Raw genomic sequence first — 142,061 nt, 5'->3', positions numbered from 1 at the left:
CCAATTTGATGTGTGTTTTCTAGGGCACGTGGCATCACTCCTCCACTCTGCCTGCTTCCTTCCCCCAACTCCCAAGGATGGCGCAGCCAGAGGACAGCAACCACCCAGTGCCAAGTGAATACATGCACCTGCAGTCGCAAAAGCACTCTGCCCCCCGAGTTCTGGGCAGGCAGCCTACACAGAGAGGAGCTGGGCCGGGCAGCTTAGCCCTGAGACAGTTTTCCTCTGGAGGGTTATTCAGGGGCTGGGTTTGTGGATTAATGCTGGTTTTAGGGTGGGGAATAGGTCCCGGTAATGTGGGTGGTCTCTTTGCTGCGCCCATGCTGCACACTCAGAGATTTTAACTTTCTGTTCCACGTATTATTCCCCAGCTTCTTCCTAGAGGTCCTTTATTTCTCCTGCCTGAGATGACATATCTGAAAGGCTAAGAGGCTTTCTCTTTGCCCCTTTCCGAAAAAAGGCCCACTTCTGAAATGGCATCTGGTCCACATTCCCCATTTTCAATGACGTGTGTTATAAAGAGCCTGTGTCTTTCTGTTGCAAAGACAAACATGGCAGATTCTCCTGAGTCGTGGCTCTGTAATCCCTTGGAACAGATATTAACTGTATCTGTTGCCCCTGGGGTTTATTAACCATCTCGCAAGAGAAGACGACAAAACCTGACTGCCATCACTGCTAGAGAGGGTAACTAGCAGTTGGAATTATTAATAATATTTCAAGTTACAAATATGGGAAACCACCAGACACTAATTTAACCATATGTACCTTTATTAAGTCCAAAGGCCAAATGGTATTTTATACAATTGCTTTAAACATATCTTACAGCCTAACAACAAGCAGTCACTACATTCCAACAGTAACAAAACATTTTTGAGCATTTGATCAAGACGCTTACAAACGGGCTAACCCCAGGGATGCTCAAACCCATATTGGTCAGCTCCAGCAAGGTCAGGCAAGTATTAGCCACAAACTCTTTCAGAGTTTACTTTTCATACCCTTTAAACCAACAAGTGACGTCACTGCCAATTACTGACTTTAGCTAAAAATCAATTTGAGAAAATTCACTCTTATTTCCAGTCTTAAGCCAGAGAAGATTTACAGCCTCCTATCTCATCCCCTCCCCTTCTTGCTGAGCAGTGGAACACAGGAAGGTTTGTGCTTGTATCTCTTAAAACAATTTCTCTTTGCATTGGTACTGCAGCTCTTTACGTTTTGAACCACACACCCTTCCCCCACTGCAAGTAACAAGATTTATTATTCTCACAGCCTTCTTTTACCTGCTGATTGGGGCCTTTTCCTCATTGGCCACAAACCATAGAGCAGAAGTTATATTCTTTACCAAACTCAAGATAAGTTTAATTCTGTTAATTGCATAAACTAGCCCTACACGAGGTATAACCAATTACTCGACTACAGTCATGGGTCAACAGTAAAAATATTTGAGTCCAAATAGCCAAGCAGAGTCAGTTTATCAGTCAAAGACAAAGCAGCACAACACGAAAAGGAGACACACACCACAGAGCAATCTAATAGTGTGCATCTTGTGTCAAAGGACTGCTTTCAAAATATGCACTGAGGACTACCTGTATTTATAGTGTGGTAATTTACAAGCTGAAGGCTGTCACCCAGGATTCAACCCACCAGTCTGTCTTGTCTTTCCGTCCCTTCCTTATCTTGGTTTTGAATTTCACATTTCAGTTACAAGGGGCCATGCAGGCACCTCCTAATGGTAGCAGGACATACTATTCATTTTTCCTATTTCTGATTTCTATTTGTGCCAAGAGCAGGGCTCAGCTTTGGCATGGGTGAACAACATAATTCAATCCACCTTTATATAATTTAGCATAGTTACCTAATCTTCATGTGTGATATAATGTGCGTAATGTTAATCTCATGAATGTAATACATACTAGTGTGAGGGGCCATAAGCAGAACAAATATATGTGTTAGCTAGCTAGAGACTCAGCTGGTGTCTTCAGGCTACATTTTTAGCTAGTCAGTGAAATGCATATTCTCCCTCGCCATGTGTGCTATGTACAGCTGGACAAGATGTTTGATCACAGTGAAGACAGGTCTGAACCAGCCCCCAGACTCCAATACTGCCTGAGACTTGTCACTATGTCTTCTGACGACTATGGATCCTTATTTGGGATACATAAAGAACCAAAAACCCGGATCCAGTTGCCTCGGATCTTTGCAACAGTTCAGATGCAGAGCTGTGCTTTGCTGTTCAGTTTTAAAAGCTGAAGAACAGCAGCCAGGTTCAGAAGAGAGTTCTGCAAGGTTTCAAGATCTGAGAAGCCAGGCTCAATTTCAAGACAGCATATGCTAGTTTAAGCTCTCAGGTGGAAAGGTTCCATGCCCATTCCCAAGCATCAAGGCCACCTCTATGCTGCCATTTCATTCCTCATGTGGGGTTGTCAAAACATCCGTGTTTGGTTTAGGGAAAAGACAAAGAAGCTGAGTCAAACTGACAGGTGTCCAAGTGATGTGTGTGTTGCCATGTCACCTGCCAGCACAGACATGCCCCTGGAACCTTTCCATGGCTGGACTGATCTTCCTGGAATCACATGAAAACGAAAGGATTTGCAGTTACCTGGAACCATGCAGCTAAAACTTGCCTCGGAAGGGAACATAAAATAAAGTAGGTGCTGGTGTACATTCAGCTCAGGTGGGAAGTCAAGATTGTTCAAGGATTGAAAGGAATTTTAGGGAACTCTAAACCCGCAGTGACCTTCAAGAGATCTCCTTCCAACCCCTCGAGCTAACAAAGCGGAGGCGGACTGTCACTGGAATGCAGACATCCTCTTTGGTTTGCTATTAAACACCGGGGTGGGGCTTTACGGAGCTCATTAAGAACTGTGGACTCTCAGATCTCCACTCCCTTGCCAGCTGGAGGCTTTAAGATGCTAAGTGTGAAAAATACAAATGGGCTGTGTTGAGAGACGGGCGTTACTGTCATTAACCCCAAGGCATGGGTAACCAGATTATTGATCCCATGTTGATGGCTCGTTCACTCTGTGCTCTGCAGGAGGAGACGTGCTGAAGGAAGACCCCCATTCCCACATCACGTTAGCCGGTGACTCTCAGATACACTTTGGAAAAAATGCAGTTGAGTGCTGGGGAGGTGGTGGTTATGCACAGCTATTATCCAGGGTTCTTTCAACCCAGAGCTCTTGGTAATCTTCTCTGCGAGGTGGATTCAGGAAAGAAATCTTTTGGAGACACGGCTGTCTGGCCAACAGAAGGACTGGCATAAATGGTACAAGAGTGCTCTCACTTAAAAGCCAGTCTCAAGCACTTACACACATCCACAATAGGTTAGCAAAACATCCCCAACCCTCAATAATTACCCAAGTTTGGTGTGGCTCTCGAGAAGGATAGCAGCCGCCTTCTGATGGGCCGGTCTTTCAGCTGTCCAAAACTGTCCAAGAAGAGATTCCTGAAGAGCCCAAACGTCTCTCCCCTGATTTATCCTTGTTGGTAGACAATAACATGTCAAGGAAAAAAACGTGTTGGGCCAGCGATTGCGAAAGCTAGACAAGGGGTCGCCTCAGAGTGCTAATTAGCCAGATGTGTTCCTGCAGAATCTGCATATGTGGAGGCTGACAAACATCTCCCAGAAGGCATGCATAGATCAGTTTCTTGCTTTCCTCCTAAAACACAGCTCCCAGCACATTCATCAGAGACTTCATCAGGGGGCTGCAGAGTCAGATAAAGGTTGAGCAAGAGGCTCCCCTCCCTTCCTGGCTTAGTCATGCTAAGGCTGCACAGGCCTGCAGAAAGGCCTTCTGACTTTGGCTGCGGTTAGCGACAAGCATGAGCAATATTACACTCCCAAGTGGCTCCTGACCCTTTTACTGGTCCATCAAAATCTGCCCCTATACACAGCCACTCCTTGAGCTCTCATCAGTCAAACCAGCCGATTGCCCTCGATTTTGGCACATTTTTCTTTTTCAATGCACTTCCTGAGCATGAGCCAGTTAATCCTGGCCACACATCTGGGCAGTGGGGAAGTAAAAATGATTAGCCTCAAATTACAGATAGGGAAAGCCCAACACAGCCTGAGATACAGCGACCTACCAAAGACCACACAGGAAGTCATCCCTGCTGGAATTAGATTTGAGAGATCCTGACTCCCACTCCTGTGCTCAGACCACTCCCCCTTGTGCTGCAGTGAAGTATTGCACCAGATGATGGCTCCAGACAAGGCCATGCATGACTACACCCAGTTAAAGTACAAGTGAGCAAAGCAGCATGGAGCACCTGCAAACTTGAAAACCATCGTGAATGGACAAGAGGCAGAGCTTGTCGAGTCGTCTGCACCAATTAGAGAGGCCAGCCAGTATCACAGGCCCTCCCCCGCTGCCTGATCCATGGGATGTGCAGGAGCTTGGGAAGGGGCTGGCAGACAGCAGCTGCAGGGATTATAGCCATGAAGAGCCGTGGGTCTCATGCTCATTAGAATAACAGGACTCACCTGCCTAGGTCCTGACAAGAACCCAGATACCTTCCTTAATCCCGTGGAGGAAGTGGCTGTGCTTTGCTAACCCCCTTTCCCATAGCTGCGTTGGGTGGACTGTGGATAGGACTGGAGTGCTACTGAGCCACCAAGGTTCTCTCCACGAATCCTCACACCCTCTCCCAGGGGCCAGGTGTGCTCCCCGGCCTGAAGAAGAGCATGGGGAAGGACATCAGGCCCTGTGACTGTTCTAAGCACTAGAATTTTGGTTCCATCAGACCAGACCTTTCCCTTCTGATCTGATAATTCACACAGCTGAGCCAGCTCTGAATTTGCCCCCGTCATTAGTGGGCCAGCCTTTGAGACCGTGCACTGTTGTGTTTATTTGATTCGGTTCAGGCCAGTTCACAGGTTATGGGGTGGAAACAAAGAGCTCAAGAAATCATTTGGGAATCACGCAGGAACAGAAAGCTGCAAGAGCCCCATGAGAAAAAAAACACAAGGGCCAGGAGTTCATTTCAGACTCTGAAATAGCCTCTGCCATTCAGGTAGCACAGGTGGGCAAGCTGCCTTTTCAAAGTGGCTGGCCAGGTGTCTTCAGTAACTGACTGCATGCTCAATGGCCAAAATATAATTCACCCCACAAAAACCCCCACCCCCTGCAGCCACTGGTGCTTTGGGAAATCCTCCCTAGGGCACTTGTGCAAGCAACCCTGGCATCACTCCTGCAACTGGATCAGCACTGACAGACCCTTATGCCCACAGAGAGCCCACTTGAAGACACCCAGGCTTGGTAGCCAGGTCCATTGGCATGGATCCGATTAGAGGGGCTGTCCCTTTGTCTGCTGCTCTGGCAGAGTTGGTGAATGATGGGGGGAGTACTTTTTGAATAGTTCACTCTCCAACTGAGATCAGAGACTGGAAGAAAAACTACCCCTTTTAGACAAATCAGGGCAGCTGGGCTGATTGCTGCTTAAGTCAAAGGAGCTACATGGATTTACAGCAGCTGAGGAGCCAACCTTGGACCTTCGACAGCTTTGTCTGCCTCATACTCTCTGTCCACCTTGCAGTAGCTTCTCTCAGTTCGACGCCGCCACCAAGACTGTGGGGTTCTCTGTGCTGGGCCTTTTTCCTCAGCAAGAACACATTGTTCTCTTCCAGACCAGGCTGTCACTTTAATCCAGGCTATAATCCTTTCATCTTGGGGCTGTATACACGCGTTTTCTCCCAGGCGCTCAGCTGTCTTTTATATAGGGGCTGAGGTTCCAAGAGATCTCTCTCTCTGGCTTCAAACCTGTCGCAAAGCAGCATATTACTGTTTATTCAACACTACATTTGCATAGCAGTTTATAAAACACAGCGGCTGCCTTTCATGCCAAATGACATCACGTACAGCTAGAAAACCCTGCACAAGCTCAGTCCCGCTGACTACTCTGGAGACTTCTTCCCCAACTGCACTCAGCTCACGCTGCAGAGCAGTGCAAAGATTGCAGTCAGCGGGCCTAAGATTTACCTCAGAGTTCGACGGCGAAGGGTGGGGCGTAGAAGTTTCAACTGCAGAGCTTTCTCCGACCATATAATAGTCACAGTTTGCATTTCCCGACCTTTGGAACCCAGCGCAAAGCCCAGCTGGTGGATTGCTTCTGTAAGGCATTGGACAGGAGGCAGCCTCTTGGCCCAGCTCCTCAAAGGTATTTAGGCACCTCACTCCCATTGCTTTCAACAGGAATTAGGCACCTTTGAGGATCCGAGGCCTCATGTTTAAAATGATTAACACACAGATTAACTGATGATTAAAGTGAGGAATGATCACTTCCTTTTAAGACTGGCATCAAAGAGATGCATTGTACTCTGCTAAATGCACTTGGCTGGTCCCATAGCAGCTACACCAGACAGTAAGCATAGAGTTTACGTGTAAACTCCTGGCAGAACAAGATTGCTCCACAGAGGGGTCTCACAAAACTGGGTGACTGGACCATAAGCCGGCAGATGAAATTCAATGTTGATAAATGCAAAGTAATGCATATTGGAAAACAATCCCAACTATAGATACAAAATGATGGGGTCTAAATTAGCTGCTACCACTCGAGAGATCTTGGAATCATCATGGATAGTTCTCTGAAAATATCTGCTCAATAGAGAGTGGCAGTAAAAAAAGCTAACAATGTTAGGACCCATTAGGAAAGGGACAGATAATAAAACAGAAAATATGCCACTAGATAAATCTGATACGCACCTTGGATATCACATGCAGTTCTGATCACCCCATCTCAAAAGACATGCACTAGAATTGGAAAAAGTACAGAGAAGGGCAAAAAAAAGTATTAGGGCTATGCACAGCTTTCATATGAGGAGAGATTAAAAAGATGGACTAGTCAGCTTGGAAAAGAGACCACGGGGGGGGGGGGGGGGGGGGAAATATGGCAGATGTCTAAAAAATCACAAATGGTGTGGAAAAAGTGAATAAGGAAGCGCTCCTTAGATCTTCATATTACACAAGAACCAAGGGTCACCCAATTAAATTAATAGGCAGCAGGTTTAAAAACAAACAAACAAGGAAGTACTTCTTTACACAATGCAGTCAACTCACTGCTATGGGACATTGTGAAGGACAAAAGTATAACTGGATTCAAAACAGAATAAATTCTTGGAGGACAGGTCCATCAATGGTTACTAGCCAAGATGATCAAGGATGCAACCCCATGCTCTGGCTTTCCTTAAACCTCTGAATACCAGAAGCTGGGACTGGATGTCAAGGGATGGATAACTTGATAAATTGCCCTGTTCCGTTCACTCCCTCTGGAGCATCTGGCACCTGCCACTGTCAGTCAATAGGATACTGGGCTAGATGGACCATTGGTCTGACCAAGTAGAGACATTTTTTTCCCCTTACCATCTGTTTGGATTAGAAACACTTTGGACAGGTCAAGATTACTTGGATTTTCTGCCTTCAGCTTGTTACTTTTAGACTCTGTGTATACTAAATCAGTGGCCCTCCATCTTTCTAGATGACTATACCCCTTTCAGGCATCTGATTGTCTTGCGTATCCCCATATTTCACTTCACTTAAAAACTACTTGATTAAAAAAAAAAAAAAATCAGACAAATACAAGAGTCTCATCACAGTTACTGAAAAATTGCTTACTTATTTTTTGGAATATAAATTTTGTACTTACATTTCAGTGTGTATAATATACAGAGCAGTATAACCAAGTCATTGTCAGTAGGAAATTTTAGTTTGTACTGACTTCATTAATGCTTTTTATGGAGCCTGCTGTGAACCTAGGCAAATATCTAAATGAGTTGAGGTACCTGTGGAAGACCTCTGCGTCCTCCCAGGGGTATGTGTACCGCTGGTTGAGAACCACTGTACTAAATAATCTAAATAGCAGTTCAGGTGTGAAATTACTTCAGTTTCTCTCCATGTGCGCAAAATACAGGTGAAGACAGGTGGTTTACTGGTTTTTTAAACAGATTAAACAAGAGACCTACTTGGTTAAAACCAGTTACCACAGCTCCATGCCGGTATCTTTCCCCTTCCTTCGACTCTCAAGTTATATTCCTTGACATTGCACTATACTAACTTAAGCTCTAAAGAGTTTTCCCATATCTCCCCATACAATCAACTGCTTCTACTTGGGATACTTCGAATAGGAGAAACAGGAGCTGAAGATATCCAAGACCAAAGTCCCTCAACGTTGAGCAGGCTCCTACAATCTGTTAAAAAAGTAATGCGATATCATTAGCAAAAAGTGAGTTATTGACAAAAACCATGGTTGTGGATCCATACTGCAGCCACATGCAAAACGCATTAACTGTGGGATCTTGCTATAACCCTTGTCCTTGCTGCCTTCAAACTTCGGTGTCACCCTCCTCCTTGCATCAGGTCCAAAATTAGATTGCCTACTGTTCACGGGATAGGGTCTTAGTCTTTTCATGTTTGTGGGAGATCCCTATAACCACCCCACTTCCCCCCCACAACTTTCTGAAATGGCCTTCACCTGCGGGTTTGTCCACACAGGGAAAATTACTAGCACAGCCAAAGTGGTAAAATTCCCTAGGTGGACACTTGTATCCCCGAAGAAGAGGGCTCTCCTGATATTTATACTGCTTTCAAGGCAACAAATTAAAATCAGAAAACAAGCACTCTTATTTAGGGAGACAAATGTTCACATGGGAGGTTTATTGGTATAACTACACCTGTAAGTTTCTTCACACAGACTTGTCCTTAGAGAAGATTGAAGTTAATTAAAACAAATGCTTAAATTGTTTCTGTTCCTGTATTATCCTTTGGAAGGGCTGTGACTTGCTGAATGGATTACAGCTTATTGGGGAAGAGGGGGTTTTATGTTCCATTCAAGTCAAAAAAGGCCAAAGAGAGTGAAGCGTAAGGACTATCGCTGCCAGAGCTCTCAACTAATGGGAAAGAGTTAGAGAGAAAAATAATCTAATACTTCAATAAATTTATCCACACCATCATTTAGTCTTTTCCCATTCATTTACCTCAGCTGTCAGCAGAATTAATTTCAAGTGGTTTTGCTTTAAAAATAAAGATTTTTTTAAGAAACTCACTAAGATGGCAGAGCAAACTTTAAAAAAAACAAGCAGCATTTAACCCTTTGTGTAATAACACAACACAACACAGCAACATACATTGTCGCACGTGCAGGGACCCGTATGTTGATGATTCTAGGTGCCTCCATTTTTATCCCAATTTGAGACAGTTGGCAGAGGCCTGGTTTTCAGAAGCTGGGTGACTTTCCACAGGGGACAGACCTGCTTCAGGAACTGGCTCCAGCTCTTCTTGGTTGCTCTGCTCCATAGCAGTATGTGGGAATGGGTGGGTGAATGAGGAGGCTGCTAGGAGATTCATTTTAAAATATGAGGCAGAGGATCTCAAGCATTTATAATGCCACTCTCCCCCACCCCCCTCCACTGTAGCATCTAAGGCAACTAAAGCTACCCTGGGCTATATCAGGGTATTTCTACACAGCCCACTGCAGTGAGCATCTAAGCCTGGGTCAACAGACTCAGCCTCACACTATCACATTAAGAAACAGCCATGTAGGCTTCCGAGCCAAGCCATGGCATTGACACAGCTATTTTTAGTACTGTAGTGTGACTGTGAACCTGTCACCCAGCCTTGGAGGCTCGCTGCTGCCGGCTGTGTAGACATACCCTCAGTGGCTTGAAATTCACAGGAACCTGTCAGCCTATTACTTTCTTCAATGGATAGGAAAATACTCACCACTTCAGGCAAAGACCCTCTATCTCACATGCACTGATGAAAATTCTTATGGACTTGCTAAGTTGCATGGCTTTTAACTCTCAAGCAGAGGAAGAGGCCTGTTTTACCATTACTCACATCCCCATAACCATGCGCTACAAAATTAGTCTGAAACGGTATTTACATCTGAGATGGCACACTTCAGTTTGAAAATAAAACTATTATAAACTATTCATTTACCAACATTTAAAGTCAGGTTATTTTTTCCCTTTAAGGCGAGACATGGTGGTACAACTTACAAGAGAGCCTCTAAATTGCAACAGACGAGAACATCAAGGCATTTAAATACAAAATCAAATACTTTAATGAAATTAGGGAGCACAGGAACAGCTCAGATATACCACTAAAACGGATACCACTGGGCTGTGTACTTGGGTTGTTTTTACACCTTCTGTTTTTAAACAAGCAAGCAGATTGACAAACTACCAATTCTTCAGAGTGTCAAAGATCCTGAGTATAGAGTTATTCAAAACACATAAAATGTATATATATGAAACTTCTCTATAAGCTGGTGGCCTGCACACAGCATTGCACGGATAAAAATATACTACTTTCAATACACAGAGCTAAATACTTTCACATTTATCAGAATTCTCTACACAAGTCAGATTGATAGAATTCAAGTTTTGAATTTTCAGTATATAGCTTTCACTTGTATTAAACAAATGCTTATTTACACTGTGGATAAAGTGTAAGGGCTAATAAGGCCATATTTCCATATTGTATTGTTAAACACTGCAAAATATATACACAAGTGTAACCTAATATAGGCATCAATTCTCGAAATATCACCTTACACATTTGTACAACATAATTGAGTCAGTATGAAACAAGTTTTAGCACCAAGCCACTAATGGTTTTCATGAAACGTTTGAGCTTTCTTCTAGTTCCATCAGGAAGAGCTGTTCGGCAGAATGCTCTAACCACTAAGTGAGGAAATTGGTGCTCTCGGTACTCCAAGTCCAGAAATAGACTAACACACCATTGCACTACAGTATGCAAATATACCCATTACTAAAGAGCAGGCGTAGGACCATCCACTACAACAGAGTCTCTTCAGCATTTTTAAGAGACACTCCAGCAGCAGAAGAGCAACTAAGCCATCTACCCGATTAAGTCTTCCACATCATGATGTCTGTTCAGTGTCTTTGTATCTAGATTCATGTTAACAAGAACAGGGTTAGCAAAGAGCAAAGATTACTGATGCTAAGTGGCTTACGACCCAGGCTAACCCTCTGTGGCAAGGGCAAAATGGGAGAAATCAGGCTCCACTTTGAATCCCAAAGGGCAAAGAAGAACCCTTTGTAGCGCTCATCTTCTATGCCTGCTGTGGCCAGGGTGCTCTCGGTCACAGCGATGACCTGTACGCTCATAGGAGCGGGAACGCTCATGTCTCTCTCTGTAGTAGTGACTTTTCTTCTTGTACTTCCCAGAATGATCAGAACGCTCTCGTGACCGGCTTCGGGAACGTGATGAGCTCCTGCTGTGGGACTTCCTTGGCTTGTGTGTCGAATACTTGTAGTCCTTTGACTTTTTGTAACTCCTCATTTTAGAGCCTTTGTAACTAGTACTGTGGTTGAACTGTCTTGGGGGAGAATCACTACGACTCCTGGAGCGGCTGTGGGATTTGGAACCACTTGATGTTGAGTAGCTTTCACTTTTTCTGAGACAGGGAAGAAGGAGAAGAGAAGGCAAACACACAGTGAGTGCCTTAGAATCAATGCCCTTTACTTAGCAACATTAAAAGCACGTAGGACAACTTAAAATAAAAAGTGTAATACAGAAATAACTTGCATTAACCAATATCCCAGAGAAACCAGGTAGAAGAAACCCTATCACATACAATAAACTCAAAAGATAATTATCCCCAGCTGTCAAAGAGAATGGAGATGGCACCAAATTGGACTATAACAGTGGATGCAACTGAAGGGAAAGTGACTTGAATATTCTACACAATCTTTTAGTTATAGTAATCTTAGGTGTTATTTGAAACTCAAGGAAAAAAGGTTTCAGAAGAAACTGATTTAAGTTGACACTGCCCTTTAAAATGTCATCCTTGGATACAATTACTCACTTAAACTACAGTTCAGGCTGAAAGCTGCCCTCAAAATAGATCTTACAAGCAAAAGTCTCATCTCTAAATACAGAGAACTAGTAATCTGATTAGTTGAAGCTGCAAACCTTGGAATATATTTCAATTAACAGATTTTAGTTTTTGTCTATCTGTCTTCCTACAACAGAATATTTCCCCATCTCATACCCACAAAACACAACACTGCGGTGGGAACTCTGATTAAATCAAATGATTTAGCTGTGTGGGATTCTTTGTTAAATGAGTTCTGCAACCTGTAATTGCAGAGCAGTATCATTTAATAGTCTCATAACTCATTAAAATGCAGTGTAAGTAATTTCCTGTGGGACTAAAAGAATAGGTAACATTTGTAATTAGCATTGTATCCTGTTGTTGGATGGGTAAAAAACTGAAATGCTTTGAAATGCTGAACAGGATCTTTCACAACATATTGTAGTACAATCCATAACGTCTTGCTGTAATTATGAAGCTGATTTCTTTCTGAAAGCATTTTAGAAGATGTATGGGGTTTTGGAGGTTCTATGATTATCTCTCATGGATATCTACAGTAAATTGGCTAAGTTTACAGCTATAAGGATTTCTCTAATTTGTAGACCTGCAAACAGCTTCACGCATGAAAATCAAACGGTCTTTCCTAGCCTAAGCATCACCCCCAATAAAAAGTTTTGCAAGCCAACTGGACCTCAGTTCTGCTCGTGCAACCCCAATGCTCAGTGCAGGTGGCACAGGTGTAATGGAGGGAGAATCTGAACCTGTCGCCATTTTGTTGATTTGTGAGTCAGAATAGAATCCACTTCCCTATCCCCCAGCTTTGTGTCCATGGTGAGGACAGTTAAGCTGCAGCACACACTTATTTTTGTCATTTAAGTCAGCAGAAAGAACTATAAACACAAGGAGCAGATCTGCTGAGTAAGAAGGTCCCATTCATATGCAGTAATTCCTCTAACCATAATTTCACTTTAACCCACACTGGCCACCATGTTGCACCTCCGTACACCAACGTCTCATTTCCAGAGCTCAAACATGGTTTAAGTTTACGTAAACTACTGCAGTTGTTGCTTCAGTAGAGTCCGTTGACTACCAAAGCACCACTCTCTGGGATGGTAGTTTGCCATTTGCATAGCAGGTTACAAATGTGACTTAGCTCTTCCGCCCATTTCAGCACATACCTGCGCTTAGGAGATGCTGATCTAGATGGTGATCTTGAATAACTCTGCTCTCGACTTCTGCTTCCACTTCTGCTCTCCTCCCTTCCTTTCTGAATGCTGTGAAGGACACAACCCAACTAAGATTTAGATTGAAAAGCTAGGAGGGAAAAAAAAAAGTCGAGTCTATATCACATGGAGTCTTACCCATTCACTGGACTGCTGGAATTCATTCTTTTTGTTCCATCCATTTTTCTTTTGGCATTCTTCATCGCCTGCACAGGAAGTGGTGAAGGTTTGTTTCCTTTACCTTCTTTTGGAGACTCTGAAAGAAAAATGTTGACGTTTACACTTCATCCCCCCAGTGTGCATCAAAGATATATCAATCTTTAGGGGACAACTAAATTGTAAGGAATGGCAAGCAGTGGTTGAATGGATTATCTGCCATCACTAATGAGGGCACGCGTCAAGTAATTACCATCCTCTACATACACTTTGCAGTACATACAGGTAAGGAGTGAAACCTGAACACCTTCGGGTAAGTCAGAGGTTATTCAAACCTAAAGTAAGTTTCTGAGGCTGTAAACCTAGTACATAAACAAAATTTACCCTACAGCAGACTTTAAATCAGTGACAAAGCCCTTAATTAAAACTGCCTGAACCTGCAATTTATGCAATATGTCACACTACTTTTAATAGCTGGAAAGGCAGATTACTAATACCTTTGTATCTTCAAGACGGCTCTGTTAGGCAAGCCACACTAGCTAACCAGTTTCCAGACACGGTACTCTGGGAAAAAACTTTCCTTAAAAAAACTGACAGTGAATTCTGGAACCACATACAGATGTGTATGATTCACTGGCAACAAGTTCAACAAATATTTAGATCCAACGGGTAATGCTCAAAGGTGTTACAACCCAAATCTGTAAATACACATTGCACAAGTGTGGTTTTTACTTAAGTGGGTGCTAGTTTACTTGATTCATTAAAAAGGTCCAACTCTCCCTTATTCTGTTTCAAGAAAATTAAATGCAATTTAAATGCCTTTTTTTTTTATAAAGGGAATTTTAAGTTAGCCAGAAGTGACTTTATTTTTTAAATATGCATACACACAAATGTTTCAGTTGAATAGAGAACAGTGCACTCTCCCTTCACACAAAGCCATTTGTCCATGTCCCTTCCCAGAGCATGCAGTTGCTCGAGCAGAAACATTTTGAAAACTGAACATGGCTTTCTCCACTAGACAATACTTTTGCATGCTCTCGCATGACAATAAATGGTTTCAGGTCATGTCCCAATGCTGCCTTTTTTCTAGCACACATGCTATTAACATGTGGTTAAGGGAAAGAATAGGAAAAATCTTAGGATTAGTCAGACTACTCCTTTCTATGGAGTGATAACAGCACAAACAGCAGAATTCACATCATCATTTGGAATACAGACAGCTGAACAAGGTCACTGGAGGAACACCTGCAGTCTAATTTGGCCTGACAGACAGGATTCTTACTCAACCAGTCATGAAGATAAGTGGAGTATAGCAAAAGTAACTAATATCCCTAAAATATGGAATAAAAGCAATGCAATAGACCAGCAGTTCTCCTGCCGCCAATTCCGCCGCCGAATTCCCCCACTGCTGCCGAAAGTCCCACACACCCTGCCGCCAAAAACGGTCAGACGGCGGCAGGGTTTCGGCGGCAGGCATTGATCCCTCCACGCAACCCCGCCGCCGCCGAAAGTGTTCTCCCCGCTTATTTACCAAGTTCCACTCGGGCCAGGTACAGTCAGGTCAAGCAGTACTTGACCTGACTGTACCTGACCCGAGTGGTACTCGGGGGAAAAAAAGGTTGAGAACCACTGCAATAGACATATGTGAATTAGGTTAATTGCTACCAACCATTTTTAGGAGCAGGGGAAAACCCCAAAGTGTTCTCCAAACTGGGAGTCCCATCGGGTAGCAGACCTTTAGCTTGTGCTTTTGCCTCTTCAATGGCTAGTTTCTTCTTTTCTACTTTGCTCTCCAAGACAGACAAATCAACCTGCAAATGCACATCAAAGATCAGTTCTCCATACAGAAGTAAATGTTTCAATTGACCATCCCAAGAAGGGATCTGACTCTCAGGGCCTGGATACCGCTCCCACTGAAATGAAAGCTTTGCAACTGGCTTCAATGGGAGCAAGTTGTTTTACCCCACGTTCTGAGAAACACTAATTTATTCTGAATACACACGGTATAAAAACAACAGCGAACCTTTTTCCGAGTATATAGCTGCAGGATTTTTAAACAAATCTCTTGAATTTCCTCCTCTGTTGCTCCAAACAGTAGAAACCAGTGAGGACGATTAGGAAGTGGGATCTACAATTCAGAAATCACACACTCAGTTTTCTACTTCTACATGAAAACCTTAATGTAAATTAAGTGACAAAATATAATAAGCATGTTCACCTCCAATGTTCTAGCTGCAAGATAGATACAGGCACAGGCAATGCTTTCTGGCTGGAATCTTACAAAGACATCTGTTCGCAGACTGTCATTCATGTAATTCCTGAAAGACAAAATGAGGGGAAAATTGCAACCCCCTGCAGAATTCCTCTCTGTTCTATTCTCTTCAATTCTACAGCAACTACTTCTCTAGTAATTCTATCGCTACGCTCGAATGCTATACTCCTGTAAATCTGAAGAGAAGTTAGAAAAATTTCTTCAAGGGGAAGGATATATGGTTGGGAATAAAGTTTCTGACTGGCAGTCAGACAAATCAGTTATGAAAGAGAACCAGTTTTAACTTTCCTTTTCCCTCTAGATCTACTGGCCTGCTCTCATGCAAAAACAAATGTTTTTGTAGAGATAACATATAATCTGTGAAATACTCAGTAATAGAAATCTAGGCTCAATCCCAGACAGCAGAGAAGCATGCAAACTCAAAGTTAGTGTTCAAAATTGCTGATCCTGCTGGAGTTCTTCAGAGAAAAGCAATCCGCTTCAGTGTGTACCCATTTCCACTGGAAAGTTTTTGTAACCTATCCATTTTCCATTAGCGAAACAGCATCCAAGACAGAATCCATTCTTGATGCAAAAAATTAGCCGTAGAAGAAATCCAGGTATTTGGGAACATCAGTGCCAAGGACGGGTCAGTATTCAAATAGATTTCCTCTTCTCTGGCAAATGACAGTATCGTTTCCAAATTGTCCCATTTCAACAAGGTTTCTTAAAATGAATATTCACAGAATGAGACAACTGTAAAATATTGCACATATTCCACAACAGTCAGTACACATTTTAAAAGATTGCGATTTTAAATCCTTAAGGAAATTTGTATTTTTAAAGTACTTGAATCTGAATTTATGTCAATAAACAAATGAAATGCTTAAAAGGTATAACTTTTAAAGAATTATTTCTTTCAAGCAACGTGTCAGGTAGGCAAGAGATAAAACACCACCCAGAACAAAGGCCACTGTATAATTATATACAGCAAAGCTTTCTAAGAGGAGTTTGAAATTGATTGTGTGGGTACCCAATACACAAGGATTCAGTAATTCAAGGACACCCAACCCAAACCAGAGGCCACAGCCCATTTAAATGCACCTTACAGAAAGAGGATGTGCTCATGAATCCTGTAAGAGCAAAGATGCTCACACTCCCATCTGTGTGTTTTAGTCCTCCGCTATATCTAAGTTCTAACACATAGGGAGTGACTGATCATTGGGGAAAACCAGTGACAAGTTAAAGGCTTAGTCTTGACTCTCCTTCACCCTGCCCATGAGGAAAGAACAGCATGATTTAAGTGAACTGATCACCTGGTTTTAACACTGAAGGAGACCAGAGAAAGCCTTTGTGAAATGAAGTGCAGTGAGAGAAGTAGTATTCAGAATGTTTGGAGGATGAATGGTCTTCCTTTTCCAAACTGCTAAATTAAGAGACTATCTTGCTAACTGTGCAACTGGCCTTTCGGCTCGGAGTTTGGGTGCATATGGAATTAAACATTTGACACATTACGTCAACAAAAAGCAGTTCTGTAAAACCACCAAACTTCAAAAATCTGTTATACTGGATTGCCTGCTGTACCTGGAAAATGGTGGGTATGAGCTATGTATATGCATGTACACTGCATCACATGTATATTTTTAAATTTAACAGTTGGGGCATTGCTCTAATAGTTATTTCTTTGCATCCCAAACAAGAAGAAAATTGGTGTCTAACAGTCTTACTTCACATGTGAATTCTGAATGCAATGGGTATTGTGTAATCTGGAAGTGGGGAACATTTTCAGTGTCATTGCTGGACTTAATTCCAAATTGCAGGCCTTCTACTCAAGTATTTTAAGTGTTGGATTAAATAACATACATAGATACGGTAAAAACTGAAGTCTACCGGTTAGTTCACTCCATAAGACTTAAATCCCACATTAAATAGTGGTTTTTTTTTTGTTTTGCATTTTAAAAAGTACAGCATTTTTAACAGTTATAGCATCTTAACATTATCAGGTTTCAAAATTTAAACAATCAAGTTCTAAAATACACAATAAGTCAAAGGCACAACAACAACAACAATCAAAAGTATAAGCACAAGCAGCAGTTGGCCAGTTACTATACTATCGGATTTATACCACCTGTCTAGAGTCAGCCTTCTCTTTGTAGAGCCTGCTTTGGTTTGGCTGAAGACGGCAGTTATCCCTGCACCATAGCGCTTGGGCAGCAGAGGAGAAGTCTTAGTCACTTACCCTCAGAGGCTACCCTTTGATTAAAAGAGTACAGAAAAGAAAAGTCAAAATGGGTTCTCCACCAAACAGATCACAGTACCAGAGAATTCAGTCAGCAGAAATATGACCTTTAGATTCATTATTCCAATTTTTAAATTATGTCATCGTTTCATGAGTTACAAATTTGTTACAATCCAGATCTGGAATGTTAACTTCGATACCCATCCCCAAATCATTCTCTTCACTACAGTGAAGCAATAAGGCAGGCAGAAGACGTTTCATGGCAAATGTAAAAACACTGAGTTATCCAGTCTTAGTAGCTGACATCTTGGATTATCCATGTGGATAAAATGGATTTATGTCGAGGGTTCCTGATGCCCTTGTTGCAATCAACGGATCAAGAGTTGGGAAAGTCTGTCTCCCAGCATCAGCGACGGACAAAAACTGCACATATGATTTACCCAAAGAAACAACCGCTTAATGTTTTCATTTTAGAGGGAGGTCAAAGGGTAGAAGAAAAGGGAAGAAAGAGCAAGGGGGTGAGGGGTTTAAAGCTATCTTACCATTTAAGACAGTGCCTGAAACTTAGAGGCCGCTCAACATTTGGGAAGTAGGTTGGGGCACTCCAGGAAACACTGGAACTGTCTATATTCCATGAACACAGTTGTGGCCTACACCAATGTTGCCCAGAGTGCCTCAAGTGACACATTTCTGCCACTGCCCCTGCTGGTCTCTTATAACAAGAAAGATCAACTTACCATGACGTCTGGACCAGGTGTTGGTTACGTTCACATTCTAATACCTGAAGGTACATAACGATTATCTGGAAGATATGGGTCATTGAGTTATTACCAAGAATCTCTAGAACCAAGTATTTAATTCAGAGGGGTGTCCATGCAGCATCTGCTATTCTTTTCTAGAGTTTGATACTCTCAAGCATCCACAGAGTGCTTGCAAGATGCCAAGTATTTACCCACGTAGTTCCTGCCTCCAGCACAAGGGGGAAAGAACAGGCTCCAAAAGTTTACGTGCACAGCCAAATCAGACCTCCCTCATGCTACTTCTTCTGAGCTCAGTCATCCTATTCATCTAGAAGTCTTGCCTTCAACTCAGTTTTCAAAATAGGTATGTTTTTCCTATAGCACTCAATATTCCTCTTATAGTCGCCACATGGGAGGAAACACTGCCAACTGGAAAAAGTGGCACCAACCAGCACAAAACATCTCTATGGGGAGGGGAAAAAACCTAGCCGTTCCTCTCTTTTGTTTATGCAAAGTCCACATAGGTTTAAAAGGTTCACAGCAGCATGCAAGACAACTGAAAGATTTTTATGACCTACACACGAAAAAGATGCTGGACAAAACAAAATGAGTACAGGAAATTCACAGGGATTGCTGGGTGAAGGAGTACACTCATTCCTGTGATCAGTACCCCAGTAAATATAAGGAGGCTCAAAGAACTAAAGACAGCAGTGGGGCTAGAGAAAACCTGAACAGAGCAAGGTATTGCATTCTGAAAGCATAGGAGCAGAAACTGCTTTCCCCATACAACTTGTTGGCTGCCCAAAGCCCAAGGTAACTACACATTTTTAAATCAGAGGGCACTTACTCTCCAATTTAAAGACCGTTTACAATACAGCCAAATCAGACCTCCCTCATGCTACTTCTTCTGGGGGCAGAGCTCAGCACATCTTGGGGAAGGAGCATTCCCACAACTGATAATTTCACACATCCCCTCAGTAATAACAAGTAGTATAATCAGAGAGCTAGATTCCATTCTACAAAAGGGATATTTGAGAGCCTTAGTCAAAGAGGAGTATTCAACATCCTTCAGAATTTAATACCAAAATTACCTGCTTAATCAACAATAAGTTGTTTTCATGTTATGACAAAGTGAAGAATCCAAGTACAGTTAAGTCTAACCAGTTCTTAACATCTGCATCCTCCTCCAGTCTTCACTGACCAATGAGATACAAGACCAACTAGTAAGACTCTCTTGAATGAGAAACAAGATAGCAAGATCACAGTAAACTAGCTTCACCAGCTTCAGTATTGTGGAACATGAAGTTTTTTATCCAGTTTAATGATCTACCCAGAACACGAAAAGTGTGTGAAACACACATCCACTATTTTATGTGTTAGCTGAACATTGTACAAACCTTATGAGGGTGCTTCACATGAACACAAAACCCCAGCTCCTTTAAAACTCTTCTCTCTGCCTTTATGATTTGGTTCTTCAAATTAACATACTCTTGATCCAGTAGTAGAGGTACAGGTTTTCTGTAAGACATTATTTCAGATTTCACAGAATAAGAGTGAATTGGCAATACTAAAAGACATCCAACAATCTTACTTGGACACACATGCAGGTTATTATATTTTGATGCACACTGGCTCATATTTACAACAGTACAAACACTTATTTCGTTAAGATACCTACATTCACTTTTTTATGTTTTCAATCCCCAAACGAGGTTTTACCCACACATTTCTTGAGTAATGATGCACCCCACCCCCACACAGGCACAGCCACAATTATTGCTAGCTAGTGGTACTAAGTTCAGGCTCTGCTGTTCAGAAGTCCCCAAATTAAAACAACTGACCATGAAGAAAGTGAGTTTTATAATTTCAGATTCTAAACTTACTTTTTCTCCCTTAGATGTCGAAGACGATGGAACACGTTAATTACATCTCTTATGCGCCTTGGTGCTTCTTCAATTTTGGATGCCAGATGAACACAGGCCATTGACACATGCTGAAATATAAGTATTGCAACATACTGATGTTTTGCTCAAATCTGGAACTGATCGCCTCCAAGAGCTTAAGGAGGGATAACAAGAGAAAATGGTGGTAAAAACAAGAAATGTCCAAAATTTGAGATAAGTATGTTATAATGTAGATGTGCAAAACTGTGTTTAACTAAACAATATCTCTATAGCTCAAAGGTTTCCTGTACACATAGTTCGCCAACAGGACATAATTCATGCTCTCAAACATAAGAGAAATCAAATGCATAGTGCATTTTAAAAAAGAATCCTTACCTCCATGGAATGCTTCACAAAAGATTTTGTATAAAAGAAACGTTGGAACAGCACCTGCCCTGTAGCCATTGCCACCTAGAGAAAAAGGAAAAAACAGTAATCAAACATTAACATCCCCATATAGGCTTCTAGAGCAAGATGAATTAGGCTACAACAGATTTGAGTCCCAAAACCATTAGAAATGCCAGACTCAGCACCAAGCAGCTCATAAAGGAACAAAACTGCACGAGGTTTATACTACCATTAAGCATTTGTTTTAGACACCTAGTTTCTTTAGTCTTAAAAACAGATTAGACAAAAGAAAAGCCCCACCCATAGCAAAATATTTTATGGGGACACTAAACAGTAGTTATGAGGGTGGATACTACAGTCCAAACAGCTCCCAGTGCTTCGCCACCTATGCAAATACTCCTATTTAGTTATTCTCGGTTAATGTTAAAACACAACCACCAACTCAACTCAGAGTCATTTTAACAATGAGTCAGCAGTAAATGTCAAATACTATCATCTGCCCCCAAGCTCCCCCATCAGTATTTTTTTTAAAATATGAATATGTGATTGTAAAATCACAGACTCCACTGTTGCTGTATAAAACATACACATATGCAAGAAGGATGGCTAGACAAGTTAAAACAGATAAAAAAATATTACTGGTAGCAGCATTACACACAAACAAAAATCACTTAAAAAAATCGAAGGGCTCACCCTGTCCCCGGGTGTCAGGCTAAACCCTTCAGAAGGAAGTTACATTTGTTCTGACTGACGCTCACCAGGAACTTGGTGACATGTCAGGCAAGGAAGAACTTAAAAAACCTCATTTGAAACACACACTGCAAAATCACGTCCTTTGCCAGCCGCAGGGAAGAAGCAGTGCGAGAGGGGAATCTCCCCTTGGAAATGAGCAAGACTTGGCCGATCGGCCGGGAGGGGAACGGCCTGGAAAACGCAACAGGGCGCTGGAGGGCTGAGCCAAACCAGGCCCTCCGTTTACAGGAAGAGATGGAGGATTACATCATTCACTTCCCGTCTCAGCACTGTCTCCCTCCGAGCCGGTCGGGACAAAGCGTGCGGGGGCGGGCGGGGCCCAGTTACAAGATCGGCTTCCCAATCCCATCACGGGCAGGGCCTCGTTCCTTGCCCGGCCCTGCCCCGTCTTTGATCGCTGCTGTTGCAACCGCCGCCTCCTCGCCCGCCCCGATCGCTGCCGGGTTCGGGTCTCACCGAGTCCCTGCGGTTAAGGGGGGAGGGGCGGGGAGGGGAAATGGATGACGCGACGCAGCGCAGCGGCCGTTTGGCACCGGCAGCCCCCGCAGGGCCAGGAGAACAAAGCCTCCCTTCCCCGCCCAGCCAGCGCGACACTCCCAGGCAACAAAGGCCCAAGCCTTGTCCCAGCGCAACGGGCCCAGAGCGGCCATCAGCCCCCCTCACCGCTTCGGCCCGACTCCCAGCCAGGCCTCGGTCGCCCTCAGACCGGAAAGCCCCTCCCCCCCGAACGCCTTTCACCCGCCATGGCGCTGCCGGCCCGCCCGGAAGGGCCCCGCTCACCTGCGGGAGCCGCAGTAGGATGCCGGCCGCCTGGATGAGCTCGCAGCCGGTGACGCGCAGCTGGATCTCGGTGTCGGGGTCCAGGCCGCTGCCCATAGAGGGGGTGAAGCGCAGCGCGTGGTCGGGCAGGAGGCAGTTCTCCAGCGTGATCAGCACCCCCGAGTACAGCCGGTCCCCGATCAGCACCGCGCCGGGAGTCGGGGCGCTGCTCCCCGACGTGGCCGGCCCCGCCGCCTGAGGCCCGGCCGGCCCCGCCGCTATCACAGCCACCGCGCTACCCGGCCCCGCCGCCATCTTGGGGCGCTGCTTCACCTCACCTTGCTTAATGCCGTCCTTCTCCTCCGGACTGGAGCCGGGCGGCGTCCCGCCCGTTCCCCCTCAGCTCGTCTCCCAATTGGCTGGCCGCAGCGAGGCGCCGCTCCCGGATTGGTCCGCTTGCCCCCTGCGTGACGCTAGTCCTGCGGGCTGATGCAGCGGCGTGACGCAGCGGTTGGGAATTCGAAACAGGGTGGAGCAGGCGGAACTTCCGGCCTGCTTTGAGCGCCTCTCCCCCCCCCCCCGACAAACAAAGCCTGGCTGTAGTGTAGTGCTAGGCCTCGGCCTCCCTACCTCATCACCAGGCCCCAGCCTGAACCACTGCTAGCCCCAGGGCCTCCAGCCTCGCCTCTCACCCCTCCTATCACCTCGCCTGCCGCTCCCCCCATCATGGCGGGTGTTAGAAAACGACTTTACACCCCTGCATGGGGGTATTGGCAGGGCTCTGGAGAGAAATCTGGAGCCCTGCTTCTTCATGTTCACTGAGTTGAGGGGCCTGGTACAATTGTCCTCCTCCCTCCCCCTGGCTTATGTGCTTGCTAAAGGGGAGCCCCTAGGGGCACTCCAGTCACCTTCTCCAGCTTTTCTCTGCCACAAGGGAGGGCAAGCAGCTTCCCCTCCTCCCCTTTTTAAAGTTGGTTTCCTAACTGCTCCCTTGACTCCAGCAGGTGGGACTTTCCATAAAATAAGGTTCACCCCCCAGTCTTGAATTGGCAACACTGTCCCCCTGTAACCCCCCTTGTAGTTTTATCTTGCACTATTATTGCTAAGAGTCCAAGTGGGAATTCTCTTTCCCAGCCTGCATTGAACAGACCCGAGTACAGATTTCGCTAGAAGATAGAGCTGTGTGTAAGTCTCCACATACTACAACTTTAGTTAGGTTTATAAGATGGTTATGTTACCCTGAAGACAAAAGCCTTGGAGAGTCCAGGGTTTTGAAGCTTGTACACAGACCGAGGTCCTAACCCCACTACAGCTTTTAATTGCAAGGCCTAGTCTGCACTTAAAAATTAGATCAACCTAGGTACAATCGCTCAGTGCTGTGAAAAAAATTCATGCCTTGAGCAATGTACTTAGGTCCATCTAACCCCCACTGTTGATACAGCAGGGTCAATGGAAGAATTCCTCCATAGACTTAGTTACCACCTCTTGAAGGGATGGATTAACTACATTGATGGAAGGGTTTTTCCATCAACCTAGGAAGTGTTTATGCTGTAATGGCACAGCTGTGGCCATACCTGTGCTGCTGTAGCAGCAGTAGTGTAGATATGGGTTTAGTCTCTGGTTCCCCTGACTCCCATACAAATGTAGTATAGACTGAACCAATGATCAATTAGCAACTCTGTAGATACCTTTTAGGGAACATCACATTTAAGCTTTCCTTACTAGACTGGCTTGTTTAAATTTTTTAAATTGGAAAGTCTTACTGCTACACCTGAATGTAGTCTAGCTGTGCTGCACTCTTTTACATATTCTCGTTTAAAGCTAAGCTTGATACTCCACATTTTGTGGTAGGAAGCTAGATAGCACAGTACTTAAGAAGGCACGGTTTATATTCCTAACCATTTGAATTTCTGGTGATTTCCTTAGCTTTTTTCTTAAAAAGCTCTCATTCTTAGTCTCATGGACTACTTATTTTAGTAGAACTCTACTAGCTGCAGCACAAGCCTTACTAAGCTTTTAAGATTTTCCTTTTTTCTGCTTTTTGGCAGTTACTTCCATGGTTATCTTATGTGTCACATATTCAAGCCATAGCTGTCCAATATAACCTCATTAATACTAAGTCTGCCACACTGATGTTTTTCTACATGCATCTATATGGGATAGTTGTCCACATTTCAGGATGCGTTTGATAAATACATGTTTGAGTCACAGTACAATAAAGTGACTATTCAGATTCTTTCGTAATAATACATTAAAAAAACCTTTTATTAGAGTGTTACAGAACACAAATGTTTACACACAATGTTTTTACATAGAGTGACTTCTTCTGCAGGGTAGGGTTTATTCCTGTTAAGCTTAGATTGCAATTTTGACCAAAACCATCGCGGGACAGTATGGCAGGGGGAAAAAAACCAAAACAAAAAAACCACCCCAGTCCTCATGAGTTTACAAGCTGGTTGTCTAAATCTCCCTTCTTTCTTGCTAGACTGATTTTAGAGGATCCTGTTTCACAGACATGATCTTTTTTGTACTCTGGGGTGCAAACTTTGCAATACAAGTCCCTGCTTAGAATAGGCAGCTACAATTGTAGGTTATGCCCGTCACTTCAGTAATGGTGTATAATACGTGAAAATATTCCTTCTGGTTCTTTACCATCTCCAAGGGCAGCAAGGATGCCTTCTTGTCCTCTCCTTTGGGCTAACGCAGCTAGGGACTTGAATGTCTTTGGCTCATAAATAGCCAGATCAGCAAGCATTTTCCTGTTCAGTTCAACCTGGCACTAAATGCAAGAAGGATGGTCAATGAAGAGCACAGTAATTATACTTTTAAAAAATTTTCATTGTTAAGTTTTTAAGTGTATTATTATATACATGTTTCATTAAAACTAATATTTATTGGATGTTTTAGGCAAATGAACATCTGATTTTGCTATCTGGGAAAGCTTCAAGATACACATTTCATTTTTGTGCATATCCCAAGGGGAAAGGGTCAAACACTTCAAAACAGCAACTTTATGCTATTGCATATGATCTAGAACAGAGATAGCCATGAGTTTTCTAAAAACAAATTCTAGTAGCTACAGTGAGAAGTCTCTTCCTTTATGGAAGTTTACATAGCAAGTGCCTGATCTTAGACATTCTAGTTTTCAATTTCTAGCAAACAAGATAAATATGTTCCAAATGGATGGAAATTCTTATTGAAATAATGTTTCACACTTCTATAGTGACTTCCATCCAAGGACCTCAGAGCTCCTTCAGTAAAGAATTCTATCCATTAGAGGTGAGGAAATGGATATAAAAAAAATTGACTTGGCCAGGGTCACACAAGTGGTCTGTGAGCTGGCCACAGAACTTGGCTCTCAATTCCTAATCCTGTGCCTTAACCATCCTTACACAGTCCTTCTTCAGATTTTGCAACAACATCCAAATATACTCTCAGCCCATCCATTCAATTTCACCTTTAAATAAAAAGCCAAGTTTGAGTTTTAGGGCACAATCCTTAGAAGTGCTGCACACCTACAATTCATGTTGACTTCCACAGAAGTGGCAGGTGCTGAACTCAGGATCAGGCCTTTATAGAATACATAGAGCAGTGAGTGGATGATCTAAGATTTCAAGAGATTATAGAAACCAGGCCCGCTTCTTTTGGAAAATGAAACTACGGACTTCCTTTGCGTCCCTTGCATCTCAGATTGGTCCATCAGGGAACAGGTATTTCAGATAAAGTCAGCTAGAACTTCCATGCAAAGTACTTTATTCCATTAGTTACCAAGAGTTGCAAGAGAACATTAGAGTAAAGTCTGATTTCATTAGCTGATCAATAAAAGCTACTGGTTAATTTTCCATCCAGGTGTTCTACAGACTTAATTAGGCAGAAACAAAAACTAAAAAGGTGTTTAAAGCACATTGCCATTTTAATTTTTGCTCCAGATTAAAAAAAATTGGGAGAACCAAGCTAAACCTAAGACCAAAATAAAGTTTTCCAGTTTTACAATTCTATTATGAAGTTTTAAAACAAATCCCATTGTATGTTTAAAAAAAAAAAAAAGCACTGCAGTGCTAAGAATCTAGCAGTGAAACTGACTGCATTTATGTTTATTGTCCAAGCTTATTGAAATGCACCAAACAGCCTAATTAGAGAAAAGTAATTTGGAGTTTTTAACTCACTTTTAGTAATTCAAGGTTTTATTTATTTTGTATTTTAAAAAGGCAGCTATTACTCTGAGCACCTGACAGTAGCATAGGTAACAAAGTTATTTACAATAAACAATGTAAACTGACATGGTCCCTCTAAAGAATAAACTTTAAAAGTTCTTCTGATCACATAAATCAACAGTGAAGAGATGTTCTATGGAATTAGCCTTGCATGAGTGTTTGAAAGACCACTGAGACAATTCTGGACAACATATCACCATTTCAGTGCAACTATTCTCCAAGCAACACACATACCTTAAGAAGATTGCCTATGAAAACTGGATACTTCAAACGATGTTCGAGAGAAGCTGCTTCAATCCTTGTAATCCAAAGCTAAAAAAACCCACAAACATTTAAATATAAAAATAAGTTAATATTCTAGTTGATGCTTTCCTCTGGCAAAGAATTTAGACACATGGATGTGCTCAGATTCAGTAAATACATGTCCTGACCAACATTTCTTCAATGCAATGAATTCTGATGCAACATGAGCTACTGCAGAGCCAACACAGGCTAGTGCACTTGCTGTGAACTCACAGAACTATTCTTTCATCAGCAGTTTGTAAAGCATTTTGGGATACCCCAAAAGGGAAAATGGCTATATAAAAATGATTCTGGTCTCTTCCAGTTTTACATCTGATATTTTGGTCTGTTTTTTTACCATTCTCATGAATTTCTTCTTTTCTCTTCTGGCCTTTGTAGACTTGACAAAAGCTCTTCGAACACTTCGTACAGCCAAACTATAGCAGCGGTTCTTCCTTCCACGAAAATGCTAAGGTAAAAACAAGATGTTCCATTTCAGTTATTAACGCTTATAAGGCTGTAAAGCCCTTCAGTAACATGACTATAGAAGGGATCACTTTGCATTTCTATACAGCCTTGCATTAAGAGGATCTCAAAGCACTTTACAAACATCATCTCATTTTACAAATGGGGAAACAAACTCAAAGATTAAGGCCCTGGCTATACTTACCTTAGGAGCTTACAGCAGCACAGCTGTTTAGATACAGCTGTGCCACTGTGAGAGCACTCATGTAGTGGCCTATGCCCATGGGAGAGAGCTCCCACCCCCACATGGATAACTAACCCCACACCCCTTCTGCTCCTTTGAGGGGGGTCGGTCGGTTTGACTGTCTCTAACACACGCGCGCGCACGCACGCACACACCCTTTTGCTCTTTAGAGACAGATCGACACCCCCCCCCCCATCCCACACCCCCTTCTCCTCCTGAGACAGACAGACCGACTGCACCCCCAACACCCACACACACCCCTTCTGCTCCTTAGGGCCATCTTCACTTCTGCCTGGAGCCGGGGCTCCCTCCTGCCCTAAGCTCTCGGGCGCAGCCAGGCCTCCGGAGCTGCCGGGTGCAGGCGCAGGAGAAAGGGCCGGGCCCCGGAGGATGCGCATGGGACAGCCAGTCCCGGCGCCGGGCCCGCTGGCGGGGGCGGGGAGGAGGAGGCCGGGCCCGGAGCTGGCCTGGGCGGGGGAAGGGCGCACTCACTCGCGCATGCTTGAGCACCGCCTGCACCCTCCAGAAGCGGTCGGTCAGGCGGCTCCGCAGCCAGCAGGGCACGCTCAGGAAAACCATCGCCCCTCCGCCGGGCCAGCAGCACGGGCAGCCTGCAAGCGCGAGCTCAGATCAGCTGACGCGCAACAGCGGCGCGAGCAGGCTTAGTTCCGGCGCGCGGCGCAGCCAGTGAGACGCTTGCGCTGCTGCCGGCTGGGTGGGGGAGGAGGCTTATCAGCCTCCTAGATAGAGGGGGAAGGAGAGAGAGAGTACGAAAGAGAGTGTGACGTGACGTGCCTTCCTCTGTCCCTCTCTGCTGCGGGGGATCATCGGGGCAGAGATCCCTTTGCACTCAGTGGGGGAGGGCAGGGGTTCACAGCTGCCCAGATATTTGGGGGCAGGAGCAACAATAGTTGCCCAGGTTCGGAATGGGGAGAAACCCCCATCTGGGCACACGGGATCCCCTTTAGCAAGCCTGGGATTTGTGCTGGCTGCACAGCTGGCCTGTGGGCAAGCTAGAACTGGCAATAGGTAAGGGGCTGGCCGTGTTGCCTGGTCTTGTTGCCCAGCACATCTCATCTTGGTGAGATTTTCAGTTCTGTCATTTTTGCCAAGCTTTAGCAGTGGGAACTGAAGCGTCTCCTGCCCGGTGTCCCTGCATGCTGAGCCTGGATTTATTTTTAGATACAAGAGTTCTGCTGTTTCCCAGAAGGAGGGTAGAGAAAAATAGGTTTAATCACCATGTTAAAACTTTCCTGCGACCTTTGCTTGAGGAAGCTCCAGTTCCCTCCCCCCCCCCCTCCTGCTTTGGAGCAGGAACTTGAAATTAGGCAAGGCCTTTGAGTCAATCTTGTGCTGTTTGCTGTCCCGTGAAAATCTGATTTCAGAGCTGCAACTGAAATCAATGGGAGCTGTGCTTTGAACATATAACTGCAGTATAATGCTAAATATTCTGGAATATCAGGTCTTCGGTGTCTCAAATAGGGCACCCCAAATTAGTGGATACTTTTGACCTTAATCTCTTTGTGCCTTAGTTCTCCATCTGGAAGATAACAATATGCCCTCATCTCACAGGGGTGTTGTGGAAATAAATGAATTAAAGTTTGTGAAGCGCTCAGATGCTGTGGTGATGAGTGCTGTTGTATTAATTTAGAGGGAATAAGTGGATCCAAAGAGTTGAAGGGGTTAACGTGACCCAATCACTGTCCAACATTAAACAGTCTTAAACAAGATTCAGGATCTGATACACGATATCTCATTGCTTAGTACCATGGCATGCAAACCATTCAAAACCTTTAAAACCTTTTATTAAAGATACAGAAAAAGGAAAAACAGTCAAAACATTTGAAATGTACAGTATTAAATAAAGAGATACAGTGGGTGAGGTAGTATTTTTTATTTTTATTTATTTTTTGGCTGAGGTTATTACACTAGAAGAGCCTCTGGGAAGGATGCAGGAGACCTGACAGAGTTTGCACCCAGCTAGTTTACACCTACAGGTTTTACACTGCTAGTAAACTTTCCTCATCTAAACTGGTGGCCCGTGCTTTATCATGCCCATTTTAGGTCCTGCAAACTGCTTTGTGTATGGGACGTCTGTGCCAGTGTAGAACTCCATTGACTTCTGGGGGGTTGTGCCCGGGTGAAGACATCTGCCCATGTGAAACTAGCTGAGGGCAGAGCCCAAGATACACACAGTCTAATGGCTAGGGGATACATCTTAGTCTGTGCTTGTAAATGTAATATGTAAATAAATAATAGGAAAAACTAACAAAGGGCTTTGAGACCATTGGTTAGAAGGTGCTGTAGAAATGCAAGTTATTATTGTAACATGTTTTAATGTCCACAGGGGGGATTTATAGACCGAGAAGGGAGCTGTTCAAATACAGGATAATATGATTCATCAAGTAAAATATTGGCTGGATCGTGTATTATTATTAATCAAATATTGCATTCAGCCAGCTGTAAAGTTGAGTGATGCAAAACATGGAATGGTGAGTGGTGCTATTGCTTGATAAATATTATTCAGCCAACTCTAACCAAGACCTAAGTCTTATTTTCATTTAATTTCTGTTGATGTATTTTTATTTCATGTAATGAATTCTCCTTTAAAATGTACATATTTGATTTTGGCTGTGGACTAGGAAGTGACTGCTTGGGAGCCTTTTGCAGACTGGAGCTATTTTTCCACTTGGAAACAAATTATATCCTGCATTCATTTGGAATTCTGCCCTAGATGGAGACAGCAGGTGCAGCTATTGCTTTGCTGATTCAGTGCTTCCTGTGCTACAAGAGCTGGTCATTTATCATTTGATTCGGTGTTTCTTTTATGAATACAGGTTTATTAAATGTCCAGTGACTGAATATAATAAGACATCAGCATGGGATTATTCTAATATACAAAGGTGTATTGTAGACATAGGAAGATATTGAATAGCACGGATCTGGCCATTGTGCCCTTCTTTAGCATCCAAAGGTAAAACACAAGTGAATTTCAGGCACTTCAAATGGCTGCCACCATGTGATGACAGCCATTTTAAGTGGGGTCTTGCTTCTCGCTGCCTGGCCTATCTTCTATGCATCTCCCTTACCATAGCACTGCTCCTCTGCAACTCCATTACTCCTGCCACTATAGGCGTGTACACAGGGTGTGCTGGGTGTGCCCATGCACACCCTAATGCAGGGCTCGACAAAACCGTAATACGATGCGAAAAGAAAGACCCCAGCATTGTTCTCGGCAGTGAGCAAGACGTCACGAGCTGCTACCAAAAAGAAGGACCCCGGTAGTTTTTTCGGTGGTGGGTAAGACATCACTAGCTGCCGCTGAAACAGATGATGCAGCGAGATTTTTCAGCAGAGAGTAAGGCAGCGAGAGGAAGTCAATTTTAATGCAGTGTGGCCCGAAAATTCCCTGGGTGCACACCCTAATGTAATGTGCTACGCACACCTATGCCTGTCATCCTTTCCAATGCCCCGTGTTCTGCCATGTGCACCACGCCACCCCATCTCCCTAAGGCTTTGGGATCATAGAAGTATCCACTGGCTACATTATCTGGTACCTAATGAATCCCCAAAGATGGTTTAATCACATCCCTAGTAAATCCATATTACAGTAGCACATTGATAAAAACAGAACCTTTTAAAAAGCTAGAGCCTGATTCTCATTTATACTAAGGCCCGGTGACACCACACTAGTGGTATAAAGGGGTCTTCCAATGGGTATAAAGAATATCTATACCCCCTTTAAGGTTCTGTTACACTGCAAGTACAATGTAAGTGAGAATCAGGCCCTTCATCTGTTAATACTGGAATGATGGGGAAGTCTGATCCTTCTTCAGAAGATGGCAGCAGAGGAAACTGAAGGACAGAGATGTTCTCATGTCTCTTTGGTCCATCTGACTGTACTCCAGTTGGGATTTAGTTCAGATCCGAATTGCAGGTTCCCAACTTCTCCTGGGCAGAGGACGGAGTGCCCCTAAGAAGGACCCAGTCTGACGCTAGGTCCTGTGCTGTTTCATTCCAGCGAGTTCTCAGGGACACACTTGCCCCCCGTCCCAGCAACAGCTCCATTAAAAGGAAGTTGTTTTTTTCCAAAACCAGGTGCAATGGGGTTTTGTTTAGCCAGCCGGCTGCATTGATCTCAGCTCCGTGGTCCAGAAGGTAACTGGCTACGTCGCTGTGCCCACTGCAGGTAGCTCTGTGAAGCGGTGTCAGATTCAGACAGTCCCTAACGTTCACAACGGCTCCTCTCTTAACCAGCAGGTGAACGATGGCCAAGTGTCCTGCAGCTGCTGCCTTGTGGAGCGCTGTGCAGCCGTAGTGGTCCGTCAGGTTCACGTCAGCGTTGCTTTTCAGCAACTGTTCCGTAATCTGGGAAAAGAAAACGTGGGTTCAGTTTTGCGGCAGTGTACAAGCGACTGCGCATGTGTTCCCCCTTCTTGGGGAATCGATGCGCAGTGCCTTGGCATATTGGGCCCAATCCTGCAAAAGGGTGAACAGCTGTTGTTCAGGGATCAGCTATTTTCATTTCCAAGTCAATGGGCGTTAAGGGCATTCAGCACTTACCCATAGGAGTGAGTTAGCATCTTGTAGGTCCAAGCCCACACTGTGCAACCTACAGCAATTTCGATGGCCATTTGCAGTCTCAGAGACCCTTGTCCCAGTATAGAGCTCATTGCAGGATCAGGGCCTTAAACTGAGTATTGCTTTTCACTCTTCAATTCTTGGCATGGGACAAGAAACTGGAAACTCCTTCTAAGGACGTCAGTAGGGCCAGGATTTCAGTTTTAGTGAGTAAGTGTATTTAGAAGTAAATGCTGCTTCTTGCCTCTTTTTGAAGGATTCTCAGTGAGGCATAGTATCGTGGATTTATTTTTCTTGGTGAATATAAATTTCATAAGAACGGCCCTACTAGGTCAGACCAATGGTCCATCTAGCCCAGTATCCTGTCTTCCGACAGTAGCCAATGCCAGATGCTTCAAAGGGAATGAACAGAACAGGTCATCATTAAGTGATCCATCCCGTCACCCATTCCCAGCTTCTAGCAAACAGCAATCCCTGTCCATCTGGCTAATAGCCATTGATGGACCTATCCTCCATGAACTTATCTAGTTCTCTTTTGAACCCCGTTATAGTCTTGGCCTTCACAACATCCTCTGGCAAGGAGTTCCACGGATTGTCTGTGTGTTGTGTGAAGAAATACTTCCGTTTGTTCGTTTTAAACCTGCTGACTATTAATTTCATTTGGTGACCCCTAGTTCTTGTGTTATGAGAAGGAGTAAATAACACTTCCTTATTTACTTTCTCCACACCAGTCATGATTTTATAGACCTCTATCCTATACCCCTTAGTCATCTTTTTTCCAAGTTGAAAAGTCCCAATCTTATTAATCTCTCTTCATGTGAAAGCTGTTCCATACTGCTAATAATTTTTGTTCCCTTTTCTGTATCTTTTCCAATTTGATTTATCTTTTTTGAGATGGGGTGACCAGATCTGCATTCAGTATTCAAGATGTAGGCGTACCATGGATTTATAAAGATGCAATACCATGTTTTCTGTTTTATTATCTATCCCTTTCCTAATGATTCCCAACATTGTTAGCTTTTTTGACTGCCATTGCACATTGAGTGGATGTTTCTAGAAAACTATCCACAATGACTCCAAGATCTTTCTTGTGTGGTAACAGCTGACTTAGACCCCATCATTTGATACGTATAGTTGGGATTATGTTTTCCAATGTGCATTACTTTGCATTTGTCAACATTGAATTTCATCTGCTATTTTGTTGCCCAGTCACCCCGTTTTGTGAGATCCCTATGTAACTCTTCACAGTCTGCTTTGAACTTAACTATCTTGAGTAGTTTTGTATCATCTGCAAATTTTGCCATCTCACTGTTTACCATTTTTCCAGCTCATTTATGAATATGTTGAACAGTACTGGTCCCAGTACAGAGCCCTGGGGGACACCACTATTTACCTCTCTCCATTCTGAAAACTGACCATTTATTCCTACCCTTTGTTTCCTGTCTTTTAACCAGTTACTGGTCCAGGAGAGGACCTTCCCTCTTATCCCATGACAGCTTTGCTTAAGAGCCTTTGGTGAGGGACCTTGAAAAAGGCTTTCTGAAAATCTAAATACACTATATCCACTGGATCACCCTTGTCCACATGTTTGTTGACCCCCTCAAAGAATTCTAATAGATTGGTGAGGCGTAATTTACAAAAACCATGTTGACTCTTCCCCAACAAATCGTGTTCATCTATGTGTCTGATAATTCTGTTCTTTACTGTAATTTCAACCTATTTGCCTGGTACTGAAGATAGGGTTACTGGCCTGTAATTGCCAGGATCGCCTCTGGAGCCTTTTTAAAAAATTAGGTGACATAAGCTATCCTCCAGTCGTCTGGTACAAAAGCTGATTTAAATTATTTCATAGGTTTATAGCCCCCAGGGCCAGAGGGGACCATTGTGTTCATCTAGTCTGACCTGTATAACACAGGCCATAGAACTCTGCCATTCTTTTTTTGGTTTACAAGTTTCACTTGCATTTTATCTTTGCATTTGCCTTTTAATTCTTCCATTTCATGCTCATATTTTAAAGCCAGGCATTGAATTTCTCCCCTGTGTTCTGGTAGCTGGGGGCAGGAGGAAGGGGAGGTAAGGAGAGGGGGAATTCCCAGCTGATTTACTGTCCCTGTCTGCTTAGAAAAGGCTACTGTACATTTAATGCACCTGTACAAACTACCAAAGGCATCCAAGCTTTCTAATGACATCACCGGAATATGACATATATTCAGCCCAGATGCTGTTATGAAGTAGGGCCCTTTAAGTCTTTGTGATGTATCTTTTCCCTAAATATGGAGGAAGTCTCTTTAGGGAAATTAAAATTTGTGCTTATGTATCAGAGGTGATATAGTTTAACGTGAGCAACCAGTCAGTGAAGGTAGATGTATCTATTCAGGCATATCTTTCCACCTTGTGAGGAACTTTGGAACCCCAGAGGACAATCAAGAGAAAATGCTGTTTGTGTTGATAACCCAGACTTAACATTCATGGACAAATGGCTGGGTAGGAGTCAGCATTTTTGGTCATCTTGGATCACCCCAAGTGAGCACAGGGCTCAAGAGACCTGTGTTCTATTCCCCACCCTGCCATTGACCTGTGGGGAGACCTTGGGCAGGTCACGTTCCCTCTCTGTGCCTCAGTTTCCGATCTGTAAAATGGGGATAATGAAACAGATCTCTTTGTAGAGTGTTTTGAGATCTCCGGATGCAAAGTGCTATGTAAGAGATCAATATTATTATTCATATTCATACTATTATTGATAGAGGTCAGTGGCCATCTCTCCCACCTTGCTGACCCTAATCAACGGATAATGAAACCTTGCCATGAGCATATAGCAGAATTCAGTGCGTTAAGAAGAACAAACGTTAGGGCCTTACCTCTTGATTGCCATTGTCTGATGCGATGGCAAGGGCTGTTCTCCCCAGCCCATCCTGAACATTGATGTTGGCCCCCTTAGTTAGCAAGAGCCGTAGAGCGTCACTTCTTCCCATCTCTGCCGCGATGTGCAGTGCTGTGAGACCTCCGCTACTGCCCAGGTCTGGGGAGAAACCCTGGCAAATCAGCAAGTCCATGATATGCAGCTGGCTGTTCACAGTCGCCCAGTGCAGTGCTGTCCACCGGTTGTTGTCCCCGGTGGTAGGATCTGTGCCTTGCCGTAGGAGCAACTGCATGATGAGGGTGTGACCGTTGGCTGCTGCACAGTGAAGTGGGGTCAGGCCCCCTTTAGTCACGGCTGATGCTGGGGATCCCCGAGCCAGGAGAAACTCAGCCACTTGGGTATGGCCACTCCAAGCGGCATGGTGCAGCGGGGTATAGCATGATCTGTCCGTGGCGTGGACCGCTGCGCCGCGCTGCACCAGGAACTTCACCAGCATGATGGACCCCTTCAGTGTCGCACTGTGTAAGGGCGTCCATCCATTCTCGTCCCTGGGTGGGTGTGAAAATGAAATCTCGGGTTGTTTATTTCAGCGCGAGACGGGCAGAGAGAGAATGAGTGAGACCGAGCTGCGGTAGAATGGAAGCAGCCGGCTCAAAGGTGCTCACCTGCTCTCTGTCGCTGCCCCCTGCCGCAGTAGCTGTTTCATCAGGTGGATGTTGCCGTTCCAAGCTGCCAGGTGCAGCTCTCCCCCGCCCTGGTGCACAGGGGCAGGTGATGAGTTATTCTCCATGAGCCTAACAACAGACTCAGAGCTGTTCTCCATCGAATCTCCCTCCAGGGTCATCTCCTCACTCAGCTCCATCCACCTCCTCAGGAACTCGGCCTCTGCTCTGATTCCTCGTATTTTTTTTCAACAAGCAACAAATAATCCACTGAATATTAATTCCATTAACTCACATCCCTCCCCTTCCTCCCCCCCGCCATCACCATCACCTGCAGAGGGGACTATGGGCATTAAAACTAGGCTACGGAGCCTCTAATAGTAATCGAAAGCCATTGCTCTCCGCTGGCTTTTGTTGGTCTCTGTGGATACGTCTACACTGCAAAAATACCCATGGCATAGCCTGGATCAACTGACATGGGATTGCTGGACTCGGGATGTGTGGCTAAAAATAACAGTGTAAATGTTCTCACTCAGGCTGGAGTCTGGGCTCTGAGACCCTCCCCCCCGCCAGGTTTCCGGTCCCATCGAGGACATGAACACTGCTATTTTTAGCATGGGCCGAGTCAGTTGACCCAAGCTCTGAGATTCACTGCTCTGGGCCTTTTCCTGCAGTGTAGACGTGCCCTGTGAAAGATGCTTGTTGTTCTCTTTCAGTTTCTTAGCAGTCAGGTTGCCACAGAGGGTTTGTCAACCGTGCAATAAAAGCCACGTGGCACAGCTGCGGCTGGCCTAGGTCAGCTGACTCCACCTCCCGGCTTGGACTGAGTGTCTATAAAATGTTCCCACATGGACTGGAGCCCAGGCCCTGGGAACTGAGCCCAGACATCCACACAGCCATATGTAGCACTGCAGCCCACGCCCCACGAGCCCACGTCAGCTGACCTGAGCTCTGCGACTCAGTGCTGCGGGCTTTGTATTGCAGTGTAGACGTGCCCATAGCAGTCACTAATTTGGTTCCTTTGTGGCAGTCTCAGCAGAGATGCTAAGTGTCACAAGAACAATAGAACAATGTCTTCTCGGTCCAGACCAGCAGTGAGCTGGGTGTGTTAGTGGGGTGGTGACTCTCAGCATCTGTCTCTACTGCAGTCACAGGGGGCTAGTGCAGCTTGAGGGGACACACCCAAGCTAGGTTAACCTAGCTATCTTGGGTCCCAGAGCAGGGAAGCTGCGGCAGCATGCACGTCAGCCTTGGCTGGATAAGCCCATCTGGAACGCTGGCCTCAAGCCCGCGCTGCTCTGGCTTCACTGCTCCTGTACTGGGTTAGCTAGATCAAAGCTAGCTCGGGTACTTGAGTTCTTGGACTCGCTCTGATTGCAGTACAGACCTACCTCTGAAGCTTGTCCTGCTGCTGCCCTAGCTCTGCCTGCTGTGGGTCGAGGGTTTCAGGCCAGTGCGGAGCTGCCAATCCAGCCTCTTACCTGAGCGCTACATGAATTTGAAACCTCCCATGGAGAGGGCCGCTGTGCTGTAGTTTCCACTGCCCCATAAACCTGTACCTACCCATGTAGGGGGCTGAAGGCATAAGGCCATGATGTCATCACTTAGTTTCCCTGTCCGTTAATTAAAAGCAAATGGGAGAGTGCTCAGATGCTGCCCCCTGTGTCACATCTGCATGGCCACGCTCAGGTGTTCGAAACAATGTTTTAAGAGCTCAACCCACCATGAGTCAAAATGAGAAGGTGATCAAACAATGAGCCCCTTGTTCCCCAGCGGGGCCCAGCTCTCTGCCTTCGGAGCTGGGTTTCCTCCAGACCAAGGTTCAAGAGACTCACATGGAGAATTTCTGGAGTTTCACAACACCCACGTCATCAAGACCAAGACATTGCTGAGATATTTTCCATCATTAAAAAAATAAATAAAGCTTGTTTTTGTCCCTGTTAACAAACCACTTGGAAGCCTGAAAGGACAGTAATTTTTCTTACCGATCATTTTCCTTCCACAGTCTCATGCACAGGGTGGCTCCAGAAGGTGAGGCTGTACACACAGCTTGTGATGGTAGGGCTCTTGCTCCCTGCGAGACTTCACTTGCTGGCTTGTTATTGCAGGCTGGCTTCAGGAATACTTTGCAAGCGTTGGTTGTCGCAGGGCTGTTCCTCAGAGCCTTCCCACTGGCATTTATTTAAGAAGACAAATTAGACAAAGTAGTGAAGCAGTTGAGGGAAAAATAAAGCTCCTGCGTATAAGGTATCACACTGACTTTACAGACCAGCACAAGATAAAAAACAATGCAAGTGAAAGATGTCAGTCCTTCTGACCCTCAGAGTGTCCCGTTAATGTCCAGTCAGTCTGAAAGTGAAGTAGGTAGGCACTGAAGAGTGCACTCTCCCCATGGCTTTCTCCGTATAGTAATGGGCCCGGACTGTTTACTCAGTGACTAAATGGATTCTGGCGTAGGACTTGGTTGCTAATGGTTAATAGGATCATGTCTGTTTCCCGGAACACATGCAACTTCTTCCAGCCCTGCTGCCAACATTCTGCTAGACAATAAGAGACACTGGCTCAGCTTCACACAGTTCCACTCCCTCGCCTCCTCCAGGCTTTAGTAGACACTCTCCAGGCAAAGACAGCTACAGATCCAGGCTATCAGCTAGCTGCACGATTCACTGCTCAGCGCTTTAGAAAGTGAATGTGGCTGTTGTTGACTGGAGCGACCTTCACTTGTGCGCCAGGTCTGCCCAGCACAGCTAAACAAAATACATTCCGTGATAGTCTATTGAACTGCAGATCTTCGGACAAGCACCAACATGTTCCCCCTCTCTGAGGCTCCTTCTGTTACAGGATAACCTGCTTTTACTAGGCACTGGCATAGCCTTTGATCTTCCGGACAGGGTCAGGGGGTCAGTGCCTAGCTCCGTGAAGTGCTTTCCTGACACATTAACCCTTGCTTCTATGATGCGTAAGAAGAATGAGAGACTGTCTTGCCTTTTAGGCGCCATTCGTTCTGAAGGACCCCAAAGCCCCAGACAAACCTGCTTACAAACGACGGGCCTGAACTTCCGGTGCACCTGCGTCTCCCACTTGGAATTGTGAGTATCCAGCGCCTCGGCAACTCAGGCCCCGTTTTCATTCCTCACTTTGCCCCACCACTGAAATGAAGTCAGGTCTGGGGTGGAACATGGCGTTTGTTCAGCAGCTCACAGCAATATTACTACAAACGTTTGCCTCGAGGACAGGAAGAAGAATACCGTGTCCGGAGGAGCCTAGGTCAGCAGAGTGTAAGCCGAGAAGTTCTGATAAGCATCCGGTATTTGGGGTGATTGTACGGACACAGCTTTTGAGGTCCACCCCCACTAGAAAGATCTTAGTGTAATAAATCACCTACTAATTCTCCCCAGATGGTAAGTGGCAAGTCAAAGATGGCATTTGTCCTCTGTGTCCCAGCCTTCCTTCCTATTATTTTCAGTAAGGCCCCTTATTCTGGCCTGGTTGTGTACAAGGACCTTCAAGTGGATGTGTGTGTAGTTGAGGCTGCCAGAGCTGTGTAAAGGGACCTTTGTGTCCATGAAAACCCACCACTGTGTTTTCAGTGGCTAGGGGAGTTTGGGAACGGCTAACAAGCCCCGGAATGTCTCATTGGCAGTGAGAGAAGGCTGTGAATAAACAAAAACCCAAGGTAGGAGCCGTCAGAACCCACAAGGTGGTGCTGCAGCTATAAAGACATTTGAGAAATTGTTCCCCCACCCTCAATGCTGTGTGGCTCTGGGGTCGGTGAGAGAAGTTCATGTTTATTGCACCAACTAGAACGTCGGATAGCCCAGGCTTTGACCCAAAGTCTCCTGGCAGGAGAATCTTCCACAGGTAGTACTATTATCAGGACATCTCTCTCATTTACTAAGAGTTTCTTATCAGGGCTGGGGAAAGCTTGAGGAATTGGAGGTGTTGTGAACTCATCCTGTTTTTTGCGGTTTGCAAAGCTATTTTGATTTCTAGATGATTCCTTTGAACCCGTATCATTTTCCAAGCAGAATTCAATTTGAAAAATACAATCTCCTCCCAGCCCCCTATGGGATAAATTCCGCTTTCATTTGCATTGAGCAAAATCTAGAATAACTTCACTGAATGCACTGAAGATGCTCTGGAATTATGCCAGTGTAACTGAGATCGCAGATTGAGCCAATACACTTTCTAGAGCCAGGGAAGCCCGTGCTATGCATTATGAAGAGAAGAGCTTCCAAAAACTAGGCCAGCACATGTGGGTGCCCAATATTAAGGGTGCGGCTGGTAAGCAGCCGTAATTTATGGGATCCAATTTCATTGATTTTCTGAGATATATTGGATTGGGTATTACACTCCGTTCAGTACTGTGATACTTGTAAAAAGGATTATGTCCATTATTAAATACTAATCACAGTTACACTTTGTTCTCATACTGGCAATCTCTTCCTTGCAGCAGAGAATCTGACCCTAAATGCCCTCTTGCATTTTTTAGAAAATCAAACACAACAATCTCATTATTAAGATTATTATTTATCAATTGTACGGCAACAGACCCCAGGGTCCAGTCAGGATCCAGGCTCCCTGGGTAAGGAGCCATACAACACAGAGAAAGACTCTGGGACTTGCCCCAGACTGACTAGCAACAATAGTGAAACTGACCACTCAGTCTTCTGAGTCAGATGTTTCAAACATGCAGGTACTTCTGTGCAGGCTGACATGGGTTTGTGCACATGCACTGGAGTTCATGGCTGTTCCAGTTCATCATGTGCAAAATCTGACCCTAATCACGCACCGCAAATGAAATGAAAAAAGCAAATGCCCAGCATAAATGGTGAAATGTCCAAGAGATTTTTAAAATTCAGTTTTTATTCTTAGTAACATGCAAGGACTGCAATTTTAAAGCAGACGACATTTCTCTTGACAGCATCCTTCTAGCTAACGTAATAACAAAAAGAGCATTAAGAGCGTCAATGTCAGCTGGCTGTTGTGAAATAAACCTTCCTGTCACAATCCATCAAGCAAGAAATGTTCAGCCTCTCAGTTCTTTGCTATGGCAGTCACACAATGCGTGGTTTTATTTATTTATTTATTTATTTATTGGCGGCGGAATTACATATTAATATCATACTACATTGGCCAGGGTAAAAGCCACCTATCAACATTAAAATATCCTAAGAATGCTAGTAAGTTAGATGGAATCCGTCAGTCTTTGAATGTGTTTCCATTAATTTATTCTGGGCCGGTTTATCTACATCAATGATTGCCCTTGTCAGCTAGGAAGCTTAAAACCTTTAGGAAACACAAATACAATTCACCAGGACTTATTTGAAATGCTAACAGGTAGTTAGCTGGGAACATAGTTCAATAATTTGTCAACCTTTGAAACAAAATCCACTTTACTCAGAAGGCTTTGAATGTGGGATGTTTTTTCAAACTGCTTTTTTCAGATATAAAATGTCCCTGCAATGCCAGTTCCATTGGATCCCAAAGGACAGATCTGGAGCTGATGTAAACCAGACTCCTCTGAAGTCACTGGAGCTATGCTGATTTACAGCAGCGGAGGATCTGGCCCACAGTGCCCATCCAGGAACAAAGTAGTTGCTGCAGTTGGATGAAATCTACAAGAAAAAGAAACTCACTTTCTGTCAGGTTTTCCTTACTCCCGACAAGTCACCAAGGTTAGGGACTGCCAGGATAGATAAAATAAAAGCCAGCAGAAAGGTAGAAAAGGGGAAGCCCTAAACTCTGCATTTTTGGGACTGGAAATGTTGTAGAAGCCAAAATAAAAAGTGCCAGGTTGACTGGCATGTTCCTACAGTTTGCGGGATCACAACCCTACCTGACAGCAATTTAAAGGTACTGCCATTTGACCCCATTGTTTGATATGAATGGCAGAAACGGATGAGAAATAAAATAAGAACGTGGCCCAAAACTCAAGCCAAGGGATTATGTTCACTTTCTTTTCTCCCACACATTTGTACTTCCTGATTCCATCTGGGACAAGAGGGATCACAGCCTAGGCTGTCCTAGTATTTCTCAGTATGCCAACCCTAAGCATTTGAAAATCATGAGTCAGGGCCACAATTAACCATGAGTTTGAATTAACAATCTGAGATTTTGCAGTTCTTTTTCTTTGCTGTCTAGTTCTTGAGCCTTAAATTGCACTCGTCATGTTTTCAAGTTTTTTCCTCCATCACAAGAGCTAGAAACTTACTTTTCTTTTTTTAATGAAAGCTGAGATTCTCAGGAAATCACTTGACTCCAGGAGCTGGCACTTGAAGAAAAATATCAAGTATCATGAGATGTGCAATAAAATCATGAGAGTTGGCAATGCTGATTTCTGGCCCAGCTTTTCAGAGCCAAGATATCCTAACAGTTCTGAGAAGCATCCAGGTTTTTGTGTGCTTCTCCAATCCAAACTTCCCAGCGATCTGAAAATCACATCCCAGCGGCCCTGGCCAAGCAGCCTCTGTAGGAATGGGCACATGATCAAGAATAATTGTGCTGGTGGAAACTGAGCCAAAGTCTGGGTTTATGTTTGCATCCCAGCAGCAGGCACGCCTGTTCCACCACATGCTGTGAATTACTGCGGTTGGCCCAGCGCAGGGATACGCATTGCTGAAATTCAGCCAATGTACACTTCCTTCTTCATTCGCTGCAGCTGAGAGCCTTAATGTGCTTATGCCCTATCCTGGCACAATGGGCTCCTTTGTGCTGTCACTGACACCTGTGCAAAGGGAATGCAAGGAGGGCATGAAGTGCTATGGAATCAGACTTCTCTACTTGCACCTAGGGCAGGATTGTCCAGCTGCTTTGCACAGCGGGAAATGAAAACACAAAGGGGCACGGAGTCTCACGTCCTGTAACATGACATTATCTTCCCAGATTGCGTCCATAGGGGCCAGTCCTGCAGTCCTCTCTCATACAAAACTCCCACGGGCTTGAATGAGTGTAAGAACTGAGGAAGGGCTGTAAGACTGAATTCTTGACTATTAGTGATGGCAAAGATCTATTAGGCCATTTACCTTTCAGATGAGACATAAAGCCAAGGTCCTGACTGCTCCTGGTGACTAAGGATCCAGTTGTTTTACCCAAGAGAGTGCCCCTGTACCCTGGCATGCCCCAGTAGGGTCATTATGTTCTGCCTGCTTGAAGTCCTGTGCAGTTTCAGCTGAATCCAGGGGGCTAAATCCACAGTCAGCATACCCCAGTGGCGCCACCCTGATTTACACAGACGGAAGATGTCATCCACTTTTCACTTCCTGCCCTGAGCTGTTGAGTAGTATACCCTGCACTGACAAACAGGTGCTGCGTTGTGCCCTAGAGGTGACTGCATTCCAGCCCGGGGGGGAAGCGATCCCAGTGCATGCTTTGCACGATCAGTTTACAGCAGGGGCCCCGTCTCGGTATAAAGACCCAATAACCATCATCCTGGCTTGTCGTTCTCATCCTGAAACCTCATTCCTCAGGTGGTGCAGCTCAGAGATTTTCACCACCCTTGCTGCTTGGGAGCTTTCCCCTGGCATTCGGTCCTGAACCGCCCTTTGCTCAGTTCTGTCCCATTGTTGCTTTGAGCTTCTTTTGTCCATTCTTCCCAACAGACTGTCACCTTTTGGTGCCTTCGCCTGGGCACTTTGTTCTGAAGCTATTCAGACACGGTGTACCTCTTTGTCGGGTGAAGAGGATGCCAGTCACACAGCGAAAGCTTTTCAAAAAGTGAAAACAGGCACTGAAACCTGGCATTAATCTCATTGCAACGGCCTGCTGCAGCTACCACCCTGATGGATGGATTCCACGCCTCCATGAATATTTATTCCCCATCATTATTCTTTAAATGTATTTATTGCTGGAAGTTAACTGGGATGAACTTGCATCCAATGTCATTGGTATATTTCATCAGGGCTGGAGACTAGGTGAGAAGGTTGGTGTGAAGATAGGCGGCATGAATGGGGATATCATAGTGAAGAACTGTAGAGCCAGGAGAATGAGCAGCTCCAGTGAGGTCAGGGGAGACAAGGAAATCCTCCCAAGTTGCACTGATGAGCTGTAGACAACTTTAGTCCAATTCATCCACAGGAGGCAGGGGGCCGGTGGAATGGAATAGAAGGCACAGACAGGCCCCAGTTCCCCTTTTGCTTACTGTCACTCCATGCACTTGAGTGGACCTGCTCCTGATTTCCCCCAGAGCGAGCAGAGAATCAGGCCCAGTGTTTTGTAAGCTCTGTGCATTGACAACACCCAGCGTGCACAGCCAGAGCATGTGTGATGGGGAGCAACAGGGAAGAGCAGGTTTTGTTCTGTTTTAGACTGAGTAGCCAGGCAACCAGAAACAGTGAAGAAGAGTTCACGGGGAAGCATATTTCCACCCTGTATGTTTGCAAAGCCAGGGGGGCAAAGCCAGGGCCCTGATTAGACCTAGTCTAAGGATGAGCAGAATATCTCCCCCCCCACACACACACCCCATGTTTGGATTTTACAAAGGGGGGGAATGATAAAGCATTGGTAAGGGGAATCGTGGGCATCGCCCCTGGAAGTATTTTGATAACCCCATGAAGTCTGGTTCATTAGAAAGGCAAAACAAAGTGCGAGTTGTTGGCAGCCTGGGGTAGCTTGATTCAAACGGATCCCTGGTGATCTTCTCCCAGAATCAAAGGGAGAGAATGAAGCCAACAACTCCCACTCCTATGCAGCAGCCCGGCATAAATGGTAGCTAATGCCGCCTCAGGAGCTGCTGTGCATCACAGCCCAGCCACGGCTCCTTGGTTGTGGTAGGTGAGGAGATTCCTGTTTGTAGAGCGCTCTGGGTTCAAATCATCCTGTTGAAAATGCTGAGCAGTCTTTCAGCACGTTGCCTCCTCCAGATGCTTCCCCAACGTGATCCGATTAGCCCCAGGGCATCCTGCATGAGGATCAGTGTCCCCATTTCACAGAAGGGGCAGCAGAGGAGTTCAGTCACTTTCCCAGCAAGCTCCATCATGCTTCTTCCCATGCGTGGTAGGAGCTCCCTGTGAATATCCAAGTCACTTGCTGCCTTAAGACACACCCCTGCTGCCATGCCTGCAAAACACGCAACAGCTGGAGAGCTATGTGACCACTGAGTGTCGTGTTGATCAGGATCCACTCATTCTGTCTGTTTGCGTAGCTACCTGTTGTGTCTTGTCTTATGCTTAGATTAGATTGTAAGCTTCTGGGGGCAGGGACTGACTGCTTTTTTGTTGTGAGTTCATACTACACCCAGCCCAGCGGGGCCCTGATGGAGCCCTTAGCCCCTACAACAGTATAAATAATAGTATCTTGCCTGAGGCCCTGCAGATATCAGAGCTGGGGCTAGAGATCGGAAACTTCTGGCTCACAGGCCCATGCTCTGACCTCTAGGATAACTCTGATCTCATTTGTCTTGCCTGTTGCTTCACATTGCTAGGCACGAGACTCTCCGACACGTTTCATTTTCCTCTGCCGACAGCTGGTGATAATGCATGGACCTGGGTTAGAAGCTGATGGCTGTTTTATGGAGCTAAGTTCCTGCTGCACTTGAGCAAAGAGTCCCGATGGGTCTTCAACGGCCCAGACAGGATAAGAAATGAATCGGTGGAATGGGCAGCAGCAGGAGGGGCTGGCTCTCTTTACTGAGCGATGATGAGGGTCGTGCTCTGAGACTGGTCTCTTACTCGGATCCTCAACGGTGCCTCATTGAATTATTCACATACAAGCCTCCAGCTTTTAATCTCGGCATCACATGTTTTCTCTCCCCAAAGGTACTGAACCCAGAACGGATGCCATATGGTGCTGCGTGGCACCATTAACCAGCTCAGTGATGAGTGTGCCGTCTAGACACGTTGTGGGACTTAGGGCACTGGCCCCTTGCAGGAGGGTGAGTTTCATTTGGGAGGTGACTTTGCATTTGCAGCTGGTGTGCTCTTTCCTCTCTCTAATTGTGTTTCGACACTGCCCCCCAGTGGTCGCACACAGGAACTTTAGGACAACGAGTACCCACCTCCCAACATTATCATCTGTTAGCTTGTTCACCTAGTCAGAATTTCTAGTAAAGGTACCTGGTATTCAGCTTAAACCCCAGATATTTGCAAAAGCATTACTAGCAGCTGTCTTGCTTCAACAGCCTTTCTTCTCGTCTTTAAACTCTTCTTTCCTTTCCTAACCTTACTCTCTCTTTCACTTCTTCCCCGTCCTCCTAATAATCTGGTTTCAAGACACGATACGGGATTCCTTCTCTGGCAGTGACTGGTGGAACTATTATTTCCAGTGCACACTGTGCCCGCCCTTATCTCGTGATGAGCTGTAGCTAAATGATCATCATCATCTTATAGCAGGCAGTGGGGTCTAGTGGACAGAGCACAGGGGGGGGGTGATCTGGGAGGAGGGAGGGAGGAAGGGAGGGTGTCTGGTCCTGACTCCGCCATTAACTTGCTCTGAGACCTTACGTGAGTCTCATCCCTATTCTCGGTCTCCTTTTCCCCATCTCCACAATGGGGACAATGCTCGCGGGATGAAAAGTGCTACGTCAAAGCCAAGTATAATTGGAGCAGCTCTCTGTCGCTTTGGTCTACACGCAGCTTTTGCCCCATTTTCGTTATACTGGTTTAGAAGCCAACGTAGTTAAAGCTGTGCAACCCCGATGCGTGGAGGCAGCTATCCGAGGAATAATTTGGTTGGGTGCTGCTGGCCCCCGGCTAGGATTGGGGCTGGGGCTAGTTAGTGGCTCTGGCCTCAGGCTAAGGGTTCATTGCACTGGTCCGGGCATTTGGCTCCCCAATCCTTGATCCTTTCACCAGCTCACTGAGTCCCGGAAGCTCGCCGACTCAGCTTGCCAGTCTCTCATAGTTCCTGTTTGCCCTAGGTTCCCGCCAGAGGGGCTGATCACCCGAGGCTTAAGCAGGAATTTGGGGGCCAACCATTCCCGTGCTGGTGCAGAGACGGGGGGAGCCTTCCCTATCCAGGCGGGACGGGGTCTGCTGTAGTCCGTGCCATCGATTAGGGCATCCCTGAGGATTTCCCTAAACTACACTGTTTCAAAGGCCCGTCTGGGGCTTTGCAGGACACAGAATAGCCGGACCCTGAGACCATCCCAACTGTGCTTCACCCTCTGGTCTGCACCCACACACCGCCTCCACTCTATCCTCAGGCCTCTTTTGCCCAGGGCACCAGCAGAGGTGGTGCAGGCTGTTGGAGGCCTAGCACGGCTGTGGGAGGCCTCTGCATCAGGTATAATCTCGTGGGGAGCCCGCATGCCTGCTCTGTGACTGCCTACTTGTCCTGAAGGGGCCGGAGCGCAGTGCCCGTAAGGCCGAGTTCCTCTGTGCAAGTGAGAGAGGACAGCATTGTATCCCTGGTGTGGTGTGGCTGAGTGAAACCCTCCTGCCTCATCCCCATGACAACTGGGTGACGGCCTATCGGCCCCTACCCCTACACAGGCTGTGCTCTCCCCCAGATGAACGATATATCAGATCATGACATGACAGGCTCGGCTGTATGGAGGACTCTAATTTCTCAGCTGCCATTTGGGCAGCTCTGTAATTTGCTAATGGGATTCCTGAATGCATGGGGTTATGCTTCCAACACGCAGCTTTAAAGGGACATTCTCTTGACCCAAAACTCATATTCAAAATAAACCTGACACATAAATCTGTTACTGATAACAGTGTAGAGTAACCGGGCTGACGCAGGCTTAGGAATCTGATTAATTTTTCACCGCCAGTGATTTAAAAAAAAAAAAATTCTGTTTCACTCCGCTTGGGTGTGGTACCTAGAGTGATCTGTTTTACACTGAACTTACAGTCAGTTTCACTGTCTGGGTCTATTGCACAAGCAGTGTTGGTGTGTGTGACTTCACAACATTGTGGGGATCTATTACAATTAAGAAGGAGGGTGGGGGGAAAGAAAGAAAGAAAAGAAGGGAACAGTTTGATTGTTTAAATGATCAAATCATTTAGGTTTTTTTTTAAACCTTTCATTTCCCCCTAAAACACTCACTCTTTTATATTTTCAAAATCTAAATTTCAGCCCTAAATCTGGCTGAAAGCCTCTATGTAAATACCAACCCACTGTGTCAAAAATAAAATAAAATTAGACTCAGGCATCAAAACCTTTCAGAACAGCATTTATTAGCATCAAACCTTTCACCAGTGGGAGGTGTGAAAAGAATACTAATAGAGAGAGATTTCCAGGTGTTTGTGGATGCTGGCAGATCTGGGGCTATTAGAGAAGCTATAAATAATCCTTAACTTTTCTAGAGCACGTTTTATCTTTTGATGTCAGAGTGGTGTACAAAAGAGGAAAAATACCATTATCCTTGTTTTGCAGGGAGAAACTGAGGCATGGAGAGATGTAGAGCTGGGCAAGGTTTTTTAAAGGTCAAATGGCTTTTTTTGGACAAAATGAAAACTTTTGCAAAAAAGTCTGCCTCTCACAAAATTCTGTGGTTTTTGGATAAAACTTGAAACATTTCATTTTCTCAAATATTTTCTTTGAGAAATCATTCCTTTTCAGTGTCATTTTACAGGAGAGGCAGGTAGGGTTTGGGGAAAGAGACATTTCCTGGTCCTCTCTGGGTCATTTCTAGACCAGCTCCATTCTAGAAAGAAAAGCAGCCCTGGTTTGGAAGTGGAAACAAAGTTGTTCCCAGGACTTTCATATACGTGATGCTGTTCCCTGTGCCAACATCCCAGTTGCACTGGGTTCGTGATGGAAGTGATCCCAGCAATATTTACAAGGCATTTTGCATGTTTGATCGAATTCACAGAACTTGAAAGAGCAAGTCTGACCTGCAATAAAAATCCCACAGCTCTGAGTCTCAGAGCCTGGGTCAACTGACTTGGGTTCCCAGGCCTCGGTCTTCTGGGCTAAGAATAGCAGTGCAGATGTTTGCGTTAGGGCTGGAGCCCCTGGTCTCTGTACAGAGGAGGAAAGTGCTGCTATGCAGCCTCACCGGGACAGACAAGACACAACTGGGTGCCTTTGATAGCAGCCTACTTTCTAACTTGAAGTGGACTTGGTGGCCCAGGATCCAGCTACTTACCAGGGAATAAGGGAAGGAAATGAAAATGGCCAAAAAAAAAAAAAAAAAAGGGGGTGGGGGATAGGGAATGGTCCAAAAATATCTTCCCCAGAAAGGACTTTGGCCAGACCTTCCAAGCCTGCTCCAGCCATTTTGCACTGCTCTCTGATTGGGCAGCCAGGCATTTCCCCGCTCAATGCTGGCTCTGTGCCACCTGCTCCCAGAACCCCAGTGTATTGGGAATGGGGGGCATAGCTGGAATGCCTTGTGTTGCAGATCCTAGCAGTGGAAAGTCCTTGTTATGAGCTTACATATGCTAGAGCAGCCACGAGACTGCTCTAACTTACCCAGGACTTTGAACTGGCCTCTGGATGCTTCCAGGATCAGGCGAGTGAAAAGATGGCTTTTAGCCACTTTTGTTCCCCATCTGTCCGTATCCCCTCCCCTTTCAGGTTCTGTGCTGAGCACGGCTCAGCTGGACCCAAGAATCTGGCCTTTTCCATTGAGTACTGCAGAGAGGCCATTGAATATAATCAGGGACGAAGCTCCCTAGATGGGTCTCTGAACAGATATCTGGACCACAGTGAGCCTCGGGATAAGGGCCCAAAGGAGAAGCGGCTATGTCATGTGGTCCTATATGGAATACTTAGGAGAATCTCCAGGCCATTCCTAAAAGGCAGGGGTCTGTGTCACTAAAGACATCCTCTGAATGGGCACTGCTTGTCCCCCTGGCTGGCAGTCTGAGGACAGACCAAGGAGTAGATGGGCTTGGAGACTGAGCTCCCTTCCCCAGCCCAGGTGTAAGCTGAGGCACGTTGGTGTGCAGGGCAAGGCAAATCATCCATTAACTTATTACTCATTTGCCAATGTCAATTTCTCACGGGGCAGGAGGGTGCCAGGATGTGACTTCTGGCTGACTTTCCAGTCAGTGTTGCTGGCCGTCTCAGCCTGTGCAGGGGAAGGATAATGGAGCAGGTTCATCCTGGGGCTGGTGTGTTCTGATGGCAGATAAAAGAAATGCATTCAGGAGAGAGCAGAATTCTTTTCCTGCCCAGATCAATTCCAGGGAGGAAGCAGACTGCGGGGTGTAAATGGGTTCATGCCCTCCTCACCTGACCATGGCTGTCCTGGAGGGAGAAGAAGCCTAAAGTGCCAGTTTGCACTGAATAAACAGATGCAGGGGAAGAGAGGAGAAAAACACTTTAACTATTTTTGGACTCCCAGGACAATTTAGGGTTTTAATAAGACCCTCATAAAACTTATCTATTGCCATCCCAGCCCAGTTTGGGGGCTGGGGGAAGAACCTTCCAACAATTCATATACTTGGAGTGTGAGTGTTTAATTTCCATAAAGCAATCATTAGAAGGCACTATTTTATGGTGCCCTTAGAGAGGAAAAATAAATGTTTTATGGCAAGTCAAGGGCTCATGCATTATTCATGGCACCAGCGCGATCATAGACAGATTGAAGTTAGATTTAGAGCCCTGATGCCATCCTGGGGGATGTGACAAAGTTGCAGATTGTGGGTAGGCTCATAAGCAACAACTGCCAGCTACACACCCAGCCTGGATCACGCTCGCAGCTCGAACTGGGTATCGGCTCACCCGTGGCCAGCCGGAGATCACAGGTTTTAAACACCTTCACTTACCTGCCCCTCATTCCAGTGCGGCCACCTTGACAGCCCTGCCAGCGGACAGCCAACGGAAGCAGATAGTCTCCGGGCATTGGAAGGGAATGACTGCGACAAATCTCTCCCTGGGCTGTCACTGCGTTCCTACAGGATCTGGGAAGGATCTTGCTAAATGGGTCCGCTCACTGAGCAGTAACGGAGATTGAAAGTCCATCGGTCCTGTCCTCTTTGCACCCTGATCGCGGGAGCAGAAATGGCCATCACGACGTGTCCCAGGCGCAGCGTGGTGCAAGCGTTTCCTTTCACCAGCGTTAGAGCCGTTGCCTTTCGAGTTAACGGGATGTCCCCTTGGTTTTTGTATTATGGGGAAACTAAAGAGACCTGGAAAGCTGGGCTGGGAATCCGACTAGAGCTTCCTGGGCTTGGTCAGGTCAGAACTGCAACACCCACAGCCCTCTTTATGGGACTGCACTGCTTCTGCCTCGGTGCCACTGGGAATCAGTAGGTGCAGAGACAGCTGAAAATCAAAACCAGAGGGATAGTTCTTGGCTCCGCGATCAAACGCATCTGTGCACTGCTGTGGCGGCACAGAGGGGCCATAAAATTGCCCTAATGGCACATCTTGCAGAAGGGAATCTATAGGTGGTATAAAGCAGATCTAGTCAGCTTTATGCCATTCCCTCCTAGGTCCCTCAGATTTGGGATGTCAAGGGCCTGGTCAGGGGACAGTGGCATGACCTGAGCGCTACCATGCTCCAGCCCCTTAAGGCTTCTCTGTGTTGTGCTGGCAGGGTGGATCACCCTCCGGAGATCCGGGAAGCATAAAGAGGAACAGTGACCTTTGCCCCCCACCGCAGGCCCTGCACCAAGCACAGCTCAGCCAGACCCAAGGACTGGGGCCCAGAGAGTCAACCAAACCTTTGAGACCTCAGAGCACCGATTCAATGAGAATTTGGAAAAGAGGTTCAAGAGATCCTTGCTTAGCCTGGGCCTGGGTCTTGTCAGCATGAGAGATTCAGTGGGGTGCTTTTGTTCTCTTTGAATGCTTTCCAGGCATTGCATTTCTCTGCCTTTGGGAGCTCCTGGGCTGCATTGTAAACACAAATAAAGTCACACTTGAACTCATCCATTACAAATTTAATTCCCGTTTCCTTGTGAGATCAATAGCGTAAATTTCCTTCTCCATCAGATAACATCCAGATGCCCCCACTCCTAGAACTTAACTGAATTCAATACAACTAAATGCAGTTCTCTCTCCACACAGTGATCTCATATTTTATATATTAACCAGGCCTCTCATTTACCATGGCCCATTAAATCTCCCAGATTTTAATTACCAATCAATTGTCAAAGTCTTTGGAATGGTCTTTGAAACTGAAGACCCTATTGGGTCGGAGTTTGAAGGTGTGCACAATTAGGATCTGCACATTTGGCACAAAGTGGGCTGAAACCCGACCTCATTTACACTGGGGTAAATTCAGCCCAGCTTGATTGACTTCAGTGGAGTTACTCAGGATTTCCGCCAGTGTGTTTGAGAGCAGAAGGTGGCTCCCTCACGAGCCTGGAGGGTCTGTGCTGCATATTCTGCTCTGCTGACTAAGTGACATTCCCACTCACGACAGGGGACTTGCTTTAGCGAACACCATTGTATGATCCAATGTGCAAGAGAGAGCTGGAGTGAGGCTATCTATCTATCCTCTCATGAGCTCCACCATGGCAGTAGCTGAGTTCCCTTCCCTCCATTTCTACCCTCCTTGGATTTCTCTACTTCCCCTCTTTGACCCTCTCCTTTCGTCCTTTTCTTCCCAACCATGCTGTCATCCCCTTCAGGTTAAAGCTGGGATATGGGGCGAGGGTGCTTAGGAGGGTGAGTGGGTGTGATTTGTCATCCCGCATCTCAGCTGTTCTGAGGGTTGCTTAAGGGAAAACATACAGTAAACCTGCCCATAAAGTAAAGACAGACACAGCCCCATGTGCAGACAACACAGACATATAATATACTGGTTAGTAAAGCTGGACAGCCTGAGACCTGCTCCAAACTCTTTGCCTGAATCCATTTTGCAGTCAGTTTCCAAATTGCCGGCATGACCAGTTTCTTGAATTTTTCTTCAGGCCACCGGGAAGACGAAGCAGTTTTAGGACCAGCGTTGATTGGAGCGGTTACTTTCCCTCCTTGGAAAGTTAAGGCTCTGCAGCAAAGCAAGCTTCAGGGGCTGACCATGAGCAAAGGAATCAGTAGTCTCGGAGTCAGACATTTGGGGTGAAAAGCGAGATGGTAGCTCTGCACGGAATGCTATAAAACTGCTGTGAACCAGACCCGCAAGCAGTGAATATGAATAATTTGGAGAGCCGGCAGATATTAATAGGTAGTGATCCCGAAGAGATGGATTACTGTTCATTAGCCATTGGCTTGATGGTCAGTGGACACAGGTTCAGAGCAGAGATCTTCCTGGGGAAGAGAGGAAGTTCTGTGCGTGTCTGTCCATATATAACCTTAATTTATAAAAAGTGTCTCTCAACTTCAGCCCTTCCAATGCTCTGGACTATAAAATTCTTCATGCTCTTGTATAAGTAAAACTGCCTGCAAAGGAAGCCCATAATCAGGAAGCTCATTAATGAGACAAAGCACAGGGAATCCATTTTTCTATTCTATTCTGTTCTATTCTATTCCCATCACCAAGGTATCTGAACACCTGAGTTATTGAGATGTGTTTTTTAACTGGTTAAGTAATGGTGAGATAAAGTTGCTGTGAATGGGACAGCATCTTAATCAAGACACATTTGAATTCACCACGGCATCCCAGTCAAGTGGCTTCTCCATTATATGGCGGAAAGCAACCATCTTCAGCTTCCCATTCCCTTGTGCTTCCCTAACCCCCTTTGGCCCCGCTCCAGACTTCAGGGAGGCTATCTTTCCATCATAGGCACGAGACCTGTTCACTTCAGCGCTCCGAATCTGAAACTCCCATCTATATTGAATAACCCATTGTGTCTATAGTTACTGCTATCCTATCACCCTGGGGATGTGTAGAGAGATGTATACCAGCAGCGGCAGCAGCGCTCTGGGTTACGTGTAAGTCAACTGTTGAATGCAGCCATGCCTTGGCATCTTTTGGGTGCATGAGTCCCTGTCTTTGGGTTCATTTTATATCTCTCTGTGGCTTTTTGAGCTGCCAGTGCCTGAAAACAAAGAACATCAAACATTTCTTTGGTAGGCTGGTATCAGAGGCCTCAAACAGTGTGTATCCAGGAGGAGTCACAGCGCTAGGATGTGCTGAGAGTGATTGCTGGCTTGCAGGTATATGAATGAGCATCCAATCAGTGGCTGCTGGGTTAGAGACATGAGTGGAGTCTTGATGAGCTGTTTCAGGCTAGCCAATCTGGCAGCATTGCCAAAAGCAGGCGTTTATCATTGAGGTTCAGGGGGCAGATGCAATCCTGTAGTTAACACTCAGGTCTTTTCCCAGCTCCGTCACACGTAGGACCTGGGTCAAGTCACAGATTCGGTACTTGAGGCAGAAAGACTTTAAATAATTTGCCCAAGGTCGCATAGAGACCCTGTTATTCACGAGATCAGATGATGATCATAATGGCTTCTGGCCTTAAAAGCTATGACATATATTAATGTGTCCTCTACTACCAGCTGTAGGGTTCTCAGACACCCTTCAGATGCTGATGAGCCTGAGTGTCAGAGCTGATGCAGAGTTAAAAAAAGCAGGAGGTCATTTAAAAAGCAGAAAATGACTGTTTCTGACAAAGACACGGAGTGCTGGGCTTGGTCTCCAGGCTGCCTATTTATCTAGAGTTGCCACTTTGCTGTGTGGTATTTACGTTGCCAAGCGCTTGAAACAATAAATTAAGGAGTCCAAATAGAAATAAGTGTCTAGTAATTAAAAAAAAACAAAAACAAAAGTAAAGCTTCCTTCATCAGGTTCTAGGAGAGAATGATAATGAAAGGGAATTATAGACGATGGCTGTGATATTTCTGGTGGTGCAGGAAAGGTCACAACAGTAAAATATACGTCTATCTGAGTGCAGTCCTGCCTGAATGATGAGAACATTGATGTAAGGTGAGCCGTGCACTTCTTGCCTTTATAGGTCTTCTAAGGACATCAGATTGAAGCAGACGGTGGGGTTGGAGTTACCCTGGGTTGTGTATCAATGGGACATGCAAGTGTCTGATGGTCATTTCCATACTGAATGACCATCTTAGGGCTTAGAACCTCCAAATTCACCTGTAGCTCGGGAGACCCTACGAGGCCGGAGCAAGATATACCTTAGTCAGGAAGAGAGCAGAAAGAGAGGGCCACAAGCTGTCCCACTTGGGCCATGTACCTACAGCCAGCTTGGAGAGGAAGTGAGCTGCTGAATCTATCCAGAGACATTGCAACTGAATTCCTTTGGGAGGGAAGAGGTATTCTCTGGGTCAGGGCTGATGCCAGTACTAGAAACCTATTTCTTTCTTCTCCGGACCCAAGTCTTCATTTCTGCTATCGATGCCTAGAAGTTTTATATGAGTGGCTCCTACTAGCCTCATTTGGCGTCAGCCCCTGGCATGTACGTGGCTGGATATGCCCCTCCTGCCTCGAAAGCCTCTGGATTTAGTGCTCTGAATATTCCAGCCTTGTGCGGCCCACTGGGGAGTGAGTGCAAGAGATCTGGAGATCCACAGAGGATAGGAGCACGTATGTGGAGTGAGCAGGGTTGTGTCCTGTCATCGCCAGGCCAGAGACTACGGTGCGTGATCAAGGAGGCTCTATTCAAAATAAAACACTGTGGGGCAAGGGGTTTGCTGTAGCTGGGAGAAGACACTTCCTCCTCTTGTCTGAAGGGAGGGAGGCTTGGGAATAATGGAAACTACCGGGAGCAGAACAGAAGCAGCAGGTGGCCCCAGCTGGAGTCTAGAAAGGGACTGGTAAGAGGGCAGCTGCAGGGAGAGCCCTTTTGCTCCAGTTTAAGATGAGGGAGGTGGTTGCAGGGGCAGGGTAGGCAAGGAGGTGGAGGGCAGCGCCTGTCTGATGGAATGCAGATGCTCCGGCCAGGGCACCCAAGGGAAGCTAGTGAGGGACGTGGCATTTTATTCTGTATGAGCTGTGCTCTCCTGGGCGGTCCATGCACAGGGACAAAAGAGCATAAAAGCGTTAGACTGGGGAAAGTGTGTGTGTGCTTGTGCGTGTGCGTTCTACAACTGCTGCATGCCCTTGAGAGAGTTGAACTGTAAACCAGATGCTTCACACCTTTGGGGAAGCGTTCTGGGCGAGAGGTGGGCTCACGTCCGGGAGAGTCTGAAGGGTCAGCGCTGCGCGCAGAAGGGCAAGGCCACCGGACAGCAGATTCCAGAACTGAGTGGGGGGGGGGGTGGTGCCAGAGAGACGGTCTGTGCCCTGAGAGTGTGCCTAGGGACCCTGAGATTGGGATGGTGGCTGGACTTTGTTCAGGCTCCCAAAACTTGAAACTCCCTGGAGATCCACAGCACTGAGGCTTGGATTGCCCTGGCAGCAGTCCTAGTGGGTGGCCAGGCAAAGGGGCTGGGATCTGTGACAGAACGGTGGATTCCATGTCATCCTTGAAAGCCGCTGTTACGCATGTTGTCCGACCTCCCTACCCACCTAAATCACCCCAGAGGGAGATTTTGTAATGAGCTTGCACAAGCATTTGGTGGGAGCTGCTGGAAACAAAGGCTCCTTTTTCGTGGGGCTCCTGGGCTGACAGCTAGTCAATAAATCAACCCAGACGTCTTTTGTCAGCTTTTGTTGTTGTTTTTCCTTCCTCAGCTTGATTCATTAGGGGAAATAAACAAAGCCCTAAGCCAGCTGCCATGGGAGCTGATTACATCACGGTGAGCACACACAGAGGTCAGTGGAACCTTTAAACACTGTTTGGGCGGACCAGCCCAGCAGAAGCACCATATGGATTTGGCACAGCACTGCTCAGACGTTCTGTCTTTTTCAACTGAAGCAAGTTGTGTGATGAGTTGACAGATCTAGGACTGATGCCCTAGAGAGCAGAGCAGGTGCAGTATGAGCAATGGCAGAGCCTCCTTTTCCGGCACCATTTCACACCACTCACACCTGTCAAAGTGCTTCAACTCTCCCCTGGACTGCCCTCACCCCCAGCTAAGGGGCAGAGCCTAATTAATCTCCAGGGCTCATTCACTCCTCTCTGCTGAGATGACCAGCAAGGATGCCAATTAGTGGCAACTGCAGTCATTGATTTTTTAATGCAGACACCTGTTCCACTCTGTGGAACTCATTGCCACAAGCTATTGAGGAGGCCATGAGTTTAGTAGGATGTAGACAGGGTTCAGACACTGATATGACTAACAAGAATAACCTGCTAGAAGAATACAGATTAAAACCCACCCAACCCATACAAGAGTTTTGGAAGGGATTTAGGACCCTAACTCCCATTGATGTCAATACCTTTGAAGATCTGCACCTTAAAGCCTCACGCTTCAGGCAACCTCTAACCCATGGGGCTGAGGAAGAAATTTTGTCTGTGGGCAGGGTATCCCTTAACTGCCAGCGCAGGGTTTCTTATACTTCGCGATGAAGCATCTGAGACTGGTCACCGGACACTGGGCTGGATAAAGCCCTGCTCTGACCCAGACTGGCAGGGCCTCCGAAGGGGACAGCTGATACTGAAAGGAAGGCCAGGGACCACTCTCCAGAGCTCCCAGGCAGAAGTGCTGGGTGAGAGACCCGCCAGGACCTGTGCAGGCAGCAGTGGGATGCTCCAGCGAGGAAGGCTGCAAAGGACTGTAACCCTGGAGGGAGGGCTGGTCACAAAGACAGGCCCCACTGCACAGAGCTGCAATGCCATGGCCCAGCAGAGGTGACTTGTGGGCACAGTTTGAGTCACTAGGCTGTGCGTGTCCAGCCTTTCTTTGATTGAAGCCTGAGCCTTCACTCTGTTTTCCTGTGTGCGTATGGGTCTTTTCCACTAACCAGCTGTCCTTGCCTTGGCAGTAGAGCTGCACGGGTTGTTTCCTAGGGCTGGCTGTGAGATGGGATGTGTTGGAGCCTCTGTTTATGTAAAAACGCTGGTGTTCTTCCATTATGTCCCCTGTGCACACAGTGGGTTTAAGCGGCTGGCTGCGCTGGGACTCAGTGGGAGAATTCTGGCTCAGCACAGTTTCTCCTGGGTTCTAGGAAGGGGGCTGCTGGCTGGCCCAGGTTGGAGCATGATCCGGCCCCTCCAGGGAGGGTCTCAGTAGCAGTAGCTGGGTGTCATGCACAACAGGATTGTGTGCAGCCCACTGGCTCCCCTGCTCCACTGTGCACCTGGACAGGGCTGGGCAAAACCCAGGCCTCTAAGGCTGAGGAATAAAGCCTTGGCGTAAATCCTGCTGGGTGGGAGACCTGTCTGAGCTGCTGGAGCTGCTCTGCCAGCTTGCACTCAGGCTCCTGTAAGCCCGAATATCCTCCCTCCAAGGGCAGAGGTTGCTTAGCTCCAGATGGACTCTCTTCAGCGCTCACTACAGCCAGACAGGCCGGATACATGCTGGTCGTGCAGTTCTTTTCAGCGCTGCTTAATTAACCGGCAAGACTAAAGGGGTTTGGGGAGCTCAGCTGTGGATGTTCATCAGTGCTGTCAGTCAGCTGCCAAGACCGAGAAGGGCTGATTCACTTAAGGCACCCAACTTTCCGGTGTGGAACCTGGGCAGATTCCCGAGTATAATCAGTGTCTGAGCCCCCGCTGGAACATTACCCCGGGTGTGCTGGCACTTAGGCCTGGGGCGCTGTTAGGTCTGTGTTCGTGAGCCAGCCAGGACAGGGACAGGCCTGCTGGGAAGGAGGTCCCTGGTAGAGCTGTGCAATCTGCTGTGGTACCGGTCCCATTGCATGTGGCCGTCACTTTCCAGGCGTTTGCCTTTAAGTTTCAGGTTCAGAAAACCAGGCCAATTGGCCACCTCTTCTACAGTTTGTCCCCTAGAAAGAAAAATTCCCCCTGGAGCCAGTGGTGCGGGAGATGGCCCAGGGCTGCCACCTTCAGCAAAGCAGGCCTGGTCAGGGGTTCAAGTTTTGCCTGGTGTTAAGACCTGCTAGGAAAGTTTTACTTGGCTCTAGGCCTCAGGCAGTGGCTTTGCAAAAGACTCAGAATCATTCTCCCGCTGTGTGCTGCATTACCAGGATTCCTCTGCCTTCCCGTCTCCCCACCGCAGTTCCCCAACTCAACCCTGCCCTGCACCTCTGTTCTCCCCTTCTCCCTCTCAGCCCCTCCTCCGAGCCGGGCGGGTAGTATCGTTTCTGTTAGTATTTCATCTCTCATTTCCTGATGATCGGTTCCCGCTGATCCCATTAGCAGCTTAACCGGATAAAAGCTGAGTTATTAACACATGGAGATTTCCCTGCAGCTGTCACTCTGTGGCTCGACCTGTCCTAAAAACAAAGAGGATGAACTGAGAATTAACCAGTACCCTGAATTAAGGCAATTAGGAGCACTTCACATATAATAGCACGATTGTTCTGAATCATTTCTCTTTCCAAACCTTGAATTACTCCTCCCTGCCAAGAGATGTGAGATTTTTGTTTCAAAATGAATTCCCCGTTAAAGAAATCTACTACCCATCCCGACATGCTATGTGTTACATGGATTTGTACCTCCTGCACTTTGACAAAGACTATGGAAATGCTTTCTCAGGTCAGCCAGGGCATTTGACTCCTATGTTCACTTAGGAGCCCATCCAGCGGTTACCAAGACTTTTCTTGGCTGTTCCAAGGTTCACAGTTTAGATGAAAACAGAAGTGGGTCTTCCAGCTGAGCTGCTGTTTTGAATCCATTAAAAATGTTTGGGCTGGTGCTGGCTGAAACTTTTCAATATTTCAATGTTAAAAATAATAATTGGGGAACCTGGTTGATGACATTTTGGGGACATTTTTCAACCAATGACACAGAGCTGGGTTTAAGTTTTTAAAAAGATTTCAGGGTTGGGGTTTTGTTGTTTTTTTGTTTTTTTTTAAATGTTTCATTTTGAAAAATATGGGAAACCATTTTTTTGAAAATGATGAAATGTTCCCCTAGGGTTTTGACCAGTACTAGTGAGGTCTTGGGTGGATGGCCCGAGGAAAGATGCCTGAGTGACAGACCAGAGACAAATGTCCTCTAATTATGCAGCCAGGTAAGCTTCCCGCGCACTTAGTCTGCCCCATTGGTGTGTCTCGGCTGGGCAGACCCCATCGATGGAAGGTGGAGGGAGTTCAGTCTCTATGGCCCATCCAATCCTTGGCCTCACAGCTGAGTCTCCTAACAAGGGGAGGGACCAGCTAGCACCAACTGTACCAGTTGTTTTTGTGATGTCACCGGACGTGCTGACTCATTCTACAGACACCACCAAACAGCCATCAGATGATAGTGATTCTGGCCACTGCTCTCTGGCCTGGTCTACACAGCTGGCGAAATTTGGCGGCAGTCGACGGGAGTTACACAAACTACACAGAGTAGCTTGTGTAACTCCCATTGGCTCCGTAATTTCCATTTAGTGCGCCATCTCCACTGTGCTGCGCTTTTTGGGGAGGTGGTTTTATTAAATCAACTTCTGGATTGATTGAGTGGGTCTTCACCTCTGCTCAATTGATCTGGGTAAATCGATCTGACGGTGGCTTGCCGTAGTGTAGACATAGGCTTGTCTGGAGATTCAGGGTATCTATCTATCTATCTATCTATCTACCTATGTAATCACCATTCATGCACTCAGATCATGCTCAACATGTCACCTAGGTTTGAACTGAAGATCCAGACCTGAATTGCTCTTGCTTTCCATTTGAATACCCATCAACCGATCAAGGACGTTAGCATCAGATAAAGTCTCTCACGGGGCTATCCATCACCCTCCAGGCAGCAGGCAGTCCTGATGGATGTCTCCTGTTCCATAAACGTGTGCATGGCTGTGTGTATTTCATTCAGAGGGGGCCAGAGCTGTATCTCTGGAAATAAAAAGCACCCTAGCTCTAAAACAGTGAGGAATGCTAGCCAGGAAAGGGTTCCAGAGAACACGGGACTCAGCAGGAAAATGACAAGTTAGTAAAAATGCAAATGTGACATGTTCAGCTGTCAGTAACAGATTGTTCCAGCTAAACTCAATTATTTCTAACTTGCTTCACCTGACTCCTTTTAAGGGGACTCAGAAGCTGGTTAGATCTCACTGAGGTTGCACAAACATTAGAAAATTAAGCCTCATATCATCCCAGTGAGGCATCATGGGCTGCACAGATGAAAAAGACCTTTTGGGGCACCTAGTCCATCCCTGCAAGGCAGTATGGCACTTCTACACTTATTGTACGTGCACAGGCAGGGACATACTTCATGTTCATTTTGCAGACGACTAAACTAAGCTCTCTGGGGCAGGGCCCATCTTTTTGTTTTTTGTTTGGACAGCACCTAGAATTGGTAAGCTCTTTGGGAGATTGTAGTTTTGGCCTGTGTCTGTACAGCGCCTAGCACAGGGCCACTAGGGTGACCAGCTTCCTGGTCCATAACTGGAGCTCATAGGTCCGACTGCAATACAAATAATAAATGATAATAACTAGGGAGGTTTGAATAAGGACACAAAAGCCAGGAAAGGGACCCAAGAGTCCCAGCTCACACTCTTGGGCATCAGTCATGAAGTGCTGTAAGTAAAGAGAGCAGAGTTGCTCTTTTTATTATTATTTTTTTAAAACATTTACAGAGTTTATTGACTCATAAAATCTATCTGCATGTTTTGCAGTACAGTCACTCTAAGCCGTTAAATCAGAGCTGCTCTTTTGATGGAGGCACTGGACTGCAACCGAGATCTGGGTTTAGTTCAATTCCCCAGTAATCCCCCAGTAATTCCCCAGTTCAATTCCCGTAAAATGGAGATAACAAACTTTCCTTTCTCCCACCTCTTGAATCCCTGATCTATTTAGACAGTCAGCTTCAGGGCCAGAGCTGCCTGTCACCATGTGTATCCAACACCTAGCACCTGATCTCAGCTGATGCTCATTCAATACAATAATAATTACTATGTGCAGAATTGTGTGATACCTATGATGTCCCCCTCTGGTGGCTGGGCTGCCCAGTGGTCAATGAGATGGCCACTGCCCCTGAGCTAAGAGAAGAAGGTCTTTTAGCTCAGGTAGTAGGGGCTCATGCTTTTAGACCCATAGGTCCTGAGTATGATCCCTGCAGCTGATGTTTATCTATCTTAGGTACTTGTATGATCTCTGAACTCCTGACAGTCTTCACCATATTTATCCTCACAACGGCCCTGTAAGGCAGGGCAGTGCCGCTATCCCCACTATCCAGAGGGGGAACTGAGGCACAGGGAGGCTAAGTGACTTGACCAAGGATCACACAGGAAGTCAGTGGTGGAGCAGGGAATGGAATCTGGGTCTCCAGTTAATGCTCTAACCAGTGACCAGTCCTTCCTCAAGCTGGGACATTGCCTTGTGATTGCTGTTCAAAGATTCCCCTTTATTTTCACACTCGTTCCTCTCCGGGCTGTGGGGTGCTGTGCAGGCTGATAGTCCACAAAGCGTGGAAGGCTGGCTCAAGCCCCTGCTGGCAATAAGGGTTTTATCTTATTCACCATTAGACTCCGGCTGGAATGAATCCAGACTCAGGCTGGTGTCAGTGCTGAGTGTCGGCTTTGAAACCATCCCTGGATAGGCTGCGTCTGTTTTATCTGGCGAGAACTTGACACCAAAGATAAATAATAACGGGCAAAACAGCTGGATTAGCTTCGGCGTCACCTGCAGGGCTGAGGCGAGGAGAGCCTGGGGAAGAATGAAAGAATCGGGGCTTCTCTGTGGAGAGAGGACTAGCTTGGCCCATTAGCCACAGATATGAGCAAGGGGAGTTGCGTAAACTGCACCACCCCAGGATCAGCTCTAGGTGCTGCAGCCACCTCTTCAAGGTGCAAGGGCTCTTGTGCCCTCCTCTTGCTCTGGGAAGGGAAGTAGTCCACTGCAGCCTTTGAAAGGGTGCAACTAACTTCCCCTTCCTCGCCCCCTGCTTCTTTGGGGTTGGGAGATGGAGCCCTGTAACCTGGATGTGGCTGGTTCTTGTGCCTACGAGGTACATTCCCTTTGATCCTGAATTGCCTTTGCCAAAGTGCGGTCTGATCAGATCCTCTGCGGCTGGTGGAAGCAGGCTGGCAAGAGAACCGCATCTCGAAAACCATCCAGCAGAGAGTCGATGCAGCTGAGAAGTCAGCTCTGTGCCCTTGGTAAATGTTAACACCCTTCCCTCCACATGCACTATTAACTCCACAACAAAGCCACGAATTGTAGACTGCTGCAGAAGACTAGCTCAGCTTTGTCACTTTCCGCGGCACTTATGCGGATCACTGCACAGTAATTAGATATTGACATATCTCCTCCCACACCTCTGCGTGCCTTCGAACTCATTAAAAGCAATTCTATGGTGTAGCTCCCCAAGGAGCTGCCTGGCAGTGGCTTGTGAAAGAAAGAGATATTTTACTGCCGCACAAACAATCTCTCCAACATCTGGGTTTCTAGACAGATAATGGAGACCTGACGAGGTTCCTCTATCATGGCTTTTTCCCAAATGAACTGAAAGGATCCTGGACAACATGGACCAACGACATGATCTGGCATAGCAAGTCCAATGGATTTCCCAGCTACCTACCCTGGCGTGGGGGATTAAGCAAAGGAATCCCTACACAAGTGATTGCTGGGATTGTTCAAAAATAGTTATTTATATTGTCACCATTGAAAGTGAGACGCCTCAAAAAGTTCCCAGCTCAGTGCAGTGACACCTGATTTACATACTAAAGCAGAATATCAGGCTCAGAGTTTTCCAAAGAGGCCCTTCAAGCTTTTTTTTTTTTTTAAGGACTCTGTAGTGATATAATTAAATCTGATCTGCTGTAAACGGTCGCAGTAGGCTGGGTGGGTCTCTTACTCTCCTTGTATGTGTGTGGCACAGCGCCCCTCCCCCAGCCCCGGGCACAGGAAAAGAAGTTACTGTCTACAGCAATAAAACAGTCTCTTAGAAGGTGTCTGAGCGAGCTGCCAGTCCCCTTAGAGCCTCTGTTAGCTGCTGTAGTTTCACAAAGACGCTATTATGGAACTGTAGCACCGTTTCCCTTTGGTGCCACTTACACCAGCCACTGGAAGGTTGGATGTGAAATCTGCTCCCTGCCATGGGATCAGAACATCCCCACACTCCTGAATCCAGCTCCAAATTTCCCATCCAGGGTCCTTCTTTACCAAAAGAGCCAGGAGCTTGGAGCAGCAGAATTCAGCCCAGATCTCTGCAATCTGGAAATGGCTAGTGAAGATGTATTACAGTTGCTCTACAGCCAGGCAGTCACATCCCCATCAGACCCTTGGTCCGGTTTCCAAAATATGGGTCCCTTGGGTCCAGTTTCCAAAATACTCTCACTCAAAATTGATCCAGCAGAAACCATCTCAGATGAACCCTCAGTTCGACAAGAGGGCAAGTGCTGTCCATATGGCACAACTGTAATATGATTTCTGCCCCTGAACTGCTGAAAGAGCCTCCTGAGTGCAGTATATGGTGTACTTAGCAGTTAACAATTGCACTCATAGCAGGATGAGAGGGTCTCTGAATCATTCAGCGTCTTCAGCACCAACAGCTGAAATGAGCAGTGAGAACAAATCATCCTCACTTCAGAATAACTCAGCAACCTTAATGAAAGCTCAGTGGGAGCCAGATGGTGATTTGTATTGCGGTGACACCCAAAGGCCCCAGTCAGAATCGGGGCAGGGTTGTGTTAGGTGCTGTACAAACACATACGAGACCTTTTCCCCGCTGCACAGGGTAGAAGAATGTTACACACATTCGGACCTGTAATTACAAGATTTTACAGGAAGATCTATGGTCTTGGGGGTCAAGGCCCTTGACTAGGAGATGAGGGTTCAATTCTCAGCTCTGTGTGACCATGGGCAAGTCATTTAATCTCTCTGCATCTTTGTTCCCCATCTGTAAAGGGGGATAATGATCCTCCCTTTGTCTGACTTGTCTATTGAGCATGCAAGTGCTTTGGGGAGGGACTGTCTCACTATGTGTATGTACAGCCCCTAGCACAGCAGGGCCCTGATTTTGATCAATACAAATTAATTAAGAATACCTCAAGCCCCATGTCAGTGCTGAGAAAGTAAAGCCTGCACTTTGCATTTGTGTTGCTCAAACACTCTGCTTCTCTCTAGCAGCACTACCTTGGGGATAACATGGCTGTTGCAATCTAGCTGTTGTCTGTGTGTGCAGCAGCTCCCAGGAACTCTCAGCTCAGGGAGCCTGGGTGTGCAGAAACATTTCAGACCAGCTTGGCAGGGTGCTTCTCTCCCTGAACGTGGCTCCTATTCACGCTAATGCAGTCCTCGTCTGGCACTGATTTCAAGCACAGAGTCCTTCGAGGGGAGCTTCCCAGGAGCAAAAGGTGCTTTCCTGAAAGAATCACTCCCAAGGACAAGTCATCAGGACTACAGGTTATATAATGAGGAGCAAGGAAAGTCAACTGTGTGCTTCTGCTGGGAGGCCTGTGCTTGCTCAGAAAACCTCTCATCACATCCTTCACATGTGCTGTGCAGACAAGGATTGATCTGAACAACTCTCACCCAAGTGAACATTGAGGAGACCAAGGATTCTCGGAAGTCAAGACAGAAGGCTACACACTTCTCTGCTCCCACGGCCAAACTATGAGAGGCACAACCCATTTCTGAGCCCACACACGCTACAGCCTGAATTTCCTGTTCTCCCACGTGCAAATCAAACTGCTGTTTCCCATTCCCTCCACTGAGCTTTCCAGAATCCCCATTCCTTCCAAAGGACTCTGCAGCCACTCCTGAGGCTGCCAGCTGGCTGATAAGACTCTAGTCTGCAGAGCACGTCTGGCCAGCACCTTCCAGCAAACTCTGTCTACTCTATTTAACCCTAATATTTCGACTGCACTCATCACCATAGCAGCCGGGCATGCCACAGGGGCTCACAATACCACGGACAAGATGAAGAGAATTGTCAGGGCCAAACACACCCAAGATTAGTCATCAGAATTTTTTTTCCAACAGGAAAAAGGCTTTTATTTTTTTTTGCCAACAGGGAAATTTCCACGCAAAATGTTTGATTTTTATCGAAAAATGTTTGAGTTTATATCACAGGCTGGAAATCACCCCTGGAATTTTGAAATCTTTCCTGGAGGAAAAATAATCTTTTCCTGCCGAACTCTAGTCCGTCTCTTGGAAAGCCCTTTTTTTTTTCCCCCTCCAGTATCCCATGAAATTGTTGATCTCACACAAGGTTTGTATTGTATGCTCATTCTAGGGCAAAGGGGTCTGAAGTTGCACTCCAGGACTGCTGGGTTCCACTCCCTACCATGCTACTGATTAGCCATTCACCTTGGGCAAGACATGCAACCTGTGTTTGCCTCAGTTTCCCCATCTGCTCAATGAGGATGTTTCCTTCCTCCAGAGATGCTGAGACTACATATGTAAAGTGCTTTATATCAGCGTGAGAGAAATAATCTCCAGTTCTTCACATGGGAGTGATCACAAGTCAAGCAAAAGACCTTCATTCATTGCAGTTCTTGTTGCCTTAAAAAAGAGTTATTGTTTGCAGAGCATGTTGAGATCCCTGGATAGGAGGGGCAATGATTATCAGTCTGTTACCGTATTCAAGTCTTTTATCTGCAAAGAAATTGTGGTGGGAGAGTTGAGGACAGAGCAATTTCAATGTCAGAAAAGACCATCCTGACCTGGGAAAGTGGGCAGAGAGTGGTACCCGGGGGCTGGATGCTAAGTGGCTTGGGTGGAGAAACAAGCTGCAGAGGATTGGCTCGCGCAGGCAGCAAATTTGAGGTAGCAGCTTGAGAGTCAACCCTGTGAACAGCGCAGTGTTGCACAGCTCCGGAGCCAGCTCAGAAGGGAAGACACTGCTCCCGTCTAAGTGCCTGGGAAGGCAGACAGCTGTGTGCACCGAAACCACACATGCTGCTCCAGTCAGCTTTTGTCTCGTTGCTTTCAGCACTGCACAGCGGGCAGGGATTCCAACGGGGAGGAAGAAGCAGCTCTCGCTTGTTCTTTTCACCGGGCACATCAATTGGAAGAAAGTTGGGTAGTTGCTTGGTTCTGGGATACTGGCCACAAATAGAGGATTCAAAGTCACGGAAGAGTCTCTGAAAGTGCCTGAGCCTCAGATTCTTAGAAAGCAGGACATGCTGAAAGCTGTAAGAGGATGCTAAAACGAGGCAATCTCAGGAGCCATGCAGCACATCGAGGCTAGGACAGAAACTGCCGGGAACTCCTTGGGACTGTATTCCCATAAGGAAGAGCCACAGAAGACGGAGAGCGCGTGGAAGAGAAAACAAGGAAACATTATGGATTCAAAAGCAAAGCAATAGCCAGTAGCTGGTTCATGACCAAACTTCCAGCCGGCGCAGCTCTGTTCTCAAACTACAACAGAGGCAGTGCTGGAAGAGGCTATACTGCAGGGCACGATCCTGGCCTGGCCAGGCTGCGATGCACCATCCCTAGTGTCCTTGATGTTGCTGTCCGGCTAGTCATTCTCTGCTGGCTTCAGGCTGAGGAAACAAAGCCCCAGAGCTCCACGTTCAGGTTCGTGGCCAACAGCAAAGGCAGGGGGAAAGAGGAATAAGAAGCTTCTTGGAGAATGTCCGACCAGGAGATGGAGGACTTTGAAGCGGACAATCTGTCCGACACGGCCCGGATGATGCCCAGCCTCCCTCCTTATGACATGGATGACCAGCTTCTTCCCAGGGAGCCGCGGAGCGCCTGCTGCTGCTGGGCTTGGACGCTGCTGGTGGTCGCCACGAACTCGCTGGTCCTTCTCGTGAACGTGCTCCTGGTGGTCGCCATCTTTGCCATCGTGCTGCTGCCGACCATCGTGGTGGTGTACTTTGGCTTTCAGTGCCACTCCCGGGTAAGTGAGCACGGCCCCGCATGGGCCTCAGCACCAGACCCAGTACAGGGACCCCGGCTGCCCTGGGATTCTTTCCTGAACCCCTTGGAGGAAAAAAGGGCGGGAACAGAGGCTTTAAAAACCAGGCTGGGATTTCTCAACATTAGCTTAATTTTCAAAAGACGTGTGTGTGGGAGGAGTGAGCGAGTGTGTGTGTCTGAGTTAGTGGGGGTGAGGGACAAACAGACAGATAGACAGACGCACGTCCAGAATGTGCAGTGGGGTATGAGCATCTCTGCACGCCAGTCACTGCAACTGCTTCAAAGTCCCCCAGGAGACCTGACTTTACTTTAGCAACAGTTCTCCTGTAGGGCCTGATCCAAAGCCCATCAAAATGGACGGGAGTCTGGCCTTTGACTTCACTGGACATTGGGTCAGGTCCTTATTCTAACACTTCCCGAGTGCTCCTTGCCTTCCCCTTTCAGCAGAGGCCACTAAGGTGTAATTCACAGGTGGGAGCAATGGTCGTTGGTAAGAAGCTAAGGAACAAAAAAAGATCGAGACCAACTTCCTAGACCAGTGGCTTTCAACCTTTTCAGACGACTGTACCCCTTTCAGGAGGCTGATTTGTCTTGTGTCCCCCAAGTTTCACCTCACTTAAAAACCACTTGCTTACAAAAATCAGACCTAAAAATACACAAGTGTTGCTGCGCACTATTACTGAACAATCGTTTTCTTCCTTGTTTTTGGCATATAATTATAAAATAATTCAAGTGGAATATAAATATTGTCCTTACATTCCAGTGTATAGTATATAGAGCAGTATAAACGAGTCATTGACTGTATGAAATTTTAGTTTGTACTGACTTCGCTAGTGCTTTTTATGTAGCCTGTTGTAAAACTAGGCAAATATCTGGATGAGTTGATGTACCCTCTGGAAGACCTCTGCCTACTCGCAGTGGGACGCATGCCCCTGCTTGAGAACCCCTGCTCCAGAATATCCAGTCCCCACCCAGATAAAATCATGGCTTGAGCCGGCTTGGCTTTAAGTCCATTCCTGGTATAGAAACAGCAGGGTTTTTTTCCACTAATAAAATATTTCCTAGGAGAAAACAAAAGCATTGTACTGTTCGGTTAGGCCACTCTCAGCCTGGCATGGGGGGAAAGGGGCTAGATAAACTCTCTGCATTGGGGCAAGCAAGTAAGTATCCTCTCTCCTGAATGCAGGGAGTTTAGCTCCAACCTCCGGGGCCTGAGATTTCAAGTTCCCTTTACACCAATATTTGAATCTTGACCAAGAAATCCCGTCTTTACCCTTGTCCCACCCCAACTGCAGGAGACTGTTTCCTGGGCAGCAGGCTGACGAGTTGCCCGTACTGATTTGTAAAGAGATCTGACAACAATGCATCCCCACTCAGGCAAAGCTCCCAGAGCAGATAATGGGAGTTGGGTGATGCAGCCGAGGCAGGGGTTGGTCTTCGGGGTTCATGTCGCCATGTGGCTTGCTGTGCATTCGAAGGGATTCTCTGCTCTGCTTGATGCATGCCGGGTGGCTCCCATTCACAGGCTGTGCCGGGGTGCTTTGATAAGGGAACAGAGTGTGCTGAATTCCACATGTCCAATAACCTAAAGATCTCCAAGCCCTGAGAGACACTAGTTCATCCAGGGCACCCACCTTCCAGGGTGGACAGCACACAGCTGTTCCCTTCCTTCCAGAGACGTGGAGACTGCGGCACAGCGAAGTTGCACATGTTGCTTGGGGCTGCACAGTGAGCCAGCAAAGAGCCAAGAGGAGAATCTAGAGTCTGAGTCTCTGTTGCTTGGGTACTCATTGGGGCTAGTGTAAAGGGGTCCTAGATCCTGAAGAATCGTGTTTTACACGCAGTTTGCACTGGCATAAAAGGGTCAGGCCCAGGGTATGCATGATGTTCTTTACTGTTTATTCAGCGATGTGTAATCGTGGTCTCTTTCAATGCTCATTTCTTCTCGTTTACGTGCAGATTTAGTAGAGGGCTTGGGTGCAGACTGGATGATAATGCAGTCAGGTGTGTGTGTTCAGGCACACGGCCACCTGTGAACTCCTTTGTCTGGCCATCTGCAAAATGTCCTCATTGAAAGGGTTAAAGCAGTTCTCTGGGATGCTCGCTCAGACCCAAGGCAACCGATGGTTTGAGCTCAGCAGATAATGCTGTAGCTCAGCTGATGGAGCTTTCCCCTAGTGCCATAGGAGGTTTCAGTGGTTGGGTTCCTGCCAGCCCTGACACTCAGTGCAGGACTAAAGGGGTGCTAGTTGCTGGATGAGATGTTAATGCAGCGGTCCCTTTTGGCCTGAAAAGGGGAAGTGAAAGATCCCATCTCCATGGCATTTGAGGAGGGATTTGCAATAGGCTTGGTGCACTGGGGGAGTTCCCTCCTTGAGGAACACGGGCCTTTCGCTAGACCTGTGTGAAGCTTCCCGTGGGGTCGAGGTCAGATGTGTGTGCAAACTTCAGCCCCTGCTTGGGGAATATTAATGCGACTGGGCTGAGGTTTGTTCACCCAGAAGAGAAGCTGGCAAGTATCCCATTGCCCACATCCGCCCCCTCCTCCCCCCGAACCATAGCGTCCCCTTCCTCTTGACAATCACAAGATCCTTCCCCCCGACAGTGTCCAGGATGATAAGGGCATTCTCTGGGTCTTGGTGGGAAGATCCCCTGGGAAGTCTGAGTTATGTGCCCAGCTCAAACCTTCAAGGGAACCTGCAAGTCTCCAGCCCAGTCTCCTGGCAGGAGCTGACCACTGCATAGCTCCCATGGCCCTCGGGTGCTGGGTGTCTCATGTGGGTGAGCCCCACTAGTGTTCTACCCTCCTCGGACCCTGGCAGGCTGCCAGGTGAGCTTTCGCTGAGCAGGTTACAGCTACCTCTGTTTCATGACGCATCTCACCTCGCTTTGACACATGCTTAGCCTCTACAGCAAACCGATTCTTTTCCACACTGAAGTTCTTTTTCCCCACTCCGCTCCTGTAATATTAGGGGAAAACTCCGACTGACGTACAGAGAACAGGCCATGTTGACGTGCCCGCTGTTAAATATATTGGAGACCAGAACTCCAGATTTGAAATTTGGGGGGAGATCAAATTCCGAGGCAAATCCAGAGGCAGGCTTCAAAGCTTGGGTTGATCTTGTATTTAAGCGTGTGGGCTTTTATAGAGGGAGAAGAAATCGGGTCAGCTTTTGGTCTGTCTCGTATATTTTAGGAGCGGGTCTGGAGGAAAGGCAATACTTGGGCGGGTCTGGAGGAAAGGCAGATTTCTGTATTGCTGATTTCTCTGAGGGCCCAAAGCTGAAGACGTCAGTTAGTTTCTGCTCTCCCCTTGCTTAGGCAAAATTCCCATTGAAGTCATTGGAAATTTTGCTCAAGGAGATTTAGCCCCTTGTTATTCAAGGAGCTTTTGCACCAGTTTTAGCCCAGTGTAACTCCACTGACTTCCCTGAAGTTCCTCATGATTGACACCAATGTGAGATCAGAATCCACTCAGCAGGGTGCCAGTCATATGGGATGTGTGCTTTGCTCCAAAGAGGAAAGACTTAACCCTGTGAATGCTGGCAGGAGTGCTCTAGGATTTATTCTGACACTCCCCAGGATGCTGGGGAGCTGTAGCTCTGTCAGGTGTAATTTTTTATTCCTGTTTTAATTAACAAGCAGCTGTGACACAGATCAAGTAAATACATTGCCGGGGTCGACAGAGAATTCTGCGCAGCTTCAGTTACTCACAGCAGTTTGCATTTTAATGTCACAATATTTCTCGGTAACTCCCCTGCAGCATCAGCACTCCAGAGGCAGCGATAGCAGCCGGCTCCTAGTCCTGGGGCAGCCATCTCCCCCCGGCCTTTAATTTGTTTTTGTTAATTTCATTTTAATTAAGCCCTCTTCCTGCAAGTGTCCTTCTCTGTGACTTACCTCGTGATGATAATAATAATCACATTTGATAAAAGATACGCACATGCCCCGTCCTGCAGATCTGAGCGTGTGGTGAGGGCCAGCTTCCCAGTTGCCGTTTTTTATTTATTCCCATTGAAAAACTCATTTTGTTGCTCTTCGGTATTCTGCCTCTCTGCGTGTTGGCTTCAGGTGGACGCTCTGCTCTGAGTTTTTTGGGGGGATTTATAAAGAATGTTTATGGATTTCTGTGTCTCATTATATTTCCCTGGTTTGCTCATTTGTCTGACGTGGGGACATGATATGAACATCTCCGTCCTTGTGCCATCACACTTCTGTTTTCCTCTCTGGGCGAAAGGAGACAATAGAACATCTTGGCAAACAAAGACTCAGGCCCAAATCTTCAAAGGTATTTAGGAGCCCAACTCCTGTTAAAATCAATGGGACTTAGGCACCCAAGTACAGTTGAAGATCTCAGGCTCAAGCCCTGATCTTGCTTTGAGAAGTGGTTGGGAGCAGTCCTGTGTCCATGCAGTGCTCCCCTGATGTGAAGGGGGCACTGTGTGGGCAGAGGGGTTCACGTATGCAAATCTCAAAGCTGGATCAGGGCCGGGTGTGTACGGCTCACATTTGCAAACGTCACTAGTGATTCTGGGTGTCTCCATTTTTGGGCGCCCATCTTAAAACACCTGAGAAGGAGCTGTCAGTCAGTCAGTGTTCAGCACCCATCCTTTGAGAAGGTTTCCATCCAAATACTGATCCAGTCTGATGACTAAAATAAACCTCAGAAATCAGAGGACAACATCTAATGACGCTGCACACCGAATAGAAGTCAGGCTGGCATCACGCTTTAGTGGAAAGGATTAAAGTCAGACCAGGGGATTAAAAAGTAAGAACACATACCCTACGCTGCTCTGGTTTTTGCCACTAGCCTGAACTACGCAATTCATCAGATGCTTAAAGACAGCAATAAATGTAATAACCATGCATGATACACAAACCAGATGAAACCATTGGTGTGACCAGTGTCCCCGGATAAGTCCACTGCCGAAAACTACAGCCTCCCATGTTTTTTCTCTCTCTGACCCAGATCCAACACAGCCTGGAAATCAGTGGCAAGACTCAGCTGACCTCAGTAAAGCTGGATTAGGGTCTATGTGATTAGATTTGTTGTAGTTCATAAAGAGCCTTATCCAGCAAAGACAAAGACTTTCCAGTGAGTTGATGGGTAGTTGGAGCAGTCTGTGTAAAGTGCTCCCTTTCTCAGGGCCCAGTTCTGCACAGATGTACTATCTAGTAGAGAGCTTAGTGCCACGACTCCTCCATTGAAACCATATGGGACAACTCTCAGGAGTCAACACTGCATCTGGGAATCCTGTGTTTGCAAGCCTGGGCTGTGATTACCAATCAGGAATTGTTAGAAATAAACTGTGTAGGAACCCATTTCTTCTCTCTCTCTCTCTCTGTGTTAGGGATGGATACTGAACTGCTTACTCAGGAAATCGCCCATTGACTCCACTGTGAGTTTCCCCTGCAGGACTGGGTCCTTCAGTATTGTCAATTTCAAGTATGCCCCAGCTGTCATTTGCCTTCCTGCCGAACAGAGCCCTAAGCTAAAAGCACCTGCATCCACCTGTTTTACTCAGCTCAGTGCACTGAAAAATATTGAAAATAACATTTATTTCCCTTCCTTTTAATAACATAAACTGCATCTCCTAAGTGAGCTGCTGCATTCCATTGCATCCCATCTCTGCCCCGTGCCGTAGAGTGCCCAGCATGGGTATAGGGCATGAAAAATGATCCAATCTGTGCAGGTGGGTGACTTTATTGGAGGGCTGAAGGAACAAGAGAGAATTAGAAGCTCTTATTACAAAACAAAAAGACACCCCAGGGACAGATCTTTACCCAGTGTGAATCAGTACAGCTTTATTGACCTCAGTGGAGCTATGCAACATTACCCCAGCCGAGGGCTTGGTCCAAGATTTACCTTCAGAAACATTGAGTGTAGGGGTTCACCTCATCATCTATTATCCTCAGACGCACCTCTAAGAAATGTCTAGTGTGGTCATGAACATCTGCTAGCTAGAGAGGAGAGCCGAATGGAGTTAGTGCTGGTAAAATCCAGGCAATCTCCTCATGGAAATAAATCACTGTCAACAGATTAAACTTCCCTCTTTGTTAAAATATGGCATCGAGTTAAATCCCCGCTGCTCTGTGCCCAAAACGCTTGCTCTCGGTTCTCCTCCCATTTACACCAGTGGCGAGAGGACACAAGGTGATGCGCTTCTCTCTAGGCTCTGGACATTTGCTTTGCACCTTCCTATTACTTTTCCCACAACAAAGGGTTGGGACGCGGGTTTCTAACCATCAGAGGAGTGAAGTTCTGGAATAGCCTTCCAAGGGGAGCAGTGTGGGCAAAAAACCTAGCTGGCTTCAAAACTGAGCTTGATAAATTTATGGAGGGGATGCTATGATGGGACAGCTTAGTTTGGCAATTGACTGATCTTTGACTACTGGTGGTAGATATGCCAATGGCCTGTGACGGGACGTTTTATGGGGTGAGTTCTGAGTTATAACAGAGAATTCTCTCTTGGGTGTCTGGCTGGTGAGTCTTGCCCACATGCTCAGGGTTTAACTGATCGCCATATCTGGGGTCAGGAAGGAATTTTCCCCCAGGGCAGATTGGCAAAGGCTCTGGGAGTTTTCACTTTCCTCTGTAGCATGGGGCACAGCTCACTTGCTGGTGGATTCTCTGTACCTTAAAATCTTTAACCATGATTTGGGGACTTTAATAACTCAGTCACAGGTCAGGGGTCCATTACAGGAGTGGGTGGGTGAGTTTCTATGCAGAAGGTCAGACTAGATGATCATATTGGTCTCTTCTGACCTTAGCGTTTGAGTCTATGAGTGAAGGCATTTTTAGTCCTGATAGAAGCCTGCTGTGAATTTTAAGAGTCTGTTCTGATAATATTTAACAGTGTAAGCCTAAGTAGAATGGCACATGTATAAGAAATTGCAGATCAATCATGTTTATAAGAAAAAAAAAAGATAAAATAACTAAAGGTCTAGAAAAGACTGGTGTGAACTAACACTAAACCTGTACTGTTAGGGGTGGAGAGTTAACATGGAAGTGAGAGGCTAACACATAGGAATAAGAAAAGATAACAAAAAGTTATAAATAACTTTGTGTAACAAAGGGAGGTGGAAGCTGTATTGTCTGATGCTGGAGGCAACTGTTCTAGGATCATCCTGATGAGCTTCCCACTTGCAAGTAATTGATCACTACTTGCTGAGAATTTTGCCTTCAAATAGATTTATTCGTCCCATCTGATGAATAAGCGCATCTTAATCCAAGTACTCTCAATCCATTTCTCTGAACACAAAGGTGCAAGACCCCTGATGCAGGCTGACAGACCAGGGCCTGAAAGCACAGGAACTGAGGGTCTTGTCTTCCTTCGGCACTGAGGAAGCCACTGCTGTTCTTAACGGGAGCATTTGGTCAGTAATGTTCATTTCAAGTTAATAAATGGCCACAGGTTGATGGAGAATCTATTGCTAAAATACTAACCCCTCCCACCCGCAAGAATCAATGCTATTGTTGAGCAAGGCTACTCTCACCACCAGTGGAAACTGATGTGTCAAAGGATCTAAAGCTGTGGTTGTAGATACATCTAACACAGTGGTTCTCAGCCAGTGGTCCGTGGATCCCTGGGGGTCCGCAGACTGTGCCTAAGATTTCCAAAGGGGTACGCACCTCCATTTGAAATTTTTTAGGGGTCCACAATGAAAAAAAGGTTGAGAACCACTGATCTAACAGATCTCAGCCATCACCCTAGGGTCATAGGGTGTTAAACTGCGTCTGGGCTAGGTGCAAAGTCCTGCTGAAGAGGGTTTTAGTGAACAGGATTGGTAGATAATGCCTTTCCCTTGAGTCTAGACAAAGCCGTAGGATTTGGCACATTACAATGCTAAACGTGGGATGTCTTGTTGCCAGCCAGCCAAGCAGCCTTCCCTCTTGAGTGCATGGGACTGGGAGTCAGAACTCCTGCTTCTCTTCTCGGCTCTGACACTGTGTGATCTTGGGCAAGTCACCTAATTCCATCCTGCCTTATTTACTCACTCACCTCACCGGCATATTGTGAAGCTTAGCTAGATCTGTGTAATGCGCTTTGACCTCCTGGATGAGGGGGTTGGGCGTGGAAGTGCTGCGCCGTGGTTGGTACTTAGCAAAGCAAGAAAGGCTGAGGTTGTGGTTTGGGCACCGGGGTGGGACTCAAGAGGTTGGGGGTTTAATTCCCAGCTCTGCTACAGGCTCCCTATGTGGCGCCAGGCAAGTCACTGAATCCATCTGGGCCACAGACCATGCCTGTAAAATGAGGGTGATCGTACTTCCTTTCTCCCCTCCTTGTCTGTTCAGCCAGGGAGCTCCTTGGGGCAGGGACGGTCTCTTACTGTGTGTGTACAGCACCTAGCACAATAGGGCCCTGATCTTGGTTGAAGCTTCTAGGTGCTGTTTTAATAATAATATATACCACATGCCGTCCTTAATGCCCAAAGAGGATCCCCGCTGGGCATGGGCATTGAAGCAGCTGACATCCAGTCTCTGAATACACCATGCCAGGATTTCCTCAAGTCCCAGGGTACACTGCAAGAGGATGCACTTGGCAGCATTCAGTGAGTGCCGTGCAGGCCTCTAGCCAGAGCGGATGTATAGTTTGGGAGACAGCTAGTTTGTCATATGGCGCCTAAGTGCATTCATTTGAAGCTCTTTGAATGCGGAGACGCAACACACAGAGACGGTACTGTTGACTGCGGGCATTTATCCCCTCGCCCGAGGGATGAGCCAGGACCTTCTGATGAAGCCGTAAGGTGTATTGCGCAGCTAACGCAACAGTGCATGAACTGCAAGTGGCAGGCTGGCCCTGTCTCGTGCTTTCCCGGGGATGATTTTGCTCTCAGTAGCTGACATAGGCGCTGTTCCGGGCATTTTAGCTTTGTCACCGTGACAGCCTCAGAACACTATGGCAAAGCAGCGAGCTGCTGTTATCACACCAAGTGTCCGTGGCTCTTGCTAGCTCATAAACAGAGACGGCTTTGTCATGCTAATCACTGTTTAGAAGCAGGCAGGCGCAGATGTCACTGCTAACACGCCTAAAACTAATAACCAGCTCTGGCACAAGACACCCAGATGTGCCATTGTATTTATAGTCCAGCAACACCCCGATCTCCCTACCCCTAGAACACTTCATCCTTTATTGCACCCTGCAATGCCTGAGAACCTCAAGGGATCTACGGTATTCCTGAGTGTGGGAGAGAGGCAAGAGGCAGGATGGGTATAATCGAGCCCCAGGTTTCTTGACCTCTGTAGGGACCACTGTCAGATTCACTAGCCCTCACGCTGCTCCGGTGTATAAAAAATACACCACCAAGGGCCGCGCTGTAGTACCTGTCTCATACTGAACAGTACCTTGCACGGTAAGTCTCCATTCGGAGGACCTGTGGAGCAAGGCATTACTTGCTCTGAGTAAAGCTACCACAATCTAGCCCCAAAGGGCCAAAACCAGCCTTTCACAGCTTCCCCCAAAGCCTCTGCCACTGGAGATGTTAATTATGAATTGATTTCCTACAACTCCCTGCCTGGGCACCCAAGGGTAGCGCTACCTAATAACAAAATGAACAAATCACCCAGACTTTGTCAGAATTAGTCTCTGCAGAACAGTAATTGGGATCGGATGCATCATATTTTCTTTGGTGCAGTGTGCGTTTGCCTTGTAAACAGGGAGGCATCTGACTAGAGACATTGATTTTCTTGCAGCGATATGGGAGTTTATCCTTATTCCCCTTATGTTACTTTCCTTTGGTGGCTTTTTACAGGGACAGAATCTTGTTTGCATAGGTATCAATCCCCATGAGAGGGGGACCAGTGGATTTGGATCAAATAGAAGCTCTGACCTGCCCTGAACCATTGTCTGTTTCTAGACTCAAACCGATGCTGTTCTGGAGGCTCTGAAAAGGTTTTTCCTCTTTCACTTCTGCATGCCCTGGCGCTGCTCAGATCCAGATAAATCTGGAAGAGACTAGCTGCCATGAGAAAAACCGTTCCCTAGCATTTTCAGCCAGGACTCAAAGCAGAAGTGCTGTTAATCTCACCCCCAAGCCTGTTCTTCTGAGGTTTGCAGCCCAGTTTAGCAAATTTAAGAGCTCCTGACTGCTGGGAGCGGGTGCTTTACGGTTAAAGCAGCGTCTGAACTTTATTGATTTCTACTGAAAATGCTCCATAACATCCATCAGACTACTGACATGAGCATTTGCAGCTCCGTTGAAGTTAATCGAGTTTCAGCTACTCACATCAGCACTTGAATGTGTCTCAGAAACTTCCTTAGTAATACCTGTCACAGTCTGTACATGCATCGTCCCCCCCCCCCCTTCCACTCCTCACGCAGTATCTTCGGTGTCCCTGGACATCCCTGGCTCCCCAGGACCCTCTTGAAGTAGATGAATCTCCCCTATTGTGTGACAGTTAGTGTGATGGCTGAGAGGTTCGTAAACTCAGAGTCTAGGGATGGGCAGGACAGGACTTCTTTGGTGACCCAGTTCATCCTGCTGCCAATGCAGGATGGCTCAGAGCTCTCACTGCTCAAGGAACTCAGGATGAAGTCTGAAAAGACTTGCTTCTTCAAAGGCATGGCACATGAAGCATACCAAGTGCCCATGACTTCTCACAGGCAGCGTGGGGCCCAGGCGTGTCTTCCTACACAGAGCAGCCCTGGAAGAGTCTATTGATATGTCAGCTGCAGAAAGGAGATTCTCTGTGGAGATAGTGTGGATGGGGATCTGTCCCTGCCCCCTCAGGAGGTTTCACTGGCAAACGTTCCTTGTTGGCGCTGACATTTTCCTCATGCAGGCAGCTGTGGGTGCTCTCAGACTGCCATGCCAGCTCTGTTTACTGTGAGCAATCCAAATAAGCTGCAAGCTTCCTAGTCAGTTACGGACCCTAATTACTTGTCATGCCTTCCCAAAACCAGTACAGCCTCCCACGCTGCACCTTGACAGCCTGATCCTGACACTAGCATTTTGCTGGGCTAATAAAGGCTAGCTCAGGGATTTGGAGCCGGTCAGGAGAGGTGGCGTGAGAGGTGGATGGATTGAGTTGCAGCATGGTCTGCATGTTTACCGCATCCAGCATGTCCCCTGATGCCTTAGCTGAGATCCTGTGCTTAGCCCACGGCACTGACAGCCCATTAAACTTCCTGTTACAGGGCAAATCACACTGTCGACCTTCAACTTGGTGGCTTCCCCTAGACCTGATCTGCCTCCCACCTGATACTTTGTTCCCTAGTCATTCCCCATGACAGGCTCTGCTCTGCACTCTCAACCCTTCTCGTTTAAAAGTGGAAGCCATTTGGAGAAGACCTTTTTTCATGTTAGCTGCGGTGTGTGGGGAAGATCCATCTCCCAGAGGAGAGTTGAGTGGTTGCCAATCAACACAACAAAGCTGGTCTCATCCTGGAAACAGGACTTGCTCCTTAGGGCAGCCACAGAACGGCTATGGGACCTGGGGCAAGTCACTAAACACCTCTGTGCCTCAGATTCCCCATCAGTAAAATGGGGATAATAAATAATAAGACTCAGTTATGTTACAGGGATGTGGTGGGGCTTCATTCATGCTTGTGAAATGCTTTGGAAGCTGAGGAGTTGTAGGAGTGCAAAGAATTCGTATTTTGAATTGCTGAATAATTATGAGTGGGACAGGTCCTGCTTTCCTTAGTAATTCCTTACTCAGGGAAGATTCCATTGAGAGCCCAAGGGGCCAGCATTTTATGATTGTTATATATTCATAAATACGGACTGTTTTGTCCTAAGTCTGAGAAAAGCTAGACAGACCCAGTGAAACAGCCTCTGTTAAACCTCACTTCAAAACTCACTTCTTGTAGCCATTATGGCAGGAGCTATTTCTGAAAACGGCAAGGCAGATGAAGTCCCTGCTATGTATTGGTCCCTCTCCTGCTAACAGACCAAATGTTGGATGAACAACACTTCTCTGATGTTTTGAGCTTAATTATAAAAAGAGAAGCAGAACAGAATTCGATGTCAAATCCAGCCGGGTAGAAATGCCCAGCCGCTTTCGCTGGCTGCTGCAGAGCATCCTGAAACCAGCGCAATGTAAACGCAAAGGGTCATTTTGTTCTGGGTGGCAATGTGGGAATCGCCACCCCAGATGAGACTCGTGGTCTGTGTGGTCCCATGTCCTGTCTCCAACAACCGCCAGTAACAGCCCAAACCCTTTCACCCGTTCCCCCCGGGCATCAGCCCCTTTTTCCAGGTTTGGGCCAGGATCCTTGATCCACTCCCCACATCCATGCTATGGCTGGACAAACCTGGTGTGGCTGCTCCCCTCCCACCCTGTCTAGAACCCTGCCTCTTCATGGCAGACGGGGAGGGGCCGCCCAGACTCGCAGCCCTCCTCTTTCCTTGTGCAGACTCTGTGCGGCAGCAATTGCCTCTTCCCCCGTCCATGCCGCTTGCATCCCCACTTCCCAGCAGTTCCACGTGACCGAGACAGACTCCTTCCCTCCCTAGCTGTACAGCAGGGAGTGGGGGGGGGGGTGTAGGAGTCTGTCTTCCTGGTCCTAAGTGCCCACAGTTCCCACAGAAGGATCGGGCCATTCGCTATTTACAGAGCATCCCATTTGTCAGTCAGACTCGTGTGTAACCTGCATGTGATCCCGGCCGGGGACCTTCACAATCCACAGGTAGCAGCTGCTCTAGCACCAAGCCAGACAGGCACCACAGTACGGGCACTCCTGGCTTTGTCCATGGTAGCTGTTCTGAGCTGATCTCTCAGCCGGAGGTTAAGGACAAAGAGGGAAGTCTTCGGCCTCTCAAAGTCCTGTTCACTGCAACCATGAACCTGTCAGACCTGGGACTGGTTCCCTCCTTCCTCGTCAGCCGACTCCACGGCTGGGAAAGCTGTCAATTCTGCAGCGGCTGTTGAAAGGCTGAAATTCACCCGATGTTGCACGGGGCCCCTGCAGAACCCGCTGCGTGCAGGGGAATTCCACCCCGGCAGGCTATTCCCATCCAAAGGCGAGTCGTAGATTCCCCCCAGCACTTGGTCACCTCCACCCCGTCAGGGAGAGGCAAAGGTGTGGCCGTTAAGGACAGCAGATGGGCTGCTGGGAAGACATTATAGTCACAGTCTTGTTTGTTTAAATTCCAGTCCCAAGGAGGCAATTTGGATTTTATCTTTAATTCAGCTGATGGCTTCTGTACACAAAGTGTCGGCCTTGTTCCCTGGGACAAACAGCTGCTTGCGCGCCTGCTGCCGAGATGAATAACCAGCAGCCCCATGGAGCCCTGGCAGTCATTTTCTCAGAGGCTCACGATCAATAGTGGTTCAGTAAGCGTCTGCTGTTGTTATTATCACCAGGCAACAGCCACAAGCTGAAACACTCAAGCGTGGCTGTTAATATTGGCTGCCCGGCTGGGCCCGATTTCCTCCGGAAGTCAATGGGAGCAGTGGGTGCTCAGCCCCTCTGCAAATCGAGCCGGGGGAGAAGGGACCAATGGGTCATTCCATCCTGCAGTGTAACTGGCTGGGGCAGAAGCCATATATTGGCTCCACCGAGCCAGAGGTCCTTTGCCGCCCCCATGGCTTGTTCTTTTTGCCATGAGGGAGTGAAAGGGGCTCGCTCTCCCCCAAGAGCAAATCATTCAGATTGCAAGCATGTGGTGTGCATGATACTGAATGAACCTGTCCACTGCACAGGCTGACTCCTGGTGTCTTCCTAAAGGGAAAATGTTAGCCTACAACGGCCCTGATGTTAGGGCTGAAAGGGGGAAATGGGCCACTGGGTTAGAAGAACAATGAGAAATCAGCCTTGGGTTTCTCACAAAGCAGTGCTCTGGCTATGGGTGGGCTGGGAGGCAGAGCTGTGGCGGGCTGCTATTGAGATAAAATGAGAACTGCACTTGTGTGGTGCCTTTCACGCAGGGATCTCGAAGAGCTTACAACACCTGAGCTCGCACGCTTTGCACGCTGGGGTCTCGTCACTGACATCAGTGGAGTCACTCCTGATTTGCACTGGTGTGAGCTCAGAACCAGGCCCAATGTACACTGCAACCCTCTCTGGGGGTGCTAGGTATCTTGCAGCAGTGGAAACCGAGGGCTTGTTTATATGGAAAACCTACTGAGAAATAAGCCAGGATGTGAATTTAAATCACAATAGCTAGTCTGGGCTATGTCCCTGTGTCAACAATCCCTAAGGCTACATCTACACTAGCACTTCTGTCAGTATAACTTATGTTATGTGAAAAAAACACCCCCCTGAGCAACATAAGTTACACCAATAGAAGCACCAATGTGGACAGCGCTAAGTCGGCTGGAGAGACTCTCCCAAGCGGCTACACGGGAGATCTTACAGCGGCACAGCTGCATTGATACAGCTGTGCCACTGTAAGCTCTCTAGTATAGACATGGGCTAAGCCAGGTACAGAGGGATGGAGGACTTAGCCAAGGTCACATCACGAGTCAAGAATAGAACCTAGGAGTCCTCTGTGGAATGGCAACAGGCATAGAAATGGAACAGAATCTGAATTCATCTGCTTTAGATCTTTCAAAGCATATTTGTCCATCAAGATACGGATTCGATTGCTCTCCAGACATGGATACTGTGTGCCTGGTTCTCTGATGGTCTCTGATAACCCAGGTAACGAGTGCAGCAAGGGGTGTGAAATGCTGCCAGATGAGAATCACAGAGTTTTGCACACACTTGACACTGGTGCACATGGAGCTGGGTGACACAGAATCGGGCCATGTGTGCGGGAGATATAATTGATATAGCTCTGCAAATGAAGTCCTTGTTATGTCATGCAATGCACCAGCAGTCTTTAACGTGTTGCTAAATGATCCCAGGTGGTTTTAGCTCTTTGAGTTGCCTTGATAAGAGCCAGGATTGATGGCAGTGACTTTAAAGCAGCTCTTCCCCGCAATTTGTGGTGATTAGGGGATTGTCTCTAAGACTTCATTGGAAGTTTAAAGACCTCTCTGTGAATTTGTTCTGAGTTAACAGAGGATGATGGGCAGATTTCCACTGATGGCTCTCTGGGGGTTGGAGAATACAGCCTCTCAGAATAAACCACAAAGCGACTTTCTGTGGCTTACCGCTCTTGCCTTTAACAGCCAAGAAAGGATATTTACCAAATGCCACAGTCATTTACTGAATTTGCATCTGAACCAGCTAAACGAAACCGACAAGACAAGAGTCACATTCTTAATGTGGCTTCAATCTGTGTTCAGATGTAAGCACCCAAGGGCAGAGTGTATCTGTAGAGATGTCCCAGGAGGAGACGGACATATGTACCAGGTTGAGAGATAGCAGGCCAGGACTGGTGTTAGGGATAAACCATGCAAGTATCTGCTTCAGACTTCCATGCTCTTTGAAGCTCCCAGGCAGCCACTTTGGGGCCCTCTGCCCACATATGGCAATTCCCAAGCTAGTCTGATCTGATCTACCTTATGGTGGTAGGACTACTACAGTCACAGTAGTGCCTGCATCACACAGACTGAAGAGACAGAGAGAGAAAGAAAGGAGGAAGTTCTGAATCTTTGCCCTGTTACAGGGCAGAATGAGGACAGGTGAGGAGGAGGAAAAGTCAGGTGCTGGAGAAGAACGGTCTTGTGAGTTACACATTAATAATTACTGTTTAATGTTGATCCCACTCCGGAAACAGAGGCAAATCCCCAGGGTCTGAAATAATGAGATAGGAGCATCTTCTTCTATTGCTGTCTCAGTTGGAGACAATAAAAGCACAACACGTTGAATTCATTAACATATTTTCTGTTTCGAATTACATGTACATAATACTCTCTCTAGCTCAGAGGCTTCTTTCAGAAATTCATTATTACTGGTTGTTTGGATCTAACTTTGCCTACCTATGTAAAGACTTGAAAGTCACACAGCCAGCTACAACCAAGCATGTTTCCAGCAGCCTTCCTTAAGTTTATACTCAGGCATTATCCTTAGCTGTACAGTCTTTACAGGGGAAGAGCAGAGCTCTTGTCTGACGCTTTTTACTCAGTGCGAGGATCTGTGCTCTCGTTTATTTTCTCCCAAGCAGGTCCACCAGAAAAGATAAAACTATCCTATGTGAGGACATTGCCTGATTAAATGATGGTTGGGGTCCTCTAGAAACTCTTATACTGTCCATAACAGTGTAAACAAAGAGCACTTTTTAACGAGATGAATAGTAATCCAGGGACTGAACAGCAGAGACGGCTGTAATGAAATGCCACTCACCTACTACAGACGGCTGGTTGGGAAAACATGAATAAAATGCGACACTTAAAACAGCATTTTGTGCTGGCTGTTCCCTTGAACAGTTTAGCAGAGAAAAGCATTAAGACAGTCTTTAGATCCGATTTATAAGGATGTGTTTAGCAGATAAATGGATATACAGTTATCTAGTTATATCTGATTGAAACTAACTGTCTCAAAGACCTCAGAGATGAAGACAGAATTGTCTGTCTATTGTGCATCTTGATTGGCACAAGTTAAAGCAGTAACTATATCTGTAGAGCTTAACAAAAACCAGACAAGCCCGAAACAAACCCTGGCTCAGCTTCAAGGGGAAGACAGTGAAGACCGCATCCAACTGCTGGGAAGGTTCAGATTTAGATTTCAAATCCCTCCAGTCCGTTCCTGGATTTTGGTGCTGCCCATTATAGCGCTACGCTGTATGGAGCTCCAGATCTGGAGTTTGGATCCAAACTTCTGGCCAGGGGCCATCTCTTAAAAGAACTGGAATCTTGCACTTCCAGTAAAATTGCTAGATGGATGTGAGCTTAGCGTTCTAGTAACAGCATTTTAGTCCCACAGCTGTTTCTAGAGGGCTGAAGCTCCTTGGGACGTCTCCCTTTACCAGTGGGTAACTATTTGAGGTTTATGCCGGAATCTCAGATGTTTGCCTCTCCCTGCAATGGTGTAAATCTCACAACAAACTGTGCCATACCCTTCCGGCGTGAGAGCCAGAAAGCGAGCTCTTGGAGCCACGGACTATTATAGGAACAAACTTGCCAAGAGAGGAGTAAAAAGAAGCAGGAAACAAACGCATGGGGAGGAAAACAATGGAAGTGGAGACACAGAAGAAAGGCAAGCTCAGCACGTCACTGTGACCCGCACGCCAAGCCCGGAAGAGCAAACAGATGGCAAGCATGCCCATTGCACCAGGACTGAGGCTCAGGAGTGCATGAAAGAGCTGGCATGCTCTCTGCAGCATTGCAACCCATTTCAGAGCATCCTGTTTAAATAGCCCCTCACAAAGCTAGGCCACAATAGCTCCCTATGGTACTTACGCAGTCCCTGTTCCCACTGCACCTCAGAATCTTTACAGTCTTCTCACCGGCCAAGGTAGGGAAGCCTTCATTTTACATATCAGGAACCGAAGCAGAGAGAGAATATACTTGACTTGCCCAGTGCCCCACAGGGAGTCCGTGGCCGAGCAGCGAACTGAGTCCAGATCTCACAAAGCCCAGCCTAGCGCACTAGCCACTGGGCCATCCTTCCGAGGATGAGGGCAGCCATGCTGCGACATCGGTGAAGCATGTTGTCCATTGTGCGACAGTCACCCCTGTGCAGAGGACCAGCCCAAGGCCTCTGCCCCACATAGGGCCCACTCATGGTCCTCAAAGGGATTTTGGACATCTCATTGAGCAGGTTGCAAAAGACTTGCTCTGATGCTTGTCCTTGAAGGTTCTGCATTAGGGAAATTTTCTGTGGTCCTTAACTAGGCAACGCCCTCCATGCTTTAAATAATAAGATCGTAAAGCCTGGTGGCTAAGGGGACTGGACCATTGCTCACGAGACCCGACTCTGCCTCTGAGCTGCTGGGTGACTTTGGGCAAGTCCGTTCCCCTCCCGCCATTTGTCTTGTCTGCTATCAGCTCCCCCCGGCATGGCCTGTATTTCACTGTGGGTATGTACAGAGCCTAGCGCATTGGGGGGCGCCACTCTCTGTTGGGTCCTGTACATGCTACTGTAATGCAAATAATAATAGGAGCTTTGGCTGATTCATGAGCACAGAATTTGGCCCTTTGACCAGGATGATATTGAGAAAGAACAAAAGGCTGGTCTGGAATTTGATGCAGACGCTACAGAAAGTTTTTGGAAGTTTAGGCTTAGTTATTCCTTCCAGCCATTGGAAATACTGAACAGATCAGGTGCTGGAGAGCTGCAGGAGAAAGAAGAAAGATGGGAAGTGGGAAAAGGGCAGTGACGTAGGCTGGTAGGAGACAAGTGCATAATTATTTATTATTATTTATATTGCCGCAGAGTTTAGAAGTACCAGTTATGGACCAGGACACCACTGAGGCATTGTACCAAGTACAGAACAAAGAGAGATCCCTTGTCCTCTAGACGTTACAATCGAAGAATAAGAGACAACAGATGGACACGACACACAGACTTGCGAGTCCAATGAGTCAGGATGATAGCCTCTGGTCTCAACACACCAGCAGCCTAATCATTGTCAAGTTTTTTGTAGGGATCATGGAGAAAGAGAGTCTTAAGAAGGGTTTTGGAGGAAGCTAGTGCGTTAATTTTGTGGATACGGGGCGCTCCAGTCAAGCATGAGAGGTAGTATGGGAGAAAGCATGAAGATGCTTGTTTGAAAATTTAACAAGTGGGCAATGGAGGGCAGGGATCATGGGCCAATCGGAGGCAGGAATCAGCCTCTCACTGGTGAAAGTGAGATGATAAGACCAGTGGGGATAGGCTGTGAAGAGCCTTGAAAGTGAATACAAGCAGCTTATGTCTGATGCGATGGAGAAGGGAGAGGGAAGAAAAGCGAGGAGTGACATGGTCAGAATGTCAGGCTAGGGAAGTTATCTCTCTGAATGGGTCTGAATGGGGCAAGACTGCATTTGTCAAGCCCGGAGAAAAGGATATCGCAGTAATCGAGATGATGAGCGCCTGCACAAGGGTTGCAGCTACGTGGATGGACTAGAAAGGCTGTACCTTAGAGACGTTTTGCAGAAAGAATCTGCCAGGGTTAGGCCTGGTCTATACTGCCGGCGAAATTCGGTGCCAGTCGACGGGAGATACGTAGAGTAGCTTGCGTATCTCCCATCAGCTTCCTAGCTTCTACCTACCGCGGCAGCCGATGGGAAATGCCCTCCCGTCGATGCAGCGTTACTCTTTTTGCAGGGGTGGATTAACATCATCGACTTCCGGATCGATTGAACGGGTCTCCACTGCCGCTCAATCGATCCCGCGGAATAGATCCGGCGGTGCCGACTGTGCCGCCGTCAGTATAGATGTAGCTGAGACATAGCCTAGATGGGAAGACCTAAAGAGAGGCCTGAGCTGAAGACGATGGCCAGGTTCCAGGCAGGTTGGTGGTGGTGATGGAGAAAGGAGATAGCAGGGAGGACGGGGGGGGGAGGGGGAGCTCTGTTAGGAAGAGAGGGCTACAACAGCAGGGGAGGGAACACGAACATCAGAAGCAGAGAGGCTGAGCTAACAGATCCGCAGCCGCTATAAATTGACATAGCTCTAATGAAATCTATAGCCCAGATCCCCTGCTAACGCAGAGCAGCATTGCTCCATTGGCTTCAGTAGAGCTATGCCAATTTGCATCAGCTGGAGAGCTGGCCCATTCCTTTTAAAAGGCTGAAGCTTGTGCATTAATTGATCAGGTTCACTCTCTGAAATGCCATCACAGCCACGGAGCCTGACGTTTAAGTGCCCTGGGGAATTACTGCTGTTGCTGGTCTTTTGCATCTTGACTTTGGCTTTTGATCCAGCCTCATGGTAATTAGTGTAAATAGTTTTGACCCAAAGGCTTTGAAAGAATCATGAAGTGGCTTCAGATGCTCTCAGCCCCTTTCTTTTATAAAGCGCAGCATGAAGCTAACACCAAGGTACTTGCAACTATGAAAGGCTCCCCCGGGGTCTGGAGTGAGTGGGATAGAATTGACAGCACCTGGCATGGGTGAAATTAGGAGAGAGCATTAGAAAGATAGCTTTGCAATCAATGGTTCTTCCATTATCAGAGGTTATAGGCAGAGCACTGCTGGCTTTGTGGGAAAAAAGCCACAGAAAGTTACCAAAAATCAAGGTCCTAAGAAAAATACCCCTGCTTTTCCTGTGCTTTAAATTGCAGGATCAAACAGTGGCAAATTAATCTGCTTTCACCAAAAAAAATCAAAGTTAAAAGCTAGCATGAGAAATAAAGATCAGTGCTTGGAAATTACGAGCAGAAAGGTTGGTTATTGCAGGAAACTAATGAGGGTCAATGTGATGCTCCCACTGAGGGAAATGGCTGGATACATTTCAGAGCAAACTAGATACGCTGGATCATCTGGCAGTGAACTGAGAGGCTGCAGCTAAATTGTCTGGGTCCTGCAGTCCTCACTATTGAGGGGACAGATGTGTGTGCAAGGAATGAATGAACCACACACAGCACTAGCTGGAACCCAGCCATCGGGAAAGGAGAGGGCAAGGACTGGTGGAAAAAACACATTTTTTAAAAAAGAACAAACGTTTTTGCAGAAAAACTTAGCTTCTTTCAACAAAAAAGCACAACATCTCTGTGCTTTAGTTGGTTTTTATTTTCAAAAAGCAGAAAGTTTTCGGGTTCCATGGAAAAACAAGAATTTCACCACCACCAGTTGATAAAAATGCTTATCGTTCTTTGACCAGCTGTGGTTAGGACCATTCTGGCTAATGCAGAATAGGATTTTCTGAGGGTGATACGGATGATGTCCGAATCCCATTGAATTCAGTGGGAGTGGGGTACTTAACCATTTTAGGCACCGTTGCAAAATTCAGCCATAATACTTATCTTACTTCCATAGCACCATCCATCCGATAGACTTGTCTTCTGTTCCTAGCTCTGCTACTAACCTGCATGACCTTGGGCAATTCACTTAACTTCTCTGGCCTTGTCTGCATTAGGAAAAGTGGTGTGTTGTTTAACTCATGGTAACTAACGTGTTAAAACCCTAGTGTAGACAGGGTAAATTGCAATTGTAACACATTAGCTGGTCAGCATGAATCCCCCTAGTACTGGAAAGTGCTGTATAAATGCTGTTGTCTTTGTTATTCAGCCCCTGAACTCTGCAGAAGAGAGCAAACTTATCCACAGGCTGGGATGTGCTTGTGTATTTAAAGTGACCCTAAGGCCGGTGAGACCATGGGCCTAACAGCAGCTCTGTTGAAAACTCTGAGATGGTGGTGCTCTGCGAGGCTGGACTAATCGAAGGCGCTATTGAAAACATGTCTGTGAATGCACCTTAAAGGGGAACAGGGAGAAGTGCCTCTAGATGGACACAGGCAGTCATCAGGGAGTCATGCCCAACTTATTCCGGGCTTGACACACGCTCTGAATCCCAGTCTGTGCACCATGGAGATCCATGCCCCAGGGCACAGAGAACCACCCCCCAAGGGGACCAGGGGAGCCGTAAGGTGAGTGGTTACTTAGGACATCTTTGCTGTGCTGGAGTCAGAGGGGACTATGATTGGAGGGGTGGGGAATTGGACATGATGCTCTAAAGGGCAGTTGTGCGTGCATGGTAGAAGGAAGTTGGGCAGCTACAAACGCCTAAGTGTTGGATAATTTCAAAGGCTGCCGGAAGGAGGGGTAATAGTAATGCCAGAGGAATAGTATGTTTCTCCCTTACACAAAGATCCCACAGATACTTTCTCTCCGACTGGCCGTAGTGTAGCATCATTTCCCCGGCTGGCTTGTTGGCAGCAGAAATTGAACCTGGAACTTAAAGCAGGAGCCGCTACTGCCTGAGCCGCAATGTGCCGCGCTCTCAGCTAGTTCTGGAGCAGGCGCCTCAACCTCTCTCGAGCGCCACGCTCAGAGGGTGTGGCTTACATTCGCTTTGACCACGTGGACACCCAAAACCAAAAGGAACCAAGGCAACGTTCCCACGAGAGAGCCCAGCGTGCATCTCCCCGGCGTGTGCCGCAATGAACCGAACACAGAGGCTGTGTCTACGCTGCAGGCGGGAGACGTGATTCCCAGCCTAGGTAGACACGCTGGCGCTGCTTACGCTAGAGCGTTAAAAACCGCAGCCTGGCCACTGCGGCATGGGCGGCAGCTTGCGCTAGCGACTCGAACTCAGACTCAGGGGTTGGGCCGGCTGGCCGGTGACGAGCTCGAGTTTCCCGGAGACAAACTGTCTCCATTGAGCGTAGCAAGTGTGATGGGAAGTGCATAGGGAGAGCGTCCCTGGGGTCACTGGACACAGGCTATTCATAGTTTTGGTCCATCGGTGTCTACAAAACTGACTCCAAAGCTGCTGCAGGTGCACTGAAAGCTTTCTAACCATGCATGCGATGGCTGGTGCCTCTGCTGTCAATGCATACGCCAGCTGGACTTTTGAGTTGGCAAAGGATTTTCCCAACAGAGTGCTGTGCTTTTGTTATTCATTGCTTTATTTCTTCCAGGAAATATTTTGTGCCTGGGCCCTTTCATGGAATGACATTTAATCACACGCACACAAACACGTACAAAAACCACGAATTGGCAACCAAAATGATTACTGGCGAAACCCAACTGGGAGCTACATGAGCTACGGGGGCCCGTGATGTGGAGCCTGCTTCTCCCTGGGGTCCACGTGGTTGTTTGGTTTCCCCGTTAATTTCTCTGCTCTTCCGAAGATCTTGCTGGTGTTTCACTAATAAAGCGAAAGGTGCCAGCAATTTTATTTACTGGACACCAACGCTCAGAGTCCTCTGGGGACATAATATAGTAGGGGTGGGCAGGCACAACCCAAGAAATCACTTTGTGGTCATAACAACAGCAACCAGCAGTCATGTTTCTTCAACATCCAACCCAATGAACCATAAGCTGCAATATTACATACAGCGTTATGGGGGGAAAGCCGGGATCCGATCGGTCACTCACCATTCAGCTTGGAAGCCTGGGAATTGTTCCCTTCAAAAGAATTCTTGGTTTTAAGGGCTTCAAGCCTTTGGTTGAAAGCTTTTAATGGCTTCAAGCCATTTTATAATAGCAAGTTGAGGAGGGAAGAGACAAAGGGAGCAGCTCAGAGTAGGAGGTGCCTGATGCCTACAAGAGGAACAAGAGTCTGAATGTTAAGAACAAATCGCCATTTAGTTTCACTGCTTATGCCAGAATCTAAGAGGCTGACACATCAGGACACCAAACTGCTTAAGAACATGCTTCTAGCCCCATTGAACTAGACTTGCATTAGGGACGTGGTACTGAATGGCTGCTCTGTCTCACACAGCTGACTGACTAGACTAGTAGACCTGCTGAGTGCTTCTCTGCAGACTTTGAAATGGCCCATTCGGTTGTCAATTATTAAAGCAGAAACATGATTAGCCAAGGGTTGAGTATCCTAGGGGAGTGCTTCATTAAACGTGGGCTGTTGGATCCAGCCTGGGCTAGTCCCAATACAGACACTAGCTGCAGATTCATCTTTGGGTTGGTTGGTTTGTTTGTTTCTGACCCTCTATTCTAGGGTCAAGTAGTTTCAGAAAAGACACAGAAACCCCGGTGATTCTTTGCATGATTTTAGGACAGAAAACCCTCTCAGATGAGCCTGTTTGGAGGTTCTGAAATGCTCCAGTAACTTTTTCTTTTTTCTCTATTCCATTCTGTTCTATCCTAGATAGGCTTTTGTACTGCGCTTATCTCCTAGCATCCAAGGAAGGTTAGGCGCCTAACTCCTCTAGGTCCAAGTGGTTTTTTTCTCCTCATTTTTAATGTTTGTGTTTGCTCCTGCACTTCTGACTCCATCTGCAAAAGGAGCAAGCGTTCCTGAGCAAAGCATTTCCTCCTGGGATCGGTACCACAAACCTCAGGGGCTCCCCCAAGCCTCCCAGCCTAAACCGGCAGCCCCAAGAAGTTCATAGAAGCATCCAAACCCTGTGGTGTTTCTCTGAGCCCAAACTCTGATCTTTTCAATGTTCATCCATCACTGCTGGGCGCGTTGCAACTCACGTAGCTTACTGTGAATTAGTTTCTTGTATGGGGCTGGACTTCAGCCGGTCCATTCCAGGAATGAACCATAGCCTGTGCTTCCGCTGCTCTGCTTCTGTTCCAGGGACACAGTGATTTCTGAAAGATGAGCAGAGCATCCTCCATACCACAGGCCTTAGCAAGCCCATATCCGCTTAAGGATTGACTTTTGCCCTCCAATGCCAACATTACATGTCCTAATTAGGCCAGTGTGTTTTCTTTTCAGGCCCAGGCTTCGGAAAATTGCCCTTCTTGTGTCGGTGGATAACTAAGTGCAGGGGCTTTTCTACTCCGCTGTTTTGATTCTCCTTCACCAAGGCTCGCGCCTGCAATATTCTTTCTCTGCTCGCCTCATTAGCTTTATCCTTCGGACAACATCTGTGGCATCTGCGTGGCATGAGTGCTATCGAAGCAGAAATCCATAGGAGAGCAGCAGAGGCAAGGCAGAGTGTATAGTAACTGCGCAGCAGCACCAGCAGGCTGCGTAGAGGACTAGAGCTGGGTCTGCCCTACAGGAGCTGCCTGTCCTGGACATCAGGTGTCAAATGCTCCAGCCCCCTCGGCCTTCACTGCAAATGGCTCTCCGCGGCTCTGAGCGACGAGGGCGTGCTGAGCGGCAGTCAGGAGAATGGAGGGAGAAGCAGCCCAGTTGCGTGAGTGGCAGCAAAAGCTGCTGCTGTGCAGAGAGGAGCCCCACCTGTGTGTGAAGAGGTGGGAGTAGGGTGACAGGGCTGCTTTATCTGCCAGCTGGGTGAGTCAGGAATTTAGTCAGTGGCTGTCAAGGGCTCTAGACAGGCTAAGTTTGGTGGTGGGCAGCAGCCACGTCCTTTGTGATGCTCCTGGATGAAAGACATGATCGCGTCTCATAGCGTATTGTTATCCTTTGGCCTGAACCGTTAGCCAAATTCTAGGGTCTCTGCAGGATTGTTCCCGTTAGGTGGAGAAATCAGTGATATGAGTCTGCTCTGGTCTGGGTACAAGTGGGTCGATTTACCCAAAACACATACAAAGTCCCGCTTCCCTGAACGCAGCAGACGCAAACCAGAGCAGAAACCCCCAAATCTGCCGCTCCAGCACGCTCTGTGCCCAAGAAGCTCTCTCTTCTTCTCAGGGTCACAATCCCCACTGCTCCTCTGTGCTTTTTGCCTCTAACACACAACCGGCAACTGGCACCCTAACTTCTGTGTCTGCAACCAGGGAAGCGCCTGTAAAGAACACCTGGGCTAGCTCTGGCCTTGCCGTGCAGCTCAGTGCTTTGGGTGAATAGCATCATTGTTTGCAGGTGTTTTTTACTGCATGCAGGCGCTTGATTGTGCCTTCTGCTGTTTTTAAAAGTGCTTGTCACCCCTGTTGGCTTTGTGATTGTCTTTGGATCTAAGACGACTGCTGTTATCACCTTTAGCACAGCAATATATATGGGACTGATTTTGGCACCCGTACTCATGTGGAATAGTGCAAATAACTCTTTGCCTACTCCTCAGGTAACACTACAGAAATCGTTCCGGAGTAAGGCATGAGTGGAGGGATCAGGATCTGGCCTTATATATGCTCCCCACATAGCGGTGGCTGAGACTCAGTTAGGGAGTCCTGAAATCCAGCTCCGTGACCTGGGGCCAGCCAGTCGCTGTGGGGATAGAATAACGTGAGCAGCAGCATGGCACGCACTGCCGCCTGGCCAGAGAGTCACATTGTCGGCTCGTTGTGACGGAAGCCAAAGCTCAGTTCAGAAAAGCCCATGACCCACGTGCTGCCAGAGCTCAGATTAGATGATCATCGTGGTCCCTTCTGACCTTCTTGGTGATGGATCTATGCAGTGGGTAAAAATCAATTACAAAACCAAACCGCCCCCAGCAACCTGGCACCTACCACCCAGCTCCTAGCGTTCCTGCTTGTCACAGCCTCAGTCCTTGCAACTCACAGGTGGTTCTGGCACCTGGCTTTATTGCTACTGCTGCCGCAGTCCCAGGAGAGCCTGGAGAGGGAGTGGTTATCTCAGCACCCCCGGGGATGGTGGGGGCATCACACACGGAAACCCCTGCCTTAGAAAAGGGAGGAAAACGACCTTCAGGATTTCTCTGATGCTGCCTTCAAAGCTTCTGCCATCGCTGGAGTCCCCTCCCGCTCCCCCGCTCAGCTCTGGTTTGATTATATGGAGCAGGTTTCCCCAGGGTCAGGAGAAGCCAGGGGCTCAGGTCGATACCACCAGCTCTCTCCTGGCTCCCACACGTCTTCTTACGGCTTTCAGTGCACGTATGGGAGAACTTCACGAGAGATGAAAGCGCAGGACGTGGACCACTAAGGAGGCAGGCACTGGCCAAGCTTCCCTGTGCCACTGGCAAGGGCCAGGGCGCTGCCGTAATGCCCACTCAGCTACAGCACCACCTTGCTTTCCCATGCTGCCCTTCATATTGCCCTGCCGAGGCCCCTCAGTCCTGCCCTACAGCCCCCCCGCTATTCCAGCCCTGGGCTCCCCACAAACAGCTCTGCTGACACCCCTCAGTCCTGACCTGCAGGCCCCGACTATCCCACTCTTGCCCCTCGTCCCCTGCCTTTCTGCCAGTTAATCTCCATCCTGATGCACCTACTGCTATTTTATTTCCCTTACGTTTCCCCCTTCTCCTGAGCTGGCCCCAAAAAAACCACTGCTCTTCCAACCCAGAGCCCAAACAGCAGGGGTGGGTTCACATCTGGGGCTTCACATCCAACCCCCAGCTCTCCCCACAGACTCTGGGGCAGGAGTTTGGGTTTGAGGTAGCAGTTTGGGCCCAGCTCTGCTTTTATTTTTGTCAAAGCATGGTAGCTCAATCAGGGCAATGCGGTTGAAAGCAGCTGGGCAGCGCCACTGATTATGTCCCTCTTCCCACCCGCATCGGTGCTGCCTTTCAGCTCACGCGCATTGCCCCCTGCATACCCCTCCCGCAAAACCCTTTCCCGAGCTTCCACCTGCAAAACAAAGTGCCCGAGTCTGTGAGAGTGGGCGTGGCCCTGATGCTGAAGGGGTTAAAAACCCTGCCCCAGGAGGCTTGCCCTGCAGTGATCACTGCTGCCTGCAGTCTGCTAATTAGGGCCAATGGCTCATCACACTCCACGTGGGGAAATGTGATTAAGCCCCATTTCCTGCAACAGGGGCTATAAAGCAGAGGGAGGAGCCAACTGGGTCCGGGAAGTTAGGGGCTGGCCTGTGCATAAACATCAGCTGCAACCTGTGAGGGGTGGAGGGTCTCTTGTTGGGTACTGCTGCCCTGATAGACTCTCTCAAGGATCATTGCACAGGGTCAGCCAAGAGGCAAAGCTGAGGGGATGTGGGTGGCTCAGGGCGTTGCTAGTAGGATCCTGAACCTATTGTCTCTAGGTGCCTTGTGTGACTCCAGGGAGTGCAGGCGGTTACTGCCTCAGGTAGCTGGGTCTGGGCATCTTTGCAGCTGAGCAGAATCCACCTCCCTGCTGACTGTCCTGCTCCTGTGCAATCTCAGCAGAGAGGCCGAGCTGTGGCAGCCCTGCCTGTGCCTGCTGGGGAGGGGGCAGAGCAGGACCGTGCTGGGGGACAGCCAGGTTGCTTTGCTGGAGCTGGTGCTGCAGCTGGTGGCTGAATGGTGGATTTGAGCCCAGGGGCTGGCATGTAGCACAATGTCCTGACTGCTCCCTGAGCAAACCCATCTGCCTGGGTCTCTTCCAAATAACGCTCCCCCTCCTCTAGTCACTGCCTGCCTGAAGCAGCATAAGCCCCCTTAAAACTGAGAGTAAGGAACTCCCTGCCCCTCTTCTCTGCTGCTTCTGTCCTCACAGACACGCAGGGCTGTTGCCTGACCGATTGTTGGCGTGTTAATTCTACTGACTGCGTCAGAATCCCCAGTTAACGCTCTGAGGTTCGGTGGGGTCTAGTCCCTGGGTGGGGCCTGGAGACATTAGAATTGCTGCTCATTCAGGAGCCCTGGCGTGCACAGTGGCAACACTGACGCTCAGGAAGAGCCTTTGGGATTTGCAGTGGTTTTAGTCACACAACGGGTCAACACACAAACGTGGCGAGCTGAACAAGGAGGTAGCAAAGATACTGAAGCGGGTTAATGGCCGGGGTCACAACAAAGGTGCATGCAGACCATCCTTGTGGTGACCTAGAAGTGATGAGACAGATGGTGATCCACGAGGGTCCTCTCCTAGCTCTGGCATGCCGAAAGCTCTCACTGGTCTTGGCCGTAGTTAGCGCTGTTATACAGCTCAATGTCCACCACGATGATTCATAAACATCTCCAGCCGCCTCCATCCACATCTAAACGGCCTCACCCTAATAATAGCCTTATCCTAGAGGTTACCACGTATATTACTTAGCTGAAACTCATTAGCATACGTGTCAATTGGTTGCTTCAGCAATCTTATGGTTGAACATCTGCTGATGTTCCTGTCCTAAAACACCCAAGCTGGCATCAAATGGTTTCTTGTGGTGACCTGTCAGCAGTTAGGCCTCCTCGTTTATCACAGCGTTGATGTCTGATGATATCTTGTGACCTGAGGTCACTTGTGACTAACTTACTCATGCTAAGGCTTTTTGGCCTCAGATCCTTCTGCTAAAAGCTAAACAACCAGCCTGTAGGTCTCCCGTATCGCTGCTTCATATCTTCTATCTATAGGCTGCCGGGGACTTGTACATCCCAGGGCTGATGTAGCCTGTGTCTCGAGCACAGCATCACATCATGCAAATGACGAAACGCACCCGGAGACTGTGTGAGTAACACAGTAATGGGGGGCTGTGACCCAGGGGCCCAGCCTGCTTTCAGAATGCTCCCTTTTGCTGGCACGGGGTGGCAGGCAGGGGCACCAATGATACTGCCGAGAGGGTCTGATCAGAGCATTTCAATGTGTTTATAACATTTGGTGAATTTGTTCCTCACCAGGGGCAAATAGCAGCAGCGAGACCTGCGCATGTTACAGGTCCTCTTTACAGACCCGCATATATCCTGGGCATGAACTGCAGTGCCCCCTGCTCTTCCAGTCCTGGCTCCCCCCACTGCTCTGCCAAAGCCCGGCATTTCTGACTTGTGACAACACCCGGAGCTCTCTGGAGCACAGGCTAGCTGTTGTCACTGTGACATGTGCCCAGCTAGTTCAGCATCGTGAGTCTCTATGGGTATGTCTACACGGCAGGCCGTCCATGTGTGCAGACCTCCCTATGGTCCGCATTTAGAGCCCTTCAGTGTGCACCGCAGGGCAAGTAGATGAGCTGGTGAGCTCATGTGGGTAGGTGTGTGGGTTGAGCCCACTTTGCAGCTGGATGGGAGCAAAGGCATGGGAACCGGGGGTCAAGCCTAGACATCCTCCACTGCCATTCCCACAATTCCCTGTACACATCCCTGTGCGCCAACATACAAACATCTCACTTGCCCTCCATGCACTGGAAGCTCCCTTGAAGACTAGGCTGGAAACATCAGGTCTGTTCCCTACACTGTGATCCACAAGGCAGGATTTGAATCCAGGTCAAGATTGAGGCACTAACCTACTCTGCTATTCATCCTACAAACTCAGCGATAGGGAATCAGTTATCTACAGTAAAAAGCATCCAGGAAGCATTGTCCATATATTTTCCTGTTTCTTCTGCACAGGGTTCTGAACTGCTTGGAATTAATACAGAGACATTAAAAGACCTGACCTCTAAGGTGCTATTAGATCTGCAGTCCCTAAGATGAATCAGCTGAAAACATTTTGCAGTAGGAGTCAGTGAATGATCATTTACATATTCGTCACTTACTTTCAAATAGGATAATCAGACTGTACTTGGGCTGGGAAGCTAGTACATTACACCAGCTGAGGTGTGTGGTTTTCTAGGGAGAAGAGTGAAGAGTTCAAAAACACGAGGGAAAAATAGTGGAGGAAGAAGGCAGTCTAATGGGGATACTATTATATCCTTTAGTTCGGAGGGAGAAGCCAGTCAGATCAACTTTGTCCTGAAGCAAGAGTCACCTCCCATTCGCGCCAGTGGTAGTATCGCTCATTTACAGCGTGCCTTCCATCCCTGATGATTGCGATGCTCTTTGAAATGCTGCTGCAGTCCTGGCAGTATTAGCTGAAGTTTTGTTGTGGCTTGGTCCTTCTGCCAGTCTTCCTAGTGGAGGTCACATATGAGTGTGAAGAGCTAAGGAGGCCCAGACTTAGGTGACTGTAGTTCTTGGTGCTGCAGTCTTGCTGAATTTCACAGGTTTAAGCAGGACTCAGCTAGGTCAGTGATTTGCACGAGAGACATTCAAGTAGCATCTCGGTCTGGATCAAATGCTATTGGTGACTTATGGGTGACATTATTCTATCCATGACATGTCATGAAAGACCCCAGGATGCTTTTTTTTTTTGCAAGAAGAGGGCTGTTAGCCCCAGTGTCTCAAATGCCATGGGGTTGGGTGACCTTCTAGAAACCTAGATCGATCGTTTTGAGCAAATTCCAGGGTGGGTGATTACATTCTGCCCATCCCTTGACAGATCCAATTCAATACAATGTCCTCCTTTATGTCCTATCCTAAATGGCTGTGTGAGATTCCTGCACGCTTTTTGAACAGCTTCCACAGTCCAGTCCAGAGGCGGCTCCTATTTCTGCTTGTAAAGCATTTTTTAATCATTTGGCAGGAAAAACACAATGGGAGTGTGCCAAAACCGCCCTCACCCCCACCGTTGGCATTGCTAGTAATATCTGATTTAACATGTATTTTTTATGGAAGAAAATGAAATATCAGCAGGCGCCTGATTTGTGGCAAACCACCTGTCACGGCATATATTTAATCTCCAGACGGCCATCTGAGCCTCTTTTATTGCAAAAAGGATATGACACTTGTCAGATTAAAGGTTTAATTAGACCACTATGTCCGTGTCCCTCCCTTATAATTCTGCAGACCTGCCTATTGCTTAAGTAAACAGATATTTTTTACCATTTGACAGGCTAGCTCATTTTATAGGCCCCCGTGACAGGAGGTTGGTTGGATAGGGGAAGGAATAAGGAGGGATTTCAGTCTAGCCCCACATCACAGTCAGTTCCCATGTAGCAGGAAGACTGCAGTATCACTTGGGGCCTGATCCAAAGTCTCTTGCAGGCAATAGAAAGATTCCTTCTTGATTCAATAGGACATAACCACAGAATCACAGAATTGTAGGGCTGGAAGGGACTTCAAGAAGTCCTTAAGTCCTGCCCCCTGCACCGAGGCAGGGCCAAGTAAACCTAGATCATCCCTGGCAGGTGTTTGTCCCACCTGTTCTTGAAAACCTCCAATGATCAAGAATAAATCGAAGACATCACAGTGTAGGGCTCTCTGTTCAGCTTCAGTCATGGAGGGGGAAGGGGGAACGGAGAGGGCTAAGCAAAGAAATATTTCAACCTGAAAAGCCTGAACTGTGCAGTTTAATTTGATCTCAAGGCTATAAACCGTACAAAAAATGTCAACTGCTTAGTTCTCAACACTAAAGTTTTATTCTTAATAAACATGAGAGGTTGGTTGGTGAAACTGACAAATTTCTGACAATCAATGGGTCATAAAAGATTCCACGTTTTAACCCCACGAAGCAGCCAGGTGAAGTCTGGCTAATAATGATCAGAGACAGGAAGAACCAGAGTTGGCTTTGGTCTCGATTTTGCAAAACCTTATTGGTGGGACTTCGGTTTTCACAAAATCAAAACCAAGATCATTTGGACCATGTGCTGTTTTTTCCAGATTCCCACAGCTCCAGTTTTCCCAGTAATAAGTATAATAATAATAAACAACTTTTCAGGACACAGTACTGCACTTGTCGTGGTGGGAAACAAACACAGTGGGCAGCTCTTTAACTCTGAGCTTAACAAATTCTGCTCCAGATTCTGTTCCTGGTATAAATGGTTACAACTTCCTTGAGAACAGTGCTCTCCACTGACTCTGTTTACACCTGTTGTCTACTCTGTAATGCATTCTCTGACTGATTATTCCAGTCAGAACTTTGGGAGAGCCTGTGCATTGACCCCAGCCTGTGTTAGTCGGGTTGAGAGCTAAAGAGCCCAAAAGAACCACAGGGTCTGTCAGTATCTAGCAGTCCCTATCGCCTTTCCATTCACCATAACCAAATTCTGTCTTTTCTCTAGCTCAAGAGATGCTCTAATGCCTGGTCAGCCCAGGGCTGAATGGGAACTGATGTGAAATGAAGTGCAAAGGCCCTGAAGGAGGCATGCAGTCCCAGAGGGAAGGTGTGAAAACTGCATCCAAGGCAGCAGGCAGAAAACCAGCCGGCTGGTGAAACAGTTCAGAGTGCTTGACCTTTTTAAGAGACAGCTGCATTTGGCTGATGGAGCTTGGGCTGATTTTTAATTTCTTGCTTGGCTGGGTCTCTGCAGCGACCAGTCGTTTTGGAGCTGGGGTGGGAGGGGGACTTCGAGTTTTCATTTGCTTCCATCAAACGGAATCAATTGACCTTGACATCAACCCCATCAGCTATTCTCAGAAAACATCCTTGCTCCCCTACTTGCTTCCAATTAATTCTGCATTAATTATATGAGAGAGTTGCCAATCAGTGGGGCCGAGATTAAAAACATAAAATCAGCCATTCATCAGTGCTCTGTGAAGGAGGGGAGGAAGGAGAATAATTTTGAAATTGCATGTCCTGGAAAATAAACTCTCAGCAAGGAGACTGATTTAGGGAGGTCAGCGCTGCGGAGGCTGAAACAAAAGGGACTGCAGCAAAGAAAGTCGTTCAGACAAAAACTGCAGATTGTAACTGACCTGTCTAAACTTCCTCCAGATTGAAACCGGGAGCTTTGGAAAATGCTTTTGCTGGGTTTGGATTGCCTGGGTGATTGTTTGTTTGTTTCTTCCAAAGTTGTTGTGTTTGGCTCATTTGAGGGGTGTCAGTGGAAGCACCGTTCAGACGGGCTGCAGCACGGAAGAGGAATGGAGGGGTTTCTCCGACTGCAATTCAGCATCCAGTGCCAATGTTACTTAACACTTCGCTTTTTCAAAGGCTTTAAGTGAGTAAGTGCCAAGATACCCCAGTGAGCTAGGGAAGTGAGTGAGCGATGGTGGCAATAGCATTGCAGCAGGGATGAAATGCATCAACCATAGGTTAGCAACAATGCATGCAAAAATCTGCTACAGTGGAGCCCGCCTCCCCCTATAACCACCTGCTGAAATAATGTGAGGGAAAGGAGGCAGCAGAAAAGCTCTCTCTATCTCTCTAGCTATCCCTTCTATACTCATTCTGGTATCTAGCAGCCCCTTCTTACAGATGTATGAGTTACAAAGAAAAGTTCATTGGCTAAATTTGTATGTGCAGTGGATTAATTATGCCTAACTGAAACCATCATATCATGTTTTTTACATACAAATGGCAACCAAAATGGACCCAAAGTGACATTGTTTTAGATTATGAAAAAATGACAAGAATTAGCCATAACAAAGTCTCCATGAGAGAGAGCACAGTGTGTGCGTCCCCTCTATAACAGGGTGCAGCAACTCTGAGAACAAAATGGCCGCACTTTCTGCACATAAGCAGAGCAACATCCCCTTTGGGGCCAAGTGGCTTAGGTTTTATAGAAGCTTCTCTGTGCAGACCTTAAATGTTGGGTCTCCTATGATTTGACAGCATCCCTGTGAAATCATAAACCTAGACCACAAATTGAAGCCAAGTCAGGAGAGATGAGACAACAAGGACTGGAACATTAAGCTCCCCCATTAAACTCAGCAGTGCCTGGACCATTAGCTTGGAAGGTCTGGAGTTCCAGTTGGTAAGCAAAGTGAATTGCTTCCAGATGACAGGCTGCAATGTCTCAAGAAGCAGAGAATATCCCTGTATCCCTTTGTGAGCACGTCAGGTCAGATCAGAAGAGAAAGCCAGGGACTGCCTTTCCGATAGCTGGAGGGATCTTCCAACAGTCTTTTCTCTCTTTGAACAGGTGGAGGAGAGAGCCGAGCACTGGCAGGGCAGTAGCAGCTTGACGAGAGCATTCCTTCTGTCTTTGGGTTAATGCTTTTCATTGCCTTCCCTTTAGTCGTAGGCTGCCCTTTCCGCCACATGGAGCAAATACGGACTGTTTAAAACCTGATGGGTTGTGTTTGCTGTACAGCTGTGGGGATACTGTGAAAGAAAGAGAAACCTGACAAAAGGGAAAAGAGACAAGGGGAAATTGCTATCATCTGTTCCTGCAAAGTGTATGGGTGGCTGCGCTTGGAACTCCTGTTATTTTTATTAATATCATAATGGTGCTTAGAGGCCTTAACGGAGATGGTGGGTCCATTGTGCTAGGCTCTGTACAAATACATGGTGAGAGACCGTCCTTGCCCTAAGGATTTTAGTCTGAGGAGGCGCTGGGTAGGAGACAGGGATATGATGATAGATGAGCAGAAGATTGAAAGCTAGGGAAGTGCTGATGCATGCAGGGAATGTGTGCCAGAGCTGAGAATTGAACTGACGGCGTGGCTGTGGGTCCCACACCACTGCTTTAACCACAACATCGTCTATCCCACCTCCCGTCCTCTTTCTCCGTCATTCGAAGCGAAGATCTAGCTGTATTGTCTTCATTTTTCAATCATTGTCGACCTGCTTGTGCAGCCCGCGTCCCTGTAGCCTTTGTATTCAATTTAAACCCAGCAAATACAAAAGTATATTGTTAGGGGAGATTCAATATAATTAACACTTCCTTCTCCAGTATCTGCACGCAATGCCCTGGCCGTGCAATGATGGCTGATTAACTCAACGCCTGAGGAACGAGGTACTGTGAGTCTCACGGTGCAGCCTGGAGATTGCCAGGCCTGGCTGGGAAGAGAGAGGGAGGCTGGTCTTGGAGTGAAAGCACTGGACAGAGATCCAGGAGGAGTCCAGTCACTGGTTCTGTCATGGTGTCCCTGTGTGACCTTGGGCAGGATCAGCCCAGGTGATCGGCACCTGGATTAGCCTAGCGTGGGGGCGAATAGCTACACTGCCGCAAGCCCTGCCGTGCTACAGTGTCCTCCCTCACGCTGCACACCCCATGAGTGTCGCTAGGACTTCGGGGGGCGTATCCCCTGGGTTTCTGCACTACAGGAAGCTGAGCCCCTCTAGGATTCTTTCCCAGGGAATTGCTGAAGAACCTCTATGCCCTTTTGGACACACGGGGAAATTGTGGGACGGCACTGGAGGACTATCAGCACTGGAGTGGTTTAGCTTGTGTCCGTACTGTAACGTGGGTGGGTTACCAGGCCAAATGCAAGTGGCACCTGAGCTCTAGCCTCGCTGGGCCAGCTAGCTTGGGTTGAAAGCACCACCACGTTCAGGTGAGAGGGCTGTGTGTGTGGATATGGCGGGGGGTGGAGCTAGAGGCAACACCCAGGTAGGAGCCTATCCTATGCAGACACACCCTGCATCTCAGTTCCCGTCTGTGAAGAGAGCGCTCTGTACTTCTGTGAGCTATTTAGCCTGTGAGGTCTTTGGGGCAGGGATTTGTATCCTGTATCTGTGTAGCGCTGAGCACAAGGGAAGCCTGGCCTTGGCTGGTCTCTAGGAGGGACCTTCTGTTGTATCCCACCTGAGTGGGGAGGGGCTTTTTCCCTCTAATACATGCAGGCCAGAGAGCCCTGATCTCCTGGTTCCCAGCCCTGTGCTTTTCCTTCCCTTCTGTTGTGGTTAGGGGCACTCTGCTTGTTTCTGAAATGCTTCCATGGGTCGTGCTGTCCCGAGGGCCCTTGCTGTTGAGTTTTCTGCCCGTGCATCTGGCACAAAGGTTGCTAGCTGTGTTTACAAACAACCCTCTGACATTCCTATTAAAATCCCATTGATCCACAGGCCTGGGCTGCTGGCAGCAGCTGTCTGGCTGAGAACAGACAGATTCTGCTTCAGGCCAGGGCTGGGAGCTACTGAGAGACTGGCAGGATACTGCGAAGAACACCTCAGCCTGTCGCCTGTCTCCTCCCCAAGCCTCTGACCCGCTTTGCCCTTTCTCCCTTCTCCTGCAGGTGCTGCACTCCACTGCCTACTACTGCAAAACCATCCTGGACGACAACAGCTCCTCTGCTCTCATCATCCTCGGCTTCGTCATCATGTCCCCGCTCATCGTGGTGGCCATGGTGGTCTACTGCAGCCTGGCGCGGCGCCTCCGCCTCTTCCAGTGTTTCCAGCCCTACGCCCGGGCCCTGTACAAAGGGGTGAAGTGGCGCTGGTACGAGGAGGGAGGGCTGTGCAGCTGTGCTAAGGAGTGGACCACTCAAGTCAAGGCTTGGGTCTGAGCTCGCTGCACCAGCTCCCCCAGCTCCCCGTGATGCACCCCCCCATTCGCACCCCCAAAGTCACCATCCGGAGTCCGGCTAGGCGTAAGCTGTCAGGCTGCCCTTAGAGCCAGAGGAACGTAGCCGGGTCTGGAACGAATCCCTGTCCTGTAGCTGGATCCGTCAGCAGGTTCTGCCCATTGCGATGGAAGGCACATTTGGACAAAGGCGAGCTGGAAAGAGTGTCAGAGGGCCTGTTACTAACGTGGGGCCTGTCATATCCCTGCTGGTTCAGCAGAGACAGGACTCATGGACATAGAAATGAGGCGGCTGGACACAGACAGACCCTGTGGTTCTCAATGGCTCCCAAATTTGTCTGCCTGGTATCAGAGCACAGGATCCCCCTAAGTCACGGACTAGACTGAGCAGTGATTGAAGGGGGCTGCTGACGGCATTACAGGCACAGGGGGAAATTAACCGTGTGGTTAAAAGTAACACCCTGCAGCTGCGTCCTTTGTCTCAGAGAAGTGACCCCCCTTGTAAAAAACACATTCAGCCACGAGGGGTCAGTTGTGGCCCCTGCTGCCTAGAATCCCATTGTGGCGGCGCGGGTCTTCAAATGCGCCTGTGAGCCTGGGCCCCTATGACACTCGGGAGCCGTCGCCTTGTTGCACGTTGACTCTGTCCGTCCCGCTTTGCAAAGCCGCTTTTGTAGCTGGTTACAATGGTGAATATGTTCCTTTTGTGATTAGTGGGGACCAGGAGACTCGGGGGATTTCTGCCGGGCTATGGGTACCGTCCCCCTAGGGGGCTAGCCTGAACCCGGCCGGCTTTGGTGGTGGTTATTAAAATCTGATGGCCACCCCATGGCTTGCTAGAGTTGGGTATTGTCCAGCATTGTGTTTCCCAAACGGTGAGTCATGGCAAGGTACTAGATGGGTTGTGGGCCTGGTGCGGAGAGGAGGATTTGGGGATGGGAGAGGGGGAAGAGCAAGCTCACCCCCACTCACTCCACAGTAGCTGGGACTGCCTCCCTACTCTGGGCATTGATGGCGGGGCAGCTGGGCCAAACCGGAGCTGTGCTGCAACCTGGCAGAGGGGGTCACAATGCCTGGAGCAAAGAGCTGGGCCCAGCCCTTCAGGCGAGGAGCCGTTGCTGCAGGCCGAGCGCAGGCAGGGTTCGCTTTCTGCCCCACACTGCCCTGGGACCTTTCCTCTGCACCGGGCCGGGATAAGGGTTAGGATGCTGGGGGGAGGGTTGCGCTGCAGTGCTCAGTGCCCCCTCGGTGGGAGGTGAGGGGGAGGAGGCGGCAGCAGCAGTGCAGAAAGACGCTGCCGTCTGGTTTTGGGCCCCTCTCATGAATCTGGGCCTTGTATAGATAGAACGGTGGGTCTGAAAATCAGACCAATGCAGCTGGTGGGTCACTTTGGTAGAAGGTTTGGGAACGTTTGGCAGCCAAAAGCCAGGCGGGCAGCCAGCACGCGCCGAAACCACCTGATGCCCAGTCTCCGCAGGCAGGCCGAGGACTGAATGGGCCATAGAGACGATGCTCCCCACCTCAGACAGGGCTGAGGCATGGTGGCAGGGCCGGGCGAGGCACGCGGGCCTCCGTGGTATCCAGGATGCACCTGTCGACACAGGAGGGGTTTCATTCCCCAGGCCTCTCTGGCTAGCAACTTTCCCCTGCAGTTTGGAGGGGTTTGTACGGTAGAACTAACATGGAGCCTGAACCATTGGCCACCAACGGCAGCTGGCTTTGGACCAAGCCCAAGGAGCCCTTCATCGACTGGCGCACAGCAGTGCTGCTCCATCCCGCAGCATGAAGAGGCAGGCGGGGAGGGAGCATGTCCGCTTGGCTGGGGTGTGGGTCTCTTTCCACAGCCCAGGGCACCGTGGCGTTGAAGCCCAGGGCTAGGAAGGCCTTTCTGAGCTGCAGGACAGTGACCTCTGGAAGCCGCGTATCCCCAGTTGCTGTTGTTGTTCTGTCGAGTGTAACCATTTCAACTGCTAGTGTATAAATAAACCCCACGCTGGGGGCTCGGCCACGGGGGCCGCTCTTCATTCGCTATCTGAGCACCGGCGGTACAGGCTGTTCGTGCGTGATGCCCATTGTAATGTGACCGGGCCAGTGGGGCCCCTCGTTGTACATTAAAGATTAATTTATGTATTTTCCCTGAGGTTTGGTCTCCATTCTTTGAAGCGTGCAAAGCCCTGCAGCCACCCCTAGAAATGACCGGGGAGCAAAGTGACCATGGGAAGCTGAGGAGGTGGGAGCTGAACCGTGAATGCCGTTGGTAATTCCCATGGTGATCTGAGGCTTAGCTTAGCGCCTCAAATTTGTGCGGTCAGCGGATGGGCAGCAACCAGCAACTGCAGGAGCATGGCTAGAGGTCTGGAACAACCCTCAAGTGAGGCGAGATTGAAAAAAGTCTGACTGATTTACCTTAGAGAGGAGACGAATAAGAGGGGACGTGATCAAAGTATTGTCGCTAGAGCTATGTGGAGACTGCAAGGTCTGTCCCGTGAAGCGTTTTGAGCTTTTTAGCTTTCAAAATTCTCTGTGAAAGCAAATTCCCCCCCCCCTCCCCCCTGCGAAAATGTCTGTTCCGGGGCAGCTGAAGTGTTTGCCTTTCAGTTTTGTCTCTTTTGTTTTGTATAGAATACAGCATTTTTACAAATTTGACATGAAAATTGTTGCAAGACGAAAAATCAAAATGGTTCATTCAGAAAATGTCAAAACATTTCCCCCCCCCCTTTTTTTTCCCCCCCAACACAATCCTGGTAAATTTGACCTGATTTTGTGAAGTGGTTTGATTTCAATGGAATTGCATATTTTGATGGAATGCGGATCCGTTGACATTTCTTTGATCATCTTTAATTGTTGCTCCTTGGCCCAAGAGGTTAGCCAAAGGGGTGCCTTGCAGGGTTGCTTCTATTATAGGATGAGAAACTGATGCTCTGAGGCAGGTCTATTCTTGAGGCAATCCTGTTTATTTACCCAAGATGCACACAGAGTCCTGTTTCCCTGAACACAATTGGAACAACCAACAGCCGACAGTTTCCTTGCTTAGAAACCCCAAGTCTGCCGCACCAGTGAGCTCTGTGCCCAAGAAACTGTCTCTCTACTTCCTCTCAGGGTCACGCAACTGCTTCTCTCAGCTTTCTGAAGTTTTCTCTGGCTTTCTGCCTCTAAGGCACACTGGCTGCAGAACCAATATCCTAGCCCCTGTGCTTGCAGTCAGGGAGATCCCCTCAGTCCACACAGCTTAGCTGGTACCTGCCATGTGCCTTGAGCGGTCCCTCCATTGTTTGTAGTGGTCTCTAACACATAAAGGGGTTTAATTGTTCCTCCCATGGAGTCTGAAAGAGCGCTTGGCACAGCCATTGCAATTGTTTTTGGATCAGAGACTCAGTGGATGGCAGCCATTGGCACCTTTCAACATAACAGTACAAATAGCGAATGGGATCAAGGTATGATTTTCCATTCCCTGTCTCATAGCATGAAAACAAGGGGACATTCAATTAAATTGAGAGATGAAAAGGAAACACTTTTTCTTACGGTTGGCCTGTGCAACTCACTGAGGGCAAGAGCTTAGCAGGATTCAAAATGGAATTGGACATTGATGTGAAAAACAAGAATAGCCAGAGTTAGAATAATAAACATTACAGATAAACAGGGGGTTTAGAAGGGCTATAAACTCTCATGCTCCAGGGCATAAACCAGCCTTTAACTATTGGGGGTCAGGAAGAAATTTTCATTGGGATCAGGTCATCCCATAACTGCCTACTGCAGGGTTTCGTGAACACACTCCGAAACAGCTAGTGCTGGCCACTGTCAGAGATGGGACACCGGACCAAGGGTGAATCAGTCTGGCAATTCCTGTGTGAGCCAGTGCTTCTGTGATGCTTCTAGGGTGACCAGACAGCAAGTGTGAAAAATCGGGACCGGGAGTGGGAGGATAATAGGCACCTATATAAGACAAAGCCCCAAATATCAGGACTGTCCCTATAAAATTGGAACATCTGGTCACCCTAGATGCTTCTCCCCATCACCCAGGTGACAGGACCCTCGGCAAGCAAAGGTTAATCTCTGTTCAGCTGCCTCTTGCTTTTGCTCAGGGGAAGGGCTGAAGGAGTGGCTGTTTGGATGGCAGAGAGGGGAGAGTCCCTGGTAAATTTATGTTCCTCACTTAGGGAGAGAAAAGCTGGGGGGAATTTTTTTGCTTTCCTTTTTGCTAGTGTTTCTCTGTTATGAGCATTATTCCGAGACAGAAAGACCTTGCTGGCTGCTTCTGTATTTTTTCCTCTGCTGAGTCATTCCACCAGCCTTTATTGTGATTCCTCCCGCCCCAGCAGCTGCATTAAACCAAATTCCTAGGTAGGTTGCCTGCATAATCCTGAACCCTCTACCCAGCACGGGCTCCGGTATTATAGCTATTATCCCAGCTTCCAATTTACTTGCTTGAGACTCCAAAGAGACACACACACAGCAGAGCTCACTGGCGACTGTACCTAACACAGCAGAGTGAGATCGCTGCTGTCAACTGAGCTGTAAATCCTGCAGTCCTGATGTAATCCTGTAATCCAGGCCTAATGGCATCAACAGAGATGGGTAGGCTCTGGCATTTCTAGAACACCTGATCCAATCAAAACACCCACTGAGTAACTAGGCAATCTAGCCCAGATGGTACCAGACAGAGGGCAGGTCAAGGGGTTAGCATCTGCAGGATTGCTGGCCCTTCGGTTGTTTTGGCTGCATCTAGAACTGGTCCACCGCCTGGAACAGAATTAAATGGCAGAGACGCATGGGAAGAGAGAGAGCTACACTCGGTGCTGCTGGTGCCCAGAGCAACAGCATCTGCCCTGGGGAAGGAAGAGCCAAAAGCAGCACAGAACTTGGTTGGCGGTGAGGCAGGGGGAGGACCTACGCCATGAGAGGGTATCAGGGACTGGCAAAAAGGCTGCGGGGGTGTGGCTTTGAAGAAAGAGGGTGTGGTTTGGACACAGCCAAACTGGGGTACACTCAGAACCGATGGAAGACAGCCTTATAAAGGTAACACGATGACAGGTGGGTCTGTCTCATTCATGGCAGCAGAATGTTGGGCAAGGCCCCATCAGCCATTGCACCATACCAAGGCCGGGCTGGCCAGGTGAGCCCGTGCTGCTGGTCTGACAGAGAAGTGTGTAATGGTGTAAAAGAGACGTCAATCAGTGTCTGTCCAAACCCGTTACAGCAACTGCTGGGTCGCAGCCACTCCACATGCCACACGTCCCCTGAGGCAGACTCTCGGATCTGCAGTTTATGCTCAAAGGGACAATTAAAAGCTTTCATGCTAGGTGGGTGGTGCATGTTTCAGACCGCTCCGGAGGTGAGTTGGGGGTGGAGGCGGAGGGAAGGTGGGACTCCAGCAGCAGGCTGCAGCCGTTGGGATGGGGGGTGGAATAGCTCAGCTGGCAGCCAGCTGCCCTGCTGCTTCTTCCCTCCCTGGGCTGCAGGGACACATTGAGATTTGGGGGGGGGGGCTGTGCCCCTGCTTGCCCCACCTTGCGCAGGCCCCTTTGTTTCATAATGACCAGTGTCAACAATGAAGATTTGCCAGTCCCTTCAATGCTCCAGAGCAGTGGTTCTCAACCTTTCCAGATGACTGTACCCCTTTCAGCAGTTTGATTTGTCTTGCGTACCCCAAGTTTGACCTCAGATAAAAACTACAACTTGCTTACAAAATCAGGCTTGCTTACAAAAAAACTTGCTTACAACTTGCTTACAAAAAAAGTGTCACAACACAGTTCCTGAAAAATTGCTTACTTTCTCCTTTTTGCCATATAATTATAAAATAAATCAATTGGAATATAAATATTATACTTGCATTGAGTGTGGTACTGGAACCTATTTTTCACTTGTGAGCCTTGTCATTCTGAGAGGCAGTGAAGCAACAGCAACAATGAAGTATTTATTCACATTGAGTCTATTCCTGTAACCGGTTGTAAGACTAGGCAAATATTGTATCTAGATGAGTTGATGTACCCCTGGAAGACCTCTGCGTACCCACCGGGATACATGTACCCCTGGTTGAGAACCACTGCTCCAGAGAACAGCGTCACTGTGGGGTGGTGCAGCTTGTACAGCTGTGTGCTTTGGTCCTTGACCAACACTTCCCAAGGGACACCCGGCAGGAGTCTGGAAGGCTCAAAACTGCTTTGAGCATGGATGAGTCGGTGTCTCTAATGTGCACAGCAGCGTAGTCTGCGTGTATCTCCTCCAGGGAGATGATGTTAATAACATACTGGTGATCAATATCAACAAGGCTTATGAGAAATTAGAGGGAAGCCATAAGAATGATTAAAAGATGGGAAAACATGCCTTAGGGTGAAAGAACTCCAGAAGCGCAGTCTGGTTAGTCTATCAGAGAGAAGGTTAAGGGCTGACTTGATCACAGTCTACATGGGGAACAGATCTTTGATAATAAAGGACTCTTCATTCCAGCTGACAACCGTGTAACGGATCCAATAGCTGGAAGCTGAAGCTAGATGAACTCAGACTGGAAATAAGGCACACATTTTTAATAGTGAGAATAATTAAAAATTGGGACAATTTACCAATGGCCGTAGTGGCTTCTCCATTACTGTAAATCTTTAAATCAAGATTGGATGTGTTTCTGAAAGCACCACTCTACTTCAAACAGGAATTAATTTTGGGAATTTCTATGGCCTGAGCTATATGGGAGGTCAGACTAGATAATCACAATAGTTCCTGCTGGCCTTAGAATCTGTGAATCTGGCAAGAGATGCCCTCCTGTCTGAGTCAAACTGTGACAACCCATCAGCATGGTGGCATGGGGCACTGCTGCAGGAGATGCTGTCTGTTGTATGAAATGTAAAATCTACTAAAGTTTCCACAACACTTTCCTCTTAAAGAAGGACTTTAATCCTATCATCCTGGCCACATTCCAATTTGGGTATTTAAGTTCTGCCACCCGAAAGTCCTCCCTCAGTTTCAGTTGGAGATGGTATTTGTCACTTCCTGTCCTAACTGTTGTTTAATGTGTCTGTGTAATGGGAAAGAGCAGTTATGTTCCACTCCAGAAGTGGGTGCATTCCAGTGATGGGTAAAGTGATTCTTCAACACGCTCCAGGACTTGGGTATATAAGAGATGAAGAATCAGGCCTCAAGTTTGTAAAGAATTTTCCAAATGCTTTTCAAGGACATTGGGAAGGATCTTTCAGGGTGAAAGGTGCTGGATTAATAATTCTCGTAACATTCAGCGGCACCAGAGTTTGTGCAGGACCATTAAGCCTGGGGAATGGACACCCTAACTCAAAAAGGAAAACAAACCAAGAGTAGCTGGAGGTAGAATCGCTTTAGGTCTGTTTCCTTTGAGCTAGAGACATTCTGTCCTTTCATAATAACATGTTTGTCCCAAAACGCCCAGGATTAGCTGTTTTTATTATACCCTTAGGCTCTCTGTAGCAACAAGAGGAGAAGATTTCTATCTCTTAACCGCTTGGATGCTAGCAGATTTATTAAGCATGGCTGCAAACCTCAGTAGAGCACACCAATTGCAGAGGTGCTGCTTTTGCATGCATGCATTGTTTATAGGGCATGGGAGGCATTGTTGGGCCTATTTGTTGTTTACACAGCAAAAAATAACACGAGGAAATGACAAGGGCGCAGTTGGGTCCCAAATAACTGTGTTTACTAAAAACACACAAACATGCCAGAGCTAGCTTCATACCTACTGCTGTCCAGGCTGCTTTCTAGAAGCTTCTAAAAGTACAGAACATGGTGATTGCCACTAAGGGGCTCACAAACTATCTTAAGCAGGAGTTTTCAACCTTTTTTTCATTTGTGGACCCCTAAAAATGGTGAATGGCAGTGCCGACCCCTTTGGAAATCTCAGACATAGTCTGCAGACCCCCAGGGGTCCATGGACCACAGGTTGAAATCCACTGATCTGAAGGAATACTACCCTGTGCCACCCTATTGATGAATGGATCTGGAGTGAATTTATGAGAGCTGGGGAAGCCCCCCAGACAGCAATCTCCCTCTCCTTGCCTTTTCTTTTGCTGGATGTTTACAGTGATTTCCAGTGTCATTAGCCTGGGAAGAGCTTAAGTTAAATCTATAGCGAAACATCCTAACTCCTTCCTTCCTCCGTGAAGCATGTGATGGGGTATTTGTACTGTAGGCTCACACAGCTTTTCCTTGCTCCGGTTCCTGATTGACACCCCGCTCTCTGGGGGTGGAATAAAAGGCCAGGAACGCATCAGAATGGCCAGTTGTAAACGTCGCTTTGAAGCTGGTTGTTCCCGATAAATCTCACAGGCGAATATCCAGCAAGGGGTTTGCTAACCCCTTTTGGGCAGACCAGTCCCTGCACCAGTAAGGGACCCAACTTGACCTACATGCTCCTGAAATCTGGGACGTCTGAAAATCCAATTCTGGACCTGAATTTTCCATTTCTGATCTGGTTTTAATTTAAACTCAGGATCCAGCCTGGAAGAAGCATAACTGACTGTTCTGTTTGCTACAGCAAACCTGGCAGATGGGCCCCATCCACTGAGGGTATCCTTCCTGTTATTATACATTCCCAGAGCAACAGGAAGGGGGGTTTTCCTGCATTCATACAAGGATTGCAGCCTTGCTCTTGACTCTACTACACACGTCCGTAGCAACCTGTGTGGAACTTGGAGGGAGGTGCACAGGTTGCAGGAGGGATGAGTTTGGAGGAGGTACCTTGAAACCAGTCTGTGTGCACATGGCCTGAATGCTGGCTGGAGTTGAATCCTCACTGTAAATAGTTCTCTTCATAAAGAGTCAGTTTAGTTGATAGAAACTTGGAGCCATCTCTTGTTGTTACCCAGCACACGGTACATGAAACAACATCAAACACATGCAAGACCTCATGGTTTGTTTCCCTGTGAATTTCCTGCTGCCTGCCATCCTACCAGCCATCTGAAGCTGGTCGTCAACTATTTTCATTGCCTCCCTGCCCATGGTGTCACTCTAGTCTCCCAGTGAAGATCTCCCATCACACGCAGACTGATCACTATCACAGCAGGTACCATTAGGTATAGAGAGGCAGCAAAGAGTTACTAAGAAGAAGAACAAAAGGAAATTGCTTTGCATGAAAGGGAACGTTACATCCTCAGACACGAACATTGTGCATCCTGGTGTACACCCCCAGGGCCAATCAGGGCTTTGGAGAGCATTCGGACATGGGAATGGCAAAGGTGGCTTCACGTACTCCTCTCTGTTTCCAACTCAGACACAAGTCCTGAGCAACTAAGAATCAGACCCACTGATTTCAGCAAGGGAACAGGATCAGCTCCTGGATCCTCAGAGCGCCTGTGTGTTTTCAGACATTGTAGTGACTGGGTTTCTTCCCTAACCCAGTGTGTTCCTTGGCCCCATGCCTGAGACAGATATGTGATCAGTTACTGCAACTAACATAAGCTTATTGAGTCAGGAATATTTTGTAGGAGCTGTTGAGACATTTGCTTGCCTGTCACTTAATCAAATCGGATTTAAAAGACAATACTCTTTAATCTAGTTAGGCTGTAAGTTATCTGGTGTGCCCTTCCTACCATTAGCTATGCAGAAGAAATTAGCAGTCACTTGGCAAATAGCCCCGTTCATAAAAACGACTCTGATTTAATTTTCTGTTTTATTTGATAGAGAATTTTAATATATCAGTGGGGAAATGAATCCATCAGAAACCAGGAGCAATCTCTCTGAAGCATAGCAGGCATGTTTTTAAGGAAAATCAATTGTATTCTGCTTCCTTTCACGGACAAGTTGAGCTGGATTCTCCTGGCACTGGTATAAATTAGGAATGATTCCACTGAATCAATGGAGTTACACTGGGGTAAAATAGGTCTAATGATGGGAGAGCCAGGCCCAGCACTGGATACACCTCACTGGGGACTTGTGAACAATCAGCCATTACTTATATTGTAAGCTCTTTGGGGCAGGGGCCGTCTCTTTGTTTTGTGTTTGTACAGCAGCTAGCGCATTAGGGACCTGTTCCAAAACCGGGGCTCCTAGGTGCTATTGCAATACAAATAAATAAAAATGAATCGCTTCTGATAGTGTTGTTGTCTGGTGGATAGTACAGTGGACTAGGACTCAGGAATCCTGGATTCTATTCCCAGCTCTGCCACTAGTCAGCTGGGTGACCTTGGGCAAGCCTTCCTCACTCAGTGCCTTAGTTTCCCCATCTGTAAAATGGGGACAGTGATACTGACCTCCTTTTTTAAGGCACTTTGAGCTCTACTGATGAAAAGTTCTGTGTAAAAGCCATTTGTTATTATCAATTTGCTCATTTAAGGGCTATTGGCACAGCATGCAGTTTGATTATATATTTTTTTAATTATTACCATTATTCACAAGACCCACAACTAGGGGAAATCCAGAAGCACCTTCCCATTTCAAAGCCATAAAAAGAAGCTCGCTGAAACATAAACGACCTTGGAGTTTTCAGTTTCCTGGTGCAAACACTGTGATGATTAATAATAATGAATTGCTCCACCCCCCACCAAGGTTCTGAGCAGACAATTAAAGTCCAGTAATTGGTCCTTTAAAATGAAGAAAAGAAGTGATTCCCTTTGTAGACAATGCAGTGCAATGCTTAGCACACCTGCACTCCTCCTGGCTTCTGTTTCCAGCTGTGTCACTTTCTTGCTATCTATAGAAGGCGTCATTACTGCAGCACCTCTCCACTCTTTAATGTTTTTATCTTCCCAACTGCCCTGTGAGGTAGGGAAGTGCTATTATATCCCCATTTACTGATGGGGAAACTAAGTCACATCTCTCCTAAGTGGGTTTGAATGTCCTTGGGCAAAACGCTTGGTTGTGCTTCCCCCTCTGTAAATGTGGACAGTGTTATTGGAGGGAAACTGTGCTTCAAAGACATTTGGGGACCTCAGATGAAAGGTATTAGATAGTAAGTGATAACCATTTTTAGCCTTGTGTCTGGGTTATTAATCTCTTAAGAAGCAGTTGCACATAGAGTGAAGAGGAACTGAGTTTTCCTGCATAACAGGTCTGCTCTCTCTGCAGCCACACCAGGTACCGGTGATGAATGGATGGAGCTGTGAACTGCAGACACTGTTGCTCACTGATTGCGAGCGTGGAGGTTGATGGGAGCTGTCCAGTCCCTCCCAGCCACAGGGACAGGACAGACAGCCACGGGACAAGCTGCGCTCACTCTGCCTCCGCCCAGGTGCCAGCAAGAGGATGGCCCACGACCTGTTCCAGCCTTGGTCGGTCTATCTGATGAGGTTGTGAATGAGGGTGTCAGTTGTGCGGGCGGTGACATGGACACCGACCGCGAGGAACAGGGTGGAGGCATGCCCAGCCCATTTCACACAGGGTGTCAAACTCCATCAGACAGCCCTAAGGGGATTCCCCAGATGGCTTCTCTCACGGAAACCAAACACAACAGAGGTGTCTCCCGATTGCTCAGCTGTCTCAGCCAGCACGGTGCATCCCCTTACCAGCAGGGTGGGTATAGAATCATAGAAGATGAGGGTTGGAAAGGGCCTCAGGAGGTCATCGAGTCCAACCTCCCTGCTCAAAGCAGGACCAAGGTATCTTTGCTACCTGCCCAACATCTAGCTGCCACCTCCTGGCTGAGATTGTGCACCCACCCTCTTCCTTCCTCCAATACTTCCCACCCCAGGGAAGCCGAGTCACTGTTCGATGAGCTCCGGTCCCACCAGGCTGCCCTCACACCGCTGGCCGTGGGTGATGGAGTGAGACAAACTGGCAAGATTGTGTCTGCGGCAGCGGGCATGAGAGAACCATGAAAATGTGCAGAAAACCTCTTTGAGTCTCTCTGGGCCTGAGCCAAAGTCCACTGGAGTCTCTCCCTCGATGGAAGGGGGCGCGGGCCCTGTGTAAAGAAACTTTAAACCAGTGGTTGGCACCCAGGGACCGCTCAGGGTCCTTTGACAAAAGCCTTGGGGGAGGGTGGCCGCCCTGGTCTCAGTGGAAAAACATCCACCTCCCAAAGCCACCGCAGCTGGCTGCTTTGCGGCCATCTCTGCAGAAAGTCCAAGGACTGAATAGGCCCAGACATGGCCCGGGTCGCCCAAGACAGAGACCCTCTAGGTGGCAGGTGTGTGAACTGGCTGCCCATGAAAATGAAGCACTATTCCCATAAGCCAGCCCCGCAGCATGGGCAGCTCCTGTGGAAGTGCGCCAGCCGACACGCCCAGGACTGAACGAGGAACCTCCGAAGAGCTACAGCGTGAGCTAAGGAGTCAGGGCTCCCTAGCTGCAGGCTGTAGTAGGCTCACATCTTCTGTGGCATGAGCCACACACACTACAATAGCACAGAGCACAGCTCTGATTGAGCTTACCTCTGCTTCCATGGGAGTTCTACCGCTGCCTTCAATGGGAGCCAACCCTGAGCGCTGTCGGAACTGTCCCCTGACGGCCTGAACTCAACATTCATAGAAGTCAGTGATTCTAGCTAGCTTCAGCAGGCTTTGGACCAGGCCCTAGCAGCTCCGTGTCAGGCAGCATTCCCAGGCTGGCAGGTCCAATGGAGATGGGGATTGGGTGCCTGGCACTCAGCTCAGTCCTGGCTGCCTTCTGTGTGAGCACTGAGGCAGGGCGTTCTCATTTCAGGCGCGATCGTTCACAAGGCACAGCAGTGGCTTCAGGGCAGCATGCTGCCTGGCGGGATGCAAAGGAGAAGAGAGAAATCTAGTCGGGGGGGGGCCCTTTAGCCCCACTTTTGAAAATCCTATGAGGCAGATTGAGCATGGATTTAATTTCTATGCAACATTAAAGCACGTGAGTCATTCGAAGTCACAGCGTTAGAGTGACACTGACGCACCATGGAAGACTTTGAAATACTTCCCCCCCTCTCCCCACTGGCCCAGACATGATTTTGCTCACACAGCTCATACATTTTCTGTATTTTTCCTCTCCTCTTTTTTTACTATATGGGCCAGATCCAAAGTCCATTAAAGTCATTGGAATAGTTCCCAATGGTTTCATTGGGCTTTGGATCAGACCCTTCTTTCAAAAAAACAGGATTCTCACTTCTTCAACAGACACTGTTGATTTAATATTAGCCCCTAAAATTTAGATTTTCTGCAAGGGAAAAGGGGAGGGGATGGAAGCTAATATGAAGAGAATGCTGTTTCCTTGCTTTTTAAAAAAGTCAGCTATCCCTTTTGAAATGTGAATGTTCCTTTGTAGTGCTGGTAACCCAGCAATTGCAGTATTGGGATAAGCCATGATAAACAGAAAGGGATTAGAAACAAAAGGTTAATTGCCCAGACTCAGGTCACTGCCCAGGCCAAACAAATTGCAAAAATGAAATATACATCTCTATATACAAATCACACCAAGTAAATGAGACTTAAACTGACAGTCCCTTTCGTTTCTCTCAGGTGGTGTTAATAATAATAAAGATAAAGATGCTTTGTTTCTCAGTAGGATTTTTGTCCTGCAGCATCCCTTGATTTTATTATTCTTGCAGATTCCATGCTCCCTCTTTAGATTAGTTTTTGTTCACAGACAAATGGAAGTTTATAAAAAGGCTATTTCTAGGTGCTGATGGCTACTGTGGTGAATGAAGAAAACCAAAATAGCTTCTTCTTTTTGAGTCTGCTTTGTTCACTGTATTATTTATCTCTTCTTTTAATTTAAGCAACAAAGCTGAGCACTGCAGACCTTTCTAATAAGGCTTACCCCTTTGCATCTTCAAATGTCTGCACCAACATTAGCTAATATCCCCATAAGGCCCTTGTGAGATAGATCAATATGATTCCCATTTTACAGATGGGAAAACTGAGATGCAGAGAGATTAAATGACAGGCCCAAGCTATACAGTGTCACAGTGTTGGGGCCAAGCTTAAAATTCATTCACTCCTGATACACAACTGCATGCAAACTCCATTAAACCATGCCGAGTTCCTGGCCAACAATGGCGAGGATAGACCAGTTTGTGAGGCGCTAGCCATCCCTGATGGACCGATTAGACCTTGTAGGGTGGGATCTTGTCACAGCTCCACACCTGTTGGAACACTGGTGCCTTGAGGCCATGGCTTGGGTGGCTTGACTAGCACAGCAGCTCAGTCCCACAAAGAACAAGGGGCCTGATTCAAAGCCACTGAAGTCAAAGGGCCTCTTCCCATTGGTGCTACAAAGGTGACTCCAATGAGTACCTGGTGGTAGGTGGTCAGCCGATTATTTGCTCATACTAGCAGTGCTCTGCCAGCAAACAAGGCAGAAGACTGGCTTTGAGCTGTCAGCTCTCCGACGGGTGTATCGTATTCGTGAGCAGGTGATGATGATGAACATATTAGACACGCCTTCCGTGGAAACAGAGCGACCCAGTTCATGACAGGGGTAGTCCAAAGATTATTTTTAGCAGTAAGAAGAGGCTTCTATCAACCCAGTGGGTCCTCTTGATGGTCTCAGACTGGTTAGCCGGGCTAGTGGGTGGTTACCATGGTTACCAGCCATTAGTATTTCGCTCACTGCTCCTTCTATACTATCAAGTGGCAGCGCCACCCCTAAGTGGCTCTGATGCATTTTGTCAGTGCGTAATCGGCTCCTGTGCTCAAGAGGCAGGTTTAATGTAATCAGGGCGGGTGCTCGCCTTTCAGTTCCAAGGGGCCTGCACTGGAGGCTTGGTGACACCGTTGCTATAGCGATGTGGCTTTCCTCATCAACTTGCTTGCAAGACGATTTGCTGGCGTTGGCCCATTTTGATTCAGGTCTCGAGGCAAAGGGCACTCAGCCCAGCTACTGGGAGACACCCTGGAGGCAAGCTGGGGATCATGTGAGCAGGTGGGGCGGTGTGCTTGAGCCATCCTTCTGAATGGGCCGGGCCAGAGAGACCAATCCTGCCAGAGTCTATTGTCATAGTTCAAAATGCTGAGCTAACATTATAAGCTGTAGTGTTTGGGGCCGTTGTTGCAGAACGCGGCAGCACTTTTCCAAGAAGCAGTCATCGCTACAGAATATTATATTGCTTTTCATAAAGGAGAGGTCATTACCCTCCAATGCCATAGTATTTTTATAGAAGAGAGGACATTGCTGTAGTATTTCCCTTGGGCAAAGTTATTACGGCAGTATTTTGATGAAAGGTAACCATTAGTATCGAATACTGTAGTATTTTTCATGGGTTTTTTATTTTTTATGTTTTTTGCCCTCAGCTCTCCTATGAGGGACATTGGACTATTCTGCCTTGAGGATTTCCCCCTCCCTCCTTCTCCCTTCATTCCCCTTCGCTCTAACCTTTTATCCCAGCAGTAGCAGCAGCAGCAGAACAGCGGTGCTGGAGCCAAGGACACTAAATTCATCCAGGGGCAGCATGAAGCAGAAGAGAGGTCATTTTTACCCTCTCTCTGAAATCCTTGTTCTTTGAGAGGCATAGAAATTAGAAGCAGGAAACGTCATTTCAACCATCTTCCTGCAAAAACAGATTCCAGGAGCCCTGACTTCCAGTCTCTTGTTCTAATCACTAGACAGCACCCCACTTACAGAGCAGATGGAAAGAGGAACTCCTGGTGCTTTGGTCCCCAAGTGTCACACCTCGGATGCTAGGTAGATGGCACTAGAGCATTCTTCATGGGGTTGCCACACCAATGTGACTGGATTACTTTCATCTTCTTGGTCAGCAACTAAGGATGGTCAAATGGTTGGGATGCTAATCTGAGATTTAGGGTCAATTCCCTGCTCCTCCACAGACCACCTGTGTGACCCTGGTCAAGTCACTTAGCCGCTCTGTGCCTCCATTTCCCATCTGTAAAATGGTGATGATAGCTCTGTCCTGCCTCACAGGCAGGTTGTGAAGATAAACACATTCAAGATTCTGAGGTGGATTAGATAGGGGGGGGACCATCAATTATAGGGAACCACCGGGTCTACTATAATTAAGGTTTAGACCGGTTTTCTGTTTAAAGCTCAGATTTTCTAAGTGCACTAAAATCTGCATGATTACTCAGCTTGCCTTGAAATTTGGTCTGCCTCATGGGGACATGAGATATGGTTAATTACCCAAATTTGGAGTATTTGACCAACGGGTTCCTGAATTACAGGCCCCAGGAGAAAAAATGCTTTTCTTAAAGTTAACATATTCTACCAATGTATTTTTGCCCGGATTTGGGGATCACACCAGGGGCACAAGGGAGTGCATGACACCCACTGTCCCTTTGGGGGAGCAAAATTCACAGAAAGAGGAACAAATTTGTTGCCCCTCTAAATGCAAGAGGTAGAGGGAAGGCTCAAAGCTAACAAGAATATCATTCTCTCAGAACCTTTCCCCATAAGGTTTGAATAACATTCTCCCTTCCTTGTTATTCTCCTTTTTTGCTCTCACCATTCTCCTTCTGCATCAAAAATATTGCCGAGTCGGATGAGAAGAAAGGGACAGTAAAATCACTCAGAATGAATGGAAAGAGGGTAAAATTTCACGCTGAAAATATTGGTTTGTGTTTTGAGAAATTCTCTGGCATGTCACAAAGAGGTTGGTTTTCGCTGCATTCATTTCAAACTTATTTTTAAAAAACAAAAAAACCCCACCCAAAACTTGGCAGAAATCCTGCCTCTGTTCCAGGCAGTCCTGCAGTCAGGAGATTGCTGGAGATAGAAGATAGCCTCTCATTTAATCATGTCAGCCATCTCCTCTATGCAAGATTTATAGCCAATGATTTTGTGCAATGCAGCATAGCTCCAGATTCTCCCCTCATGGAAAGGCAAGGGATAACAGAAGTAATCGGGGAATAGAAAGTGAGGAAAACATAACTAACCCAGTAGGATTTATACATTGCGGCAGGCATAGGCGTGCGCACAGGGTATGCCCAGGCATACCCTAATGCAGGGCTCGAGAAACCCACCGAAAATAAGGACGCCGGTAGTTTTTTTTTGCAGCATGGAATGACATGGCGCCCACCGTGAGCTGCCGCTGATAATAAGGACGCTGGTAGTTTTTCCGGCAGTGGGTAAGACGTTGGGCGCCAGGTCACCATAGTCAAAAAATAAGGACGCAGGTAAAATTCCCTAGGTAATGTGTGCACACCCTAATGAAGTGTGCACACCCTGATGAAATGTGCTGCGCACGCCTATGGCAGCAGGGAATAAATAGTCCCCAGATCCACACTCCTTTTGTGCATGACCTTGAACTTGACAGCATACTGCAACAGTCGTCTTGTGCCCTTCATAAATGAGCTCTCCCTCCTCTACAGATAGCTATATATATAACTCAGATCTTCACAGAGGGCCGGGGCACTGAACAGATGTTTGGTAGCTAGCATCATGGCCATGTTTACAAAAGAGAGGGAAGAGTATCTGGGTATATAAGGAGAAACAGCACCAAAATGTTTACAAAGCAGAGCAGAGACAATAACTTAGAGAAAAACAACAGCTGGGATGGAAACTTACCGAGTTCCTCAGCAAATAACAATATACTGTGCAAGTGCCAGGGCTACGAAAAACAGTTTCTTCTGTAGACATGTTTTATTATTTCCCCTGGACCTCTTTCAAGTTAAGCGTCAAGTTAGCTTCTGGAGGATGCTCTGCTATACCAGCTCACCCAAGCTAAGCAGTGTCTGCCTGGATCAATAGGCAGATGGAAGGGCCAAATTATTTAAATGTAGGAACCCAACATTAAATATGGCTCTAACATCCATATTTAGGCTCCTAAATAAGGGTTTTATTTTCAAACGATCTCAGCAACCCAAAACTTCCTTTGAACTCCCTGGGGGCCATTGGGTGGCCAGCACTTTTGAAAATCAGGCCATTTATTCTCTTTTTTAAACTCTCGGCCCAGACTTCTGATGGAAACAGTGTGCTACAAGACGTGGTGCTGTTCATGCAGACCCCGAGGGGAGCGGCCTTTCTTTCGAGCTGGGACCAAGCTATTCCTCCGGCTGTGCTGCTCGCAGGTGGTATCTTCGGGGGTAGAGGTAGCACTTGGATCCTGGTCACTTGTGACCAAAGTTTTCATGAAAGTAAGGGTGTTAGTGTCAGAGGGAAGCCTGTCCCTTTAAGGGCCAGAAGGCTTTGGGCTAACCAGCCCTATTCAGTCAGGCCCAGCTGTGCCATAATGAACTGCCTCCCAGCCTGAGGGGTGGGACTCATGGAGTCAGGTGGCTGCATGGGAACACTTAGTCCCATAAAAAGGCTTGAGAGAAGTTATAGGGAGCAGGTAGGGGCCTGTGTGAAGCTCTGAGGTTGGGTCTATAAGAACAAGGGAGGACCCTGGGAATGCCAGGGGAGGAGAGGCGAGGCAGTGGGAAACCTGCTGGGAGGAAGCTTAAGGAGCAAAGAAGGACTCTGTAAGGCCAGGAGCAGGGAACTTCAGCATCGCCTGGGAGGGGCAGAAGAACCCTTTGTTTGGATGTTTTGGGGGTTTTCACTGAACTTTTGTTGCCCCAGAAGGGGCTGAACTTGAAAGGTGACCTGGCTGGAAGGCTGGGCTATGGAAGATGCAGCTGCAGCAGAGCCAGATCAACCAACAATACAGGGTGCTGGAGTAGGAGAATTCCTGCAGTCCTGTCCTGGCTGGCGGAAGGTCTTTGGTGGTGAGTTCCCCTGTTGCAGGTTGTCTTATGCAAATTAATATTTGGGTAAATACGTGTGGTGGGTCCAAGCCAACAAATTCTAGTGATTCCACGCAGGCCTGGGTATCAGGACACTGACCTGGCACGAGCCGCTTAACGTTGATTGCCTTTCGTTTGCCCACGTGTAAAATAGGTGCTGTAGGAATGGTGGTTTAGTAGCATAGCGGGCATGAGCTGCACTGGCAATAGGCGTTTAATGCATCATACCCAGTGCTCCCACCCCTGCGCCCAGCGTCCCCACCCCACTCGCAGCATTAACTCTCTTGGTAAGAGTCTGCCAGTACATCCCAGTCCTTATTTTCTCACACCCTGTGCCCGTTCAGCTGGGGGCTTTTTACCTGCAACAGGCTTCTCCGAAGCTGACCTTGGAAGGAAGGGCTGGTGGTGTCACCCCCTTACAATGAGAACTGGGCTGAGGACACCCACGCTGGGTTTAAATCTTGCATCAAGACTGAGGGCCTGTCTCCGGGAGGCTTTGGACAGGCTCCACCTTTGATCTGCGCAGAACATGCCGCTGATTGAGCGTCATTGTCAGAGTCCACCTGTCCTTACAAAGAAAAACAAAAACCTCGGAGGGGGCGGGGGTGGTAGGAGAGGGCAATGCTATGATTGTTACTGCATGCAGCAGGGGAAAGTTATTAGTCATTACTTAACATACAGGGAAACTACTGTATAAAAGAAAACAGCACTGAACTAACTAATTACATGGATGGTAAGGCAGCCAGCTTTGATACGTGGCTTCAGCAACCTGCCCATTAATTTTAAAAAGCTCCTTTGTCCATCCTAGAGCTTACACCAGTGGCTTGATCACAAATCACCTGGGGGGATCATGGCCCAGCCCCATCTGCTGGATGCTTCTGGTCTCTAAGAGGAAGTGCGCAAGCGGGCTACAAAGATATGGAGACATGTCTGACCGGTGGGACAGCTATAGGGCTCGGCGCTCGGCTAACTGTGCCTCTGTTGATTCCCGTGGCGTCCGAGCTAGGCCAGTGCTGCGCCATTTGGAAGACCCCCACCTTCAGAATTAGGGATTCTCTGAATAAGACACGGAATACTTCTTCCTCCATGATGCTGTCGATGTGACGACGGCGCTTCACTGAAACCTGCGATTCCTTGTTTCTTCACCAATCCGCCGGGAGAGAAGGTTAGGAATGGAACCCAGGCCTGGGAAATCTGCTCATGCCACATCCCACATGAGCTCATCCCACATAGCCTGTAAATAGCCCTGACAGAGAATGGGGCGGGGGTGGAATCAGGGGACAGTTCTCCAGCTCCATGCTGAGACGCCCAGGACAGCAAAACCTATGCTCAGATGCCTTGCTGCTGTTGCAAAAAACCAACCCTCGTCTAAGCATGATTAAAGTCAGCAGCGCTGATTAATCAGATCCATTTGTACAACAACTCCACAAACAAGACCTGAAGAACAGCAGGGTATATTGAAATGAAGATGAGTGTCAACAGCAGCAAAAACATCCACAGGAAAAATAAATGTGAGGAATATGACTTTTCTAGGCGTGGCTACTTTTAGCTCAAGGTTTTCCATTATGCTGAGCTAAGCATTCCACTTCCAATACGCCGAGATGCTCTGTTGTTGATGTAAATGACTTGTCCCTGGATAATTATCAGCTCCAAGGGAGGCTTGTGTCTCCTGATCTATCAGGTGTCCAGTCCCACATGGGGAACGGAGGTTTCCTTGGAATAATGATCTCTCTCTTTTTATTTGTATACAATTTTCAGAGAGCCCCATTTTCTAGATTTTTAAATTGGGTGGAGGAAAAATAAAGCAGTTGAGATAATGCTGTAGGAAGCAAATTATTGTTTGACTTAGTTGCATTGTCCCCAATGCATTTGTTGGGTGTATTATGGTAGCAGCCAATGATCCCATCAGGATCAGGACCTCACTGTGCCAGGAGCTGCACAAACTAGGAAGAGACAGTCCCTGTCCTGAAGAGTTTGCAATCTAAGGCGCTGAAACTGCAAGCTGCTCCATGACTGGATTTTTGCGCTCATGCTAAGTCCCACTGACCTTAATAAGTCCTTGTGGTTGCAGGGTTCACCCATACGTTGTTTGTTGCCAGATCAGGGCCCTGCATGTTGTCTAGCTGCTGGTACGGAGTGAGCATGTAGGTGTATGTTAGCTTGTATTCTATGCCTGAGTGTGTTGGCTTTGCCACGTATCTTCCACCCAGTTAAATCTCCCCCAGTGTCGCTGCTTCTCACACGATATTCTCCTTTTGCCATTCCCTGTGTGGGGCGTGAACACCGGTGAAGGGTGGGTGAGACACAAGGTGAATCCTGGAGTTCAGAGAAGTAGAGAACAAGGAGAAAAAACAAACCACAAAGCAAATCCGGGGCCAAATCCAGTCAGAGTTGGGATTGCCCTTCAAAGATCTGATGCTAAAGAGGCCTGAATCCAGTGCCAGATGTGAACAGCTTTGGGAATGAAAGGTGGGTGGCACATAATCCATACCTTGATTCAGACGTGAATTTACCAAATGGTCAGTCTCCTGATAATGGACCTTATTGGAATCCTGGATCCAAACCACACAGGGAATTTTCCAGACCTAAACTTTCCACCTTGGGCCTATTCTGTATGTGAAATTCCTATGATTGATGAGAGAACAGGCTAAGCCTCTGGTGTGGACTTTAAAAGCTTAATCCACAGCCCACTGACCTCAATGGGTTCTGAATTAGGCTCTTAGTCCTTAAGTGTATTATCCGGCTGTACAAAATATAGCAGCATTTCCTAGCAGTGTCTCACGCATCCTCATCTCCTGCAGGGAATGGCTTGGGACAAGAATATTGAGGATGTCTCACTTTCTTGGGATCCGGATGATAAATTTGGCAGCGTATTGTTTGCATTTCTTATTGCACGGTTAAGCTCCAGAACTCTGAAATCTCTGCACCAACGCAATGAGACGGTGGCAAACCCAGTCCCATAAAGTCCTGGGGACACTGCTCATGTCAAAACAGAAGGATCAAAATAACCATGCTGTCCCTCAATGGTAACTCATCCATCACAGTGTCAAACGGGTCACACTGGGTTAATACACCAGTTTATGCCTCCATCTCTTAGAGTGTCACATTCAAGCCCAGAGCAGGTCAGAGGTGGCGCCATCACCCTGCTTGTCAAGCGTAGTCTATGCTAGAAAAGGTTTGCCAGTATAGCTATCCCAGTGTCTGATACTGGTATCTATACTGGTGAACCCTCCCCCCAACAACTCCCCCTCCTCCCCCCAGTGGAGATGCAAATAAAAGCACTTTTTCTAGTGTAGCCTATCCCGGTTCCCTGAGTGAAATGGAAAAGTACTTTTCTGCCAATTTAATTGCATCTGCACTAGGCTGTTTGTCGGTGTAGAAATGTCTTAGAATAATCACCCCCCAACGGACATTGCTAAACTGACCAAGTTTCTAATGTCGCCATGGACTTAGTCACTGCCTGTGCAGGGAGACATTAATCTCAGGGACGGGACCATTCAGTCCAGAGCTGCCACTGAAAATCATAATACATCAACAAATCTGTTTCTTTCCCTCCAAATATAGAATTTCTCCCTACGCCTGCAGAGGTCCAAGCCCAGTAATTTACAGTCCCCCTCCAGTGACAGGCTCAAGATCCAATATCCTGTGAGACTAGCAGGACTAGTAGTGGGAGCTTCCTCCCCTTCCAATGCCGGTGATAGGAAGCTCTGATTCCTATCCCAAGATCTTGGCGTCTTCGTGCGTAGGCTGTAAATGTCTTTTAGAGGTTTCTCAAGTGTGTTGTAATTTTCCCTTCCTCTCAAGGCTTGTACTGAGTCTGGCGTGCTCTGGTTTTACAGGCTACATCGAGCAGCACTGATCAAACCTTTCCATCACCTTTCTGAATCAGCTGTTCTGTAAACTAGGTGACAGACACAAACGTCCCACTGGTGAAGAAGGGGTGACGGTTCTATCACTACTCGGTCAAGGTGAACCGCAGAACCCATTCCTGGTAGGTTTTCGTGACTCCTGAGCAACCCGGTCATCCTAAACTCCTGCTGGCAAAACCTCGACAGCTCACCTCGCTGCCCTGTGCTGTGCGGACGGTGGAAGCTGCCCTGGAGTACCCAACTCTAATAGCCCGTCCAGGGCTTACGGCAGCCACACCGGACACCCCAGTGCCAGGATTTGGTACTGCAGGGTGACAGCTGATGTGATTTGAAGGGCCGAGGTCACAGGTGTGTATCACCAATGTCTCTGGCATGTGCCATTTTCTTCTGTTTCTTTGGCTCCCTGTGAAGTTTGTACAGACCGCTGAAAAACAGGGCTGGCCCTGACCATCTCCCCTGCTCCAGACCAGCTGCCTGGGGATTCGGCACCACATGCCACACATACCTTGACCCAGCCACCTCCAGGGGCAAGTGGTTCCCCTTTTGGGCCATCTCTTGTTTCTAGTTTGGTTTTGCTTGGCCTTTTATAGTTAAAGACTCACCAAGAGTTGCTGGCCCTGTGGGCCGTGGCTGAAGGCAGGGTTGACCACAGTCTGTGCAGAAAGGTACCATGAGAAATTATGGCAATGCCAGAGCGATGAAGGAGCAGGATTTCACATACGTACCTTGTATCTATGAGTTTGGGCTTTCTCTGAGAGAGGAACAAAGCTGCAGGTCCCCCTGTCTATTTTTACTCACCTTCTAATTAACAACTGAGTGTTCATTGGGTGATTTGCTGCCATGTGCTAGGAACGCTGGGCCAGATTCTTCATTGCCTTGCACGCTGTCATTTACATGTGTGCAAAGTGGGTGCAAACTGCTAGTGAGCCAGTACACTACACCCTGTGCGGCAGTACCTCTTCCTGCGTGCAAGACATGCTGGAGGGCAGGGCTAGATCAGCCCTCCTGCCCCTGAACTCAGCTGTGGTAGCAATTTGAAAACTTCAGCCCAGGACGGTCCTTATGCAACTTTGGGCTTTTAAATAAGCCTTGTCCCCGTTAAATATTTTATGATTCCCATTGGCAGCCGAAGCGGCTCCAGGAAGCTGTTCTCTCCCATATTATCAAACGTTTATCAGAGTGCATGAGGGAGCCAATGCAAATTACTGCCATGGGGAGATGGGGCAGGTGTGGGTTACTCTAGCACCTGGCCCAAAGGATTATGCGTTTCAAGCTAAAGACCAAGGCTCTGTAGTGAGTGGGTCGCCTTGACCCCACCCCCAGGGAAACTATTCCTACTGCGGAATGAATGAATGGTAACTTCAAGTGCTTCCATTATCTGAAAATGCTCTGCATTAGGGGGAAATAGGCTGCAGATGTTATCTGCTGCATAGCTCAGTGCTGCTAGGGGAGACAATGGGGCATGGTGGATTAGAGTCAAGAGGCCTGGCTTTGAAACCTGGGCCAGGCCACACACCTGCTATGAGGCAGGTCGCCCCTCCTGTGCCTCATTTTCCCCTCCCCACTCTTTGTTACCAAGGGATGTGGCGGCTTCTCTGTGTCATTTGGCATCTTTAAATCAGGAGGCTGGGACTACACAGCAGTCACAGGTGTGATGGCAGCGTGTACAGACAGACCCGAGCGCGCTGGGATACAATAACAGGAAAAGCCTTGGCAGCACGGGCCCACCTGGGGCCCCTGGCTGTGTATTCGAGCGGGCAGCTTCACAGCCATCAGTATGTGAGCTAGTAACCCCTGAGGGGTGTGCAAAACAGTCTGATGGGGCTATGCGGGGGCAGGGTATAGCCCGAGGCTGTCAAATTCATTCCACGTGTGGCTGGGATCCCTTTGGAATCTCTTCTCTACAAGCAAACAGCCAGGGCATGGCCTTCAGGCTAAATCGTGGGCTCTGGAGAGTTGGGCTCATTTCCTGGCTCTGCCATGGACTCTGTGTCTCAGCTGAGTCAGCTCCCCGTCTGAAGAGTGGGGGGAAATGATGCTCCCTCTGTGTCTTGTCTGTAGGCCTGTAGACCCTCATGTACCTCCTCCTTCCTCCACTGCAGCACCAGCATGTCTGGGAAGGGCCCATGCTGAAAAGGACTTTACCATCGTGGAACTGGGGCTTGTTCCTTTAAGGGCTGAGCTTCCCAGACACAGAGTCTGGGTGAGGCTCTGCAGAGCTCTTGCTGTTCTGCCTAGACACACACACAGACTAAAGCAGTGTTTTTGCGGTACCTGAGGCACTGAGTGATTGCAGAACGTCACAGTCTGAACACAAGGGTTGCGTCCGCATCCTGCCGAGAAAGGGTTAACTCTGTTGCCCTTGCAGCATCTTCTTGGAGCCGGCTGGGGCCTGCCGCTGTCTCCCAGGCTAACGCTCTGAAGCCCCTTGCTCATTTCACCTGCCACGTGGCTTATGCACTTGGCCAGCTGCTGCTCGACGATAAGGTTGGCCCATAAGCAGGGTTGTGCTCTGTGTTATTCTTTTGTTCCCTCCCATGCAAAGCCAGGGCCAGCCCCCGGCAGTTTGTTGGAAGGATAGTGACTGGTGGGAGGGAGGGACCTGCAGGTGGCAGTGATGAAGATGCCGGGGCAGGGCTCGCAGGGTGGGCGGGGGATGCAACCAGACGTGGCCTCCCCAGGGTGGACCCAGGAGGGGAAATAAACAGAGAGCTGCTGTGGTTGTAGCAGAAAGAGACGTTCTTTGCCCGCTCTGTCTCCTCATTCAAAGGAAACCCAGGGCAGGGGAAAAGCCTGGGTTGGGGGGAGCAGGCTCCGTGGAGCCCGGATGGCTCCAGGGATGGGAACGGGATACAGAGACCTCCATCCCAAGGTCGGCAGGGACTGAAGGTTGCTCCCATCTGTTCAGAGCGCTGAGAAATGAGTCTGATCACGTCCCAGGGGGCCACTATCTCCGTTGCAAAAGACACCGTCAAATTGTCACCTTTACTGGGAGCTCCAGAGAGAGGCCAATGACTGAGTGGGTCTCCAATTGAAGCCCCGTCTCGCTTAGGATCTGCTCACAAGCTGAGCCCCATCTTCCCATAGCTGCTGAGTAGTTTGGCTGAATCATTTTTGGACTCTGTAATCAGCCTATAGGAACCCGGGAACAGCCAGCCTGGATGAGATCCAGGGTCAGTCTAGTCCAGGCTCCCGTCTCTAATAGTGACCAGAACAAGACGCTCCAGTCAGAGGAAGGTCTGAGAACCCTGAGGTATCCAAGGGGGAGTAATCTGCCCCCCGTGTTAGGTCTAATTTTGCCAGTGATTTGGCCATGTTCAGTCTGGTAATTACAATCCTCCCTCAGTTCAGCTGGAGAACTTTTAGGGATCTGTAATTACCAGAGTCTGGATTTGCCCAGGACTCCAGAGGTAACGTCCCATCTTCTGGGCTCTCCAGTGTTAATTCATAGAATCATAGACTGCTAAGGTTAGAAGGGACTTCACGGGTCATCTAGTCTAGCCCCTGCCGCGATGCGGGATTTGTTGTCTCTGACACCTAAATTCCCATCTGAAAGATGGCCTGCCTGGCACCAGGGGCCATGGTGATAGATGGAGAGGGGCGTGCCGGAGCGTAGCTTCTGCCTCAAGAGCTGCTGCCGACTGAATCTTCTCCCTCCACCCCAATCCTTTCAGTAGCACACTGCGTCTTCCTTGGAGGCCTTCCAGCCCAGGGCTGACTAGGCCCAACCCTGCTTAGCTTCTGAGGGCTGATGGGGATCGCAGCAAAGGAAGACAAGGAGTCAGACAGGTCCATTCTGCACCCCCAGAAAGAGCTTTGTCCCCAGCCTTTGGCGGATTCCTTTGTAGCCTGAGTTTCCAGGGGAATCTCTGCCCCCGCAGCCTGTTCACACAAAAGGCATGAAAGCAAATACCAATGTGGGGGAGGAGGAAGAGAGGAAGGCTTTTGCAAGTAGTTATCTCTGCAATCCAGGCACCTCTGCTTGTCCTATGGCCTATGGCAATCGGAGACAGAGCAGTATGACGGTGCTACCGTTTCACACCGTGAACACACAGCTGTCTCCGAGTCCTTCTGAATATAGATGAGGATGTCTTTGCATTGGGGAAGTTGCCCTTGGGAAGCTGAAGGGGACTCCAGTATCTGGAGGCTGGCATGCATCTCATGCCTTTGATAGATGCTGTTAGTGCTTTCCAGGGCATTTTAACTAGCTCATTATCGCTCCCTCTCTAATACGCTCCAAGTTATATGCGGTTGAGATGGTGCTGGCTGGAGTCCGGTGGCAACCAGCTTCCAAAGCAAGAATCCTGGGTAGCAGAGCAAGTTACAGTCACTCCTGAAGAACTCGGTTCAAATCCAGCTTGGGTCATGAAGGGAGTGAGTTAGGTTAGCTGGAGGCCAATCCTGGTCCAACTCCTCCACGGTTGGAGGCTGGCAGAATGCTGCTGAAGTCAGTAGGGCCATGCTGATTTATGCCAGCTGAGGATCTAGCCCCATTTGTTCTCATCACAAAAATTGCTGTGCGCTGTATCACGCTGCAGTCTGTCCGGATCAAGTGAGACACGACCGGAGGAAGAGCTTGGACGAGTAGATTGGTGGAGGGGCTGTGTGGGGGGTAGCAGAAGGTGCTGCAGGCCAGGGCTGAGGGACATGGGCAGAGCCGTGTTGGGAACCTCCCTCCTTTGCTATGATCACTGGCTCCAGCCCCTGCCTCCCAGGTCTTGTGCAATACACAGTCAGCAATGCCCGGCTGCACTCCCAGCAGCACACACACAGCCAGCCAAGCACAGTTCGTTCCACAGCAGGAAGCCCCCAGTGCGTGTAACATTTTTGGGCTGAGAGAGAGCAATGAGCTCAGCAGGCAAGCATCCCGTCAGCGATTTATCACCATTTGCAGCGGGGTCAGGTGCAGGCTCCCAGCTTTGGCTCTGAAGCAGCAGCGCCACGCAGCAAGGGGCTTCCGTGCAAATATCCTTTGCCGTGAGCAATAACAAAGGGGTGCTGGCGACACCGGCGTCGCTGACGTGTTTGTTGCAGGGGGGATCTTGGGAACATCTCGTTGTTTGGATTAAGAACCTTCATGTACTAGGCAAAGGAAGATTTCACGGAGACAGACCACACGGGGGACCACACAATAAGCTGTATCCAGCCCTCCCCTCCAGAACAGAGGAAATTGCAGCATCCAGATTCCTAGCACCCACTGGCACTTCAAGCACACATGGCTTATTTCCAAGGCTAATGCTTTAAGAAGCATCTTGTTAGATGGTGGTGTAGGTTTAGCTTTTGTCTAAACCCCAGGTAATTGGTAGCTGTGAATACAGGCTCAGTCTAAATGATCCGTTCTCTGAGCTCACTGCAAATATAGATTAAACCCACAACAAGACCTCTGGCAGCGTGGTGTTCATTAGAGAGAAAATGAGAAAGCAGCCAAAGCATCCAGCCTCAGTGTCATTACCCACCTTGATTCTTTCGGGGCAGAGGGGATGGGGCTTAGAAAATAGGAAGAACTGTCATGACTGCCCCAGGGCACGGCTAAAGAAAAGCGTGGACAGCAGTGATCTGCAAAGCTGAAGGATAAAGGGAACTCACAAATAAATAAAGAAACAGGCAGAAATTCCAGAAGAGGATTAAAGGCAGGTGGCAAAAAGCAGGCCTGGGAGAGAAAGGGAAGAGAGGAACCAAGACTGGAAAAGGAGACAAGCTCCTAGAAAAAAGCCACCATGAGAGAGGGCAGCAGAAAGAAAAGGGAAGGTGATGCAGAAGCCATGAAAAGCCAGTGGCGTGGGGCGTTACTCTAGCACCGGACAGAACAGAGGTTGAAGCTGAGTAAGCAGCAGGTGTTCCATCGCCAGTCACACGCAGCCCTTCTTAGCCTATTAGTTACATCAGAGGTGACGTACATGCCAGGCATGTAAGCCAGTGGCCTCAAATTGGCTTTGAAGGTTCAGGGACCATTTGGCAAACCTGGACCAAGTATCCCATTTGGACCAAAACCCCAGGTAGGCTGAGTTTTGTAGGGTGAACCCACGCTCCTCGGGGCTGGGTTTACCGCTACCTCGGGTCTCCAGGACACTGTAATGCTGCTGTTTGCATTAAGGAAAAGGGGAAAGATAGCCCATCTTAGATTGCAAGCTCCGTGGGGCAAGGGCCATGTTTTTGGTCTGTGTTTGTACAGCACCTAGCACAGTGGTGCTTTGTGTGAATATGGTGGCCCAAGACTAGGGCTCTGAGGTGCTATTGCCATACAACTAATAATACTGTCTCTGCGTGTCTTCCAGCTACAGATGATGCAGGGTCCCGCTATGCATTTGCATCAGTTTCGTATCACGCTGTCACTCGGTTACTTAAACATCCTGCAACTCAGCTAGCTCAGCGAGTGGTATTTATCCCTAACTGAGACAAAGGCCTTGATAGCAGTTAGCCGGAAACCATTAACCTTCCAGCAAGCCAGGAGTTCCACTTCCAGCCTCTTCAGGGGTCAGAGAATGGGAGCAAAGGCAAGGTGCAGAGCGAAGATCTAGTGGCCTCGAGCTTTGCATAACTGATCTCCTGACATCTTATCTGAGCTTCCCAAAGTCGCACCAGCCTCTTTACTTCTCCCCCTTGACAGTCCTCCTGGGGGCTAAAACAGCTGCAATAAATGACCAAGATTGTAACCAAGAGAGGGGCCAGGCACTGCAGCACCCTGGATTCTGCTAGGTGCTAACCCCAGGCAGTTTGGGAGTTTCACTTTTAAAACAAGCCATTGAAAAGAGTGTTTAGAATCTCAGAACACCCCCAGGTCTCCCCTGCAGCGGAAGAACCCCCTTCATCTACAGCCACAGCTCTCTGGCCTCTCCTAAAGACCCTCGGAACTTCTTTCTCCAGCTGCAGCTGAACTTTTTGCTGCTGTCATAAAGGAGTCAGTTTGGGAGTTTGCAGTTCGTACAGCTGCAAATTAAATCATGGAGCCCAGGGACTGGGGCATGTTTGAAGGGTCGGTCCATTGCCAGTTCAAGGAGACCCTCCACCTGTGTCAGGTCATTGTAGGGTCCGTTCTGATCAATGGAACAGCCTTTCCATGGGGGAGAGGATGGCTACACAGAGAGACTGAGGGCCTACTCCCAGAGGTGCTCCCAGAGTGTCCCCTATCTAACACACGTGGGCTCTATGGCCTCCACCTGGGAAAGGCCCACAGACCTTGTTACCCCCTCCAGCCCTGAACCCATCGAGCTGTGCCACATTCTCTCCATCTGACGCGTTTGTTCCCCAAAGAGACCAGACGTGTCTCGCCCACGGCCTCTCAAAGCCGCTCCTCTTTCCTTTTGGTCAAGGTCTCCTCTGCTGCTCCACCCACAACCGCGACCTGCCGGCCAGGATGCCAGCCGGTCCCAAGGAGAAGAGCCCAACAAGGAACTGCCTCATTGTTTAGCTCTGAGTCTATTTACATTACGATCCAGCGCGCTGCTGCTGTACACAATAGAGACCGAAGGCGAGAGACCCAGAGGCAGGCGGAGAGGGATGAGACAAGGGATGGAGAGAAAGGTCTTGAGACAGAGGCCAAAAGAGATGGAGTAACAGAGAGAAAGACAGATGGACATGTAGGTGTAGTTTGACGTCTATATTTGGGAAGGCAGCGCCAGTCAGGCCATTTGGGCCACGTGCGCGGGAGCAAATTCCACACCGGCCCAAGGCTTGCAGTTTGGAAAGGGGGGGGGAGACTTACCCCTCTTGTCCCCCCCCCCCAAACTATGCCCATAGATGGACAGAGAGAGACTGCCTCACAGAAAAAGAGAGGGTGTCTCTCTAAAAATTCTGAATTTTCCTAAGAACATAGGAAGGGCTGAGTCCAGGCAGGTGGAGTTCAATGACGCTGTAATTACGTAAGTTTCAGCATCGGTTGCAAATCATATTGGGCTCTGCTATGGCTGGAGGAGTGATCTACTGTAACCTCTGCTCCTGTGCCCTGCTGTGCTGGGTCAGGCTATGCTTCCTTCGAAGCACAGATTTAAAAGGCTGCTGCTTCTCTGCTCTGCTCGTCCCTGGGGTTCTATCTTAGAGGCAAACTTTGCAAAACAGCCTTTTTTTCCGACAACTGTTATTTTTCACACACAAAAAGAAAATCAGCCAGATGTGTCATTTGCTGTGTAAACGGTCATGACTTTATTCAAGACTCTATTGAAACCATTGTTGACTTTTTTTCATTTACTGAAGACCCGGTTAGGGCCCAGGCTTCTCTCTCATGTTAATAGCAGGCTGGAGTCGGAGATGAAATAACCTGCTTTAAATAATTGGATGAGAATGAAGTGGCTGGCCTGTTTTTCACATCAGGTAGAGATGTGCTTAGCATTGCTAAAGCGTGCGAGCTTTGTGTGAATATGATCTAATTATTTTTGGACATGGTTCAGAAATTTCCTTCTCTTGATGATGCATGGGATTTTCAGGCAAGAACAATGGAGCTGGATTTTAACCTGCAGCTGCTTTCAAAACACCTGAAAAGGCAACTTCCCGTTCTAGCAGAGGAAAAAGGACAAAAGCCAGCCCAGCAACCTCTCTTATTACTCTGTGCTGCTGCTGCTGTTTCCTCCTCATTGTTTAATCTAGGCTTTCTTCCCCCTGCCTCGATTTGCAGTTAATGGAGCCCTCTCAGCACAAAAATAAGAAATAGAGGTGCTGTAAGAAGGCATTGTGTCATGTGCAGTCATTCAAGTGGTTGCAGATCACTATGATTCTGATTCTGGCAACATTTTGCTTGACCTGATCTGAATTCTGGGGGGGGAATTTTTGGTTTGGGATTTTTAACGTTTTGTTCCATTTCGGGATGGGGAAAAATTCGACATCTCAAATTCTCACCAGATGGGAAAACCGTTTCCCGCCCAGCTCTAGTTAGATATGCTGGTCTCAGCTTGGGACACAATCTCCCTCATCACCTCCCTAAAGCAGAGCAAAATGAGATGAGGCACAAGTGGCATCTTGCCTTCTCCTTTCAGTTTAAATGACCTGGGGCAGGGAGAGTTCCTTGGAATTGTCTCCCTTTATCTGTTTGGAATTAGTTCTGCTTTGGCCGACAAAGGAAGGGGAGTGATCAAATGTAAACTTAGCCGTGTGCCCCTGGGGCAGGTCTCCGGCACAGATTGAACTAGGGACCTTTCTGTTTAAAACCATGAAGCATCTACTACATGAGCGAAGCAAACCCGATCTCTTAGGATATGTCTACACTGCACTTAGGCACCCGCAGCTGGCCCGGGCTAGCTGACTTGGGCTCGTGTGGCTCAGGCTAAGGGCTGTTTAACTGTAGTGTAGACTTATGGGCTCAGGCTGGAGCCCGGGCTCTAGGACCCTGCGATGAACCCTGAGCCAGAACCTCTATGCTGCAGTTAAATAGCCCCTTAACCCGAGCCTGAGTCAGCTGGCGCAGGCCAGACGTGGGTTTTTCTTTGCAGTGCAGACATATCCTTAGAAAAGCCTGTAGCAGGCTCATAAATGTATTTCTCCTAGCCCCCACTAGAGGGGGACAGAGTGCCACACCGTGGGAGACACGAAAACTGAGCGTGGGGGCCGGCTCAGTGGCCCTGTTCTCACTGCTTTGTGTGTTGCTCTGGCAATGCCCAGCAGCTGTGCATCCCCTGAGGGGCGCCACGCCACCCTAGTGCACCAGAGGCACTAGAGCCGGCATCTCCCCGGGTGAATTTAAAATAAATGCAGAGGTGACAAAAGGAGACGGTGGCGCTTGGAGCACCTCCAGGAGCAAAGCGCCGGCTCTGTGTGTGCGAGACCGCTGTGGACTGTCATGATGAAAGGGACTGAATTTTGTGAGGAAGCAGGGAGGTGTAAGGGCAGGACTCTGATCTCGGGACCACCCCCCCACACACACACACACACCCCCGCCATGTAAATCTGGAGTGAATTGGTTACCACACTTCAGATTTATGCCCGTGCAACCAAAGGCAGAGTTGAGCCCAAAGAATTACTTGTCCAGCTGACAGCTAGCATTCTGTTGTTCGTCTCTGAATCGGCGCTGTCAGGCATTAAACGGGAGCTGGAAGAAGGCAAGCAGGGAGGGTATGACTTTCAAAGCAGGGAGGGTGCCGTTGCTGTTGCGCCTGGAGTCACAGGGTGAAAGGCTCCTCGCCTACACCAGTGTGTGTAACGTCAGGCACCACCGAGGCGGGGCGGCCTTGTAGTTAATGCGCGGGAGCGGGCGCCAGGAGATCCAGGTTCAATTTCTGGCCCTGCCCTAGACTCTGGGCGAGTCGCCTAACCACAGTGCCCCTTTCTTCCCAACTGCAAAATGGAAGGGAGGGGAGAGGAGAAGGAGGGCGAAAGAATTCCCTTCTCCGACCCTCTGTCTGTCTTGTCCATTTGGGGCTTGTTCAGCCCTTTAAATATGTGCCTCCCCCCAGGTAGGACGTTAATGGGTCACACATTCAAAGCATGCACTCAAGTTGTTACACTTATAAAATAAACAGCAGGATCTTATTCAGAGGGACAAGGCAATATGCCACATTTATTGTGAATACAAACATTTCAAAAAGCAATTGCCTGCACACTTTTACACACACACACACACGGGTCTACAAAGATGAATTCTAGTTAGCAGCCTCAGTTGCTCGTATTAGTCCACTGGCCAGGTGGTTAAGACACGAGGGAGGGAGCAGGGCTCTGCCGGTGCACACCAATGCTTCTGGAGGATGATTGTAGAACCAAACCCGATGTCCCTTTTTTTTTTTATCTCCTTTTTGTAGGGGTAGCTCTTATGCCACTCGCTGGGTTCTGCTTCGTCATGCTGCATCTGCGTCCTGGTGTGATGATCAATCACCCCTGTTTTGCAAGCCTGACCATTGTTGTTATTTTTCATAGTTCATCTTGTTTTCGTCCTTCGAGGTGGATCCCAGGGGCATCAAGGTGGGCAGTGGGTAAAAATTGTTATCTTCACTCCCTTGAAGAGCCAAGGCTGGCGCCTTTTCCCATCACTCCCTGGTCTCACATACACACATCACGCATTTATCTATTCACACCCTAATCTCTTAACATTTACTTCAAACTTGTAACTGGAAGACACAAGCGTCCTTCAGAAACAATAACATTTCTTTTTATCTAAAACATTCACTACTGTTACACCACATCCCCATTTCACACTGAATCTTTCTGTTTCAGAACCTTTGCTGATGTTACTTTAAGCAGCGATCTTAAAACACGTGTACTTCAACAATAGCAGCAGTTTCACAGAATGATCTTTGGTAACTTTACAAACAGGATAATCAATGACCGGATGTTAGTTTCAAATAAACAGATGGTGGTTTGATACAAACTTATCAATAGTGAACAGATCACCATACATGGCCAAAATGTAAAGCCTCCCAGAGACTGCTGTGGTGGTTTGTCACGTACTAAAAGAATAAGGGTATTTCTCATAGAATCACTATAACAGGATCAAGCTTTGGGCCTACAAAATGTTTTGGTGACTCAGGGCTTTGGGCTGTAAGCTGGTCAAGGCAGGCGCTGTCTCTTGTATTTGTACAGCAGCTGGCACAAAGGGCCTTTGATCTTACACATAAAGACTAACAATAATAAATACTCGAGCTTTAAATCAGATCAAAATTAGACTGATGCTTTGGCCAGCTGCAGTCCCGTGTCCCTTTGTTTTAAACTCCACTTACTCTTCAAGCGACTAGCACTCTGAAAAGCCCCAGCTTTTCCTTTTCAGGATTCAGACCCGGGCACAGCTTTGGTTCTCCTGTTAAATCCTCCTGCTGCACGTGAAACGAGCTTTCAATGAGTCTATGAAATGATGTTTCTGGAGAATGATTGCAGGGAGCTGCATCAAATATGTCTGGCTTGGAATCCAGGGTGAATTCTTTGTCAACGTTCCCGAGAGTCAGCGATGATTGAAGCCTGCTTTGTAACGATGGCAGAGCTGCTATATATTCGGTCCTTTTCAAAGTGAGTATTTGAGGAGGCGCTGCGAGGTGGCAAGGACAGTTTAATTCCATAGCCAAGGTCTTTAAAGTCTAAATCTAGGCTCCAAAACCTGCACGTAGGCACCTCCAGAGGCAGTGTGGTCTAATGAATAGGGTGGGGTGGGCAGGCTAGGACCCAAGATCTGAGTTCTTTTCCCAGCTCTGGCAGTGATTTACCATGTAACCTTGGGCAAGTTACTTCACCTTTGTGTTCCTTTGTCCTCCCTCTCCGCGCTCCTCATCTGCTTAATCTGTGAGCTCTTTGGAGCAGGGAGTTGACTCTCTGGTGTGTGCCTACACTTCAGCCAGTGCAATGGGGCACTGCTTTTGGCGCCTTCAGGGGTTACTGGAATAACAAATAAATGACATGATTTTCAAAAGTTCCTAGCTCACTGAGAACTTGTTGGATGAGCAGCACTTTTGAAAATCAGGTGATGTGTAAAGGTGCTTAGATCTGGGTTTAGATGCCGCACTAAAGCTCCTAATTTTGAAAATCTTGGACATATTTTTAAAAAAACCAATATTATCTTAAAGGCAAAGCTGCCGCCTGTTGTTTTGATCCACTACTTCTTCCCAAGAAACTGGAAAAAACAAGCCTTTAATGGCGGTGTCTATAGTTCCTATTTAAGAAAAAAAAAAGAGAGACTTTCAACAGAGTTCAACACACAGCAGCTCCCAGTGAGAGCACTGGGAAATAGCTGGGCACTTTTAAAAGCATGGACACTCCCTAAAGATCAAGCACTTTTGAAAATCTTACCTGCTCCCAACTGCGGGTACTGAACACTTTAAAAAAAAAAAACTAGTACCAAATGTTTTTGCTCTCCCGCGCTCCCTTTGCTGTCTGACTCCAACGCTCTTTTTAGCACGGTGTTGGCATTGCTGACGACATAAATCCTTTATATAGAATGGCTGTGTTACTTAAAGTGCACTGCAGCTATCTCTGATCAGCACATCACGGCCCTCTCCGCCTCTATGGGAAGACTGTAGTGTCGTGTCATGCTAATGTAAAATGTTTGTGGAAACTTTATGCAGGGATTTATAATGACACAAATGAGCCTTAACTCAGCCCTACGGGTAGCAGAGAAGGAGCAGTGCTTAGTTTTGCGGCCTTTAAGGAGCCTGGCCGACATGTATGAAATGCAGGAGTTGGCAAGTGATGGGTAAGCCCCAGGCAATCCTGAGCGAAGGACCGAACTCTGCTCAGGCGCTGGTGTAAATCTGGGGTAGCCCTATTGAAGTCTGTGCTGTTACTCGTGATTTACAGCTGTATAAATGAGAACAGGTTTTGGCCCTACGGAAGGCAGAGCCTGTAGAAAATGCAAGGAAACCCTAGGCCAGCGGAGGCCAGGGAATGGGATAAATACTCCAGCCTTTGGCTTCTGAAGCCTTTTAGCTTAGAGGAAATTCCAGCTGAAATGTTTAAATTGGTTTCCCCTGGATCCAATCAGCCAGTTTGGGTTTTGGAACAGAGCAGTGTGTGTATTGGCCAGTTGATTCCCTTGACTAGTGGTTCCTGGGGCTAATAATGATCCTCCAGTTGAAACCAGTGCAAACAAGAATAAGCCAACAGAGTCAAAGAGAAACCAAGGATGAAACCCTGGTGCCATGGAAGTCAGTGGCAGAACTTCCCTTGATTCCAGAAAAGTCAGGGTTTCCCCTCAAGAGAGGCCGGCTGAAGGCTTGATATGGAGTCTGCTGTAGTTGTCACTAGGATGCAGTAAGATGCAAACCATCTGGGTTGAAGATCAGCCTGGCTTGCACTGTGGAACGACCCTCCCTATGCAGCAGTATTCCTTCACAAGCAGAGATGGGTAGGACTGGGACTAGGTTCCGTTTTGCAAAATCTGGTCTGTCTGGCTTTGCTGACACACATCTGTACACCAAGACTCTTCCCCAGAAGAACTGAAGGAGCACCTGGTTCCAGCCAAGGTAAAGGCAGCTGGTTAAATACTTCATATATAGCCATTTCTCTTTGTGTAACTTTCATCCTAACGACAGCATGTGATCACTAAGGTGACCTCCTTGAATCTGCCTCACTTGATCTGGGTGTCGGTTGTGTTTTTATGAACACCGAAACAGATACAATGGACAAATCCTGAGAGGTGCCAACCCATCATTGGCCATTGTTCATGTAGGACCTACACAAAAACATTCAGTGGGGGCTGCATTTCATGCCATTTCATGCTAATAAAACAATTAGCCCCTTGCAAAGTACCCTTAAGAGACTGGCTGTTGCATTCAATATTAACATGGCACTTGCTAAGCCTTCCGTGAGCCATCATTTTATATTAACGTGGCAGTGATCTACCCTGTAATAGAATTCCAAAGACATGCAGTGGGCAATTTCTTTTGCTCTTTATTTATGCTGCCAAGTACTTAACTGGAACTTGAATGGCTTTGGGGAAATCTTCCCTGCCCCTCTTTTCAATGTTCTCCTCTTTGCTGGGCTAACTAGACACCAGTGACGGTTGATTCCAGCATTCATTAAAACTAATGAAACAAACAAACAAGAATCTCATCAAGAAGTGCTGGACGCAGTTCCTTAACATGCTTTCACAGCTCAGCAATATGGTAATTTGATTCTATAGCCATCACTCTCTCTCTTGTAGCATCCCCCTTGTCTGTTTAAAGGGACGAGGCGGCTTGCCTAGGTTTATTTACATTGCTCTCCTCATCCCAACTTTTTTACATGCATAAAAACCTGAGCCACAAGCTGTCTACACAAATCAATCCAAGGCAGACACCTCTCTGCCGAAATGCAGCCACTGTTCAGTAACATGGCACAACACCATTGGATCACCTCGTCTAACCTCCCGAGTATCACCCGCCGGTAGTGTTTGCACAAAAACTTGAGTTAGACTAAAGCCTTTCAATCCTCAGGAGACTAAATTGTGAGCCACAGCCACAGGACAGGAGGAGCCAAGGTGTTGCCAATGCCCAGGGCCCCTGCAACTCTGTACAGCACCGAGGCCTAGTTCCATGGGACCTGAATCTCAGTGGGGCCCCTAGACCCTATTGAAATGTTATTACTACTAATAATACTGTCCAGGGTCCCAGGAAAGCTATATCTATTTCAAACAGCAGGGGAAGGGAATTTCCAGTGTCCCAGGATAATCCAGCCATCGATGCTAATATCCAGGAGAAGTACCATGATGATTATTTGCTTACACTGATTTTTGGGGTGGGGGAGGTGGTTTTTTTTGTTTTGATTTGTTTTTTTGCTTAATGGCCGAGACTTTATTATGAGTCAGTTTTAATCACCAAATTCTATTACAGTGTTAACGAGAAATAGCGAATGGGAATCATAATAGAACCCCATTAAACTGTCTACCTGCATTTCATAAACCCTGGCTATTAGCCAGATAGGCAGCGATTGCTGTTTGCCAGAAGCTAGGAATGGGCAACGGGATGGATCACTTGATGATTATCTGTTCTGTTCATTCCCTCTGAAGCGCCTGGCATTGGCCACTGTCGGAAGACAGGATACTGGGCTAGATGGGCCATTGGTCTGATCCAGCATGGCTGTTCTTGTGTTCTTATGTTAATTTGCCCTAGCGCAGCATGTGTGCGTGTTCAGAGATATCAAACCTTCATAGGCCTGGTCTCCATCTAAAACTTAGGTCAGTCTAGTTACATTGCTCAAGGCTGTGAAAAATTTTGCACCCTGCAAGATGCGGTTAGATCAACCTCACCCCCAGGTCGATGGAAGTATTCTAACATCAACCTCACTATCATCTCTTCTACATCGAAGGAAAAACCCCTGCTGCATTTACTAGTGGGTGGCGTGGACAGTATATAAAGCACATCAGATCTCTCAGGCACTGTATTCCTCTAAGGAATTATTTGAAAAATAAATATTATTTATTTGAAAACATTCCATTTCAAAAGCAAAATGATCTGAGCCATTATTCCCAGTCTTCTGTCCTAGTGTTAATGTGAAATAATATATTAAGATTCTTTGCTGGATTTAAAAAAAACCACCCTCTGCTGCTTCTGTATGTGCTTAAATATTGAAAGCCCTACTTCTAAAGTTTTTCTGGGCCACTTTTATTCTGACATCTACAAATTGACTAGTCTGAAAGCTTAGTTTAGAGAAAATGCCATTAGAAAGCATATTTCTGGAGTGATAGGGCCACCTCTGAACTCCATTAGACTGCAGTCACTGTATTTTTATTGGTTTTGCCCATTTGCCATTTAGATGGATGAAGTTTTGCTGGAGGTTTTGTCTGTGAAGTGAAAACTGCCCTTATAAATAAGAGAACATGTCTAGCATCGATGTTTATCCTTCCTTGCTATTACTTTGCTCCAGGGCCTAGAAGCAATGTGCAGTCAGCAGGAATCCACATAATGAAATTCTTGCAGGCCATGGAGTTAACCTCTACTTATTAGAAGGGAAAAAATATATAAATGAAACAACAACTGGGCCAGGCACGTCAGAAAAGCTCATTTTGAAAAAACTCTTCAGTAGCCGACACTGTTAACATCATGCCACAGTAGGAGAAAAGAGGGGGGCAAGAACCCCAACTACAGACCACAATCTCCT

General features: G+C 47.6%; 4 protein-coding genes and 1 long non-coding RNA gene across 8 annotated transcripts; 2 read left to right on the top strand and 3 right to left on the bottom strand.

Moving 5' to 3' along the window:
- Positions 1 to 10,035: 10,035 nt before the first annotated feature.
- Positions 10,036 to 22,596, bottom strand: CCNL2 (cyclin L2). 4 transcript variants are annotated; one of them, XM_067567242.1, is made up of 11 exons: positions 22,266 to 22,596; positions 20,721 to 20,795; positions 20,325 to 20,434; positions 19,839 to 19,959; positions 18,439 to 18,503; positions 15,430 to 15,529; positions 15,235 to 15,339; positions 14,881 to 15,022; positions 13,194 to 13,311; positions 13,011 to 13,106; positions 10,036 to 11,412 (listed from the first exon to the last, which is right to left on the bottom strand). In XM_067567242.1, the coding sequence occupies exons 1-11, from the start codon at positions 22,557 to 22,559 to the stop codon at positions 11,061 to 11,063; spliced, it is 1,578 nt and encodes a 525-aa protein (XP_067423343.1). In that variant the 5' UTR covers positions 22,560 to 22,596; the 3' UTR covers positions 10,036 to 11,060. The 4 variants fall into 4 exon arrangements, 3 of the variants coding, with proteins under 3 accessions (XP_067423343.1, XP_067423344.1, XP_067423345.1); XM_067567243.1 differs by lacking the exons at positions 18,439 to 18,503; positions 19,839 to 19,959; positions 20,325 to 20,434; positions 20,721 to 20,795; positions 22,266 to 22,596 and adding an exon at positions 17,591 to 18,391; XR_010923495.1 differs by lacking the exons at positions 10,036 to 11,412; positions 13,011 to 13,106; positions 13,194 to 13,311; positions 14,881 to 15,022; positions 15,235 to 15,339 and adding an exon at positions 17,591 to 17,715.
- A 1,895-nt stretch (positions 22,597 to 24,491) lies between these two features.
- On the bottom strand, positions 24,492 to 28,132 carry MRPL20 (mitochondrial ribosomal protein L20). The gene is made up of 4 exons (XM_067567241.1): positions 27,942 to 28,132; positions 27,099 to 27,209; positions 26,693 to 26,770; positions 24,492 to 25,023 (listed from the first exon to the last, which is right to left on the bottom strand). Exons 1-4 carry the CDS (start codon positions 28,026 to 28,028, stop codon positions 24,850 to 24,852), a joined length of 450 nt encoding a protein of 149 aa, XP_067423342.1. The 5' UTR covers positions 28,029 to 28,132; the 3' UTR covers positions 24,492 to 24,849.
- A 2,474-nt stretch (positions 28,133 to 30,606) lies between these two features.
- On the bottom strand, positions 30,607 to 38,262 carry ANKRD65 (ankyrin repeat domain 65). Its single transcript, XM_067567240.1, has 4 exons — positions 37,538 to 38,262; positions 35,556 to 35,787; positions 34,889 to 35,438; positions 30,607 to 31,817 (listed from the first exon to the last, which is right to left on the bottom strand). Exons 1-4 carry the CDS (start codon positions 37,542 to 37,544, stop codon positions 31,365 to 31,367), a joined length of 1,242 nt encoding a protein of 413 aa, XP_067423341.1. The 5' UTR covers positions 37,545 to 38,262; the 3' UTR covers positions 30,607 to 31,364.
- Positions 38,263 to 65,928: 27,666 nt separating this feature from the next.
- TMEM88B (transmembrane protein 88B) lies at positions 65,929 to 105,316 on the top strand. Its single transcript, XM_067567239.1, has 2 exons — positions 65,929 to 67,078; positions 102,897 to 105,316. Exons 1-2 carry the CDS (start codon positions 66,809 to 66,811, stop codon positions 103,164 to 103,166), a joined length of 540 nt encoding a protein of 179 aa, XP_067423340.1. The 5' UTR covers positions 65,929 to 66,808; the 3' UTR covers positions 103,167 to 105,316.
- A 16,011-nt stretch (positions 105,317 to 121,327) lies between these two features.
- On the top strand, positions 121,328 to 125,974 carry LOC137165788 (uncharacterized). Its single transcript, XR_010923492.1, has 3 exons — positions 121,328 to 121,695; positions 122,522 to 122,878; positions 125,553 to 125,974. It is a non-coding gene; the product is annotated as an uncharacterized lncRNA (long non-coding RNA).
- The last annotated feature ends 16,087 nt before the right edge of the window (positions 125,975 to 142,061 follow it).

This window comes from Emydura macquarii, unplaced genomic scaffold (genome assembly GCF_026122565.2).
Source record: "Emydura macquarii macquarii isolate MOO-44397 ecotype Brisbane River unplaced genomic scaffold, CSIRO-AGI_Emac_v2 contig_2768, whole genome shotgun sequence".
NCBI classification, from domain to species: Eukaryota; Metazoa; Chordata; order Testudines; family Chelidae; genus Emydura; species Emydura macquarii.
Note: the sequence above shows the minus strand (reverse complement) of the source record. Positions and strands in the feature narration are given on the sequence as shown.

Bases quoted from the DNA above. Each gene is read 5' to 3' on its own strand.
- MRPL20 (XM_067567241.1), bottom strand. From the start codon at position 28,028: ATGGTTTTCCTGAGCGTGCCCTGCTGGCTGCGGAGCCGCCTGACCGAC. The intron at 27,210-27,941 runs GTGAGTGCGCCC...TTTTTACCTTAG, and splicing joins CGGTGCTCAAGCATGCGCGA to CATTTTCGTGGAAGGAAGAA. The intron at 25,024-26,692 runs GTATGTGTGTTG...TCTTGCATTTAG, and splicing joins TCATAGGCAATCTTCTTAAG to TGCCAGGTTGAACTGAACAG.
- TMEM88B (XM_067567239.1), top strand. From the start codon at position 66,809: ATGTCCGACCAGGAGATGGAGGACTTTGAAGCGGACAATCTGTCCGAC. The intron at 67,079-102,896 runs GTAAGTGAGCAC...CTTCTCCTGCAG, and splicing joins GCTTTCAGTGCCACTCCCGG to GTGCTGCACTCCACTGCCTA.
- ANKRD65 (XM_067567240.1), bottom strand. The intron at 35,439-35,555 runs GTGAGCACCTTT...ACACCCACCCAG, and splicing joins GGGGCAGCGACAGAGAGCAG to GGACGAGAATGGATGGACGC. The intron at 31,818-34,888 runs GTAAGGCCCTAA...TTCTTTTCCCAG, and splicing joins CAGACAATGGCAATCAAGAG to ATTACGGAACAGTTGCTGAA.
- CCNL2 (XM_067567242.1), bottom strand. From the start codon at position 22,559: ATGGCGGCGGGGCCGGGTAGCGCGGTGGCTGTGATAGCGGCGGGGCCG. The intron at 19,960-20,324 runs GTAAGTTTAGAA...AATGTCTTACAG, and splicing joins CGACATCTAAGGGAGAAAAA to AAAACCTGTACCTCTACTAC. The intron at 11,413-13,010 runs GTATGTGCTGAA...TCCCTGTCTCAG, and splicing joins TCAGCATCTCCTAAGCGCAG to AAAAAGTGAAAGCTACTCAA.